The 121777-nt window shown below is 43.3% G+C and overlaps 2 protein-coding genes across 8 annotated transcripts; both read left to right on the top strand.

Moving 5' to 3' along the window:
- Positions 1-2460: 2460 nt before the first annotated feature.
- On the top strand, positions 2461-83393 carry LOC112244969 (disheveled-associated activator of morphogenesis 1). Of its 5 annotated transcripts, none has more exons than XM_024412875.2 (26): positions 2461-2754; positions 40999-41236; positions 54569-54658; positions 61807-61878; positions 62867-62961; positions 64162-64495; positions 64755-64865; positions 64961-65064; positions 65175-65241; positions 65343-65460; positions 66059-66197; positions 66922-66980; positions 67099-67286; positions 68997-69275; positions 69725-69832; positions 70798-70824; positions 72155-72252; positions 73479-73563; positions 75134-75240; positions 77370-77458; positions 79074-79242; positions 79395-79502; positions 80173-80233; positions 80399-80530; positions 81604-81774; positions 82087-83393. In XM_024412875.2, the coding sequence occupies exons 2-26, from the start codon at positions 41054-41056 to the stop codon at positions 82291-82293; spliced, it is 3201 nt and encodes a 1066-aa protein (XP_024268643.2). In that variant the 5' UTR covers positions 2461-2754; positions 40999-41053; the 3' UTR covers positions 82294-83393. The 5 variants fall into 5 exon arrangements, with proteins under 5 accessions (XP_024268643.2, XP_024268646.2, XP_024268645.2 ...); XM_024412878.2 differs by lacking the exon at positions 2461-2754 and adding an exon at positions 2896-3017; XM_024412877.2 differs by lacking the exon at positions 2461-2754 and adding an exon at positions 22537-23158.
- An 8880-nt stretch (positions 83394-92273) lies between these two features.
- LOC112244940 (JNK1/MAPK8-associated membrane protein) lies at positions 92274-97052 on the top strand. 3 transcript variants are annotated; one of them, XM_024412829.2, is made up of 7 exons: positions 92274-92418; positions 92647-92726; positions 92877-93031; positions 93232-93438; positions 94208-94389; positions 95747-95823; positions 95929-97052. In XM_024412829.2, the coding sequence occupies exons 1-7, from the start codon at positions 92415-92417 to the stop codon at positions 96145-96147; spliced, it is 924 nt and encodes a 307-aa protein (XP_024268597.1). In that variant the 5' UTR covers positions 92274-92414; the 3' UTR covers positions 96148-97052. The 3 variants fall into 3 exon arrangements, with proteins under 3 accessions (XP_024268597.1, XP_024268598.1, XP_024268599.1); XM_024412830.2 differs by having other exon boundaries at positions 92280-92418; positions 92650-92726; XM_024412831.2 differs by having other exon boundaries at positions 92284-92372.
- The last annotated feature ends 24725 nt before the right edge of the window (positions 97053-121777 follow it).

Below are 121777 nucleotides of genomic sequence, written 5' to 3' on the forward strand. Positions count from 1 at the left end.
TTTAAACAGGTCAACATTCACAAGGCCGCAGGGCCAAAAGGATTGCCAGGAAGTATACTCCAAGCATGCGCTGACCAACTGGCAAGTGTCTTCACTGACATTTTCAACCAGTCCCTGGACAAGTCTGTAATACTTACATGTTTCAAGCAGACCACCATAGTCCCCGTGCCCAAGAACACCAAGGTAACCTGACTACCGACCCCGTAGTACTCACGTCTGTAGCCATGATGTGCTTTGAAAGGCTGGTTATGGCTCACATCAACACCATCATCCCAGAAACCCTAGACCCATTCCAATTTGAATACCACCGCAACAAATCCACAGATGACGCAATCTCTATTGCACTCAACACTGCCCTTTCCCACATGGACAAAAGCAACACAATAAATGAATTTGACTTGTTGAAATAACCCAATATGCTTACCACTTTTTCCATGTGGTTTCATCATTCACAGGCTCCATGAAATGATGACCTCTTCCTAAATATTTGGTCAAATTATACATTTTGTGTATGGTTTCCTATAAACAAGGGTGGCTCAATTTAGCCCACTCATCCTTACATAAAAGGAGCAAAAAAAACATTTAGGTCTAAAATCAGTAGTAAATTGCTGTATTCCAAAATTGACCATAATCCTGCTCCGCATGCACAACCAGCTACTGTCATGATTATAATTCTGCCACACAGTTCTCATTCCAACAGTATTCCTACAATACCCTGTAATTCTGTCTGTGTCCTGTTTTTGGCTAAATAAATCACGTTACTCAACTTTTACATAGTTCTCCATGCATAAGAGGGTTTCGAAGACTTTTCACATCACCTTTTAATTACCTCACTTTATTAACTGTAGCCACTAGCTACATCTAGATGTATTCTATTTTATTTTATAAACTGGGTGGTTCGAGCCCTGAATGCTGATTGGCTGACAGCCGTGGTATATCAGACCGTATACCACGGGCATGACAAAACATTTATTTTTACTGCTCTAATTACGTTGGTAACCAGTTTATAATAACAATAAGGCACCTCAGGGCTTTGTGGTATGTGGTCAATATACCATGGCTAAGGGCTGTGCCTAAGAACAGCCCTTAGTCGTGGTATATTGGCCATATACCACACCCCCTTGTGCCTTATTGCTTAAGTATACCAGGGGTGCGACAAAACATTTATTTTTACTGCTCTAAGTATATTGTTAACCAGTTTATAATAGCAAATCAAATCAATTCAAATTTTATTTGTCACATACACATGGTTAGCAGATGTTAATGCGAGTGTAGCGAAATGCTTGTGCTTCTAGTTCCGACAATGCAGTAATAACCAAGGAGTAATCTAACCTAATAATTTCACAACAACTACCTTATACACACAAGTGTAAAGAGATGAAGAATATGTACATAAAAATATATGAATGAGTGATGGTACAGAACGGCATAGGCAAGATGCAGTAGATGGTATGGAGTACAGTATATACATATGAGATGAGTAATGTAGGGTATGTAAATATATAAAAGTGTAATTGTTTAAAGTGGCTAGTGATAGTATATACGCAGTGTATTGTGCCTAAGAACAGCCCTTAGCCGTGGTATATTGGCCATATACCACACCACCTCGTGCGTTATTGCTTAAGTGTACCACGGGTATGACACAACATTTATTTTTACTGCTCTAAGTATGTTGGTAACCATAATAATAGCTAATAATAATAGTTTATAATAGCATTAAAGCACCTTTGGGGTTTATGGTATACACGTGTTGCGTCGTACCTAAGAACAGCCCCTAGCCATGGTATATTGGCCATATATCACACCTTCTCGGGCCTTATTGCTTAAATATATTGTAATGAAACAGCAGGGAGCAGGTCTCGAACCCTCGACCTTCGAGCCCGAGGTCCGGCGCGCTATCGACTGTGCCGCAAAAGCATGCTCGTGCGGCAGGGACGATTTCCGCGTTTATAAACCCAGGGTCGTTACACTATAATTCTATTATATTCTATACCAGATAAATGCCTGTCAGATGAAGATGTCATGTTGATTTGTCACATTGTCTTGTAATCTAGGCTCTCAATCAACCATTTACACATCTGCTTTTTTTCACCAAGTGGTAGCGGCGCACCATTCCTCTGGAACAACATTTCCCATGAAAACATGAGCTTTGTAATTAATCGTTGGTCCGTGAGCGCTGACACCAAAGACAGTACCAAAGACAGTACAGCAGAAACAGCTTCTCCATTAGAAATACCAGATCACGCTTGTAGGCGATGTCATGGTGACGTTGGCTGGCTGAAGTTATGCGCAGAAACACGTCTTCGGTCTAACGGGTCGTTTTGCACCGAACTGCGCATGTGCAAAGGCACTCATTCGATATAAAGTTGTTTTGACAAAAATGTAAACGTGTCAGTTTGTCACTTTCACGAGGTTCGAGTAATAACATGTCCAACTAGATAAGATATTGGCTCAAATCTAGATTGTGCCTTTAAAATTCGAGAAAATTAACATCTAAAGAAGAATTGTTCACTTCTCTAACTTCTCAATCCTAAAACCCCTACCTGACCTGCTTGGTCTGCTTCACAAGCGTTCCCGGAAGCCTCGCGATCTTGAGCCTTTGGGTTTAGACTCTGTGCTTACACAATGGCCTGTGCTGACACGGGCCAAAAGGGATGATGTCACCTGCAACAGCCCTATGATTATTGTGTTAAAGGGGAATACACAACCATAAAGCACCGATCGAACTGCTTCAATTATGGATTTGTTTACAAGGTAAGCTAAATCGATATTAGATAACTAGCACGATGACGGTGGTGTATTTCCCCCCCCCCCCACATACAAATATATTCCAGAGACATTTTTTACATATTTACGGCAACAGATCGACACAGATGAGACCCGATGACCGAGGATCAGCTAGATGGGTGGGACGAAGGGATAAAGCATGCAAATTCGATTGCAAACGAAAGATCTATGTGAACCGCCGCCACATTTTGGATGCAAAACTGCACAGTAAAGGCGATTTGATTACCTCGGTATGTGAAGAATGTCTTTACGCGGTTTCAAGTGTCGTGTGTCTTTTGTATCAGTTCGTGTATTTATGCGGGCTTGTGGCGAAGAACCCGGTGTTATATCTCTGGAACTGGTGTTCGCATGCAATGCAACTATAGTAGGCCTATACAAGTGAATGCTTTGATCTGTTGTAATTTTATTAATGCAGTGTAGCTTAAACCTGTTTTTTTGTTTTGCAATTAGGCCTACCGTGTGATTATGGTGTGAATGATCGAGATTGGGAACAAGTTAGATATATGCAATCACAACGTGTATTACTCTACTCCAACTGTAATTTGCCTATGAATGTCATTTCCCTTGAACGTCAGTTAGAAGCTACACTACATCACCAAAAGTATGTGGACACATGCTCATAGGACATCTCATTCCCAAATCATGGGCATTAATATGGAGTTGGTACCCCTCTTTGCTGCTTTAACAGCCTCCACTCTTCTGGGAAGGCTTTCCATTAGATGTTGGAACATTGCTGCGGGGACTTGCTTCTGTTCAGCCACAAGAGCATGAGTGAAGTTGGGCAATTAGGCCTGGCTCACAGCCGAAGTTCCAATTCATCCCAAAGGTGTTTGATGAGGTTGAGGTCAGGGTTCTAAGCCAGTCAAGTTCTTCCACACCAATCTCGACTTTTTTTTGTTTTTTTGTATGGACCTCGCTTTGAACGGGGCATTGTCATGCTGAAACGGGAAATGGCCTTCCCCAAACTGTTGCCACATAGTTGGAAGCACATAGTCGTTTAGAATGTCATTGTATGATGTAGTGTTAAGATTTCCCTTCACTGAAACTAAGGGGCCTAGCTCAAACCATGAAAACATCCCCGGACCGTTATTCGTCCTCCACCAAACTTTACAGTTGGCACTATACATTCAGGCAGGTAGCGGTCTCCTGGCATCCCCCAAACCCAGATTTGTCTGTCAGAGTGCAAGATGGGAACGTGTCCAATGGACTGCTCCAGAGTCCAATGGACGCAAGCTTTACACCACTCTAGCTTGGCATTGCACATGGTGATGTTAAGCTTGTGTGCAGCTGCTCGGCCATGGAAACCCATTTCATGAAGCTCGCGACAAACAGTTATTGTGCTGACGTTGTTTCCAAAGGCAGTTTGGAACTCGGTAGTGAGTGTTACAACCAAAGACAGATGATTTTTACATGCTTCAGCAATCGGCGGTCCTGTACTGTGAGCTTATGTGGCCTTCCACTTCGAGGCTGCTCATAGACATTGTCCCTTCACAATAACAGCACTTACAGTTGACCGGGGCAGATCTAACAGGGCAGACATTTGGTGAACTGACTTGGAAAGGTGGCATCCTATGATGGTGCCATGTTGAAAGCCACTGAGCTCTTCAGTAAGGCTATTCTACTGCCAATGTTTGTCTATGGAGATTGCATGGCGGTGTGCTCGTTTTTATACATCTGTCAGCAATGGGTGTGGCTGAAAAAGCCGAATCCACTAATTTGAAGGGGTGTCCGCATACTTTTGTTAATACTGTATGGTATATGTCATTCCTATCCCAATATTTGACTAAAGGAGCCTAAATTTACTCCGTGCAAGGATCTTACATGTTCTGTTTAAAGGGCGAATTGGCTCTGGAAGCCAAAACAGCAAAATACTCCATCTGAACTTGAATCGATTCTCAATTGCAGTGCGGTTCTAGAAACATAAATCCCTTTCCCTTTTTTTTAACTAGGCAAGTCAGTTAAGAACAAATTCTTATTTTCAATGACAGCCTAGGATCACTGCGTTAACTGCCTGTTCAGGGGCAGAATGACAGATTTGTACCTTGTCAGCTCGGGGATTTGAACTTGCAACCTTTCAGTTCCTAGTCCAACACGGTGTGTATCTATTGAACCTTTTTGTTTTTTGAAAATGTATTTTCCCCAATTTGAAAGATAAGATCCTTATGTTTCCAAAACTGTACGGCAAGCGACGCCTGTTAATGTTCAGACCGAGAGTCTCGGCTCTTTAAGTTTTACCATCAACAAGCAAACAAGTTTCTCTCAATGATATATTGTTGTTAGGAAACTGTCTGTCGTTTGTATTCTATATTCTTCCCTTGGGGTCAGAGTAGCAGTGAGGGACATACAGGCAATTCCACAGTAACAGAGGGATGCTGAGACTCAGATTTTTCACTTTAAAATGCATGTTTGGTAGCAGAATGAGGGCACAAACCGTCATTCTGTCTGTTCTTTAGATCTGCACTGTTCAAGTAAATGTATTTTTGTAAAATTTTCTGTGGAAGTTATGAAAAGTAGTTATTGGTTTAACTTTGCTACCATTTGGTTTTTGTTTGTCATAGATTTTAAAGTGAGATTCTCAGCATCCCTCTTATCGTGGAAGTAAGCATTTCACTGTTAGTCCACACCTGTTGTTCACGAAGCATGTGACAAATCAAATTTCATTTTGATTAAAAAACGGCCTAGAGGACATTACAACTTGTTTACATGCATCAGTTTTGCCCCTCTAATCCTATCATCAGGTGAGACATTAAAAATAAAAGATTTAACCAATGTTTGCTGAACCGTCTTGTGCGCAACCCACCCCTAATTGCTGTGTGTAATGATGTAGAAGATGGGTGATGTCTTGGTTGCCTCCATGCACTGACGTCCGTGATGTTAGACATGCATAGGCTTGAATGTTCTATCATACGCAAAATAGTCTACATGCTATCCGGAGGCCTCCGATCAAGCCCAAGTCATGCTAATGACAACAAACCTAGTAGCTCAGTGCTAACCTGTTCTCGTTCTGAAATATGATGGGTATTTTGTAGGGCTGACACAAATCACGTGCCTCAGTCAGCCTCACGATCACTTAGATTACTACAGTGCTGTTAATCAGCCATTCCAGACCAGGCCCCTCTCTCTGTGTGTGTTTTTGTGTCTGTGTGCGGCACTGGATTCTCAGCCTTTTTAATAAGTAATACCTCCGATACTTAACACGCTGAGCACCGGGCAGAAGCCCAAGTCTCTACCAGGCATCATCAGACCATTCCGTTTAGATGGGTTCCTGTCTGGCTGCCTACGCTGCTCCCCCAGGCTGACATTCCCCCTGGTTCACCAGCCCTGAATCGCAGGTTCCTACTACTGACCTCTCTGCATTCCCCTGTCTGGGGGACTGACTGGGGCTCTAATAGCGTATAGGAATCCCACCCTCCCCCTCTCTCTTGTGTGGGTGTGTGTGTATGCACATTTTGTGTGCGTGTCTGGCGTGTCTGTTTTGTTATCCAGCAGACAGCCACAAGGGGATTTTATTTAGCTCAATTAGTGAGAGATCTGGAATCGCTGACATGAAGTGTGGGAGTAGCAGAAGCCTTAAATTAAAACCAGTGAGGTCATACTGATAGCTCCTACAGTACAGTGTTTATGGTATTCTATCTCAACGTGAGGGAATGTCACAGCTATGCCAAGATGTGATACCAGAACTTCTTTCCACTACAAGTAACCGATACCGAGCAAGGAGGAGTTCTGTGAGAGATGTTTGTGTTCCTCTGTGATGTTCCCACCCCCCCTCGAACTCATCTAAATCTCTGCTCACAGCAGCCCCAGTCCCAGACTCAGTCATGCACAATGACACCATGACGTATGGGTAAAGAGTCATTAATACCATTAGTATTTAAAACATATTAATAGAACATAAGTGATGAATGAATGACTGACCTCTAGTCTACCTCTGTGGTGGCAGATGCAGTCTGAGGAGAAGTACAGATGAGCTAGATGGGTGGTAGAGAAATGAGGTAGAGCATTCACCTCTAACTGGGCTAGGTCTAGTTGTTCATAACACGTGCCGGTCTTGAGCTAACTCTATGGCAATTGGGAAAGCCTTTCAAAAGAGCAACATTGAAGCTCTTCCACTAAATGTGTGCAGGAGCTACCTCCGGAAATATATATATATATATATATAGCGTTTGGCACAGTTCCGGTCGGCACTGTTTTTTTCCTCCTAATTTAGTTATGATGATTTAGTTTTTGGAATAGTTTTGTTGCTATGTCAAAACATTGCTCAGGTGAGGTGAGGATAAATGAGGTAACTCACTCAGTGAAACCAAGCCAGTTGTTTTCCTTTCGGTGCTCGTCAGCTTCCGCCTTTGCCTGTGAACTGCTCTGGAGAATGATTTACCAGTGTTCTCTATGCTCTGCTAGACTTTATTGTGTGTGTTTGTGTTTTGCTTTGTGTGTGTTCTAGACTTGCATATTTGCATGTGGTGGAGACAGACATAGCATAAGACAGACATAGCATAAAGGTTGGTGGGTGGTAACACCCTTTGTACCACCCACATTAAAATTAGGCAGATAGAAGGAGCACCAGCATGTGCGGTCGGTGCATCGGGCACCATTTAGTTTTCTGCGTAGGACTAGTATGAAGTGGATGGGACTATCCCAGAGGCCTCTGTAGCCCTGCCCTGCCCTGCCTGCCTTGCCCCACCCATTGATCCCAGCCCTCTGTCCGGTGAGGCTCAACAATGGTCCAGTGTAGCTGTTTGAACAACTTCCCATTCTCTGCTTGTGTGCTTCATTAGGGCTGGACAATGGTGTGTCCTGGTGTTATTCATTCTCAGGCAGAGGCGCAGCCAGCCAGTCTGTCTGTCACCCCACCCCACTTCCTCAGTGAGCCTCAGCTCCCCCTAACTCTGGTCCTCTAGCCCAGCTCCCCCTAACTCTGGTCCTCTAGCCCAGCTCCTCCTAACTTAAACCCTCCAGAGGGCTGCCTCAGTGAACCCAGCTCCCCTCGCTGCTCCCCTAGAGAAGGTTGTCAGCACCCACACAGCATACACAAACGTACACCCCAAAGATGGAGAAGCTTTGCAGACTGTGTTGATAGTACTTTATAGCCAACGGGCAGCTGGAAAGTGTGCCTAATGCATAAAAGGTTTTTTTCTTCCTCTCGCTCTTTCTTAACTTATGTTAGTCTTTGAGTGGTGGTGACGAGCAAGCAGCTTTGAAATGTTTTCTGGTTTGAGGCTTGTGTGTATGCTTTGAATAATCTTCCATATTTGGCGAGTGTGTTACAATACTATGCTTTGAATCGTCTTGTTTGGCAACAGGGCAGAGAGAGTGTGAACAGGCATTCATCTTAGAGGTACACATTACATCACCATACTCAGAAACAATGAGACCCTCACGTACAAACTAAGCCGGCTCCTACTCTTATCCCTAACCATGAAGTAACAAGTAAGAACTCTGAAAATCTTAGTTGGGGCAGGAGTGAAACTATGAGCCAGAATGGTTTTCCACAGGGGAAGGCCTAAATGGATTCATGTCTCGTTTGCGACATGCTAACAAAGAGCCCAGGCGGCATTCCACTGTGAATAAGCTTGAAGAGCGTCTCTTGTTTGTCATCAACATTCCCACATCACTGACACTGTTGTTCCAAATGGCTGGAAGGGTTCCATGAGTTGAAGCAATGTGCCTTGTCATGTTGCAGTGATACGTGATCGGCATGAATGATTGCTACAGTGTTGCTTCAGTAATGTGACATGCAAAAGGTGACCAAATAAAAAAAAGCGTTGATGTTCATAGCTACCTGACGGCTACCGGTTTGAATGGACAAACTCCCATGCCTGCCTTAATGCTCCTCACTCCGTGGTTGCTGTTTTCACAGACGACTACAGCATTTGCTCACCTATCGATGTTATTGTGAGTGGGGCAGTTGCTCACAGTGAGTGAGTGATTGTACTCTAAATAGTGATGGGGTTTCCAGATGAAGCAAACCAATGGGATTGTTTTTGTAATGTTCACAATAAGAATTGATTTGCCATGGCACATCAAATGGAATCAAGTATTTTTTTTAACCGTCTGACCATAGGCCTATATGGGCTGTAGGTTCTTTGTAGTGCTTCAAAGGACTCATAATATTGTGTAAGATCATTCAATATGGACATGCTGTGCTTTCTATACCTGTCTCAGCCTCTCTGTTCCCTGAATAAGATGATTTATAGGAAATGTTTTCTGTCATATTGGTACTTCTTGTCTGTCTCCTTTGGCTAGATTTTAAACAGAAGGGGGTGGGGGGGGGGCTGACCTTTCACCATAAAGCACAGGTCCTCCTCAAAGAAGATCATATCCTGCTGACTGAGGTCTGAGACATCCAGGCCTGGGTATCTTTCCAACATAAAACTTACTGTAGTTATAAATGTTCATATCCTGGATCGGTGAGGAGGATGTCCGGTAGCTCTGATCCTTTCAACAGATGGAAGGAGAATTGATGGCTACTGTCTGGTCTCTGAGTCAATCAGAAGAACTGTCCATGTTGGTCAGGCGTATTGAAATCTTCAAAAGAAACTTGGACCTCCTGAGAATTGAATTTTTAACTACCTCAAGGAGGAAAATCTCTGTCTGATCTGTCTAAAGTGTACTGGGTACTAGCCAGCCTCCGCCCAATACCCTGCCCTGAACTTTAGTCACTGTTACTAGCCAGCTACTACCCGATACTCAACTCTGCACCTTAAAGACTGCTGCCCTATGTACAGTCGTGGCCAAAAGTTTTGAGAATGACACAAATATTAATTTTCACAAAGTTTGCTGCTTCAGTGTCTTTAGATATTTTTGTTAGCATCCATAGATGTTACTATGGAATACTGAAGTATAATTACAAGCATTTCATACGTGTCAAAGGCTTTTATTGACAATTACATGAAGTTGATGCAAATAGTCAATATTTTCAGTGTTGACCCTTCTTTTTCAAGACCTCTGCAATCCGCCCTGGCATGATGTCTATCAACTTCTGGGCCACATCCTGACTGATGTCAGCCCATTCTTGCATAATCAATGCTTAGACTTTGTCAGAATTTGTGGGGTTTTGTTTGTCCACCCGCCTCTTGAGAACCACAAGTTCTCAATGGGATTAAGGTCTGGGGAGTTTCCTGGCCATGTACCCAAAATATCGATGTTTTGTTCCCCGAGCCACTTAGTTATCATTTTTGCCTTATGGCGAGGTGCTCCCATCATGCTTGAAAAGGCATTGCTCATCATCAAACTGTTCCTGGATGGTTGGAAGATGTTGCTCTCAGACTGACGTGTTGGTACCACTCTTTATTCATGGCTGTGTTCATCAATTGTTCTTAAATTGTGAGTGAGCCCACTCCCTTGGCTGAGAAACAACCCCACACATGAATGTTCTCAGGATGCTTTACTGGTGGCATGACACAGGACTGATTGGAGCGCTCACATTGTCTTCTCCGGACAAGCTTTTTTTCCGGATTCCCCAAACAATCGGAAAGGGGATTCATCAGAGAAAATGACTTTACCCCAGACCTCAGCAGTCCAATCCCCGTACCTTTTGCAGAATATCAGTCTGTCCCTGATGTTTTTCCTGGAGAGAAGTGGCTTCTTTGCTGCCCTTCTTGACACCAGGCCATCCTCCAAAAGTCTTCGCCTCACTGTGCGTGCAGATGCACTCACACCTGCCTGCTGCCATTCCTGAGCAAGCTCTGTACTGGTGGTGCCCCAATCCTGCAGCTGAATCAACTTTAGGAGACGGCCCTGGCGCTTGCTGGACTTTCTTGGGTGCCCTGAAGCCTTCACAACAATTTAACCGCTCTCCTTGAATTTCTTGATGATCTAATTAATGGTTGATCTAGGCGCAATCTTACTGGCAGCAATGTCCTTGCCTGTGAAGCCCTTTTTGTGCAAAGCAATGATGAGGGCACGTGTTTCCTTGCAGGTAACCATGGTTGATAGAGGAAGAATAATGATTCCAAGCACAACCCTCCTTTTGAAGCTTCCAGTCTGTTATTTGAACTCAATCAGCATGACAGAGTGATCTCCAACCTTGTCCTCGTCAACACACACCTGTGTTAACGAAAGAATCACTGACATGTCAGCTGGTTCTTTTGTGGCAGGGCTGAAATGCAGTGCAAATGTTTTTTTGGGAAAGTTAATTTGCACGGCAAAGAGGGACTTTGCAATTAATTGCAATTCATCTGATCACTCTTCATAACATCCTGGAGTATGCCACCATACAAACTGAGGCAGCAGACTTTGTGAAAATTAATATTTGTGTCATTCTCAAAACTTTTGGCCACGACTGTACATAGTAATTGAACACTGGTCATTTTAAGAATGTTTACATACTGTTTTACCAACTTCATATGTACTGTATACATATAGGCTCATCCTATATAACTACTGCCGTACACACATTTTCTATTCATATACTGTTTATAATGTCTATAACACGATCATATATAGTGCGTTCGGAAAGTATTCAGACTACTTGACTTTTTCCACATTTTGTTACGTTACAGCCTTATTCTAAAATTGATTAAGTCGTTTTTTTCTCTCCCAATCTATGCACAATACCCCATAATGACGAAGCAAAAACAGGTTTTTATAAATTTGGGAAAATGTATAACAAAACAAAATCACATTTACATAAGTATTCAGACCCTTTACTCAGTACTTTGTTGAAGCACCTTTGGCAGCGATTTCAGTCTAGAGTCTTCTTGGCTATAGCGTTACAAACTTGCGTCACACCTGTATTTGGGGAGTTTCTCCCATTCTTCTCTGCAGATCCTCTCAAGCTCTCAGGTTGGATGGGGAGCGTCGCTGCACTGGTATTTTCAGGTCTCTCCAGAGATGCTTGATCGGGTTTGTGCTCTGGCTGAGCCACTCTAGGACATTCAGAGACTTTTCCCGAAACCACGCCTGCGTTGTCTTGGCTGTGTGCTTAGGGTCGTTGTCCTGTTGGAAGGTGATCCTTTGCCCCAGCCTGAGGTCCTGAGTTCTCTGGAGCAGGTCTTCATCAAGGATCCCTCTGTACTTTGCTTCGTTCAACTTTCTCTCCATCCTGACTAGTCTCCCAGTCCCTGCTGCTGAAAAACATCCCCACAGCATTACACTGCCACCACCATGCTTCACCGTAGGGATGGTGCCCCGTTTCCTACAGATGTGACGCTTGGCATTCAGGCCATGGTCTGAGAGTCTTTAGGTGCCTTTTGGCAAACTCAAAGCAGCCTGTCATGTGCCTTTTACTGAGGAGTGGCTTCGATCTGGCCACTCTACCATAAAGGCCTGTTTGGTGGAGTGCTGCAGAGATAGCTGTCCTTCTGGAAGTTTCTCCCATCTCCACAGAGGACCTATGGAGCTCTGTCATATTGACCATCGGGTTCTTGGTCGCCTCCCTTCTCCCCCGATTGCTCAGTTTGGCTGGACGGCCAGCTCTAGGATGAGTCTTGGTGGTTCCAAACTTCTTCCATTTAGGAATGATGGAGACCACTGTGTTCTTGGGAACCTTCAATGCTGCAGAAATGTTTTGGTACCCTTCCCCAGATCTGTGCCTCGACACAATCCTGTCTTGGAGCTCTACTGACAATTCCTTCGACCTCATGGCTTGGTTATTGCTCTGACATGCACTGTCAGCTGTGGGACCTTATATAGACAGGTGTGTGCCTTTCCAAATCATATCCAATCAATTGCATTTACCACAGGTGGACTCTAAGTTGTAGAAACATCTCAAGGATGATCAATGGAAACAGGATGCACCGGAGCTCAATTTTGAGTCTCGTAGCAATGGGTCTGAATACTTACTTAAATAAGGTTTGCAAATGTATTCAAAATAACATTTAAATACATTTCTAAACCTGTTTTTGCTCTGTCATCATGGGGTGTGTAGATTGATGAGGAAAAAATATAATTGAATCAATTTTAGAATAAGGCTGTAACATAACAAAAAGTGGAAAAAGTCAAGATTTGATTTTAACCAGGATACAGACTTTGTTGATGCTACCATACATCATGTGTTTGCACTTTGTATCCTCAATGACACTGGTTTCACCCTCAGTCTGTAGCTTGATTTACTTACAGTAAATAGGCTATATAATGGAGCTTCTGAACAATAACAACATGGAGAGGTACAGAGGGAATCGTCAAGTTTGTCTCTTGCTGACTATTGCCAATCAGCTGAGAAATGGTGTGATCGGATGATCTATACATTCCTTTGAATGTTTGTATCCTGCGCACAAACAGGGACTGTGTCCCGATTCTCTACCCTTATTGTGCACTTGACCACTTCCCATTAAAAGGAAATGACTGATGTGAAGACATGTGGTGGAAACTCCCTATGGCCCATGCTTACACCAATCAAATGCAATTTACAGTAAATATGTGCGGAGTGCATAAGTGTACATATCCCAGAGAGTTGGATGCAGGAAGGCTAATAATATTTCTCAGTGGGAACAGTGTTGTTTGGTTATTTAAGATACTGTACAATGCCTTCAGAAGTATTCATACGCCTTGACTTTTTCCACATTTTGTTTTTATAGCCTGAATATATAAAATTGATAACATTTTGATTTTGTGTCACTGGCCTACACACAATACACCATTTAATGTCAAAGTGGAATTATGTTTTTAGAAATGTTTACAAATTAATACAAAATGAAAAGCTAAAACAAATAAGTATTTAACCCCTATGTTATGGCAAGCCTAAATAAGTTCTGGAGTAAAAATGTGCTTAACAAGTGTCATAATATGTTGCATGTACTCACCTTTGGTTGCAATAATAGTGTTTAACATGATTTAACATCTCTGTACCCACACATAAACTAAAAAAGAAACATCATCGGACAGTGTTTGCACTAATGGTGGGATTGTGCTTTCCTGGTGTAACTCGGGCAGGTGTTGTTGCCATCCTGTACCTGTCCAGCAGGTGTGATATTTGGATGTACCGATCCTGTGCAGGTGTTGTTACACCTGATCTGCCATTGTGAGGACGATCAGCTGTCTGTCCTGTCTCCCTGTAGCGCTGTCTTAGGTGTCTCACAGTACAGACATTGCAATTTATTGCCCTGGCCACATCTGCATGCCTCCTTGCAGGACCCTGGGCACCTTTCTTTTGGTGTTTTTCAGAGTCAGTAGAAAGGCCTCTTTAGTGTTCTAAGTTTTCATAACTATGACCTTAATTGCCTACCATCTGTAAGCTGTTAGTATCTTAACGGCCGTTCCACAGGTGCATGTTCATTAATTGTTTATGGTTCATTGAACAAGCATGGGAAACCGTGTTTAAACCCTTTACAATGAAGATCTGTGAAGATATTAGGATTTTAAACTTTTTGTCCTGAATACAAAGCATTATGTTTGGGACAAATCCAACACATCACTGAGTACCACTCTTCATATTTTCAAGCATGGTGGTGGTTGCATTATGTTATGGGTATGCTAGTCATCGACAAGGTCTAGGGAGTAAAAAAAAAAAAAAATGGAATAGAGCACAGGCAAAATCCTAACTGGTAACCTGGTTCAGTCTGCTTTCCAACAGACACTGGGAGACAAATTCACCTTTCGTCAGGACAATAACCTAAAACACAGGGTCAAATATACACTGGACTTGCCTATCAAGACGACATTGAATGCTACTGATTGGCCTAGGAACATTTTACATGGCAATTTTAGTTTTAATACTCTATGGCAAGATTTAAAATGACTGTCTAGCAATGATTAACAACCAACTTGACAGAGCATGAAGAATTGTACAATGTATATTTAGTATTGTACAATTTAAGGTGTGCAAAGCTCTTAGATTTACACAGAAAAACTCACAGCTGTAATCGCTGTCAAAGGTGATTCTAAAATGTATTGACTCGGGTGTGAATACTTATGTAAGTGAGTCATATTTCATTTTCAATCAATTTGCAACAATTTCCAACAACATGTTTTCACTTTTCCATTATGGGGTGTTGTGTGTAGATGGGTGAGACAAAAAGTAGATTTAATACATTTTGAATTCAGGCTGTAACACAACAAAATGTGGAATAAGTCAAGGGGTATGAATACTTTCTGACGGCATGGTGCCTGACCGCTCACTTTAGCATGCTAATGAGGCAGCAGCCAACTGACCAAAGTGCCCTGCTGAGGACAGAGAAAGGGCACAGCCTGTCCCAGAGCACGACTGGGACCCAAACAAAAGCAGTGCCATGTGTTTCAGCCAACTGTAATTCTCACAGTGAGAGGGTTTTCATGTTCTGATGTTTCATGAAACTGTTGATGATTAGTGGTGACATCCGGGTGATGTTTTTCCACCATTTTAATTGATGTAATCCTATAACTAACCAAGCTCTATCCACCACAGCAGACGTTTGTCATCATGTTTGATACAGCTGAAAGTGTGTATGAGTGATTGTGACATTTAAGCGTTATTGAATGTGTCAGATCATGACTCTTAGTGAGATTCGTCTCCAGGGTGTGAAGGTACTCCAGAGTGGTATACTACGAAGCAAGCTAGATCTACTTAGGATTTTATAAAGCTAGCCAGCTTCAGTTAACTTCACATTCCAGGTCAGGCTTCGTCCGTACTACGACGGTGGATATTGCTCGTCTGCCTGCTGATAACTCTAGCAGGCTTGTAACTGTGCGTGTATGTCGCACATGGCTAGTCGAACACCAGACTTTTATTTGAGACAATGCTGAAACATGAATCCAGTGCCACATTTTAGTTGGTGCCAAAATTTGAACCAAAGAAAAGTTATCTTGCAAATTCAGCAGGCTAAGGTGTGAAATAGGCTTTTAGATGTGCCGTCTTTATTTTATTATTTATCGTTAAATGCAGTCTTTAAAAAATATATATTTTTAATTTAACTAGGCAAGTCAGCAAGAAAAAATTCTTATTTACAATGCCTACACCGGCCAAAGCTGGACGACGCTGGGCCAATTGTGCGCCGCCCTATGGGACTCCCTATCACGGTCGGTTGTGATACAGCCTGGATTCGAACCAGGGTGTCTGTAGTGACGCCTCTAGCACTGAGATGCAGTGCCTTAGACTGCTGCGCCACTCGGGAGTGCTTATCAATGTAAAAACACTTTCCTACTTCTATCCCTACTTCTTCTGTGGAACAGCTTGTTGCATTGTGGCCATAGACCTAATCAATAGGAGGGTTTTGCAACCTCTAACCCTGGAAAGTTGACTGTTAAACTCATGGCTACACTAGCAATGGCTGCCAGTCTCAACTTGAATGGGAACTGCCATCTATGGATTATACACTGAGTGTACAATACATTAGGATCACCTTCCTAATATTAAGTTTTGTCCTCTGAACAACCTCAATTCGTCAGGGTATGGACTCTACAAGGTGTCAAGCTTTCCTCAGGGATGCTGGCCCATGTTGACTCCAATGCTTCCCACAGTCAAGTTGGCTGGATGTCCTTTGGGTGTTGCACCTTTCTTGACACACGCGGGAAACTGTTGAGCGGTAAAAACCCAGCAACATTGCAGTTCTTGACACACTCAAACTGGTGCGCCTGGCATCTACTCCCATACCAAGTTCAAAGGCACTTAAATATTTTGTCTTGCCTATTCACCCTCTGAATGGCACACATACACAATCCATGTCTCAAGGCTTAAAAATCCTTCTTTAACCTGTCTCCTCCCCTTCATCTACACTGATTTGAAGTGGATTAAACAAGTGACATAAATAATAATACCTTTCACCTGGTCAGTCTGTCATGGAAAGAGTTCATAATGCTTTGTACGCGCAGTGTATGTCTGGCTGGTTGCAGCTGTCAGTTCGTACATTTCAAAATACAATCGCGTGAAAAACTTAGTTTGTAAAGCAAATGCTGTGATCGATATTTTAACATAAAAAAAAAAACATTTTCACAGAACTTTGATATAATAAAATATTTAATCAGTCCTCAAATTTAAGGGGATTATGATGCAATCTTTGCGAGGGAGAGGGTATCCTATTTCATTGGTCCTCAATTTGTGTCTCAGACACATTTCAGGATAAATCGAGTTAGCCCTGAGTTAGCCTGCCCCGGAGCAAGTTAGTTCTGAAGGATTCATTGCCATAAAATGTACCTAGCTAAAAGGTGAGCAACTTTCGTAGTAACGGTTATCCAAAGTTGCCTTGCTAACTCCAGAAATTTGATTCGTAGTATAGGGCTCATGCAGGGTTACTGAGGTGAATGTGGCACACCTTCGATGGATTAGCCTATTCTGTCCAGGCACGCCGAAAGGGAAAAACAAGACACTCCCTTCAAGGAATTGTTTGCAAAAACACAGCTTAGGTGGTTCCAAAACAATGTTGGAATGTCTGGGAGCATGCATAAAACACCACACTTGATATTATATTTAAGATTGTCCTATTTCCCAGGCTTTTCAATCACTGTCATTAAAAATGGCTTGAATATCCCATATCGCATTGAAAGGCTGTATAGTGTATCTGTAATCGGAGGAGTGTTTTTTTGCAGACGGGTGATATGACTGTGCGCGTTCGTCCATCAATGGCGTTCATCTACAGTCTCCACAGACATACTGTACACTGACAGTGTGTCAGTCAGTCCCAGAGAAGGGAATATATCAAGGCTGGTTTGTTTCATTACAACGGTGATGGTGGCCATGTTATTTACTAGGATCCTGGCAGGCAGCAGGCTGGGTGAATGAGACTGAGGGAGAGCTGTCCATAGCTGTCTGGCTATGGACAGGGGAATGTGAGTCTGTCTGACCACTGACCAGTTTGTATCAGCCAGCCACTGAGCCTCTGCAGAATGGGCAGGCAGCCTGAGATAGCCAGACCAGCCCAGGGTGGTGACTGCTGGCAAACACTGGTTCCCTCTCTGAGGCAGTCCAACCCTGCTCTGTGTGTCTCTATGACGTGGACATAGTCCTTTTTCTAGAGGAGAGAGGGGTTTTGCTTAATCTATAGAATAGCTCATGGTTTGTTGATTGCTGACAAATGGCTCCAGTGCCTTTTGATATCATGGGCTACATTTCAATGTAATTACCTTTTTGTATGTCCACATACTAGTGTAGGCTAGACCACCAGTTAGAAGAGAATGTTGCAAAAGTTATTAAACAGGAAGCCCCTCTTTTTGTGTACGACCACTAATAAATGCTTCGTTGCACAGTATGCGCAGACGAGGTTGCTCTCTGGTGGTCAATTATACCCTGTATTAGAGGTCGACCGATTAGGATTTTACCGCCGATACCGATTATTGGAGGACCAAAAAAGCCGATACCGATTAAAATATATATATATATTTGTAATAATGACAATTACAACAATACTGAATGAACACAATTTTAACTCAATATAATACATCAATAAAATCAATTTAGCCTCAAGTAAATAATGAAACATGTTCAATTTAGTTTAAATAATGCATAAACAAAGTGTTGGAGAAGAAAGTAAAAGTGCAATATGTGCTATGTAAGAAAGCTAACGTTTCAGTTCCTTGCTCAGAACAAGAGAACATATGAAAGCTGGTGGTTCCTTTTAACATGAATCTTCAATATTACCAGGTAAGAAGTTTTAGGTTGTAGTTATTATTGGAATTATAGGACTATTTCCCTCTATACCATTTGTATTCCATTAACCTTTGACTATTGGATGTTCTTACAGGCACTTTTGTATTGCCAGTCTAACAGTATAGCTTCCATCCCTCTAGTTAGCGTGCGCTAACTAGCTAGCCATTTCACTTCGGTTACACCAGCCTCATCTCGGGAGTTGATAGGCTTGAAGTCATAAACAGCGCAATGCTTGACGCACAACGAAGAGCTGCTGGCAAAACGCACAAAAGTGCTGTTTGAATGAATGTTTACACGCCTGCTTCTGCCTACCACCGCTCAGTCAGATACTTGTATGCTTGTATGCTCAGTCAGATTATATGCAACGCAGAACACGCTAGATAATATCTAGTAATATCATCAACCATGTGTAGTTAACTAGTGATTATGGTTGATTGTTTTTTTATAAGATAAGTTTAATGCTAGCTAGCAACTTACCTTGGCTTACTGCATTCGTGTAACAGGCAGTCTCCTTGTGGAGTGCAACGAGAGAGAGGCAGGTCGGTACAGCGTTGGACTAGTTAACTGTAAGGTTGCAAGATTGGATCCCCCGGGGGATTTACAGATTTCCGATTTGTTATGAAAACTTGAAATCGGCCCTAATTAATCGGCCATTCCGATTAATCGGTCGACCTCTAACCTGTATGTGTTGTGATCGAATTATACTGTATTTTTCAACAGCCTAATGAATGTGACTTTGTACATCTAGAGGGCTTTGCAGAGAGAGAAAGAGAAGCATCTAGAATATTCTGGTAGCAGGAGAAACCCCTTTTTATTCCTTTACTTGGCAACTATCTGAGAAAATAAACATGAGTGTGAATGCTGCTGGGTATTATCTGGGCAAAGGTCTGTCATCCACAGAAACACTAGCATGCTGTTTGCTGATTGGAGTGGATGGGGACTTCATGCCAAATGGCACCATATTCCCTATTTGGTGCACTACTTTTGACCAGGGCCCATAGGGCTTTGGTCAAAAGTAGTGCACTATATAGGGTGCCATTTGGGACAAACACAAAATTACTTACTAGGGCTGGGATGATACCAGTGTCGCGATACTTGGTAGGAAACAAAACACAAAGGGAATTTAACTTCCACAGGCAAACAGTCCTAATGTTGGAAAGAAACATCATTATGTTGTCATCCAGAATCACATTTATTTATTTTCCAAGTTATAGCACCCACTATTTTATGTAAAGAAGGTTTTTAAAGGTCCAATGATTTTTTTTGATCTGCTTCGTGTAAATTTTTTTGGAAAAATAGCCCATCACTGGTGTCCCCCTACTTACTGAGTAGCCCCACGACTTACTGTATGTAGCCCACTGAGTAGCCCCCTACTTACTGTCGCCCACTGAGTAGCCCACTGAGTAACCCCCTACTTACTGAGTAGCCCACTACTTACTGTCGCCCACTGAGTAACCCCCTACTTACTGAGTAAATCCCCTACTTACCGAGTAAACCCCCTACTTACCGTAGTCCCCTACTTACTGAGTTGCCCACTACTTACTGAGTAGCCCACTACTTACTGAGTAGCCCACTACTTACTGTAGCCCACTGAGTAGCCCACTACTTACTGTCACCCACTGAGTAGCCCACTACTTACTGAGTAACCCACTTTACTGTCACCCACTGAGTAGCCCCCTTACTTAACCCCTTAAGAGTAACCCCCTACTTACCAAGTAACCCCCTACTTACTGAGTAGCCCACTACTTACTGAGTAGCCCACTACTTACTGTCACCCACTGAGTAGCCCACTACTTACTGAGTAACCCACTACTTACTGAGCCCACTGAAGCCCCCTACTTACTGAGTAGCCCACTACTTACTGTAGCCCACTTGCCCACTACTTACTGAGTAGCCCACTACTTACTGAGTAGCCCACTACTTACTGTAGCCCACTGAGTAGCCCACTACTTACTCAGTAGCCCACTACTTACTGAGTTGCCCACTACTTACTCAGTAGCCCACTACTTACTGAGTTGCCCACTACTTACTGAGTAGCCCACTACTTACTGAGTAGCCCACTACTTACTGAGTAGCTCACTACTTACTGTCACCCACTGAGTAGCCCACTACTTACTGAGTAACCCCTTACTTACTGAGTAACCCCCTACTTACCAAGTAACCCCCCTACTTACTGAGTAGCCCACTACTTACTGAGTAGCCCACTACTTACTGTAGCCCACTGAGTAGTCCACTACTTACTGAGTAGCCCACTACTTACTGTAGCCCACTGAGTAGCCCCCTTACTTACTGAGTAGCCCCCTATAGTAATTATTGAGTAGCCCACTACAGTACTTACTGAGTAGACCCACTGAGTAGCCCCCTTACTTACTGAGTAGCCCCCTTACTTACTGAGTAGACCCACTGAGTAGCCCCCTTACTTACTGAGTAGCCCCCTATAGTAATTATTGAGTAGCCGACTACAGTACTTACTGAGTAGACCCACTGAGTAGCCCACTACAGTACTTACTGAGTAGCCCCCTACAGTACTTACTGAGTAGACCACTACTTATTGTGGCCCACTGAGGAGCCCCCCTACTTACTGAGGAGCCCCCCTACTTACTGAGGAGCTCCATTTGCTTACTGAGTAGCCCACTACTTACCTTGTAGTCAGTATAGTGGAGTACTCTACATTTACATTGATATGAGTCAAATGGGTGAGGTACACCCATCTAGAATGATCCCAAAGGTGCTAGGTCTCAAACAAAGGAACTGTCCCTTTGTAGACATTTCAAATATTGTAATTTTTCTGATTTTATTTTTCTATTTTTACGTTAACATCCATCAGAATCAGATGCAGTGTTTCTTGACAGAAGACAGAGAAGAAACATCAACAACCATTCAGAACTTCCCTCACCATACAACATCTATATAATGTGGTGTATAATTACAGGGTTAGATCAAATAATGTTAATACTGCCAAAGGGGGACAGAATTACAGCCATGGATGGAAAGAAACTCTGTCTGTGTATGAAATTTGAAATGATTAAATAAAATAAATGGTAATGGCTATGATTAGCCCAAAGTGATTAACCACTTGAATCACGATCTAAGTCAAAACATCAGTGGTGGTGGTTGGTTGGAAATGTAGTCTTAAAGCCACCTAATAGAAAGGATTACCTCAGAAGCAGATGTGTGTGTGTGTGTGTGTGTGTGTCAGACAGACTGGACGGGATGGTAATGTGATCTGTTCTTGGAGAGGAAAGCCCTCATCACTGCCTTGATGGGTAAGTATTCTGGGAAAATTATAGGACATGAACTCTGCCTCTCTCTGTCTGGTGGATGGAAGGCAAAGGCAGGACGACAGCCATTGTAGCGCAATGTACAGTATGTTATGTACAGTAGGCCTAGTCTGTGAAATGATTAATTGTTGCTGATAGTATTGTAGCTCAATATACTTTAGACTGTAAAATGATTAATTGTCCATGATAGATATACGTTATGGTGTGTGATTTCAACCTCTTACAAAATAGTTCCTGCTTAGTGAAACCCAATATGAACAGATGGATGATCCATGTCACTAAGGGTATTGATCTTTCTCTCAGCAGAGTCAATCGAGCAGGAAATGGTTCAGACTCACAACACAACTGCCCTTGAATCTGGTTATAATACTAAATACACTGCATGGACTATCATCAGCTGTCTGTTTTGAACTGTCTGTTGTAAATATCCACATTCCTTCCCATTGTCTCATTTTAAAAGCCTAGTAGAAGTGTGTTATGTCAGTGAGGCCGTCCTTTTCAGTGATGGTCGTCAGTGGCATATGAATAAAAATAATCTTGAAACTATTGGGATAAAAGCTTTATATTATCAGTGCACATCTGCTACCTTAATGTTATCCTCTCCAGGTGTTGTCCTAAGCTTCGGTTTGTAAACTCTCTTCATGAAACAGGGCTGTGCATGATGAGAACAATGAAATGACGCTGAGGAACACACACAGAAGCCTGTGGGAACATTGCATTTGGAGCTATCAGCTATCCTATATCACACAGACATGCAAACATACGCACACACACACACACACAACCTCTCTAAGATATCTCTCCCGTGATCCAACATTCGCACTCACTCGGAACTCCACTTGGAACAGAAAGAAAGCTGAGAGCAGTGGGAGGAGCCCTGCTCTGACTCTCTCCAATAGAAATACGGCTGGTCACTGGGGGGTGTGGCAGGCCTGGGGAGGAGGGCTGGCTGACAGAAGCGGCAGCAGGAGCCAACATCTGTGTGTTTGTGTGTCTCTGTCCGTAGTCTCAGACCAGTCTGGACTGGCTTCCTCTGTGCTCTGTGTAGCCAGTTCGACAGATTGTTTCACTGTGGAGACTTTACGGGATTGGAGTGAGACTTTTCTTGGATAGATTGATAGATCCCAGTGAGATAGATCCCAGTGAGACAGTTCTGTGTGATGGATAGTTTGTGACTGATCGGGAGATCTTTTGGGAGCACACAGGGGTCCTGTAGCCTACAGTACGAGGCTATCTATCAGAAGGGAGAGGAGTTGGCTCAACTCTACAGCTACGTGACCACGCTTCACTGACTCAACCCATGGATGTCATAATGCTATGTCCAAGCTGAAGAGGTCTGTCTTTTCTGGATAAGGCTGGAGCTGGATGCGTTTCTCTCCTGTTCTGTGATGGTGTGATCTCACTGCTGGAGATGTAGGAAGCCCTATATTCAGCGCCTTTCACACTTTCTAGTCTCTACTCTCTCTGTCTGCCTGCCTGTATAGAGCAGAGCAGGCCTCGCTCTGTACTGTGGAGCTTGCTTAACTGCCTGGACGGGACATTATAGCATGGCTGTTTAATCATATAAGTGGATCTATTGCTGTTGGGTAAAAAGGTAAGATTGTTAACATCTTTCTAATTGAAAGAGAAAAAAAACTCTCCTGGTTGTGTCTTATTCTAGGCCAAACAACAACCACTAGTAGCATAGTAATGGGTCACAGTGGAAACCTGTGGCTGCTTCTGTTTCATTATGGACAACTAACTGTTAGGGAAGTATGAGTAGTAGGCTACAGGCACAGTGGAATTTAACTCCCTCTGTATTTAGGCAGGTTTGTGCTCAGAATGTGTGTCGTGTGACTCAATGGAAAGCAACACTCCGTCTGTCTCTATGAGGTGTAAACTATGAACCCTGAACAGAAAAACTATTATGAATGGAATGAGACTCGTATACATGACTGCCCAGGGTGCCCAACAAATGCACGCACACACCCACAGCTTGCATGTCAGATTGTTTATCATAAGTGCACCACTGCACTGTTGATTATTACTGTTTTTAGGACGTCTGGGTGTCATTGTGGTTTTCTACGAGTTTTTAGCAGTTTTATGTTTGACTGGAACTCTGGTCTGGCAATTGCCATGACTTTGTTTGTTTAAATAGAAGGTGGAGTTTTTCATAACAGCAAAGTGAGTACTAGGGCTAGGCTGTGAGAAAGGTAATAAATGTCAAGTCATTGGGGCCAGGAACTTTGGCCTTGTTCTGGCCTGACTGTTCTGAGTTAGTGGTTGGCATATCCCTACTTTCCAAGGGCAAGGGCCAGCTGGCTGTGTCATGGTTGAGTATATCCTCCTTAGTTGCTTAATAACACATCCGTTTCCATGTGGATGGACGGCTGAATGGATGTCGTTAGATGCTTAGCCCCTGTATGATTTTGCAGGAAGCAGCTACGGTCGGTCCCCCCTCCCCCCCACACACACAGCCCAGAAACTCCCACCCATCTCTGATTGGCAGCTGGGGGCCCCATGCATCCGAAAGCTTAGTCTGGAAAAACTCATTACTCACACTGGTCCCTGTTCAATCCCAGCGACTCATCCTGCTGGATTAGCACATGTAATGCAGGGCACTGAATCGGAAACAGCCCTGGCAACAAGGGAAGAGGGCGGGGGTTATCCAAGGTCCCGTGGAAGAGGATGAGCTCAGAAAATCAAATGAAATCAAATATTACTCATCACATGCTTCGTAAACAACAAATGTACACTAACAGTGAAATGCTTACTTACAGGCCCTTCCCAACAATGCAGAGAGAAAGAAAATAGAGAAATAATAGAAATGTAATAATAAATACACAATGAGTAACGACAGCTTGGCTATATACAGTTGAAGTCGGAAGTTTACATACACCTTAGCCAACTACATTTAAACTCAGTTTTTCCACAATTCCTGACATTTAATCTTAGTAAAATTCCCTGTTTTAGGTCAGTTAGGATCACCACTTTATTTTAAGAATGTGAAATGTCAGAATAATAGTAGAGATTTATTTCAGCTTTTATTTCTTTCATCACATTCCCAGTGGGTCAGAAGTTGACATATACTCAATTAGTAGGTAGCATTGCCTTTAAATTGTTTACCTTGGGTCAAATGTTTCGGGTAGCCTTCCACAAGCTTCCCACAATAAGTTGGGTGAATTTTGGCCCATTCCTCCTGACAGAGCTGGTGTAACTGAGTCAGGTTTGTAGCCCTCCTTGCTCGCACATGCTTTTTCAGCTTTGCCCACCAATTTTCTATAGGATTGAGGTCAGGGCTTTGTGATGGCCACTCCAATACCTTGACTTTGTTGTCCTTAAGCCATTTTGCCACAACGTTGGAAGTATGCTTGAGGTCATTGTTCATTTGGAAGACCCATTTGCTTTAACTTCCTGACTGATGTCTTGAGATGTTGCTTCACATCATTTTCCTACCTCATGATGCCATCTATTTTGTGAAGTGCACCAGTCCCTCCAGCAGCACTGCACCCACACAACATGATGCTGCCACCTCTGTGCTTCACGGTTGGGATGGTGTTCTTCGGCTTGCAAGCCTCCCCCTTTTTCCTCCAAACATAACGATGGTCATTATGGCCAAACAGTTATACACTGCTCAAAAAAATAAAGGGAACACTAAAATAACACATCCTAGATCTGAATGAATGAATAATGAGGCTCAGTAGTTTGTGCGGCCTCCACGTGCCTGTATGACCTCTACAACGCCTGGGCATGCTCCTGATGAGGTGGCGGATGGTCTCCTGAGGGATCTCCTCCCAGACCTGGACTAAAGCGTCTGCCAACTCCTGGACAGTCTATGGTGCAACGTGGCATTGGTGGATGGAGCGAGACATGATGTCCCAGATGTGCTCAATTGGATTCGGGTCTGGGGAACGGGCGGGCCAGTCCATAGCATCAATGCCTTCCTCTTGCAGGAACTGCTGACACACTCCAGCCACATGAGGTATAGCATTGTCTTGCATTAGGAGGAACCCAGGGCAAACCGCACCAGCATATGGTCTCACAAGGGATCTGAGGATCTCATCTCGGTACCTAATGGTAGTCAGGCTACCTCTGGCGAGCACATGGAGGGCTGTGCGGCCCCACAAAGAAATGCCACCCCACATCATGACTGACCCACCGAGGAACCGGTCATGCTGGAGGATGTTGCAGGCAGCAGAACGTTCTCCACGGCGTCTCCAGACTGTCACGTCTGTCACGTGCTCAGTGTGAACCTGCTTTCATCTGTGAAGAGCACAGGGCGCCAGTGGCGAATTTGCCAATCTTGGTGTTCTCTGGCAAATGCCAAACGTCCTGCACGGTGTTGGGCTGTAAGCCCAACCCCCACCTGTGGACGTCGGGCCCTCATGCCAGCCAGAAGTCTGTTTCTGACCGTTTGAGAAGAGACATGCACATTTGTGGCCTGCTGGAGGTCATTTTGCAGGGCTCTGGCAGTGCTCCTCCTGCTCCTCCTTGCACAAAGGCGGAGGTAGCGGTCCTGCTGCTGGGTTGTTGCCCTCCTACGGTCTCCTCCACATCTTCTGATGTACTGGCCTGTCTCCTGGTAGCGCCTCCATGCTCTGGACACTACGCTGACAGACACAGCAAACCTTCTTGCCACAGCTTGCATTGATGTGCCATCCTGGATGAGCTGCACTACCTGAGCCACTTGTGTGGGTTATAGACTCCGTCTCATGCTACCACTAGAGTGAAAGCACCGCCAGCATTCAAAAGTGACCAAAACATCAGCCAGGAAGCATAGGAACTGAGAACTGGTCTGTGGGAACCACCTGCAGAACCACTCCTTTATTGGGGGTGTCTTGCTAATTGCCTATAATTTCCACCTGTTGTCTATTCCATTTGCACAACATCATGTGAAATGTATTGTCAATCAGTGTTGCTTCCTAAGTGGACAGTTTGATTTCACAGAAGTGTGATTGACTTGGAGTTAAATCAAATCAAATTTTATTTGTCACATACACATGGTTAGCAGATGTTAATGCGAGTGTAGCGAAATGCTTGTGCTTCTAGTTCCGACAATGCAGTAATAACCAACAAGTAATCTAACTAACAATTCCAAAACTACTGTCTTATACACAGTGTAAGGGGATAAAGAATATGTACATAAGGATATATGAATGAGTGATGGTACAGAGCAGCATAGGCAAGATACAGTATATGGTATCGAGTACAGTATATACATATGAGATGAGTATGTAAACAAAGTGGCATAGTTAAAGTGGCTAGTGATACATGTATTACATAAGGATGCAGTCGATGATATAGAGTACAGTATATACGTATGCATATGAGATGAATAATGTAGGGTAAGTAACATTATATAAGGTAGCATTGTTAAAGTGGCTAGTGATATATTTACATCATTTCCCATCAATTCCCATTATTAAAGTGGCTGGAGTTGAGTCAGTGTCAGTGTCAGTGTGTTGGCAGCAGCCACTCAATGTTAGTGGTGGCTGTTTAACAGTCTGATGGCCTTGAGATAGAAGCTGTTTTTCAGTCTCTCGGTCCCAGCTTTGATGCACCTGTACTGACCTCGCCTTCTGGATGATAGCGGGGTGAACAGGCAGTGGCTCGGGTGGTTGATGTCCTTGATGATCTTTATGGCCTTCCTGTAACATCGGGTGGTGTAGGTGTCCTGGAGGGCAGGTAGTTTGCCCCCGGTGATGCGTTGTGCAGACCTCACTACCCTCTGGAGAGCCTTACGGTTGTGGGCGGAGCAGTTGCCATACCAGGCGGTGATACAGCCCGCCAGGATGCTCTCGATTGTGCATCTGTAGAAGTTTGTGAGTGCTTTTGGTGACAAGCCGAATTTCTTCAGCCTCCTGAGGTTGAAGAGGCGCTGCTGCGCCTTCTTCACGATGCTGTCTGTGTGAGTGGACCAATTCAGTTTGTCTGTGATGTGTATGCCGAGGAACTTAAAACTTGCTACCCTCTCCACTACTGTTCCATCGATGTGGATAGGGGGGTGTTCCATCTGCTGTTTCCTGAAGTCCACAATCATCTCCTTGGTTTTGTTGACGTTGAGTGTGAGGTTATTTTCCTGACACCACACTCCGAGGGCCCTCACCTCCTCCCTGTAGGCCGTCTCGTCATTGTTGGTAATCAAGCCTACCAATGTTGTGTCGTCCGCAAACTTGATGATTGAGTTGGAGGCGTGCGTGGCCACGCAGTCGTGGGTGAACAGGGAGTACAGGAGAGGGCTCAGAACGCACCCTTGTGGGGCCCCAGTGTTGAGGATCAGCGGAGTGGAGATGTTGTTTCCTACCCTCACCACCTGGGGGCGGCCTGTCAGGAAGTCCAGTACCCAGTTGCACAGGGCGGGGTCGAGACCCAGGGTCTCGAGCTTGATGACGAGCTTGGAGGGTACTATGGTGTTGAATGCCGAGCTGTAGTCGATGAACAGCATTCTCACATAGGTATTCCTCTTGTCCAGATGGGTTAGGGCAGTGTGCAGTGTGGTTGAGATTGCATCGTCTGTGGACCTATTTGGGCGGTAAGCAAATTGGAGTGGGTCTAGGGTGTCAGGTAGGGTGGAGGTGATATGGTCCTTGACTAGTCTCTCAAAGCACTTCATGATGACGGAAGCGAGTGCTACGGGGCGGTAGTCGTTTAGCTCAGTTACCTTAGCTTTCTTGGGAACAGGAACAATGGTGGCCCTCTTGAAGCATGTGGGAACAGCAGACTAGTATAGGGATTGATTGAATATGTCCGTAAACACACCGGCCAGCTGGTCTGCGCATGCTCTGAGGGCGCGGCTGGGGATGCCGTCTGGGCCTGCAGCCTTGCGAGGGTTAACACGTTTAAATGTCTTACTCACCTCGGCTGCAGTGAAGGAGAGTCCGCATGTTTTCGTTGCAGGCCGTGTCAGTGGCACTGTATTGACCTCAAAGCGGGCAAAAAAGTTATTTAGTCTGCCTGGGAGCAAGACATCCTGGTCCGTGACTGGGCTGGATTTCTTCTTGTAGTCCGTGATTGACTGTAGACCCTGCCACATGCCTCTTGTGTCTGAGCCGTTGAATTGAGATTCTACTTTGTCTCTGTACTGACGCTTAGCTTGTTTGATAGCCTTGCGGAGGGAATAGCTGCACTGTTTGTGTTCGGTCATGTTACCAGTCACCTTGCCCTGATTAAAAGCAGTGGTTCGCGCTTTCAGTTTCACACGAATGCTGCCATCAATCCACGGTTTCTGGTTAGGGAATGTTTTAATCGTTGCTATGGGAATGACATCTTCAACGCACGTTCTAATGAACTCGCTCACCGAATCAGCGTATTCGTCAATATTGTTATCTGACGCAATACGAAACATATCCCAGTCCACGTGATGGAAGCAGTCTTGGAGTGTGGAGTCAGCTTGGTTGGACCAGCGTTGGACAGACCTCAGCGTGGGAGCCTCTTGTTTTAGTTTCTGTCTGTAGGCAGGGATCAACAAAATGGAGTCGGGTCAGCTTTTCCGAAAGGAGGGCGGGGCAGGGCCTTATATGCGTCGCGGAAGTTAGAGTAACAATGATCCAAGGTTTTTCCACCCCTGGTTGCGCAATCGATATGCTGATAAAATTTAGGGAGTCTTGTTTTCAGATTAGCCTTGTTAAAATCCCCAGCTACAATGAATGCAGCCTCCGGATAAATGGATTCCAGTTTGCAAAGAGTCAAATAAAGTTAGTTCAGAGCCATCGATGTGTCTGCTTGGGGGGGATATATACGGCTGTGATTATAATCGAAGAGAATTCTCTTGGTAGATAATGCGGTCTACATTTGATTGTGAGGAATTCTAAATCGGGTGAACAGAAACATTGTGTTGTTTAAGTGTTACCTTTATTTTTTTGAGCAGTGTATTTTGTTTCATCAGACCAGAGAACCTTTCTCCAAACAGTACGATCCTTGTCCTCATGTGCAGTTCCAAACTGTATTCTGATTTTTTTATGGCGGTTTTGGAGCAGTGGCTTCTTCCTTGCTGAGCGGCCTTTCAGGTTACGTCGATATAGGACTCGTTTTACCATGGATATAGATACTTTTGTACCTGTTTCCTCCAGCATCTTCACAAGGTCCTTTGCTGTTGTTCTGGGATTGATTCACACTTTTCGCACCAAAGTACGTTCATCTCTAGGAGACAGAATGCGTCTCCTTCCTGAGCGGTATGGCGACTGCGTGGTCCCATGGTGTTTATACTTGCGTACTATTGTTTGTACAGATGAGTGGTACCTTCAGGCGTTTTGAAATTGCTACCAAGGATGAACCAGACTTGTGTAGGTCAACTATTTTTTTCTGAGGTCTTGGCTGATTTATTTAGATTTTCCCATGATGTCAAACAGAGGCACTGAGTTTGAAGGTAGGCCTTGAAATACATCCACAGGTACACCTTCAAATGACTCAAATGATGTCAAATAGCCTATCTGAAGCTTCTAAAGCCATGACATTTTCTTGAATTTTCCAAGCTGTTCAACGCATAGTCTACTTTAGTGTATGTAAACTTCTGACTCACTGGAATTCTGATACAGTGAAATAATCTGTCTGTGAACAATTGTTGGAAAATATACTTGTGTCATGCACAAAGTAGATGTTCTAACCGACTTGGCAAAACTATAGTTAGTTAACAAGAAATTTGTGGAGTGGTTGAAAAACAAGTTTTAATGACTCCAACATAAGTCTATGTAAACTTCCGACTTCAACTGTATCTTATGCAGTGGCATTCTGTATAACATTGGGAGTTAGCTAGGATATTGCTGAACAAGAGGGAGGGATCAGGTAGGTGTGTGTGTGTGTGTGTGTGTAACTGCATTCCTGCAGGGACCAGGGACTCTCTGCCTTTTTGGTTATTTAATGAGGATGGAGGAGGGCTGGAGGCATCCCCCTAGGGGCTTTAAACTATGACCCCTTTAGCATTGCCCAGGGGAAATAAGGGCAGATTAGCCTGTCGGCACCCTGCTAATATTGATCTCAGCAACTCTCTAGACCTGGAGTGCTCCACTTTGTAGTCTGAGTGATCTGATCCCAATTGCATTCTGTCAGGAGAGCCCCCAAAACACCCCGATCAAAATCAATTCCAAATGGCCCCAACTCCAACCAAAATGTAACACACATGTCACTAGCTAGGCTATATGACTTGTATGTCTGCGTCCCAAATGGTACTCTTCCCTATGGGCCCTGATCAAAACGAGTATACTACATAGGGAATAGGGTACAATTTGGGATGCTGCCCTGGTTTGTTTTCATATCCTGTGAATGGGAAATCGCCCCTTACCTCAGATACAGACACACACGCGTCTCTATTTCTGTCCTTGTTTCCTTTCCTCACCCAGTGGTTCCAATGCTGGTGTCCAGATCATCTCCATTATAATGGGATCTGACAATCAGATGAGCTAGTTTTCCATCCATGCAGTGAGTGAATGTGTCACATGGTAAAATGTGCGTGTTTTATAAATCTGGTATCTACTGTTGTGCCGAACTACGAGTACTAGATAGACACACTTTGCTTCCATTTGATTACATATTGATGCCGGTTAAATCGTTTAGTGGATTTGCTGGGTTCATTAAGTAAAAACCCAGCCCATGGTGTGATTGACTAACCTCATTGAACTGTTTGAACTGTACTGGACAGCCTGACTCTCCTCTTATGTGAACCTTAAAAGTTTGTCGTGGGTTTCGCAATGCTGCTGGATCATTGATTCCACTTAAACGTTCTGATTTTTAAGGGCCCTCATGTGCTGCGCTTAATGCTCTTACAGTACCCAGCTTATCATTCGATCCATGTTGGTGATGTTGACATGGAATCAGAGGGGTCTGAGCTTCAGATCTCTTTTCTCAGATGACAAGGATAAGACAGACAGGAGTCTGTCGGGTAGGATTGATTAGATTAACTGCACATGTAAATCATGTATATGTATGAATCACTATCAATCAGTGCACCTCCATCTCAACATAGATGAAGTGTGTAGGTGATGATAGCTAAGCACATATTACATTTCTCCACTGAGGCAGGGCCAAAAAGACAGATGATGAAAGGAAGTAAAGCCCACACACATTATGTGTTTTATTCTCATCCGTTGGTATGGACTTCTAGCAGTGAAGTGCCTATGGTTGGATAGAGTTCAGTACATCATTGGGCTGGGAGTGCGAGCTTGGCTCTGGTTTGCCTGTCATTAGCAGACAGAGACAGGCATGTGACGGGGAAGCCCCAAGGGATAGGCTGCTCTCTGTATGGGTTAGCCCAGCCTAGTGAGCCTTTACTGTTAGCACGCTGCTTCACATATTTTGCATCCCAAATGGCACCCTTTTCCTTGCCTAGTACACTACTTTTGAACAGGGCCCATAGGTCAAATCAAATGTTCTTGGTGGCATACACATATTTAGCAGATGTTATTGCGGGTGTAGCGAAATGCTTGTGTTCCTAGCTCCAACAGTGCAGTAGTATCTAACAATACACAACAATACACACACATCTAAAGTTAAATAAGAAATTAATAAATATTAGGACGAGGGTAGGAAGTTAGTGCACTATGTCGAGAATAGGGTGCCATTTGGGATGCAAACACTGGAACGTGTTCACAGTAGTATAATGGGATTCCTGTCTGTGCTATGATCTCATCAGTTTAAGTGTATTTTTTTAAAATGGTTGGTTGATTTTCCTCTTCCAGTTTTATATTTAGGTCATAAGTTGTCTGTCCCAAATGGCACCCTATTCCCTATGTAGTGCACTACTTTTGACCAGGGCCTATAGGGAATAGGATGCCATTTGGGACAGAACCATAGATCAGTATTTGACTTGGCGACGTTGAGGGAAATAATAAACACGCGGGCTGAGATAGATTAGGACTTGTTTCTACATTCCACATCATCATAATAAAGATACATCTACATGATTGCATTATATTGTCTGCTGTCTGGCTGTCATAACTTCAGGTCTTTGGCAACTCAACTTGGACTTCCTGTGCAAGGCGAAGGGGAGAACACGGGAGGAACTCATGTCTTGCTATCGGTAGAACACGCTTGAACAACTCAGCATTTTCCAGATGGTTGTGCACTTGTTGATGATTCTGAGAGAAGGAGTAGACTGTATGATGCATGTTTACTCCTTGTTATTATTCATCAGCCAAAGAAGCTTGTTTTGCTCTTTGTATATTAATCATACTGACCGGGTTGAGGTTGTAACCTCTTCTACGTGACATTTAAGTTGTTGAAACTGATTCTTCTATAGCAGGGGTGTCAAACTCATTCCATGGAGGGCCTAGTGTCTGCAGGTTTTAGTTTTATCTTTTCAATTAAACACTAGACAACCAGGTGTGGGAAGTTCCCCACTAATTAGGGACCTTAATTCATCAATCAAGTACGAGGGAGGAGCGAAAACCCGCAGACACTCGGTCCTCCGTGGAATGAGTTTGACACCTGTGTTCTATAGCTTTGTTTACCTACAGGACATAAATGTTACGGAGGCAGAACATTGTTATTGTATTGTTGTCCTGAGTCTGACAGCCCTGAACTATCATAAGGGAAGGCCATGAGTTTCGAAGAATATTTTAATGCAGACTTTATTTAGGCAAAATGGATGCTCAGACCAAATGGTGGCATACACACTTGATGAACAGATATTCTTACTGAATTCAGTGTGTGCCTGGCTGTACAGTATATGTTGGTTTGGTCCAGCGGGTCAATGAGCAGCAGCAGGATGTGTAACATGTGGTTTACAGTCTGTCTCTAATGTCTAGATTAGAACTACATCATCTTTGACTGACCGCTGGGCTGCTGAGCAATACACTTCTAAATTACCTTAGAATTTAATTTCTTAATTTCCTTTCACACTTTCTCTGTCTGCAGTCCTCCTATGCTGCTGCTCATAGTGCAGTGAGTTTGTATTAGTGGTTATCAAGGCCAGTTGCCCAATCCCAGATTAAGCGTATTCATGGACTAAACTGCTTGGTCAATGGCGACTCAATCAGTCCCTTGAAAGTGCTTGTTAGAACAGGAATACACTTAATCTGGGTCCAGGAAACCCGGCCCATACTGCAAGTGAACAATGCTCCAATCAGTCAGATATAAACATAACATAATCAGAAATGGGAGCAGAGGAGTGTCTGTATGTGTCTGCTTTTATCAGAAGCCCTAACTCAGGGCAATGGCAGAGAGAGCAAGTGAGTCATCTTTTAGGGTTGTGTGTACAGCAATCAGAAGTTTGACGCGGCTGAGCACTGGAGAGAATATCAAACTGTCCTGCCTGTCAGGAGACTGATAAAGATTACGAACATCCTGCGATTGTTCAGGACTTTTAATTGCCAGATGTTCTCAGATGTGTGCGTGTCGTTGGAAGAAAAAAAATGAAATGTTTTTTTTTTTGCAGAAGGGTTACAGTGCAACTCATGGCCCTGTATCCAATATGACATCTGTACCCAATATGTGTAAACGGCTCTAGCTACGAAGAATCCAATAATTACTTCTTGAACACGTTGAGCGTATCTGGTTTTGCTTTAAGGGCAACAATCAGCCTGGTATGTTGTCTAAGTACACTTTGGGATCTCGAGATCACTTAATTTGATTCTGCACATCGTGAGTTGTATTTGTTCAAACATTGTTTTAGGATTTGCCTCATCCCAGTGCTACGCAATTATAGCCTAGTAATACTTGTTGTTATTGGCATTGTTAGTTAGATGCCTGTCATAGGAATCAGCAATACCAGTCAAACTACAAGACACAATTCCACTTCAACTCAGTCAATTTCCTTTAATTGTTTGAATTTCAATGGAATTGATCCCAACCCTAATTTGAATGACTGTCAGCTCAGTCGCTGTGTGTTTTTCAGCTGGTACAGCGTAATCAGAAGGGCTGTTACAGTAGGAACATGTGTGGGTGTGAATGAGTGAGTCTATGAGAATCAACCAGTGGCACTGCACACATCCTGTTTTCTCCTGCTGACTCACCTTTGGTACAACAATCAGAACAGATGTGGCTTCCGAAGCTCAGTGTCTCAGAGGGAGGGAGGCACGTTGGTGTATCAGCATGTTTGTGTTGTGAATTGGGGATTATGAATTAATGGATGTGTAATGTATGGGACTGTGTGTTGGATCATAGAGGATCATGAGTAAATTGAATTCATGTATAGCTCAGACATGCAAACATACAGGCTATACCCCCCACTCATGATAATCTCCCAAAATGCTCTCTGATTGCCTCTTTTGGATGTGCAGTATACTCCCTTTGTCATATATCACGGATAAACAGGAAATAGGATACGAATGAGACTGCTAATAAAAGTAACTGCATCAGTTAGTATTGCTATCAGCATCCTGACTATTACAAGCTGCTCTTTGAAATGGAAGATATTAAAAATCCCCATCCCTCAAAGTTTTCCAGTCGGACTCTTTGTGCTTAGTCTTTAATAAAAGTAAGGAAAAAAGAAAGGAATATGAAAGAGAAAGGAGAGGAAAAACTCAGTGTTTATTGATGGCTGTGCTTCAAAGAGTATCGCTTCCCTGAAGTTGTCCTGTGTGTGTGTCTTTCCTGAAGCTGACCTGGGTAAGAGGTGGGAATGGTTTCTCCAAAGGGCTCTGATCCAGGTCTTAGTACAGCTCTTCTGCAGTACCTGCCCTCCTTTTAGTTTTCCTCTTTAGTTCCCTGGAACAGAACATCTCCCTTTCTAAAGATGGATCGTGTAAAGTTCACAAGGACATCATCTGCTGTTGTAGGAACCGACAGATTCACTGGAGTCCAGCACATGTGGAAAACACTCAGTTTGCGTCCCAAATGGCATCCTACTCCCTATATACTAGGGGCCCTGGTATAAAAAAAAGTAGTGCAGTAAAAAGGGTGCCATTTGGGACTCACTCTCTGTGCTGATGATGGTAGTCCATTCAGGAAGGACAAGGTTGCACATAAATAAACAGACCGCTTCATGTGTTTTTAAAATGACTGCCGGGGAGGGAGACTTATTTTAATTTGATTTCCTGGACATCTTGGTTTTATGTCATGTTTAGGTTAGGCATCTCTAGATGATGTGTGTTTGTTTTATACTTTGTCGGCAATTGTTTTTATTGCCATATAATGTTCAAACTATCTGCCTTTTGTACGCTGTTGATTCAGTGATGAAACAATTAAATTAGTAAATATTATACATATCATATCTTACAATATCCTATACTAGCAAATATACAACATACTGTATATAGGCCTACCTGCTGCAAAGAGTGGTCATTCACCTTTCTAGTCTTGTTTGGTCTGTTCACATTTGTCCATACCTAAGAAAGTGGTAAAGTTGTTCTCTAATAGGCTACTCCAAGACTTCAATGGTGTGGATTGTATGAGTTATGTGTGTTCCACAACCACAGGATTTAGCCTAGCTACACAACCACAGGATTTAGCCTAGCTACACAACCACAGGATTTAGCCTAGCTACTCAACCACAGGATTTAGCCTAGCTACTCAACCACAGGATTTAGCCTAGCTACTGTACAGATCCACAGGATTTAGCCTAGCTACTCAACCACAGGATTTAGCCTAGCTACTCTACAGATCCACAGGATTTAGCACACCCACACATTCTTAGTTCAAGAAAAGCCTCTTTATAGTAACTGAAGATGTTGAATGATGATGTTTGCTTAGTGCTTTGTGGAAGGTCAGAGTAGTGCTTCCTTGGGAGTTTTGGAAGCTGATCTTTTTCACCCTGGCCTTGTTTAAATCGACCTCTCAGAGGAGAAACATTGAGAGCATCTAACCTTGTGTAAATTATTCACTGAGATTTTTGTGAATGAACCCAAAACAGAGTAGACTGCCCTCAGTCTGACCTTAGCAGACAGTGTGGTCCCCAGTGAGGTTATCACAGACTGCTGGGTTTCACTTTCCTCTCTGTGCGGTTGTTAGATTGGCTTCTCAGGCCAGTCCTGATTTCTGTTAGCTAACCCCAGGACCTCATTTACAAGTTAATATTCATGGAACTTTTCAGTTTAGCAAAATTCTGAGGTGATATTGTTTTCTCTTACTTTTCTCCTTTCATTTAGATTCTTAATCTTACTCTCTCAACAGGAGTTGAGTCTCTGGTTCCTGCTTAATCAAAGCTCATAGATACGAGTCGCATGATTTACACTCATAACATCCACATCTCTCCCTCTTCAAAGACTAACATACTGCCATTTGTCTTACTGGCCCAGTCTGGATCTTAGAAATCACTTTGCTTAAACACAGATTCAATCTGTGACTTTGCTGTGAAATGCTTACTTATACAAGCCCTTTCCCAACAATGCAAAGTTAAAAGGTAAAAAATGTAGCAAATAAAAATAGTAAGAGAAAAGACAACAACGAGGCGATATAAAAGTAGTACTGGTACCAAGTCAATGTATGAGGTAGTAGAAGTAATATGTACAAGTAGGTATGGGTTAAGGTAACTAGGCAATCAGGATAGATCATAAACAGAGTAGCAGCAGCGTATGTGAAGAGTGTAGAAGTGTGTGTGTGTCTATTGCCTGCTGCTAGTACATGAACATGAAGACCAGTAACCACAGTGAGTTGAGCTGAGAAGCAGCGGGTCTTCCCAGTCAGTGCACTAATCCCCACAGTGCCTGTGTTTGGATATAAATCCTGGTCCTGTTGTGTAGGGTCACTGAGAGGGATGCGGCAGGCTGAGGCCCCGCGGCATAATATTGCTTCCTCTCTGTCTCTCTCTCTGTGTGTGTGTTTTATAATCATCAAAAGCCACTGTAGCTAGGCCCCTAAACCAATCTGAGGATTGTGAGGGGAGACATGTTCACATGTTCTGGTCCGTGTGGTGAGGTAGCTATCTACCCATATATTTTAAAGCGGGTATGTTTGCTTTTATCTAATTCACTGAATTAATCAGACACTGCCGTTTTAACTGTCACCACCAATAAATCCACTATAATGGAGAATTTCAATAAGCATTTTTCTACGACTGGCCATGCTTTCCACCTGGCTACCCCTACCCCGGTCAACAGCCCTGCACTCCCCACAGCAACTCGCCCAAGCCTCCCCCATTCCTCCTTCACCTACATCCAGATAGCTGATGTTCTGAAAGAGCTGCAAAATCTGGACCCCTACAAATTAGCTGGGCTAGACAATCTGGGCACTCTCGTTCTAAAATTATCTGCCAAAATTGTTGCAACCCCTATCACTAGCCTGTTCAACCTCTTTCAAATCGTCTGAGATTCCGAAAGATTGGAAAGCTGCCGTGGTCATCCCCCTCTTCAAAGGGGGAGACACTCTAGACCCAAACTGCTACAGACCTATATCTATCCTACCCTGCCTTTCTAAGGTCTTCGAAAGCCAAGTTAACAAACAGATTACGGACCATTTTGAATCCCACCGTACCTTCTCCGCTATGCAATCTGGTTTCAGAGCTGGTCATGGGTGCACCTCAGCCATGCTCAAGGTCCTAAATGATATCATAACCGCCATCGATAAGAGACATTACTATGCAGCCGTATTCATCAACCTGGCCAAGGATCGACTCTGTCAATCACCGCATTCTTATTGGCAGACTCAACAGCCTTGGTTTCTCAAATGATTGCCTCGCCTGGTTCACCAACTACTTCTCAGATGGAGTTCAGTGTGTCAAATCGGAGGGCCTGTTGTCCGGGCCTCTGGCTGTCTTTATGGGGGTGCCACAGGGTTCAATTTTCGGGCTGAATCTCTTCTTTGTATAGATCAATGATGTCGTTCTTGCTGCTGGTGATTCTCCGATCCACCTCTACATAGACAACACCATTATGTATACTTCTGGCCCTTCTTTGGACACTGTGTTAACTAACTTCCAGACGAGCTTCAATGCCATACAACTCTCATTCCGTGGCCTCCAACTGCTCTTAAATAGAAGTAAAACTAAATGTATGCTCTTCAACCGATCACTGCCCGCACCTGCCCGCCCGTCCAGCATCACTACTCTGGACGGCTCCGACTTAGAATATGTGGATAACTAGAAATACCTAGGTGTCTGGTTGAGACTGTAAACTCTCCTTCCAGACTCACATTAAGCATCTCCAATCCAAAATTAAATCTAGAATCGGCTTCCTATTTCGCAACAAAGCATCCTTCACTCATGCTGCCATACATATCCTCGTAAAACTGACCATCCTACCGATCCTCGACTTCGGCAATGTCATTTATAAAATAGCCTCCAACACTCTACTCATCAAATTGGATGCAGTCTATTCTTTTCTTTTCTTTTTTCCCACTGTATTATTGACTGTTTTGTTCCACGTGTAACTCTGTGTCGTTGTATGTGTCGAACTGCTATGCTTTGTCTTGGCCAGGTCGCAGTTGCAAATGAGAACTTGTTCTCAACTAGCCTACCAAGTTAAATAAAGGTGAAATAAAATAAATAAAAAGAACAATCTGTAGTGTTGCACTGTGTTTTCTCTATACAGAAGACAATAATCCAGTAATGGCTCTCTCCCATTGACATCTCTGTCTCCTTTATTTGGAGTCCTTGAATGTCTGGTTGTATAACTGTATATTTAGGCCTCAGTTGTGGTTAGTGTCGTTTTAAGGTGAGGGAGAACACATTTTTTTTCTTAATGAGCATGGCCTTATTTCTATTAGAGCATGTTGGATGACGCTCATTCATATTCCATTCACCCAGTTCAATGTAACAACGATAGGTCTAGGCTACTACATGATACTAACATTTTTCTTATACCCAACCTGAGGTTGCTACAACCTAGCCTATGAATGAAAGTTTACAGCATAGGTGACCACAGGTCGAGAGACATTTGAGGTGAGACATTGACATTCAATACCGCCTTGCACACTCTTGCCTGCATCTAGCTGATATAGGGTGTAATCATTAGTCCAAAGTTGCAAACAAGAATTCAGGTATGTTTATCCCCGTTTTGTTCTGTTTACTTGAGTTTTAAGAAATGTTTTTTAACAGAATCGGCGGAATGAATACACCCCTGATCACGCGTAAACAGAGTTCACTCTCGTAACAGCCACGTTGTATTCATTCTCTTCCCTTCACTTGTGGACTGCAATGCACAACACAACTGTATGTGACGAGCAGAAAAAACCTTTCCAAGCCAAACCGCTACACACATCGTTATCACCATATTAACTAAAGTAACGTCAAAGTTTCACCTCAGCATTGTTAATAGAGCTAACGCATTAGTAAACTTGCTACAATCATGCAGTAATGTTATTGTACAGTCAGTAAGCAGTTACACCGGCGGGCCATGATGGCAATAAATTAGTAATACCAAAAGCTTATCTTCCAGTGTTGTGTTGGAAACTCAGCTAGCTAACATAGCATCCCTCTGTTTGATCAGGGTGTTTCAGTAGGCTAAACTACCTGGCTGCATTTGCTAGCTAAGTAAGTGAAACTGAAAGTTAACTTTTTTGGGGGAAAAGAAATGTATTTGTTAAACTGTTCAACTATTGTCTTTCTCTCTAACTTTGAGTCAACTACTCACCACATTTTATACACTGCAGTGCTAGGTGGCTGTAGCTTATGCTTTCAGTACTAGATTAATGATCTGGTCCTTTGATTGGTTGGCCAACATATCAGTTCATGCCTCGAGCTCTGATAGGCTGGAGGACGTCCTCTGAAATATATAATTACAAGTCTATGGAAGGGGGTGAGTCTATGGAAAGGGGTGAGAACCACGAGACTCCTAGGTTTTGTATTGAGGTCAATGTACCCAGAGGAGTACAGAAACTAGCTGTCCACCGGCTACATCATGGTGCTAACCTACAGAGTGCTGTTGAGGCTACTGTAGACCTTTGCAAAATAGTGTTTTCAATCAGTTATTTGGTGACATGATTATGTTTAGTATAGTTTTATCTAAAAAGGATAAAACTTTAAGTTTTACCATTTTTATTTTTATGAAATTCACTGAGGAGGATGGTCTTCCACTGTTAGGCCTGTGTTTTAACGCCGCCACCCACATTTACTTTGAGAACGATGCAGATGTTTGGTTTGGTTTGGTTGCAGAATGACCGTTTGTGCTATTTGTTCCGTCATTCTGCCCTGTTCAAGTAAATGTGTTTTTGTTAAATTTCCTGTGGAAATTGTTAAGTCATCCTAAATGTCATTAAAAGCTGTATGGTTTGTTTAACTTTGCAATCATTGGTTTTTGTTTGACATGCATTTTTAAAGTGAAACATCTGTTACAGTGGGGCAAAAAAGTATTTAGTCAGCCACCAATTGTGCAAGTTCTCCCACTTAAAAAGATGAGGGAGGCCTGTAATTTTCATCATAGGTACACTTCAACTATGACAGACAAAATGAGAAAAAAAATCCAGAAAATCACATTGTAGGATTTTTTATTAATTTTTTATTAATTTATTATGGTGGAAAATAAGTGATATAGACCACACCCTCAGGGTTAGAATTGACATATATCACACCCTCAGAAGCCAAATTAATAAGCTGGTTAAAGGACTCCAACCATGTATTCCACTAACAATCTGTTTTGTCTCCTTCTACAGGGAGCCGTGGTGAAAAACGGTAACGTTCCCTAGAAAGGGCCAAACCCTGGCCGCCATGGCCCCTCGCAAGCGTCCAGGGCGGGGCCTCTCCGATATTTTCTGCTGTTTTAAAGGGAGTGATCACCCGGAGATCACCTACCGCCTTCGCCATGACAGTAACTTCATCCTACAGACCATGGAGCCCTCCCTGCCCATGCCGCTTGAAGAGGAGCTGGATGCCATGTTCTCTGAGCTGGTTGTACGTACTGTTGCTGGGCTGGGCCCAATGCCATGCTGAACTGCTGTCTCATTCTATTGCTCTACTCTGCTTCTCTCGCCCATTCAAGTGATACTTCGGAATTTTGGCAATGAGGCCCTTTGTCTAGTTAGAGTTGGCTTGAGAAACTACTTCTAGCTTCCTTAATACTGGACACAGAGACATACAAATGGTATCTACCATTTAATCTGACTCTGGGGAAGTAGACAAAATGCCTCATTGCCAAAATCCCAAAGTATCCTTTTAAGAACTGCTGGTTGGTAGTTGGTTCAGTTCTACAGTATAGATGACTAAAGGGATCTGGCCATTTATGGCTTTCATTTATTACATGATTACACTCGAATCCAAATCTTTCAGGACTGTGAAGTATTTATCTAGCTTAATCATATGTGGGGATACGTGGATGGCCATGTTTGAAGGCGAAGCGGCCAGGTCTGCACTTGCTTTTCTTCAACTCTGTTTTCAGTGCCTGGCTGTGTGATTTAGACTCATAAATACTCACTAAGGGAGGAGCTCGCTTTTGATATATTTCCTCTGAAATACTTTGTTAGCTTGTTTCCAGCATAATCAATGCTTCTTGACAGCAATATAAAGGCATAGCAGACACTCTTATCAAGAGCGACAATTAGTTTGGTGAAACAACCTCAATAAGGTAGTTATCAGCAAAGTCAGTGCTAGTAGGAGAAGACATTACTTTTTTTGGGGCGCCATGGGATTCATTTAAGATACTCTGTGAAGAGACAGGGTTTCAGACATTCTCGGAAGATTGGCAGGAACTTTGCTGATTTAGCGTCAGGAGGTTGCCATCTTTGGGGTGCCCTGACAGAGCATTGACTGGGCTGAGCGGGAGCTGACCCCCATAGGGGTGCGAGGGCCAAGAGACTAGAGGTGGCAGAATGGAGTGCTCTGGTTGGGGTGTAGGATTTGAGCATAGCCTGAAGGTAGGGAGGTCTAGTTTCCATTGCTATTCCGTAGGCAAACACCATGGTCTTGTAGTGGAGGAGGTGGTGGGCCGACATCTAAGCTGAGATGTCTGCCAGGCACACAGAGATGCGGGTTGCCACCTGGGTGTCAGAAGGGGGAAAGGTTGAGTAGTTGAGGAAGTAGTTGAGTGTCATCTGCATAGCAGTGATAGGGGAGATCATGTGAGGATATGACGGAGCCAAGTGGCTTAGTGTATAGAGAAAATAGAAGAGGGCCTGGAACCAGGCCCTGGGGGACACCAGTAGTGAGAGCATGTGGTGCAGACTCAGATCCTCTCCACATTACCTGGTAGGCGCAACCTAGTCTCCGTGACAGAGGAGAGCAGTCTCAGTTGAGTGAGCCGCCTTGAAGCCTGACTGGTTAGGGTCAAGAAGATCGTTCTGAGAGAGATAGAGAGAGAGTTGGTCAGAGACAGCACGCTCAAGTGTTTTGGAAAGAAAAGAAAGAAAGGATAACGGTCTGTAGTTTTTGATGTGAGAAGGGTCGAGTGTTTGTTTCTTGAGGAAGGGAGCGACTCTGGCCTTCTTGAAGTCCGAGGGGACGCAACCAGTAGTCAGGGATGAAGTGAGTAATGGGAGGTCTCCAGATGTGGTCTGGAGAAGGGAAGAGGGGATGGGGTTGAGCGGGCAGGTTGCTGGGTGGCGGGACATCACAAGTTGCAGGATTCCATCTGGAGAGAGCGGGGAGAAAGAGGTCAAGGCATAGGGAAGTTCTGTGAGAGTAGGACCAGTGGACTCAGTAGGCTGAGTGAATTGGGAAAGGACATCGTCAACCTTCTGTTCAAAGTGGTTGACAGTTGTCCGCAGAGAGGTAGGTAGGAGGTGGAGGATTAAGGAGGGAGGAGAAGGCAGAAAAAAGTTTCCTAGGGTTAGAGGCAGAAGCTTGAAATGTAGAGTGATCGAAAGTAGCTTAATAGCGGATACAGAGGAAGAGAAGGTAGAGAGAAGGGATAGGTCCTCCGGAACTTTAGTTTTCCTGCGTTTCAGCTCAGCTGCACGCAGCCCTATTCTGTAAGTTTGCAGTGAGCCACGGAGCACGGAGGTGAGGGCCAAGAGGAAAGGGGACAGTGAGAGTCATAGGATGCGGAAAGGGAGGTGAGTAGGGTTGAAAAGGCAGAATCAGGAGACAGGAGAGAGAAGGATTTAGCATGTGGTAGAGATGATAGGATGGAAGAGGAGAGAGTAACGGGAGAGGGAGGGCAAAGATTGTTGTGGTTGAGTGGGGAGGGAGGGAGGGAGGGGGGAGGGAAGGAAGGAGGGAGGGAGGGAGGGAAATTGTGATCAGAGACTTGGAGGGGGGTTGCAATAATAGTGTTTCAGATGAAGGAAACTTCAGAAAACTCAGAGGCCAATGCTTCCTCTTTGTTTGGTCATCACAGGGTCAACAAAGGCCCAGTGCTCATGCCTCTATAGGGATAGAGAATAGCTTCTTCCTAGTGCTCATCCTAATAATCCCAAGCTCTCTGTTATCCCCTTATTACTCTCACTATTGATCCATTAAAGGGTTAGCTACCATGAGTGAGACACGCTCATCCTCATTTAGCTCTGCAGACTCCATTGAGAAGGGGGCCAGTGAGTGTTTGTGCAGGCATTGGCTACCAGTTCATGATGGTGCCTGTCCTTGTCCCTACCCAGCAGCAGCAGCCGCCAGCAGTACAGTCTGGCCCTTCGACTTGCAGGGCTTCCACGCGCTTTGCCGACTGAGTCAGTTGTCCCAGGCACTGGCCAAACAAGACTCCTACAGAGAATCCATCTGCAGCCATTGTGTCCTGATTGGACCTCTCACAATGGGCCAAAACAGAGATGTCAAACAGTATCAGCTTAAACTCCAGCATGGTAAACACCCCAGCTCTATGCCTCTGGATGAGGGAAATGTGGCTTGGGTCATATTGAGTAGGCACGAAACGGAAGAAAACTGTCAAACGTGGAGGTGCCTTAATAGATGAGGGGATGTTGCCAACCATCCACTTAGTTCATATTTGAAAGAAGAAGAGTAATACAGGATACATAGAGAGAGCGGTGTTATTTTCTTTTCTGTTAAGTTATTTATATTACTTCAAAGGTCAGCAGAAAAATGATTTAGGAAGCTCTCTCGTTATCTCTAAGTTATTTCAGTCCTCCATTCCTTCCGTCTGTCCAGTGATGTAGTGGTGCTTTGAAAAGTGAGTACTTCCTGTCTTATTTATTTAAGAAACAGTTACATACACTCTGAATGCCCTAAAATGATGAATCCCATATTGGTCTTTCCCAGTCAGGCCAACCCAAGCTGTACTGTGCAAGTATGCTAATAGTAGTTCTACTATTGAAACAGGTTTTCGCTCTCAAAGTAACACTTTTTTTTATTAAAAAACAACAAAATTGGATGTTCTCAGTCCATAACAATGCTTAAACCACATCGCGAGACTACTTTTATTTTTTGAGAGTAGTTACCCTTTTAATTCAAGTGCACATGCACCTTGCACTGTGGTTTAGTTAGCAGTGTTTCTGTAGCACATGAGTTTGCAAAACAGATGGTCACTGGATTGATGCAAATCATGATATCATTCTGCCAGGTAGGCATAAGCTACTTTGTAGCTACTTTTTGGGAAAGTCTCTCTATCTAGCAGACGACGGTTAGGCCTATCATTAGCATCGCTATGTCTTTCCTGTTCCTTAATTGTTTGAAACTTGGACTTTTTGACTTCATATTAATGTCTTGTCTTGGTTCAAAGTAGCCTATAGCCAAACTCCCACTATAGAAACATCGAGACAATTATTTTATAAATACTTCCTCATTATTTTGTAAAGAGTTCTCCTGTTCTATTGGTTTTCTTTCAACTTTCTTTCATTGTCTAACAGCCAAATGCAGTATCCTAGTCATATTCGCAACCCATGATAGTTGTTGCATCTTTAGATCTCCCCTCTTTCTAAATTTCTAACAGATATTTCCATCTCTGTCCATTAAACCGCTCGCATGTGTGGTGCGAATTTTAGAACTGTGTTCTCCCGCAAATTGCATTTTGGAACATTTGCGCAAAGGCCTACCGCAGTTTGCACAATTCTGCGCCTAAAATGTGAAGAAATAATAGTCGATCAACATTTTTAGGCTAAACATTCTGATCTGTTCCTGTTCCATCAACCTTATTAATTGATATGACATATACATCCACGACACTACTTTTATATGTTTAAAAAGTGAGTATACGCAATGCCCACTGAAAATAAGTGGGTATACAGTGTATACCCTCCACTACACCACTGCGTCTGTCCGTTGATGCACCAGACAGTTGTGTGTCTCTGACTTGGGGCTCCACACGTCTCGTCTGGATAAGATCAGGCCTGTAGCTTGGCAGACCTGGAGAAGAGCTGTGGCATCTGGCAGTGATGTTTTCTCTCTGGTATGCCTGTTGTTCACACTGAACTATCTGCTCTGCTTTAGCTACTCTGTTTTGATGGGTTTTATGTTAGCCACATTTCATGCTGTCTGTTGGTCAAAACATTTTTTTGTGCCTTTTTTTCACTCCTTCTCCACGTCCTCCACAGTCACCACTGTGCTGTTATGGGGAGAGAAAGTTGACCTGTAATAACTTACACATGAAGTTGATATATTAGCACCCAAACATATGGTTTGAGAATGAACTGAGAGGAGTTGCAGTGGATAGCAGCCGTTTTACTGGCTTCCTGACCAATTCTGCTATTTTGTTTGACCGAAAACAGCATCTGGAGATCAGAACAGCGATCACTAACCGGTTTCTACTTCAACGAGTCAGCAGCTCTGGATGTTCTGCATACTCCGACACAAGGCCCTAATCACCGGGACTCAAAATTGGATGAGATGGCGCCAAAGATGCAGATGAGCCGGCATCCCGACCAAACTTTGTTGACAAGTAAATAAACCGCCTCTAGGTACAGTCACTAGAGAACAAACTGGACGAGCTCCGTTTGAGACTATCCTACCAACAGGACCTGAAGAATTGTAATGTTCTATGTTTCACAGAGTCGTGGCTGAACAAGAAGATGGATAATATACATCTTGTTGGCTTTTCCATACATCTTCAAGACTGGTTGGCAGCCTCGGGTAAGATGAGGGAGGGAGTGGTGTGTCTGTGTTAACTGCTGGGGCGCAATCTCGAATGTTAAGGAAGTCTCAAGTTTTTGCTCTCCTGAGTTTAGAATACCTTATGGTAAGCTGCAGACCAACCATACTATTTACAAACATATTATTCATAGCACTCTATTTATCAATGCAAACCAATGCTGGCACTAAGACCACACTCAATGAGCTGTTTAGGGCCATAAGCAAACAAGAAAGTGCCCACCCAGAGGCAGCTCTTCTCATGGCTGGTGATTGTAGGTGCAGGGAAACTGAAATATGTTTTATCAAGATGTCATAAGTGAGACTACAGGCAAAAAAATTCTAGATCCCCTTTTCTCCCCACACAAACATATACAAGGCTCTCCCCTGCCCTCCCTTTGGCAGATCTTACCATAACTCTATCCTCTTGTTTCCTGCTTACAAGCAAAACCTCAAACAGGAAGTACTAGTGGTCCGATGAAGTGGATGCTAAGCTACAGGACATTCGCACTGAGTTAAAGGCTAGAGCTGCCGCTTTCAAGGAGTGGGACTCTAATCCGGAATGCTTGTAAGAAATCCATCTACGACCTCGGACAAGCTATCAAACAGGCAAAGCGTCAATACAAGAAAAAGATTGGATGAGATACTACAAATACAAATTATGACAAAAACAAAATGATTAACCAGTCATAACTAGCCAATGGCAATGCAGATTACACAGTAAGCAACCAATCGATTAAACAAAGGATATGACATCACCTACTACGCCTGCGCTGATGCTCGTCAGATATGGCAAGGCTTGCAAACTAACAATGATTACAAAGGGATACCGAGCAGCGAACTGCCCAGTGACACGAGCCTAGCAGACGAGCTAAATGCCTTATATGCTAGCTTTGAGACAAGCAACAATGAACCATTCATGAGAGCACAAGCAGTTCCAGACCATTCTCCATAGCTGATGTGTTTCAAGCAGACCACCATAGGTTACCTTGGCATTCTTGGGCACAGGTACTGTTTAAATTATTTTTGCCTCATAACCTTGAAAGGCTGGTAATCACTCACATCAACACCATCATCCCAGATGTCCTGGACCCACTCCTATTTACATACCGCCCCAACAGATCCACAGATTATGTAATCTTTATTGCACTCCACACTGCCCTCTCCCACATGTACAAGAAGAATACTTATTTGAGAATGCTGTTTATTGACTACAGCTCAGCGTTAAACACCATAGTGCCCTCGAAGCTCATCACTAAGCCCTGAACCCTGGGACTGAACACTTCCATCTGGATCTGGATCCTGGATTTCCTGACAGGCCACCCCCAGGTGGTGAGGGTAGGCAACAACATATCCAACACACTGAGCATCATCACGGAGGCGCCTCAAGGCTGCGTGCTTAATCCCTTCTTGTACTCCCAGTTCACCCACGACTTTGTGGCTGCGTACGACTCAAACGCCATCATTAAGTTTGCTGACAAAACAGGACAGTGGTAGACCTGATCACCAACGATGATGAGACAGCTGATAGGGAGGAGGTCAGTGACCTGGCAGTGTGGTGCCAGGATAACAACCTCTCCCTCAACGTTAGCAAGAGCTGAACGTAGACTACAGGAAATGGAGGGCCGAGCACGCCCCCATCCAGATCGACGGGGCTGTAGTGGAGTGGCTCGAGAGATTCAAGTTCCTTGGTGTCTACGACAACTAATACCGAGGCAGCAAGTCTGGAAGGATCTAGAACAGCTTCTACCCCCAAGCCACAAGACTTCTAAATAGCTACCCGGACTATTTATCTAACTATCTGCATTGACCCGCTTGACTTGACTCATGACTCATTAACTCTTGACTCATTACATACAGCGCTGCTACGGTTTATTATCTCTCCTGTTGCCAAGTCACTTCAGCCCCACCTATATGTGCATTCTGTATCTACTGGTGCCCTGTGTTTTTATATGTTTTATTTATTTAACCTTGATTTAACTAACGGAGGGCCAAGCAAGTCATTTAAGAACAAATTCTTATTTCCAATGACTGCCAGGAAAAAGGCCCCCTACGGGTACGGGAAAATATATCCAAGTTATCGTTACTCATTTTTGATTTATTCCTCGTTATTATTATTTATTTTTTATTTTTTTGAATGTTTTTTTTCTATTTTTCCCTGCATTGTTGGGAAGTTCCCATAAGCATTTTCCTGTTAGTCTGTCTGTTGTTTATGAAGCATGTGACAAATTAAATGCGATTTGATCCAGTCCCGACAGGAATTCTGATGCATTATGGGTGTTGTCATAGAAATGGGGTGTTGTCTGGTCACGCGTAATGTAATAAATAATCCTTTGATATCCCACTTGGCAGCCATCCTGTCCTGTCTGGAATCTGTCCAATGGGATGTCAATAATGATGTGATATTGCAGGGATGTTTGGCTGTAAGTGATGATTGTTGACAAACATATAAAATATACATATAAACATATAAAATAACATATAAAAACATATAAAATAAATGGAATAATGTGTCCCTGACAAAAGGGGGGGGAGGGGGGTCAAAATCAAAAGTAACGGTCAGTATCTGGTATGGCCACCGGCTGCATTAAGTACTCCAGTGCATCTCCTCCTCGTGGACTGCACCGGATTTGCCAGTTCTTGATGTGAGATGTTACCCTACTCTTCCACCAAGGCACCTGCAAGTTCCTGTTTATTTCTTGGGGGAATGGCCCTAGCCCTCACCCTCCGATCCAACAGGTCCCAGACGTGCTTAATGGGATTGAGATCCAGGCTTTTTGCTGGCCATGGCAGAACACTAACATTCCTGTCTTGCAGGAAATCACACACAGAACGAGCGGCATTGTCATGCTGGAGGGTCATGTCAGGATGAGCCTGAAGGAAGGGTACCACATGAGGGAGGAGGATGTCTTCCCTGTAATGCACAGCGTTGCGATTGCCTGCAAGGACAACAAGCTCAGGCCGATGATGCTGTGACACACCGCCACAGACCATGACGGACCCGCCACCTCCAAATTGATCCCGCTCCAGAGTACAGGCCTCTGTGTAACTCTCATTCCTTCGACGATAAATGATGTAACTCAGGCAGTTGTTGTTGCCATCCTGTACCTGTCCCACAGGTGTGATATTCCGATCCTGTGCAGGTGTTGTTACACGTGGTCTGCCACTGCGAGGATGATCAGCTGTCCGTCCTGTCTCCCTGTAGCGCTGTCTTAGGTGTCTCACAGTACAGACATTGTCATTTATTGCCCTTGACATATCTGCAGTCCTCAAACCTCCTTACAGCATGCCTAAGGCACATTCACGCAGATGAGCAGGGACCCTGGGCATCTTTCTTTTGCTGTTTTTCAGAGTCCGTAGAAAGAACTCTTTAGTGTCCTAAGTTTTCATAACTGTGGCCTTAATTGCCTACCGTCTGTAAGCTGTTAGTGTCTTAACGACCGTTCCACAGGTGCATGTTCATGAATTGTTTATGGTTCATTGAACAAGCATGGGAAACACTGTTTAAAGCCTTTCAATGAAGATCTGTGACGTTTATTTGAATTTTTACGAATTATCTTTGAAAGACAGTCTCCTGAAAAAGGGACGTTTCTTTTTTTTGCTGTGTGTGTGTGTACACACTAAAGTTCAAAAGTTTGGGGTCACTTAGAAATGTCCTTGTTTTTGAAAGAAAAATACATTTTTTGTCCATTTTACAATAATGTCAAATCGGTCAGAATTATGGTGTAGACATTGTTAATGTTGTAAATGAGTATTGTAGCTGGAAACGACAGATTTGTAATGGAATATCTACAAAGGCGTACCATTATTAACAACTATCACTCCTGTGTTCCAATGCCACGTTGTGTTAGCTAATCCAAGTTGATCATTTTAAAAGGCGAATTGATCATTAGAAAATTGCAAAAGAGTTATGTTAGCACAGCTGAAAACTGTTGTTCTGAATTAAAGAATCAATAAATCTGGCCTTCTTTGGACTAGTTGAGTATCTGGAGCATCAGCATTTGTGGGTTCGATTACAGGCTCAAAATGGCCGAGAAATGACGGCTATTCCAAACTAGACACTCTAATGTACTTGTCCTCTTGCTCAGTTGTGCACTGGGGCCTCCCACTCCTCTCTCTATTCTGGTTATAGCCAGTTTGCGCTGTTCTGTGAAGGGAGTAGTATGGACAAAAAAGGAGGGAGTTCAGTTTTGATCCCCACAGCCTACAGCTAGACCAGGAGCCCAGAAGACGGTATCCCGGAGAGGGTCTCTTGGGGGAGACCTTTTCTTTTGGACGATTATTTTAATAAACACCTTTTGAAACTGAGCTAATCCTGCTCTGTCTGTGTCTGATCTGTGTAAACGTTTTGACCCAACCCCCTGCGGGCGATCTGACAACGTGGTCAGATCAGGGTTGACTGTTACGCAGCATCCGCATGGATGAGTTGATAGCTTAGTTCATCTGGGCCCAACAAGCCCAGCAGGCGGTTCAGGAACGAACGCGGGAGGAACAGCGGCTATAAAACCTCCACCTCATTGAAGAAATCAGGAAGCTACAAGGAGGAGTGTCTACACATCCAAACCAGTTTTTATTCAAGCTAACAGAAGATGACGACATCAAAACCTACCTCTGTACGTTTGAACGGACAGCGCTACGAGAAGGATGGCCTAGGCAGAAGTGGGCCAGTCTGCTCGCCCCGTTCCTCTCTGGGAATGCCCAAAAGGCGTATTGGGACCTGAATGATGAACAGGCAGCTAACTACGACAGACTCAAACGGGGAGATACTCACAGTCTGGCCCATCGGGCTCAACTATTCCACAGCTGGAGGTTCGTAGCCGACACATCCCTCCCGAGCCCAGATGAGCGACCTACTACGCATCACCAGGGGATGGCTCGTACCCACCCACTCCATCCTAGACAAAGTGGTCCTCGCTTCCTACGTGCACTACCCCACGACATGAAGAGGGCAGCGAGTCTATGCGGGGCGGCAGGGTAGCCTAGTGGTTAGAGCGTTGGACTAGTAACCGGAAGGTTGCAAGTTCATACCCCCGAGCTGACAAGGTACAAATCTGTCGTTCTGCCCCTGAACAGGCAGTTAATCCACTGTTCCTAGGCCGTCATTGAAAATAAGAATTTGTTCTTAACTGACTTGCCTAGTTAAATAAATGTTAAATAAATACAAAAATATGCGCGCCCCAGACCTTGGAGGGCCTCCTGGAAGCAGTGGAGACTCATCAGAACACTCAGGCCCTGCTGAGTGGTAGCCGGGCAGAGTCGGTGACCAGTTCAAGAAGTCGGAAGGACAGCCCCACTGCTGGGTACCCAGAACCGCCAATCGGCAGGGCCAAGACAGGGCCAAAGGACCGCAAACCCTTGTAGAGACGGCTGGGGTAGGGCCGACCCGCCACCGACGACCCCAGGTAGATGGAGACCAAAGGTGTTTTGAGTGTGGCACCTGGGGGCACATGGCCTTGAATTTCCTGGGTTGAGAGGAGTCGACGCCATCTGCAAGTCCCGGAAGCGAGGTGAGTCACACAGTGAACTACGTCACCTCCTGTTGGGCACACCACGAATCAACTGCACCCATGGTCCCAGTGAAGGTTGACGGACACAACACGGAAGCTCTATTAGACTCCGGAAGTATGGTTACACTCGTAACCACGAGCCTGCTGAACCAGGAGACCAAACGGAGTAGGGAGATGTCCATTTGCTGTGTTCACGGGGACACAAAGCGGTATCCAACCGTATGGGCCAACATCGTGACGCCACAAGGGAACTGCCAGATGATGGTGGGTGTAGTACCAGAGTTGCTGGTACCTCTCCTAGTGGGACGAGATTGTCCACTGTTCGCGGCCTGAAGCAAATGGTTGACCAACCTGCATCTACAGGTCCGGAGTCAGAGTCGGAGGGGGTGCTGGAACCTGACCCCCAGCTGGGGAACCACGTGAGGAAGAGCCCAGCCTCCCCTTCCTCAATTTCGAGGGGCCACTCGAGACACCCCCTGGGGGCCAACTGAGGGGACAATTCGGGACGGCCCAGTGGGAGGACCCTAGCTTGAAATCCGCCCATAGCCCAAGTGATAGCGGTGGATGGACAGCTACTTCTGGGGGTGAGTGACTGGCAATACCCCCATTTCCAAATCAAGAATAACCTTTTGTATCAGGTGTCGCGCCAACAGGGGGAACCTCGAGAGGTATTGTTGCTGCCCCGACGGTACATGAGAATTGTTCTTCAGCTGGCCCACACCCACCTGTTTGGGGCGCACCTGGGAATGGAGAAGACCCGGGAACGGATCGCAGCCCGGTTCCACTGGCGCCGGGATGAGGAGGGCCGTGGAAAACTACTGTCACAGCTGCCCGGAGTGTCAAATGACTGCCGCAAAGGCACACTTCCGAAACACACTGGTCCCCCTACTGATAATCGGGGTGCCCTTTGAATGCATCGCCATGGACATAGTGGGACCCCTGGTAAAAACAGCACGAGGACACTAGTACATCCTGGTAATCGTAGACTATGCCACCCTGTATCCCGAGGCCATTCCCCTACGGGCGGCGGTGTCCAAGGGAACTCCTCCATGGGGTTTTCCCCTTTCGAACTCCTCTATGGGAGGAGGCCACACGGCCTACTGGACCTCACCAAAAAGGTGTGAGAAGCCCAACCGACCCCCTTACACAGCGTGGTAGAGCACGTTGAGACGATGAGGGAGCGGATGACAGCCATATGGCCAGTTGTGAGAGAACATATGGAGAAGGCCCAATGCGCCCAAGCCCAGGTCTACAATCGGGGAGCCCAGCCCTGAGAATTACAGGTGGGACACAGGGTGTTGGTCTTAATCCCCACGGCCGAAAGTAAGTTCCTGGCAATATGGCACGGGCCCTACGAGGTGAATGAGAAGCTGGGACCTGTCAATTATGGAAACCTCAGCAGGTTTACCACGTGAACCAGTTGAAGAAATGGCACGAGAGGACAGCCTTGGCCGTGTTATGGTCGGGGCCCAGAATGCCAACGGTCCGAATACCACTCGAGGTCCAATGAGGACCTCGAGCCAGCCCAGAGGCATGAGCTCAGGGAGCTCGTCGATCGGAACATGGCGGTGTTCTCCAAGAAGCCCGGCCGCATGACCCTCATTGAACACCACATGCATACCCGGCCCGGGGAAACGGCATGAAAGAGGCCATATCGGATTCTGTAAGCCCGAAGTAAGGCCATGAAACAGGAAGTGGAGACTATGCCTAGGATGGGGGTCGTTGAAGAGTCTCACAGTGCATGGTGCAGCCCCATCGTGTTGGTGCCCAAACCGGACGGTAGCCTGCGCTTCTGTAATGATTTCCGCGGTGTGAACGACATAAGCTTGCCTACCCTATGCGGAAGGTGGATGAGCTCATCGACCGATTGGGGAAAGGACCGGTACATCAGCACCCTTGATCTGACCAAAGGATATTGGCAGGTACCGTTGGCAAACTCCTCCCGGGAGAAGATGGCGTTTTCGACACCAGGCGGATTGCATCAGTACCGTCCATATTTGAGATTTTTGGTTCCAACCGCCCTGTCTTTGTGAGACGCAGAGTAGGTGAGCTGATGATCTCCGCATTTTGTATTTCCCACCGTTAAACATGGAGGAGGTGGTGGGATGGTGTGGGGGTGCTTTGCTGGTGGGATGGTGTGGGGGTGCTTTGCTGTGATTTGTTTAGAATTCAAGGCACTCTCAACCAGCATGGCTGTGTAAGGGCTATTTGACTAAGAAGGAGAGTGATGGCGTGCTGCATCAGATCACCTGGCCTCCACAATCCCCCGACCTCAACCTAACTGAGATGGTTTGGGTTGAGTTGGACCTCAGAGTTAAGAAAAAGCAGCCAACATGTGCTCTGCATATGTGGGAACCCCTTCAAGATGAAGCTGGTTGAGAGAATGCCAAGAGTGTGCAAAGCTGTCATCAAGGCAAAGGGTGGCAACTTTGAATAATCTAAAATATATTTTGATTTGTTTAACACTTCTTTTGGTTACTACATGATTACATGTGTTATTCCATAGTTTTGATGTCTTCACTATTATTGTATAATTTGATCAATCTACTTCCCATCTTACTCACAAAACCAGTTTGAGAAACCAGTTTTGAGAAATCACAATGCCAAGATCATTCAAAAACACTACAAGCTTAAAATGATCGTAATACAGGTTTCACATCGATCAAGAAATATTTCATAGTCCCTCTTACAACAGGTTTGTGACAGTGTCAGGCACAGAGATGCCTAATAACCCTCTAACTCAGGACAATGTTCCTCTTTCACCTTGCAGGATGAGCTGGACCTGTCAGGGAAACACCGGGAAGTCATGTTTGCCCTGCCAGCTGAGAAGAAATGGCAGATGTACTGTAGCAAAAAGAAGGTAAGTTTAAGGCCACTTGACTAGTAGTTAGTATTAATGTAACCATGTGTTTTGATTCTGTTTGTATTGTGTCTGAGTGTGAGAGAGAGCGTGTGTGTGTGCATCTCTCTTGCTCTCTGTGTATGTTAGCTACAGTATCCAGAGGGAATGTCTGCTGAGCGCTGCTAGTGTGTGGGAAATATTTTCAATTGAAACAAATGAGAGAGAGAGCGGGAGAGACTCAACACAAGCCCCCCTCTCTTCCCCTTCCAATCCCCACCTCCTTGCCCCAATTCCGTTGAGTCAACACATCAAAGCCCTCTCCTAGTGTTCCAGCCCCCTAATAGAAAATTAACCCTAACGTTGGAGTTGTGCTGTTCCTCATTAACGGATTGGATATATTTCCTGGAAGGACGCTCTCATCTGTCCTGGCCGACTAGCTGATAAATATGTGAATACAGAATCCTGGCTGTCTTGCCAGATTAAAGTACACAGAGGTCCAGCCTGAATTTAAAATGGTGAGAAAAAAACCCATTTAATCCAATCTATACCCAATAATAACAAAGTAAAAACATGTTTTTAGAAATGGCAAATGCGCTGAAAATGAAATACAGAAATGTAATCTAATTTGCGTAAGTACTCACTCCTGAGTCGATACATACATAGAATCATCTTTAGCATCGATTTAAAGCGATGAGTCTTTCTGGGTAAGTCTCTAAGAGCTTTCAACACCTGGATTGTACAATATTTGCACATTATTCTTTTAAAAAATCTTCAAGTTCTTTCAAGTTGGTTGTTAATCATTGCTAGACAGCCGTTATCCAGTCTTGCCATAGATTTTCATGCCAATTTAAGTCAAAACTGTAACTAGGCCACCAAGATGTTGTCTTGGTAAGCAACTCCAGTGTATATTTGGCCTTGTGTTTTAGGTAATTGTCCTGATGAAAGGTGAATTAATCTCCCAGTGTCTGGTGGAATGCAGACAGAACCAGGTTTTCCTCTAGGATTTTGCCTGTTTATTTGTATCCCAAAAAACTCCCTCGTTTTTATACCCTTAACAATCCTTCTGTTCACCTGATTTAGAATTCCTCACAATCAAATGTCGACCGCATTATCTACCAAGAGAATTCTCTTCGATTATAATCACAGCCGTATATATTCCCCCCCAAGCAGACACATCGATGGCTCTGAACGAACTTTATTTGACTCTTTGCAAACTGGAATCTATACATCCTGAGGCTGCATTCATTGTAGCTGGGGATTTTAACAAGGCTAATCTGAAAACAAGACTCCCTAAATTGTATCAGCATATCGATTGCGCAACTAGGGCTGAAAACACCTTGGATCATTGTTACTCTAACTTCCGCAACGCATATAAGGCCCTGCCCCGCCCTCCTTTCGGAAAAGCTGACCCGACTCCATTTTGCTGATACCTGCCTACAGACAGAAACTAAAACAAGAAGCTCCCACGCTGAGGTCTGTCCAACGCTGGTCCGACCAAGCTGATTCCACACTCCAAGACTGCTTCCATCACGTGGACTGGGATATGTTTCGTATTGCGTCAGATAACAACATTGACGAATACGTTGATTCGGTGTGCGAGTTCATTAGAACGTGCGTTGAAGATGTCGTTCCCATAGCAACGATTAAAACATTCCCTAACCAGAAACCGTGGATTGATGGCAGCATTCGCATGAAACTGAAAGCGCGAACCACTGCTTTTAATCAGGGCAAGGTGACTGGTAACATGACCGAATACAAACAGTGCAGCTATTCCCTCCGCAAGGCTATCAAACAAGCTAAGCGTCAGTATAGAGACAAAGTAGAATCTCAATTCAACGGCTCAGACGCAAGAGCTATGTGGCAGGGTCTACAGTCAATCACGGACTACAAGAAGAAAACCAGCCCAGTCACGGACCAGGATGTCTTGCTCCCAGGCAGACTAAATAACTTTTTTGCCCGCTTTGAGGACAATACAGTGCCACTGACACGGCCTGCAACGAAAACATGCGGACTCTCCTTCACTGCAGCCGAGGTGAGTAAAACATTTAAACGTGTTAACCCTCGCAAGGCTGCAGGCCCAGACGGCATCCCCAGCCGCGCCCTCAGAATATGCGCAGACCAGCTGGCCGGTGTGCTCACGGACATATTCAATCAATCCCTATACCAGTCTGCTGTTCCCACATGCTTCAAGAGGGCCACCATTGTTCCTGTTCCCAAGAAAGCTAAGGTAACTGAGCTAAACGACTACCGCTCCGTAGCACTCACTTCCGTCATCATGAAGTGCTTTGAGAGACTAGTCAAGGACCATATCACCTCCACCCTAGACCCACTCCAATTTGCTTACCGCCCAAATAGGTCCACAGACGATGCAATCTCAACCACACTGCACACTGCCCTAACCCATCTGGACAAGAGGAATACCTATGTGAGAATGCTGTTCATCGACTACAGCTCGGCATTCAACACCATAGTACCCTCCAAGCTCGTCATCAAGCTCGAGACCCTGGTTCTCGACCCCGCCCTGTGCAACTGGGTACTGGACTTCCTGATGGGCCGCCCCCAGGTGGTGAGGGTAGGCAACAACATCTCCACCCCGCTGATCCTCAACACTGGGGCCCCACAAGGGTGCGTTCTGAGCCCTCTCCTGTACTCCCTGTTCACCCACGACTGCGTGGCCACGCACGCCTCCAACTCAATCATCAAGTTTGCGGACGACACAACAGTGGTAGGCTTGATTACCAACAACGACGAGACGGCCTACAGGGAGGAGGTGAGGGCCCTCGGAGTGTGGTGTCAGGAAAATAACCTCACACTCAACGTCAACAAAACTAAGGAGATGATTGTGGACTTCAGGAAACAGCAGAGGGAACACCCCCCTATCCACATCGATGGAACAGTAGTGGAGAGGGTAGTAAGTTTTAAGTTCCTCGGCATACACATCACAGACAAACTGAATTGGTCCACTCACACAGACAGCATCGTGAAGAAGGCGCAGCAGCGCCTCTTCAACCTCAGGAGGCTGAAGAAATTCGGCTTGTCACCAAAAGCACTCACAAACTTCTACAGATGCACAATCGAGTGCATCTTGGCGGGCTGTATCACCGCCTGGTATGGCAACTGCTCCGCCCACAACCGTAAGGCTCTCCAGAGGGTAGTGAGGTCTGCACAACGCATCACCGGGGGCAAACTACCTGCCCTCCAGGACACCTACACCACCCGATGTTACAGGAAGGCCATAAAGATCATCAAGGACATCAACCACCGTGCCACTGCCTGTTCATCCCGCTATCATCCAGAAGGCGAGGTCAGTACAGGTGCATCAAAGCTGGGACCGAGAGACTGAAAAACAGCTTCTATCTCAAGGCCATCAGACTGTTAAACAGCCACCACTAACATTGAGTGGCTGCTGCCAACACACTGACTCAACTCCAGCCACTTTAATAATGGGAATTGATGGGAAATGATGTAAAATATATCATTAGCCACTTTAAACAATGCTACCTAATATAATGTTTACATACCCTACATTATTCATCTCATATGTATACGTATATACTGTACTCTATATCATCTACTGCATCCTTATGTAATACATGTATCACTAGCCACTATATCTATGCCACTTTGTTTACATACTCATCTCATATGTATATACTGTACTCGATACCATCTACTGTATCTTGCCTAAGCTGCTCTGTACCATCACTCATTCATATATCTTTATGTACATATTCTTTATCCCCTTACACTGTGTATAAGACAGTAGTTTTTTTTTGGAATTGTTAGTTAGATTACTTGTTGGATTATTACTGCATTGTCGGAACTAGAAGCACAAGCATTTCGCTACACTCGCATTAACATCTGCTAACCATGTGTATGTGACAAATAAAATTCGATTTGATTTGAACATGATGCAGCCACCACCATGCTTGAAAATATGAAGAGTGGTACTCAGTGTCGTGTCGTGTTGGATTCAGAATAAGTTTTTTGCAGTTTTACTTTAGTGCCTTATTGAAAACAAGATGCATGTTTTGAAATATTTTTATTCTGTACAGGCCTCCTCCTTTTAACTCTGTCATTTAGGTTGGTATTGTGGCGTAAGTACAATGTTGTTGATCCATCCTCAGTTTTCTCTTATCGCAGCCATTAAACTCTGTAACTGTTTTAAAGTCACCATTGGCGTCATGAATAAATCCCTGAACAGTTTTCTTTTTCTCCGGAAACTGAGTTAGTAAGGAGGCCTGTATTTTGTAGTGACTGGGTGTATTGATACACCATCCAGTGTAATTTAATAATGGTCAAGGGGATATTCAGTGTCTGCTTCTTTTCTTTTTACCCATCTACCAATAGGTGCCCTTTTTTACGAGACATTGGAAAACCTCCCTGGTCTTTGTGGTTAAAACTGTGTTTTGAAATTCACTGCTCGATTGAGGGACCTTACAATTTTATCTGTCTGTGTGGGGTACAGAGATGAGGTAGTCCATTCAACTTATTATGTGACTTGTTAAGCACATTTTTACTCCTGAACTTATTTAGGCTTGCCACAACGAACGTATTTAACACTTTTTGACAGCTTTTCATTTATTTTTTATTTGTAAAAAATTCCACTTTGACATCATGGGGGTTTGTGTAGGCCAGTGACACAATATCTCTGTTTAATCCATTTTAAATTCAGGCTGTAACACAACTAAATTTGGAAAAAGTAAAGGTGAGAATACTTTATGAAGGCACTGTAAACTAGAGGGTTTTATCTAGAGAGGCGTTACATGGAATTGACTTAATAAAGGAGAGTGTTTGACTGGATGTGAGTTCCCCCTGGTCTGTAACAGCTCTGTAACAGTAAGTGGTTGGTTTCTGTTGTCTGGCATGTCCTGCACTGTAAGACCTTGTTAAGAGAGCGAGAGAGTGCTGCCATAGAAACACCAATGCAGCTGCTGTCTGTTGATCAGTAGGCAGCTTTCTTCTCAATGGCGGGCGCTGAGTGGCATGGCCAGTAGCCAATAGCAGGTGCAGTGCCCTCTGAGCCCAGGTAGCCCTTATATACTTCCTGTTTTTTACATTCCATTTCCTGTCCAGCTTACGCTATTCCATTACCGGGGTCAACGTCTTGTCTCATTAACTGCGTGGATCTCACCTTGTCTGGGATCCAAATTGAACACGGCTCTGTTTTTCACTATTGTTGATCAGACAAGTGACACAATAGTGAAATTAAGCAATATTCAGTTGGGATTCCAGGGTAGATCTCATCGTCAGTTGGCCGGAACCTTCCAGCCATGATAACTGCCAAGGTGGTCAATGTGGGATAGCAAGTGCGCTGTGTTCGCAGTGATGTCTTACTGACCTACAAAGCGAGCTCCAAGCTTACCAGTCTTCCAGTAAGTACTGGGAGATATAGCAGCACAGTGCTACATTTCACAAGTGGTCACTACTACTGTCCTCATTCCTGCTGACCCACTCCTTAAGTCGTCCGCATGCTTCCCAGCCGAAACATTTCATAATTTGTGCATATATTATGACACCATTTTGTGATGTTTTTGACTTCGGTGAGGGTTTTTTCAGCTGTTCAGGGACACATTTGTTTCTGAAGGCAAGCCCAAATTCTGAGCCAAAGTCTACGTACCTTAATCTGTGATTAGACAACAGTAGGGATTCTTCAATAAAGTTTTCATGCACATTTTCTCTTTGAGAAATACTGCACCAAACATCTTAGATGTAAAATTGCACCACTAAGATCTCATCGGCAAAAACATCCAAATGAATGACAGATTTATTGAGTTATCTTGGATTAATACTGACTGTTTTGAGGAAGATTATACTGGCTATGGCATCTCAAAATGGACAAACGGTACTATTTCTGCTTTTTTCTTGTTTTTCAAGCGAAGGTCTTTTAAGGGAGTATGCGAGCACACATTCTGTTTGGCTGGTTGAGTACGGTTAGGCACCAACCAAACTGAAGCATACTTTTTTTTTATAAAGATCTACTAAACCCAACTATTTTAATAAATTCTGCTGTCTGAAATTTAGCTACCTCTGAAATATAAACTGGTTTCTTCCTTATCTCATTGCTCATGTGGTGAGGATGGATGGGCATCTGGGTAACTAACACCTCATCAGGGAGAGGGAGGGAGTGCTCCAGCTCCTTTGTTTTCACAGATTTATAGACCCCTTTAATGGGATATTGTGTTGACCATTGCTAAGCCACACACTCATTTCACTAGCCCAGACTTTGGTGTGCTGGTGTTAGTGTTTGGTTTTTTAGTCTGGGAAGCTTTGGGAAGTGTGGGTGGGAAGCTCACCCAGTAGCCCATTAAATCTGCTTACCTAACCACTCCTGTGGGGACTCAAAGGCTTCAATTATGAGGTGCCAGGGGACTGGACAGTATACGGAACTAGGACACTGAACAGGAAGAAAGAATGAAGAATAGAATCATTTCTCTTTTGAAATGATTGTGGAAGAATGTTTGAAAGAACTTGTGCATTGAAGGCTGGGCTTGATCCTGGTCAGTGTTGGCCAAACGTACGCTGTGATTTAAAGAGGAGCAGTAGCAGATTATAGCCTAAACATAGAAAATTACCCAATTGCAGTAAATGTACGATGGCATTATTTCAGATCATTAACCTTTTTATACAATACAAATACTACCATCTGTTGAGAACCCATAACTAAGGAGGGAAAAGGCATGTACTGGACATTACTCTAGACTGTTCATGCTCAGCCAAAACCTAAGACAAAATGGACGACTTGAGCCTGCGATACACAGGGGATTTATAAGAATCCATGAGATTAGGCTGCACAGCAACCTTATACATTCTGTGAGACTGAGAGCCAGGTGAGAACCAGAGAGTACATATCTGGTGTGGTTGTTATGATCCCAAAGGGAGACTAGGCTGGAAATTAATGAGGGCAGTCCAGCTCACACACTCCACTGTCACTGGAAGGAGTTGAGCTGCAATTACACGCTAGTGGGTCAGGTTATATAGGGGTCATAAGGCCTTGGAGGTATTCTCTGTTCTCAGGCTATGCACTGTACTTTTCAATACAGCGTTTGGGTTTTTATCTGGATAATGATATGATGGTCAAGGGAAATATATTAAAAGTTGATGTGGTGTGGAAGGAATGTGTGGGTGTTTTATGTAACCCTTTGTCTGTCTGTTTTCTGTTTAAGGAGGGAGAAGAGAGCAAGGGAGCAACTAGCTGGCCAGAGTTCTATATCGACCAGTTGAATTCTATGGCTGCTGTAAGTATCCTTCTCCCCTCATCAAATACCCAACCTGTACTTGGCAAATATAGCTAACATTGCAGATGCAAAACAATAACACACAATAACCAACCATGCTGTAGTGTAGACGGAGCCATGTGATTTTGGTGTTGCACTAGCCACTATATAGAGTAGATCCTCTATTTTATGGGTATCTCTCCTTGTAAAAGCTTGTGGTCTGATGCTAAATCTGTGGAAAATTTGAGTAAATTAAGGGGGTAATATCAATTTGTTTTATAGTTTTGCCTGGAGGGTGGGGGTGGGGGGGGGGTCTGTGTGTGTGTGTCTCTTATAATGCTACATATTTCTCACATATGTAAATAACTGTGAAACCCTCACAGTTTATATTAGGCAAATATGCAGTATAATAGTGACCTTTTATTTAACCTGGTAAGTTATTGAGAACATATATTTTTAAAATATATGCGCTGAAAAGGCTTGTCCACCTGAACATGCACTATTTGACAAGCTGATGACGTTAATCTATGGTCCCTTAATGGAATCTCACACCCTGGAGTTGTGTGTTAAATCTCCACATGCTTCCTCTGGTTTGGAGGTAGTAGTCCTGGGGGGGGATCCCTATAGGCTAATTTAGGATGTTTTCACAGGGCAGTGAAGTTACAGTAGCACTAGGGCTGGCAGGTGTGAGATTCTGGTTGGATCCCTAACTTCTAACTGTTACCACAGGGTGTAGCCTGCTCCAGGCCAAGTAAAGGAAATGACCTCCAGTCATGTATCAGTGAAGGAGCTGCTGGTGGTCTGCTGGGATAATAGGATAAGAGCTGCCTGCTGGTGGTCTACAGCTAGGGATAGTAGCTTACTGAGCAGGTTCCTTCCCAGCACTGTGAATCAGTTCTTATGGCCTGGAAAAAACAGAGAACCATAATGGTCCTAAAACAGAGCCTTGAAGGACACCATTTTGAGTTTTAGTGAGCACATTGTCATTGAGTCGTCTTGTCATCACCAGAGGAAGACCCTTATTGCTTTGGAAATGGAAGATGAGGAAGAGAGGAACAAGACAATAGAGAGTTTAAAGACAGCTCTAAGGACACAACCCATGAGGTAAACCAGTGACACTCACACACTCATGCTCCTTTTAATGCTTACTCAGTCTCGTATGCATGCATTCAATTATGATGTGTGCCATGTATGTGTTTGTGAAACCGAAGGCTGAAATTGAAGAATTGGATAGCCTTAGATCACATGAGATCGAGTTTCCTTTTCTTTTATGAGATATTAGTTATGATAAACTCATATTCTATTTCGAGCATAAGTCATAACAGATTTTGGCAGAGAGTGATTTAGTGAGTCTGCTATTTTCACAAAGTAGGTTGAGTTAATTCACTGTTAATTCAGTCTCCGAGTCCATTCATCATCATTAGAGTGACCTAATATGATTAATCACCAGACTAGGCTTTGTGTTGAGAGCCATTCAGACTCAGTTCCAGTCCAAACACCACTGCATTAATATGATATTACAGCTCTATAGACCACACAGCGTAGACTAGCCTGACACACACACACACGTGCACGTATGCAAGCACACACACGTGAGGTAAAATGTCTTCCCCTTAAGGTCCTCCAGAAGTTAGGTCTCCTTCTCACCTTTCACCTCTAACCCCTCCCAGGGGTCATGGTAGTTTATCACCAATGAGCTCTCTCTGTTTTCCTCCATGCCTGTTTTACTGTGCTAAATGGCGCTTGGCTGCTGGCTGAAGATGTTTATTTGTCCTCTGTTCTTGTTTTCATGGAATGAAAACTGCAATTCCAGTTGCTTACATTGAACACATATGCACACCGAAAGCACATGCAAACACACGTTTGCAAACTCTTAGTTTTGTTAATCAAAGTGAAGTTACTGTAGAGGGCAACAAAGGGATCAAACTCTCTATAAATATAATTTAGTCAATTTTCATAGAACACATGGTCATCACACTATTTTACATTCTTATTTTACATTCTTATTTACAATGACAGCCTACCTCGGGCAAACCCAGACAACGCTGGGCCAATTGTGAGCCGCCCATTGGGACTCCCAATCACGGCCGGATGTGATGCATTCTGGATACGAACCAGAGACTGCAGTGACGCCTCTTGCACTGAGATGTAGTGCCTTATACCGCTGTGCCACTCGGGAGTCTCAAAGGGCTCTGGTCTAAGGGCCCCGGTCAAAAATAGTGCACTACATGGGGAATAGGGTGCCATTTCAGATGCAACCTGTCTCTCTCCCTGACCTTTACCCTCAATCCTCTTCCTTTAAAGGTTTGTGACGCGGTTCATCGACCTGGACGGTCTGACCTGCATCCTGAACTTCCTGAAGAGCATGGACTACGAGACCACCGAGTCCCAGATCCACACGTCCCTGATTGGCTGCATCAAGGCCCTGATGAACAACTCCCAGGGGCGCTCCCATGTGCTCTCCCACACAGAGAGCATCAACATCATTGCCCAGAGCCTGGCAACTGAGAACGTCAAGACCAAAGTGGCGGTGCTGGAGATCATGGGCGCTGTGTGTCTGGTGCCAGGAGGGCACAGGAAGATCCTGGAGGCAATGCTGCACTATCAGAAGTTTGCTTGCGAGAGGACTCGCTTCCAGGTGGGAAGACAGACACCTTAGCCTCATAGACACCACTGTAGCCAAGTGTTCAATTGGGCTTTTCACACTAATGTGTTAGCCCAAGGTTTTCCTTAACCGTGTGTTAAGGCTGTGCCAGAGATATTGCATGGTCTTATTCACTTAACATTTATAACTTTCAGATGTTTATCTAATTCGTGTTTACGACCACAGCAATTTTTTTCTTAAGATCATATTACTGATGCTTACTCCTTATTTCTCCTCGTTTCTCCTGTCTTAGACTCTGCTGAATGACCTGGACAGGAGTACGGGGCGCTACAGGGACGAGGTCAACCTGAAAACAGCCATCATGTCCTTCATCAATGCAGTGCTTAGTCAGGGAGCAGGGGAGGTGAGTACTCCTCTTCCTCGAAGTCTTTGCCCTCTTTATGGTCCTGTTGGTTGTCTTCAGAGAGTCTTAACTGCTATGTGTACTGTACTCCACAGTCGAGCTTTGAGTTCAGAATTCACCTGCGATACGAGTTCCTTATGTTGGGCATCCAGCCAATCATCGATAAACTGAGGTCTCACGACAACTCAACGTTAGACAGGTGAGTGAAGCCATAAACTGTGTGATTGGTATAGTACATTTAAGATCTAGACCACACTGTCATACCCAACTGCAGTAGATTGTGTCTGACCATGAGATGTTGTCTTCCAGGCATTTGGACTTCTTTGAGATGCTGAGAAACGAGGATGAACTATCTTTGGCAAAACGCTTTGACACTGTGAGTAACATTGGTATTTACCTATACAGTACATGGAGTTTGCAATAGTCGTTTCTCTGTCTACTAGTTCTAATATCAACGTTTGTTTTTTATTGTTGCAGGTGCACATTGACACAAAAAGTGCCACGCAAGTGTTTGAGCTCATAAAGAAGAAGATGAACCACACAGATGCACACCCGCACTTTATATCTGTCTTACAGCACTGTCTCCTTATGCCTTGTAAGTGCCACCTACCTCCCGTCCGCCATTTGTTTGAGTTTGCCAAGACTCTTCAGGCCTCAACTTTTACATCTTTGAGAACTAGACTGTTTGGTTTCTCAGAGGGATCCAAGGTGGTTATATATCAGTGTTTTTAGTGTATTTTAGAACAGCAGTAAAAATGATGTCCTCTCTAGGTAGTTTTAAATACCTGGAAATTATTGTTGGAGTTCTGCTTATGTAAGGGGTTTCTCTCTAGAGCGTGTTCTGCCGTTTGATAAGAACTTTCTACACTACAGCGGAAATGTTGTTCCTCCACAATGCTTTAGCTTTGTGTATGTTGTCCTGAGGGAGCTGACTTCAGCCTAATCTCTCCCCTTAGATTCTGTCCTTATTGTGTTGCTATGTGTATGGTAGGATTTCATGGGCATAGATTTAGCCTAGTCCTAGACTAAGAAGCATTCTCAATGGACAATCTCAATTAAACATGCTTTTTACTCCAGGACTAGACTTAGTTTGTGTCCAGAAGACTGGCCCTAGATGTTTGTTGTTGCATATGCATTGGCTGGCGCAATCAAATGTTCCCTTAGGGTATTAATAAAGCTCTCTCTTCTCTCAGACAAGCGTAGTGGGAACACAGTGCATTACTGGCTCCTCCTGGACCGCATCGTCCAGCAGATCGTCCTGCAGAACGACAAAGGTCATGACCCTGACGTCACCCCCCTGGAGAACTTCAACGTGAAGAACGTGGTGCGAATGTGAGTGAGAGGGGGGAAATGTTTCGACATGCCTGAGTTATGTCTGAGTCGGTTTGACGTTCCCCGCACGTCAGAGGGCTGACGGTCTTCATCATAAATCTCCATGTGTTATTTAACATGCCTCATTCCAGAAATGGCTTTAAACCCGAATATGGTGATCATGAATATAATCAATGCTGTATATTTTATTAATGCGTTCATTTTATCCTGGGCTGCCATGATCAAAATCACTATTGGTCCAGGTACTGTACATCACAAATATTACATGTAAAATATGTATGTCCTATTATCACTTTCATTTTACAATCCTTCCAATGCTATTTGCTGATTTAGCATGAATAACTTGATCCCTTAATACTTGCTAAAAATCAGCAAGCAGGTTTTACCAGGATTTTAATAATTCCTTTTTGAAAATATAATCCAGAATTAAAGCGCTTTGATCTGTTTTTTGGATGAGGAAATCTGTGACACGTAGAATTCCAAACACACATACACAAACATCAGTCAACCCCTTCAGCTGCCTCTTGAAAATCTCAATCTGACTCTGGGTAGGTTTAGAAGAAGTTTACAGGTTCCCTGTTGTCAACTCTGATCACCAATGACTTGTCTAATGAACCCGTTTTTAAAACTAAGCCTATGCCTGACCTCAGTGGGGGGGGTAATGCCTAGTGGGATTTTGCTGCGATGTTTAATACGTTAGATTAACCTCTGTTCTTCTGCTCAGGCTGGTCAACGAGAATGAAGTCAAACAATGGAAAGAACAGGCTGAGAAAATGAGAAAAGGTACAAACATTTCTGGTTTCTATTAGCGTTGGAACTGTCGGAAGGCAGACCTTTCTGTACTGTGTATCATCATACTGACGACTGCTCTGGTCTCGCCTGTTCTGGTCTGGTTTCTCAGAGCACCATGAGCTGCAGCAGAAGTTTGATAAGAAGGAACGCGAGTGTGAGGCCAAGACCCAGGAGAAGGAGGACATGATGCAGACGCTGAATAAGATGAAGGAGAAGCTGGAGAAGGAGTCCAGCGAACACAAGCAGGTCAAGCAGCAGGTGGCCGACCTCTCCGCCCGGCTGCATGACCTCAGCACTGTACGTTTGTTTGTTTAGATCTCTGTTTTAGCTCATAATGGGGATATCTTCCAAAAGTCCAAGGAAAAACAGAAAATAGCATCACAAAATGCATTGTAATTTTATGTTACACTATCACATCTTTACACCTTACTCCTTCTTTTAGCTTTTCCAATCAGGAATAAAGGCAGGATGCTTTGGTTATAGTACAGTTGTATATGAACAACAACATAGCCTGCTGTCTTGCGAATTCCTACGATAATTGCGTGCTAAACAACAACCATAGCAGTTGGCTATACAGCACAAACAGATCTGGGGCCAGGCTAATGTCCTCTTTTCAAATAAAATCAAACTGTATTTGTCACATGCGCTGAATTCAACAAGTGTAGACCTTACCGTGAAATGCTTACTTACAAGCCCTTAACCAACAGAGCAGTTCAGGAAGAGTTAAGAATATATTGACCAAATAAACTAAATTAAAAAGTAACACAATAACAATAACGAGGCTATATACAGGGGGTGCCGGTACCGAGTCAATTTGCGGGGGTACAGGTTAGTTGAGGTCATTTGTACATGTAGGTAGGGGTGAAGTGACTATGAATAGTTAATAAACAGCGAGTAGCAGCAGTGTACAAAACAAATGGTGGTCAATGTAAATAGTCCGGTGGACATTTGATGAATTGTTCAGCAGTCTTATGGCTTGGTGGTAGAAGCTCTTAAGGAGCCTTTTGGTCCTAGACTTACGGTCAGATGCCGAGTAGTTGCCATACCAGGCGGTAATGCAACCGGTCAGGATGCGCTCAATGGTGCAGCTGTAGAATTTTTTGAGGATCTGGGGACCCATGCCAAATCTTTTTAGTCTCCTGAGGGGGAAAGGTTTGGATGTGCCCTCTTCACGACTGTCTTGGTGTGTTTGGACCAAGATAGATCGTTGGTGATGTGGACACCAAGGACCTTGAAACTCTCGACCAGCTCTACTACAGCCCCGTCGATGTTAATGGGGACTGTTCGGCCCGCCTTTTTCTGTAGTCCACTATCAGCTCCTTTGTCTTGCTCACATTGAGGGAGAGATTGTTGTCCTGGCACCACACTGCTAGTTCTCTGACCTCCTCCCTATAGGCTGTCTCTTCGTTGTCGGTGATTAGGTCTACCATCATTGTGACATCAGCAAACTTAATGATGGTGTTGGAGTCGTGTTTGGCCACGCAGTCGTGGGTGAACAGGGAGTACAGGAGGGGACTAAGTACACACACCTGAGGGGCTAGAGTGTTGAGGATCAACGTGGCAAACGTGTTGTTGCCTACCCATATCACCTGGGTCGGCCCGTCAGTAAGTCCAGGATCCAGTTGCAGAGGGAGGTGTTTAGTCCCAGGGTCCTTAGCTTAGTGATGAGCTTCGTGGGCACTATGGTGTTGAATGCTGAGCTGTAGTCAATGAACAGCATTCTCACATAGGTGTTCCTTTTGTCCATGTGTGAAAGGGCAGTGGAGTGCGATTGAGATTCCCCTTAGCCGTTCAGTTTAGGAGTGGATACACAGGATGTTTGATTACTGCACAGTTAGACATGAACAACAACATTGCCTTGTGATGTTCTTCCAAATCAATATATGTTGATTAGAACTGCTCTAGCTAGTACAGAGTGCTTCTATGATTTCCATTATGTAACAGAAATTATTGTAATACATCCAGTACTAATCGAATATACATCCCAATGTGTCCCATTTTTTTCAGAGGCCAAATGCAAGTGTTCCTGGTGGCCATCCACTCATACCTGGGGCCCCTGGAGGTCCCATACCACCCCCTCCCATGCAGGCTGCCATGCCCCCACCCCCTCCACCACCCCCTGGGGGCATGCCTCCACCGCCACCCCCTCTACCCGGTGGCCCTCCTCCTCCTCCAGGCATGGGTCCCCCTCCTCCACCTGGAGCTCCCATGGGACCAGGGCTGAAAAAGAACATCCCCCAGCCCTCCAACCCACTCAAGTCATTCAACTGGGCCAAGCTGGCTGAGGTCAGTGAGTTCTGCTTAGTCAGAACGTGATGGACTGCGTCCAAAATGGCACCCTATTCCCCATGAAGTGCACTAATTTCAACCAGAGCTCTATGGACCATGGTCAAAAGTAATGCACTTAATAGGGAATAGGGTGTAATTTTGGACAAAGCCAGTAATTACATTTTTTTGTGCATGTCTGTCTAGTACAGAGGGAGTGAGTGCTGTGCTGACAAGGCAGACAGAACAGAGGTTTTTGTAGCTACATCTGACTGTCCAGGGGGAATGAAGGATAAGGATTGCCTTTTTACCCAATGCTTTATCTCTTGCATTGTTTGCACAATGGCATGAAATCAATATCGCAAACCAGCCCTAGACGTGTTTATATGTTGTTGTTGTAACCTCTAGAGTTCCAGGGGTGTGTGTGGCTTTTACAGTCTTAGTTATGGATGGGGGCTGTTTTGTTGCAGAATAAGCTGGAGGGCACTGTGTGGACGGACGTAGATGACATCAAGGTTTTCAAAATCCTGGACCTTGAGGACATCGAGAAGACCTTCTCTGCATACCAGAGACAGCAGGTATAGTTTAACACCTAAATCCCAAAGTATTACTGTAGGGAAAAGGCATTTCAGTATATAGCAATTCATCCTTAAGCACAGGACACAAGACCTCGAATCACTTCTTAACAATTTGCATGTAACTACTTTGAGTGTTTCCATGGCCACTGACCATGCTGTTCTAACAAACACTTCTAGCTAGTGATAAACACATGCATGCCATTGCACTCTGTAACTGAATCCTTCCAGCAGCACTTCTCAACACATTGTCTGGAACTGGCTTAAAGGGCAATCAGCCCATTACAGAGCATTTGACTATAGCCTGGTCTCAGATCGGTTTGTGCTGTCTTGCCAACTCCTATGGTGACAATGACCTTAAGGCTTGGCAAGATAGCACAAACAGATCTGGGACCAGGCTAGCTTTTTTGTTTTTTGTAGGTCCGATTAATTGAATCATCTACTTTGTGAGTGTTCCCAGACGGAATGAATGTTTGGAACAGGAAGTAGCCATGCTGATAACATGGTCCTTGGATAGTTTACTGATGATGCTGCATGAGAAGGGTGGCATTTTTCATTAAGCCTTTATATGTCCACAATGTCTATTCTTAGTTCAGTTGAAATCCTCCAGATATCACTTTTCCCATACCTTTTCCTTTAACCAACCTAAAAAGTCTGTGATTGGAAAGGTTAGACTAGGGCCCAATTCCCATTACTAACTGCCCATTAAAAGTATAAATAAAGTTTCATCAAATTGAATTCCTTTTGTTGTATAAGGAATTTATACATTTTAATCCATGCTGTTTATGATGTGTCTGAACAAAGTTAATTTGCATCTCTGACACATAATTCCGCTTTTCCTCACAAACAAATGCATAAATGGCCGCTGAGCTGGCCCTGTATTTCACCATACATAGCCTACTGCACGCTTGTTCTGATTAATAATGAATGCCGAATCTTCCTTGCTTCCTGCCCACCTACCTGATTAGGACTTCTTAACAATGAACAATAACAAGGTGAGTGACCTCTGACCCCTCTGACGTTTACCCTACTCTGCTTCTGTGACGCTTCTGTCTTGATGCTCGCTACCGTCCTTCATCGTACGCTGCTCTCTCTCTCTCTCCTTGTCTCTGTCCTGTTTATGTCTATGGGGATCGTGTGTCTCTGTGTGTATGTGTGTCCATAGGTGAAATACTTGTGAAAGCCATGTCTTCCTGCAGCCTCCATCTCTGTGTTTCTGTGGATTTATTCTTTCAATCAAGACTTTTAGAATATACTGTACTTCTAAACACACCAACATGATGTTTGAATGAACTGTTTTATTGGTTATCATTTCAAGATGTTTCTGAACATAATTAGCCAAATTGGTTTTGTGGCACGCAGTCAATTCTGCAAACAGCTGGAGTCTTGCAACTATAAAAAAGTGCCAGATCTCCGTTTTCCAAAAACAAATCTCTCCTGTATTCTTGGGGTGAAGCAATTGATCGCCAAACACACTATTTCACACAGCCTGTTTCACAGCTGTCCTCCATTTGGCAGTTTCAAATACTGACCCAGTCCAAGGAACAGTTTGCTGTTTTATGTTCATACTGTGTGTCTCCTGTGCATCCTGGGCTTTTGTTAGGGTTTATGGTGGATGCATATGGGTATCGTGTCTAGTCTTTGTGTGTGTATGTGCGTGTGTGTGTGTCTGTTTTGTGGTCTGGTTACTATGTACCAGCAGGTGGTGAAATGGAAGAGGCCTTAAAAACACTTGTTCCTATTGACGTTGATCAACAGCTAAACTGTATGCAGGTGTGAGTCAGCCACAGCCCTCCACCTAGCATAGCATGGGGCACTGTTATTCCTGGATCTTATTCATTACGCACAAATTTGAATACTGACTGAGACAAGCAAGGACTACTTGGGCTTGTACAATAGGAAACACACATTTTTTGTTTTACATTGCAAAATATTTTTCTACGTGTTCCCTAATGAATATAACCCTGGTGTATTAGGTGTGGCTCTTCCTCCCAGAGACAGTATCATTTAAGGTCATGTAGTCACAAGCATTTGCTGTGTTCAGCAAATACTGCATCCAAAAGTGCTTAAGTATGATGAGTGATTTACAATTAGGTGTTTATTAAACAGTAAAGCTGTCTAAATCTAGCTTGATGGTAGAGTATAATTTAAGGTTATGTACAGTAGTACAAAAAGAATGAGCTGTTCTGCGTGCTAGCCTCCATCCCAAAGTGCCTTAGTGTGATCAATTATACAATATTCTGTTTACATGAACGGAATGTGAAGTTCAGCTAATTACGGTTCATGTTCAAACTCTTCCTTCCCTCCCAAATATTCTCCTTCCAGAAAGAGTCCGAAGATGATACTGTGACCTCCAAGAAGGTCAAGGAGCTGTCAGTCATTGACGGTCGCAGAGCCCAGAACTGTAACATCCTCCTCTCTCGGTTAGTATTTGACCTTTCTACCCCATGACATCATTGCAGAAGTATGTCCTACTTATATTAGTGGAGATCACTTATTGTGATGGTGTCCATCTGATGGGTGCTTGAAATGTCTTTTTCCACACACATACATGTACGCATACAAACACACACACACTTCATTTGTTAACGTACACAGCCAAGTGTGTACATTCAATTCATATTTAATCTACCATTTGAGCAATTCTGTATTTACATCAACTTCGACTCAAGTTGAGAGATAATTTTTCATATTTGACAATGTGTTTAAACATCAAGTGCAGCCAAGAATAAAATATGTACTTTGGAATGGGATGATGTTGGCCAGGAACTATTTGCTGCTTCATTACTGTCATCCCTGGTCTCCATGGCAGCAACCACAAACAGAGGCCTGTGTCCTTTCTACTAAGTTAATTTCATGTAGCTATCCTTCAATTTAAACACTTGTAAAAGAAACCTGAAAGTTTAAGGGATTCAGCTATTTTGATTGCTTCCTGTATTTAAAGTCTCATTCAATATTTGTGGTTTATAAACAGCGGTTCATTCCTTTTTTCGAACTTGCAGACCTGAAAATGTTTTATTTCTGCAAAGTGGTGTCAATTATGCATTAACAAGCCTTTTCAGACTGAGCCAACACTTTGAATAAGGCTAATATGTACATTTATTTAATAAAATTGACATGACTGAATCTTAATTGCTCTGTCATTAGTGTGTGCCTAAATCAGGTATTTGGACTGTGAGAAGTCCTGTCAGAAAGCACCGTGGTCTGCTGTGGTAGGCTAGGGCTTCAGGCTCAGATGATGAGGGTGTTTGTTTGCCAATGGAGCTTTTCAAAGAGCAGAACCACCAGGCTTTCTGCCACCTGCTCTCTCTGGCTGGCTGGCTCTTTCTAATAGCTGTGACTTGAAATATTGACTCTGTCTCTGCAACTGCTGAATGTGTGCGGCACACAATATTAAGTTCTGGACTTTACTTTCTTTTTAACTGACAATTTGTGCTTTTCAAAATGGAATCTAACTGATAATTGTTTGAGGTGACACATGTAGAACAGTACATTACATAACAGGAATGCATTTCACATTACTTTTGAAACAACCCATACACACCCATAACAAGGCATTAACTGGTACAACTGGTGTCCTCTCTTGTTGACCATTTATAACTGGTGTACAGTAGTCCTCTTTGGTAATGCTGATGCTGTTGTGTTGCAGCCTGAAGCTGACCAATGAGGAGATCAAGAGGGCCATCCTGACTATGGACGAACAAGAGGATCTGCCCAAAGACATGCTGGAGCAGGTGGGACCTCCTCTCTCACTCATACAGCATGTAGCCCTCCTCTCTACTGTAGCGGCTTAATGGCTTTATACCATATAGCAGGTCCCAATTCCCATCCGATCCATCAAATCAAATGTATTTATAAAACCTTCTTACATCAGCTGATATCTCAAAGTGCTGTACAGAAACCCAGCCTAAAACCCCAAACAGCAAGCAATGCAGGTGTAGAAGCACAGTGGCTAGGAAAAACTCCCTAGAAAGGCCAGAACCGAGGAAGAAACCTAGAGGAACCAGGCTATGAGGGGTGGCCAGTCCTCTTCTGGCTGTGCCGGGTGAGGATCATAACAGAACATGGCCAAGATGTTAAAATGTTCATAGATGACCAGCAGGGTCAAGTAATAATAATCACAGTGGTTGTCGAGGGTGCAACAGGTCAGCACTTTAGGAGTAAATGTCAGTTGGCTTTTCATAGCCAATCATTCAGAGTATCTCTACCGCTCCTGCTGTCTCTAGAGAGTTGAAAACCGCAGGTCTGGGACAGGTAGCACATCCAGTGAACAGGTCAGGGTTCCATAGCCGCAGGCAGAACAGTTGAAACTGGAGCAGCAGCACAGCCAGGTGGACTAGGGACAGCAAGGAGTCATCAGGCCAGGTAGTCCTGAGGCATGGTCCTCGGGCTCAGGTCCTCTGAGAGAGAGAGAGAGAGAATTAAAGAGAGCATACTTAAATTCACACAGGACACTGGATAAGACAGGAGAAGTACTCCAGATATAACAGACTGACCCTAGCCCCCCGACACAAACTACTGCAGCATAAATACTGGAGGCTGAGACAGGAGGGGTCAGGAGACACTGTGGCCCTGTCCGACGATACCCCTCGACAGGGCCAAACGGGCAGGATAGAACCCCACCCACTTTGCCAAAGCACAGCCCCCACGCCACTAGAGGGATATCTGTGCCAACACAGACAGTAAGATCACGATCCATCCCCCTAATCCTTCGATGTTTGCAGATCTGAAGGGTCTGGATAGGTATAAGCAGCTTCCACCATTTTGCTTCCACCTTACAGGTGATGCTTTGATGACGACTAATTGATGACATGAAACCATAAAACTCTGCATTTTTGATACAGTTTGCCACGTTTTCTTTCTTCCTCATCCCCTGTTAAACTTTTCTCAAAACCACTGAGCCTTCATGTTTTTTGTCGCCCCATAATTATGATGGTTACTAGGTGAAATACTATAGTAATTTCAAATAGATGTGAGAGTACTTGAAGGATAATCCAGTTTTATAAGACTTTTTGTTGCTATTGCTTTAGGGACCTAAATAAGGGGACTGGGTTAGTGACGGATTGGAGTATTTGTAGGGGTGGGGCATGGCCCTGCCCGGATGGCGTAGGTTATTTAGCAAGGGTTTAAAGGATCTGAATGCTGTCTTTACTTAGTAAGGTGGAAACTTGCCTTACCTTACATTTTGCGCCAGAAAGCTCACCACACATTAGCTATCACAGTGAATCTATATGGGGATTAGCATGTGGATGTACAAGATCTCTCTTGGTAACAGTCTTCTCCCCCTGGTGTGTTCCTGTCCAGCTGCTAAAGTTTGTCCCAGAGAAGAGTGACGTGGATCTCCTGGAGGAGCACAAGCATGAGCTGGACCGCATGGCCAAAGCTGACCGCTTCCTCTACGAGATGAGCAGGTACGGACTTCGTTTCGGTATCATAATACAAAATTGGTACTATTACAATGTGTATCACTACATTCCCCATATTAGGCACTAGCCACAGGATGTTATTTTGTTGTTGGTATACTGGAAAATACTCAGGTGCTCTTGGATGACAAGGGAAGTTGACTTAAAAACTACTTAATTGTTAAAAAGTTGTCTTCATCAGGGACTGACTCCATTGTCGGTTTACTGTAACAACACGTTCTGTGTTTATAGTATCACCCTGAAGAAGGCACAGTGATGCCGAAATGTTGGTGTTTTACCCAATAAATTACTGGGAGTTTATACATATGGAGTGTGTGACTGTCTTTGTTTTATAGCTTACAGTTTATTTGCCGTTAGTCATCACCTCTACACTAAATCATTTTCTCTGGGTTTGCGCCAGTTCATGCTTTTTATAGTATTGTAATAAAATGTCAGGAATTTAGACCGATCATTGGGCGGATTCGATAATGCTGGTCTATGGCCCATGACTTGAATGGTGAGGGAGGAGTGCCCTTCTCAAATGGAACAGTAATCTGCACCTCTCGTTATGTTGTCAACAAGGCAGAATTTTGCATCGTCCAGAAACATACAACATCTCTTTTCCATACAGTATGCTAGAATTTTGTTAGGCTTTGAATGGGTCACCTAGCTCATGCCCGGAGGCAGCCCGGTTCCATAACAAATGTAATCAACTTTCACCCAGTGCAAAGAACACCTACCTCGGCGCCCAGGCCAGATTAATTGAATCCCCTCATTGTTTTACAACACCAGGAGCATATGTATGACACACAGTGACACATGCTAGCTGGATGTGAATGTCTTTTTAACATAAATCTCTTTGGCATATCTAACTGCTGAGGGACATCACTCTAGACATTAAAAAGGTGCCAGTGAAGGCCATTGGTCCAGTGAGGGTTTGGGGAGTGTAGAAGGATTGGGATCGTTCTTTAGTAAATCAAATTAACAGCACTGTATTTGGACCTGTTTAGGTCAAATAGATGCTCTCCATTTAATTCACTATGGACTATACTTACGAGATTCAGCCCCCAAACTGTTTAGTTTTTTTTGTGGTGGCAGGTAGCCTAGAGGTTAGAGCATTGGGACAGTAACCGAAAGGTCACTAGTTCGATTTCCTGAGCCAACAAGGTGAAAAATCTTTCTGTACCCTTGAGCAAGGCACTTTATTGCTCAAGGGACTTAATTGCTCAATGTTCACTCTCTGAGGGTGTCTCAGGGGGAGATGGGATATGCAAAAAACTTCCATTTCAAACCATGTGTAACAAGACAAATAAGTACCCACCAAATTATGATGATTATTAATATTATGTTTTAAGTATAATATGTGTGTGTAAATTGTTGATTTCTTTGGATTATTCTTTACCATGAGTCACTATCTACAAGCTAAGGGGGAGGCTGTGGTTGAGGGGGAGGCTGGTGTGTAGGTGGCGGCAGGCAGCTGAACTTTCCATGTACCTCGTATTGTTCATGAATTAATATGAAGCCCCCCTGGGGAGACCTTCTCGGCTCGCGCAGCAACAAAGAACAAAACCCCAGGGATAGGGCTCACTGTTTTAATAGCTCTCGCTTTAATGAGCATTCTGTGTTACAAATGAAGATTGGATTACTAGATTACAGGAAGGGAAACAATGTGCAGGTTCTAATGTACAAGTGTAGCACCAGCACCATTTTTTCCATGATGTATCGAGCCGTTTACTATGGGAATAGAGACTTCCTTCCAGGATCTGGCGACGTTTGTGTTTTGGCTTCCTGAAAACATTGTAGCCATGGAAACAGCGTTTGGGCAGGGAGAAGGAAAGGAGCTTCTTTATTAAATGTGCTCTGAGTTTTCCATGTTGGGTATTTAATCCAGTAAGATCATTTGTAAAAGATGTTGCAAAGATGGTTTTTTTTTGTCACAAAACCTCAGAATGAGGTCAAAATCATTTAACCCCGATTGTTGATCAAATGTATGAACAAACCCCCAAAAAACTGTCTTTCTATTCAAAAGTTCATGCCCTTCATTTAGGACGTCATACCATATTACACAAACCGTTTCAGTGGAGCGTTGTATCTATGTAAACTCCTAATGAACCTTTTCACTTCAAACTACAATACAGGATCAACCATTACCAGCAGAGGTTGCAGTCCCTCTACTTCAAAAAGAAGTTTGCTGAAAGAATCGTCGAAGTCAAACCTAAAGTTGAAGGTAGGATTTTCTTTACAATGTTCGATGCTCAAATGATCTACCTTTAAACCTTTTTAATAACTGGTTGGACTGTGGAATCAAATGTAAACATACTCTAATGAGAGATGCTGGCAATAATCAAAGCCTGCAGATATAATGCTATCTAAGGTGTTAAAGGTACACTATATATACAAAAGTATGTGGACAGACCTTCACATTAGTGGATTTGGCTATTTCAGCCACACATGTTGCTGACAGGTGTATAAAATCGAGCACACAGCCATGTGATCTCCATTGACAAACATTGGCAGTAGAATGGCCTTACTGAGGAGCTCAGTGACTTCCAATGTGGCACCGTCGTAGGATGCCACCTTTCCAACAAGTCAGTTCGCCAAATTTCTGTCCTGTTAGAAGTGCCCTGCTCAACTGTAAGTGTTGTTATTGTGAAGTGGAAACGTCTAGGAGCAACAAAGGCTCAGCCACGTAGTGGTAGACCACACAAGCTCATAGAATGGGACCCGCCGAGTGCTGAAGCGTGTAAAAATAGTCTGTCCTCGGATGCAAAACTGACAACCAGTTCCAAACTGCTTCTGGAAGCAATGTCAGCACAAGAACTGTTCGTTGGGAGCTTCATGAAATGGGTTTCCATTGCCGAGCAGCTGCACAGGAGCCTAATATCACCATGCGCAATGCCAAGCATCGCCTCGAGTGGTGTAAAGCTCGCCTCCATTGGACTCTGGAGCACTGGAAATGTGTTCTCTGGAGTGTTGAATCACGCTTCACCATCTGGCAGTCTGACGGACGAATATGGGTTTGGCAGATGCCAGGACAACTCTACCTGCCCAAATGCATAGTGCGAACTGTAAAGTAAGTTTGGTGGAGGAGGAATGGTCTGGGGCTGTTTTTCATGGATCGGGCTAAGCCCCTTAGTTCCAGTGAAGGGAAATCTTAACGCTACAGCATACAATAACATTGTAGGAGCATGACAATGCCCCATGTACAAAGCAAGGTCCATACAGAAATGGTTTGTCGAGATCAGTGTGGAAGAACTTGACTGGCCTGCACAGAGCCCTGACCTCAACCCCATCAAACACCTTTTGGGATGAATTAGAACGCTTACTGCGAGCCAGGCTTTATCGCCCAACATCAGTGTCCAACCTCACTAATGCTTTTGTGGCTGAATGGAAGCAAGTCCCCGCAACAATGTTCCAACATCTAGTGGAAAGCCTTCCCAGAAGAGGGGAGGGTGTTATAGCAGCAAAGGGGGGACCAACTCCATATTAATGACCATGATTTTGGAATGAGATGTTCGACGAGCAGGTGTCCACATACTTTTGGCCACGTAGTGTATGTATGAGCCTTTATAGGGACTAGGATGCCATTTGGGATTCAACCAATGTCTTTTGGGGCGGCAGGTAGCCTAGTGGTTAGAGCGTTGGGCCAGTAACCGAAAGGTTGCTAGATCAAATCTCCGAGCTGACAAGGTAAAATCAGTCGTTCTGCCCCTAAACAAGGCAGTTAACCCACTGTTCCCTGGTAGACCATCATTGTAAATAAGAATTTGTTCTTAACTGACTTACATTTTTATTTAACCTTTATTTAACTAGGCATCCTCGTAACTTCTTCCCCACCCCAGCTCTAACCAGGGCCTCTAAAGAGATGCTGCAGAGCCGCAACCTCAAGCAGCTTCTGGAAGTGGTCCTGGCCTTTGGTAACTACATGAACAAGGGCCAGAGGGGAAACGCCTATGGCTTCAAAGTGTCCTCACTCAACAAGATCGCTGACACCAAGTCCAGCATTGACAAGTAAGAAATGGTCTGGTTTATATATCATAAATATACTCTATTGATATGAAAAATGACTTGTACTGTACATAGGAGACCTGTCCAAATGACACAACTCTAAGTTTAAAAGAGAATGATGTTGTGTGTGATGTATATGATGTTTGTGTTTGTAGGAACATTACTCTGCTGCATTACCTGATCACCATCCTGGAGCAGAAGTATCCCAAAGTGGCTGTGTTCCAGGAGGAGCTTCAGAGTGTTCCAGAGGCAGCTAAAGTCAAGTAAGAACTGCTGCTAAGGATGACTGAATCAGAACCCCCCATCACACACACACACACGCACTACCGATACTGTTTGATAAACCTAAGTTGCTTTCATGTCTGTGTAGCAATTGTGTGTAATTAACCTTGTAACAACAGTGTAAAAGTTGAGTCTTCCTCTCTAAGCTAAATTTATGGTGCCTGACTTTAAGTGGAAAATGTGAAAGGTTAAGACCGTATTGCTGTGTGTGTTGCCTTACAAACCTTGTTTACATAGAGGGTCAAAGGTCATATTTATATAGTCTGGATTTGTCAGAGGCACAGGTTGTCCTTAATGCCCCTAATTCAAATGTGTGAAGTGTGAACCCTAGAACCTTTGGTAGGTCAAGGTGTTTCCTGTCTTACCAGAAGAAAACAATAGTATAGCAAACAGCATAATCCATAGATTTAAGGAAACCTAAAACGGTAAGAAAACATGTTGCAAATAAAGATAATCTAGTTAGTTTCTGTTAAAACCTAGTGAACCCTGAATCTGTTTCTTTCCTGAGTGAGAAGGGAGGAAGTTGGGTTTTATTGTCTCACATTTCATGTCTCTAAGTTATAGCTTGATTGGAGAACTGATGGTTTGTAATTGCTTCATGTGAATAAACTCCAGTCCCTCTCTTTCCCTTTCCTCTCCTCTTATCCACAGTATGACAGAGCTGGAGAAAGACATCAACAATCTACGCTCTGGTCTGAAGAGTGTGGAGCTGGTGAGTGGCCATATTATGTTGGTTTCCCTTAATGAAGCCACACATGATATCTCAGGCAGTGTAATTAGGCTTACACTCCTCTACCAAGGGCATGGTACTGTGCTCTTGTGTTGTGGGTTGTCTGATGGCAATCATGTAATTCTCCTGTAATGATGTTCCCTGTAGGAGCTGGATTTCCAGAGAGGTCTTCCTCAGGTTTCGGGGGATAAGTTTGTGTCTGTGGTGAGCCATTTCATCACTGTGGCCAGCTTCAGCTTTTCAGAGGTGGATGATTCTCTGACTGAGGCCAAGGAGCTGGTGAGAACGGGGGGCAGAGGGCTGGGGGCCATGCTGTCTGTCTGTCTGTATGTGAGGACAAAGCCCTTCAGACCACAGCAACTTGACAGGAACACTCATGGTTACACTCAATATGGGTGTTGGTTCACCCATCGCAGAACACTGACTTGAATGGGAATGTACATTCTAGTAGTTGTATTTCTATGGGGTTGGGGTCGTGTTGTCCATCTTTCCCCTCCTCTCCACAACTAGGAGCTCTAATAGAGCTATACAAAATCATTGATGGGCATCGCAAATCCTGTAACATTATCCTTGGCCACATAACCAAGTAGGTAGCACACAGTCTTATTACTGCAGCTTTGAAGTCACCTTTTAAAGATCGAAACAACTCATATATCTGGGACTGCCATGCCTCGTGTTTCACTGTATTTCAACGACATAGTAACTCAAGCACAGTATGGTTTACAGTCTACCTGTGTGGACATTGGAACCTCTGAATATAGGCAGTTAGTGTTTAACTAAGATGGGTCAAGGCTATCAGTTTCAAAGGCGTGGTTTCCCCCGATTTCCCCACCCCCCCTCAAATATATTTGATACATGTGCAGGGGATAGAGGGTTATTTATGTGTCAAATTACACTTTACAATGACAGGGAGGAAGACACTATCTCTGTTGGGATTAGACCCTGGGTCAAATACTATTCGAAATCTTTCAAATACTGAGTGTTTGCCCTTCCCTGTCTGGAGTGCCAGGTGAACATTTGCAACAGTTCTGTTGGTTCCAATGTGCCAGACAAGCTCAATCAAGCCAAGATAATGTATTAGTTAGGATTTAAAATAGTATTTAAACCCAGGAGTGATGGGGGTAGATTCTGATTTAAAGCTAGATTAATCAACCAGGCAACAAGGTCTCACACATTCATCCCTAGTGTATCACTGAAAGAATGTTCACCTACATTCACACTGAATCACCTGCGACACACAGACTGCATTTCATTACATCTTGATGAAGGATCACAGATACTCCTTTTTCTTTCCAGGAAAGAAAGTTTGACCATCTTGAAGTACTTGGTGTCTAACTTTGTTTTCTCTCCAGTTTCTGAAGGCAGTGCAGCATTTTGGAGAGGATGCAACCCGTATGCAGCCTGACGAGTTCTTTGGAATCTTCGACCAATTCCTGCAGGCGTTCGCTGACGCTAAGCAGGAGAATGAGAACATGCGCAGACGCAAGGAGGAAGAGGAACGACGGGCCCGCATGGAAGCACAGGTTAGATTGTTAAGATTGTCTATCTCCAACCACAACACTAGAGAGAGTCACCTATGGTCACCATTTCACCACCCATTCATTATGTAACAATTATTACAAATGGATATCAAACTAGTGTTTGTGAGATTACACAATACGCAAGCTACTCTTGACCTAGTCACACTCAAATGTAGGTCAAGAGTAGTGCTCATTTACTCTGTATTGTAAATGAGCACTACTCTTGTACTGCCGTACTGCTCATTTACTCAATACACCAAATACAATGCTACTGTAAGTGTGAGTCACTAAGTTCCTCCTGTTTTGTCCCCTCAGCTGAAGGAGCAGAGGGAGAAGGAGCGCAAGGCCAAGAAGGCAAAGGAGAACTGTGAGGAGGACGGTGAATTTGACGACCTCGTTTCAGCCCTGCGCTCCGGGGAGGTGTTCGATAAGGACTTGTCCAAGATGAAACGCAACCGCAAACGTGTCAACTCATCAGCTGAGACCAGCAGGGAGCGACCCGTCACCAAACTGAACCTCTGAAACAACTGATCCTGTCTTACTGGAGCTAAGCTATGCTGCCCTCTGGTGTCCTGGCATGAGCCTAATGCCCCCAGTTTTGGGAGTGGACAGAATTCACTTCTAAAACGGAACTGAGCAGGAAAGGTGGTGGACAGACCTCTACTTACTCTTCTGCTACTCAAGCAACAATAACCCAGAGCTTATGTCCATCTGGAAACAGACATATAAGATATTACTTCCTCAGAAAACCATGAACTATGGATAAGGAGTGACTCTCTAAGCTATTTGTGTTAATTGCCAAAACCTACACTTTTAAAATGCTGTGCTCTGAATGACAGTTTTTCTCCTGTTGTGGATGGGACACTTTTTTTAATAGCATAGGGCTTGTTGCCCTGGAGTAGGACACTCTTCTTGACCCTTCCTACCTGCAAAAATTAGCAGGAAGTGGAATGGAAAGCCAGGGGTCACACGCGCACACACCGGCTGCGACACATTTCCTCTTTTAAACGGGAGAAAGTGGAACTTCTTTCCTGCTATTGTGTTCAGTCAGTCAGACACCTCTAGAGATTACAGTAGAGGATGCCAACCCCATGCAGAGAAACAGTGTCTCTTGAAGCACAATCCATCATGTATGAATTACGTTTTTGAGATGAGCAAAAACGCATAACAAGAAACACATTTTAATACTGTTTTTATCACAATTTTGCAAAGACCTAATTTAGATATTTAAAACCAAATCAAAGATACAATATTACCATTTTATTAGAGCCTATAACTTTCATCTATAAAATACTCCATTAGAACTGAAATATACAGTATTGTAGAAGAGTAGGATCTCATTTTAGGCCTGCTGACTTGAAAGGACAGTGTCACTGTTTCTATATTATTTGAAGAGTTACCAAAAATAATTGCTCTTCCTCTGGTCATCCTAACACCCGGAGGATATCAGTCTGGAAACTATGCAGCCCAACATTTGTTTTTGTGTTCATTACTGCCATGTACCAGTCAAAAGTTTGGACACACCTACTCGTTCAAGGGCGTTTCTTTATGTGTACTATTTTCTACATTGTAGAATAATAGTGACAACGTCTAAACTATGAAATAACACATATAGAACCATGTAGTAAGCAAAAATATGTTAAACAAATCCAAATATATTATACAGTTTTGATTCTTCAAAGTAGCCACCCTTTGCCGTGAATGACAGCTTTGCACACTCTTGGCATTCTCTCAACCAGCTTCATGAGGAATGCTTTTCCAGCAGCCTTGAAGGAGTTCCCACATATGCTGAGCACTTGTTGGCTGCTTTTCCTTCACTCTGCGGTCCAACTCATCCCGAACCATCTCAACCCTGTTGAGGTCGGGTGATTGTGGTGTCCAGGTCATCTGATGCAGCACTCCATCACTCTCCTTGGTCAAATAGCCCTTACACGGGCCTGGAGGTGTGTTTTGATCATTGTCCTGTTGAAAAACAAATGATAGTCCCACTAAGACTAAACCAGATGAGATGGCGTATCGCTACAGAATGCTGTGGTAGCCATGCTGGTTAAGTGTGCCTTGAATCCTAAATAAATCACAGAAAGTGTCACCAGCAAAGCACCCCTGCACCATCACACCTCCTCCTCCATGCTTCACGGTGGGAACCACACATGTGGAGATCATCCGTTCACCTACTCTGTGTCTCACAACCAAAAATCTCAAATATGTACTCATCAGACCAAAGGACGGATTTCCACCGGTCTAATGTCCATTGCTCGTGTTTCTTGGCCCAAGCAAGTCTTTTCTTATTATTGGTGTCCTTTAGTAGTGGTTTCTTTGCAGAAATTCGACCATGAAGGCCTGATTCATGCAGTCTCTGAACAGTTGATGTTGAGATGTCTGTTACTTGAACTCTGAAGCATTTATTTGGGCTGCAATCTGAGGTGCAGTTAACTCTGACCGTATCTTCTGCAGCAGAGGTAACTCTGGGTCTTCCTTTCATGTGGCGGTCCTCATGACAGCCAGTTTCATCATAGCGCTTGATGGTTTTTGCAGCTGCATTTGAAGAAACATGCAAAGTTCATAATGTTCCGCATTGACTGACCTTTCTCTTTGCTTATTTGGGCTGTTCTTGCCATAATATGGACTTGGTCTTTTACCAAATAGGGCTATCTTCTGTATAACACCCCTACCTTGTCACAAAACAACTGATTGGCTCAAACGCATAAAGAAGGAAAGAAATTCCACAAATGTACTTTTAAGAAGGCAAACATGTTTCATTGAAATGTATTCCAGGTGACTACCTCATGAAGCTGGTTGAGAGAATGCCAAGATCGTCATTAAGGCAAAGGGTGGCTACTTTGAAGAATCTCAAATATAAAATATATATTTGATTTGTTTAACGTTTTTTTTTTGGTTACTACACGATTCCATATGTTATTTAATAGTTTTGATTATTCTACAATGTAGACAATAGTACAAATAAAGAAAAAAGCATGGAACGAGTAGCTGTGTCCAAACTTTTGACTGGTACTGTATGTGTATATTATGTACATACTGTATGCCCGTTCCAGTGTCACCTCACTTGACTCTCAAAAAATCTAGGCGGCAGTCTTCCTTCTCCCTACAGTTTTCAGCCATTAGCTTCGCCCATGAGTGGCTCATTTGAACTACAAACGTTAATCATTGCTTGCGATGTGGCTTTCGAAACATACGGCCCTTATCTTTCATCAGAAAGAATCCTTCAAATAAAAAATATACACTTACTGTAGCAGTTTTGCACAGATCCAGCTATGGGTGCCTTCATCTGACAAAACGACACTTCCCGAACTACGCTTACACAGGTGTTACGAGCACCGTCTTCTGTAATTAGCACAGGTGGTTGCCTCTTCCGTCTGTTTTCCGAAAAACAAGCGCTGTAACAGAGATATGGCCGTGTGGGAACCCTAACCCTATCAAGGTCTGTATCAATTGAACCTTTTTTTGCTCATCTATAACATAAGGTCCTTATGCTTCCAAAGCCGTACCGCAAGCGATGCGTTATTGTTCAGATTCAGCGTCGGGGCTCTTAACAAAACTCCCCTGTACAGAAGACGCCTTCATCCAATGTGTGTAATGTAATGGAATGGAACTGAGAGTCAAGACCATGGGCTATTCCTCACTATAACATGTACAGCAGAAAGATTTCAGTTATTTTGTCTGCCCCAATTAGTAAAACCTTTTCTCAAACCTTTGTTCACATTTCTACCAACACCCTCCTTACTTAACTGTGTGATAGCATGTCTGATGTATGTGGATTCTTTCAATACAGCTTTATTATTATTTAAACAACTTTCTATTTCGAAACTAAAGTAATAAACTTGAATGTTAATTATCTGTTGAATCTGTTTTTTTAATGTTTACAAGCCAAAACTACAACCAGTAATTCATCTCGGATTGTATTAAACTGTATTTCTGTTTTCCAGAAATAAAGACTGGTATTCATCTCAGAGTTATAGTAAGGAGCATCCTCTGGTGGCCAATGTGCAAAAGTATCTATTTTTTGGGTTCCATTTCCATGTTTTCAAGACATTCTTTGAGGGCACAAATTTGCTTGTTAATTGTATTACTTTGGGTACTATTCAATTCAGAAAGCATTGTGAGTAGGGACTGATAAAACCTCTGGCAACATAGACAGCAATAGTAATGACGTCTTTTTGTAGGCACTAACTCCGCCATGGCTCCTTGGCCAAAACCTATGGGGAAATGAATGAACGCCAAAAATAAAGGTCTGTGGTAAACACATGAGAGAATCTTCATCAGCTAACGTCACTTAGTACATTTTTAAGGATTTATGTAGTCAAAATCACATAAAGCACAAAAAGGCTTCATAATTCATAACGGTCATGTTAACTGACTGATATTATCTCATAGAACAAAATGTATAAGTTGTCTTAAACCTGTGTTAACCTCAGACCTTATTTTCTGTTGAGTGTGAAAACCCCAGCAGCATTGCACCTACTACCATACCCCGTTCAAAGGCATTTCAATCTTTTGTCATGCCCATTCACCCTCTGAATGGCACCCATACACAATCCGTGTCAAGGTAAAAAAAATTTTTTTTAACCTGTTCCCCCTTCATCTCCACTGACTGAAGTGGATTTAACAAGTGACATCAATATAGGATCATAGCTTTCAATTGAATTCACCTGGTCAGTCTATGTCATGGAAAGAGCAGGTGCTCTAAATGTTTGAAAAGTCAAAATATTATTTATCAACTGATCACCAATAAAACAAAATTCAACTCACAGCTTGTTTTGTACACTCTTAGGGAAAAAAGGTGCTAGAAACATATAGGGTTCTTCATTTTGTTCCCATAGGGTAACACTTTTCGGTGCTACACTATGTAGGGTACTTCATAGAATCCCCTGTAAATGGTTATCTCTCTATGAAGGGTTTTGCAGATAATTATTTTCTATTTGAAGTGTTCTTCCTAGAACCATCTATGAATGGTTCAAGCAGCCTTATTAGCCTTTAAAAAATATATTTTTGTATGACAATTTTGCATATATCATAAAATCTGGTGTTCGGAAACTCCAGGTTTACAGGCCACATCAGGCCTGCAAGTCACATAATGCTGGTTTGCAAAGTGATATGTAATTCCTATTGGAATCCAGCCAGAGTGAGGATGTTCAACAATTGGTACTTTTAATCACCCGCTACCTGCATTCAGAATGTCTGCCATAGTATGGAAGATTGAATGATGGGACTACCTAAAGCTACTAAACTGGAACAAACATCTCGGTAACAGTAATGGGGACAAAATAAAGTCCAACTACTTACAGATTGGATTAGTTTAGAAAAATGTATGTTTGATCTTTGTGTAGCATAAGATTATACAACCAGTCAATGTAGAGTTGAAGTCGGAAGTTTACCTACACTTAGGTTGGAGTCATTAACTCGTTTTTCAACCACTCCACAAATTGTTAACAAACTATAGTTTTGGCAAGTCGTTTAGGACATCTACTTTGTGCATGACACAAGTAATTTTTCCAACAATTGTTTACAGACAGATTATTTCACTTAGAATTCACTGTATCACAATTCCAATGGGTCAGAAGTTTACATACACTAAGTTGACTCTGCCTTAAACAGCTTGGATAATTCCAGAAAATGATGTCATGGCTTTAGAAGCTTCTGATAGGCTAATTGACATCATTTGAGTCAATTGGGGGTGTACCTGGGGATGTATTTCAAGGCCTACCTTTAAACTCAGTGCATCTTTCCTTGACATTATGGGAAAATCAAAAGAAATCAGCCAAGACCTCAGAATTTGTTTTGTAGACCTCCATAAGTCTGGTTCATCCTTGGGAGCAATATTCAAATGCCTGAAGGTACCACGTTCATCTGTACAAACAATAGTACGCAAGTATAAACACCATGGGACCACACAGCCGTCATACCTCTCAGGAAGGAGACGTGTTCTGTCTCCTAGAGATGAACGTACTTTGGTGCGAAAAGTGCAAATCAATCCCAGAACAACAGCAAAGGACCTTGTGAAGTTGCTGGAGAAAATGGGTACAAAAGTATCTATATCCACAGTAAAACGCGTCCTATATCGTCGTAACCTGAAGGCCGCTCAGCAAGGAAGAAGCCACTGCTCCAAAACCGCCATAAAAAAGCCAAACTACAGTTTGCAACTGCACATGGGGACAAAGATTGTACTTTTTGGAGAAATGTCCTCTGGTCTGATGAAACAAAAATATAACTGTTTGGCCAGAATGACCATTGTTATGTTTGAAGTAAAAAGGGGGAGGCTTGCAAGCCAAAGAACACCATCCCAACCGTGAAGCACGGGGGTGGCAGCATCATGTTGTGGGGGTGCTTTCCTGCAGGAGGGACTGGTGCAATTCACAAAATAGATGGCATCATGAGGAAAGAAAATGATGTGGATATATTGAAGCAACATCTCAAGACATCAGTCAGGAAGTTAAAAGCTTGGTCGCAAATGGGTCTTCCAAATGGACAATGACCCTAAGCATACTTCCAAAGTTGTGGCAAAATGGCTTAAGGACAACAAAGTCAAGGTATTGGAGTGGCCATCACAAAGCCCTGACCTCAATCCTAGAGAATGTGTGGGCAGAACTGAAAAAGCGTGTGCGAGCAAGGAGGCCTACAAACCTGACTCAGTTACACCACCTCTGTCAGGAGGAATGGGCCAAAATTCACCCAACGTATTATTGGAAGCTTGTGGAAGGCTACCCATAACGTTTGACCAAAGTTAAACAATTTAAAGGCAATGCTACCAAATACTTATTAAGTGTATGTCAACTTCTGACCCATTGGGAATGTGATGAAAGAAATAAAAGCTGATATAAATCATTCTCTGTTATTATTCTGACATTTCACATTCTTAAAATAAAGTGGTGATCGTAACTGACCTAAAACAGGGAATTGTTACTAGGGTTGAATGTCAGGAATTGTGAAAAACTGAGTTGAAATGTATTTGGCTAAGGTGTATGTAAACTTCCGACTTCAACTGTACATGCAAAAACAAACATTTCTGAAAATCAACCTGCAATAGAGGACGGTTGTGGTTTTTTACTTTACACAAAGTAAAGATGACACACTCAACTCTAGTTATTAACACCAACACTGGGGTTATTTTACACCACTGAGTGTTAAGTTAATTTAACTCCTGAATCAACACTAGAAATGTTACACTGAAAACCAAGCTAGATAAAACTGTCCAATTTGCTGTGTTGAAGAACCCGTTGGCGACGCAAAAGCCGTGTCCAAATATCCACACACCATATTTGCTGAAGAGCATCATGAACAAGAACGGTAAAAAAAAAAAGAACGACCTTCAAGAAATCAGACAGTGAAAGGGACATGATGAAAGCATTGGTAACCGTTCTCAGCTGCCATGTTTGATTATGACAATCGCCACCGCACAATTCCCTAAACTAGAGAGGAGGAAGATGGCCAGGAGCACAAAGGCTTGAGCTGCCACCGTGATGCCCTGGAGGACCGAGTTCCCTTCTTCTCTCTGTACTGGTGTGTGTTATTGGTACTCCTCGTCTCCACCCGTAAGGTTTTCGAGAGTGGCCTTTGTGAAAACACTGTGTAACCTCGGGACTATGGTGACTATTTCTAGCGTTAAACTCGTCCAAGAGCTGTTGTCCGGAGCAGTAAAGTTTGGGGTGTCCCATTCCCAGTAGACAAGTGCTCCTGTTTGCAGTTCTTGCCTGATTGTAATCCTGTAGCCTATCTCACATTCCCAGCCTTGCTTGTGTACAATCTGTATCTTTACCCGGGCGGCAGGTAGACTAGTGGTTAGAGTGTTGGGCCAGTTCCCGAAAGGGGATCCCGGAGCTGGCAAGGTAAAAATCTGTTGTTCTGCCCCTGAACGAGGCAATTAACCCACTGTTCCCCGGTAGGCTGTCATTGTAAATAATTCCCCGGTAGGCTGTCATTGTAAATAATACTTTTTTCTTATCTGACTTGTCTAGTTAAATAGGTTTAAAAAAAATTTAACCTCTATGTGCCATTTATACCCTGACTACACCGCTAGCGTTGAAAAATAAATGTAGGAATCTATGTTATTCAATTATTGCACCCACACCACTCGCGCGTGTTTGGCACCGTTATAGCGCAATTAATGTAATGTTTAGGGTTGTGTTGTGTAGTGGCTTTTTTTATGCACCACCAAGATTTACACGCTAAAATTGGCACTGTAACCATCCATGTAGTTTTAAGAAAAATAAGAGGTTCTTGTCCAGTTCTGGCATTTAGGTCAACACAGACTAGTACATATCCCTTGGCCTATAAATTGTTGATCTTCCCCTGTAGGATGGAGAAACTGTCATTGTTAAAGTATGGGGACTCTATTAATGGAGGCAATATAGGTGGCACACAAGGAAATGTTTCTCTGTTGAGATAATTTCCTGATTAATTTCTAGCCAGATGTAAAATGTCCCTGTTTTGACTAATTTAATAGATTGGTTTAGGTATGCTCTATACTAAATTAACATACCCTCTGAGTCTCCTCCCTGTTTCACACCTGGTAGTTTGGTGGGTGGGACTACCAACTCTCTGTAACCTAGAGGGCAACCAGTGTCCATCTCCTCTATAACATATTTATTGTAGGATGACAATGTCTTTATTTCCGATTTCTTTCATGAAGTCTGTATTCCTAATCTTTAGGCCAAAGGCAGATGGATGACCTTATATATTCCAGGATGAGATAATAAAAGTTTTGTCTTCCATAGCGTCTAGTGTTGTTTTCGTGTGGTTTAGGTTCGGACCATTACAGTAGGTGTGAGCAGAGCATGTTGAGCATCTGATACATACCTCTTAGGTCTCAGGATGGGGCTTGGGCGGGTGTATTAGTGGTGGTTGGGCCTGTTGCTCTGCTCATGGCCTGGGCATATGTGCGGCTGTCATGTTGAGGTCCTTCCTGCAGGGACCTGCTGGGGCTGCGGTTGAGGGTGATGTCCTTCAGGTCCTGGCAAAAGTTGGGACTGCTGCCTTGTGGAGATGGACCTGGTCATAAAGGCTGTTCAATTCTCGAGTGGAGTGGTGGCCAGATAGAAGTTAGGTTTTGAGGCACAGTCCCAGGACATGCTTGCATCCACCCGTTGTATGTTGGCAGGGTGAAAGTACTTCTGTGGTAGCAGGGTGGAGATGACCACTCGTGTGTTAGGGAAAGTGGAAGAAGCTTTTTCAATCACTCCCTTGAGTGCTGTCCACCCTTTCCTGCTGGCCCCTTACGTCGTTTGTGCACGTATGAATCATGATGCGGCTGGGAGACTCTAGTCTGTCCTCTGACAACAGATCCAAGGTAGCTTAGTAGGCTTATTAACTTAGCTTTATATACCAAAATTACCTAAAGGTTATTATATCTTACTTTTTGGCTTCAGAGGTAGGTTCAGACTGAACATTACTCACTCAGTTTTTGGTTGGATGGTATTTCCAGGTTTCTGCTGTGTTTCTTCTGCAGGTTTTGGTTTGCCAGTGTTTTCTTGATAGTCCTTAGTAGTAAGAATCATTCTGGGTAATTTTGTCCAAAATCAAGTTTTTAGGTTTAGAATTTGGATTTGGAGTGAAGGTTTTGTAGTAGTAGTAGTAGTAGTAGTAGTATCCTGTATAAGTCCTTGTGAAAAAATCCAAGTTTATCTATGTTTATCCAACTCTGATTCAATTTTTTTGCAGAAGAATTCAGGAGCTCATGACCTCTCTCTATCTACCCTACTCATGACACATAGGCTACTTGGAACATGTTTATCTTATCTTTTATATTATATGAACATATTGTGTGTCTGTAAAATAATTAAAATAAATACATTTTAATCATCATGTGTTTTAACATTTGATCAGCATTTGTCCACTTTGCTCGATTTGGGATCTCTAGCAGAAGCCTTCGGTACTGGGTGTAGTAGTGAGATTCTGCTGGGTCTACTTGGGAGTGAAATAGTAGACCAGGTAGCCCAAAGGGCTTTAAAACAAGATATAATTAATATTAGAGGTGATGCGATATTAGAGACCATTATGATAGAAACGGTGCGACAGAGCCCAAGGACCTGCATTTATATGCCTTCCAAAGAAAGGTTGGTGAACCAAGATTCAAGGGTCAGACAAGGAAGGAAGAGAGTCTGCTCAACTGCGTCTAGGACATTGTACATTGAACAATTCATTATATCTGGTTGGCAAGCATGCAAATGGTTTGTGTATGGAGTGGTTGATGAAACAGTGAAGCATGTGTTGTTGTATTGTTGTAAATACTGGTAGGCCTATGTGGAAGAGGATTGATGTGCAGGATTATTGAGGTTGGATGGGGATGAGGGGGTTGGAAGGGATTTGAGGAATGTGGGAGGGTTTGTTAGAAGGGCTCTTTTTTATTTTCTTAGTAGTACAGGATTAAGATAGGAGGGTTTAGTTTCTCTTAATGTTTGTTTCTTTATGAATTTAGTCTGTAAACTGTGATTGACTACACACTCCAGTACAGTAGGTGGCGGCATGTACTTCTAACGTTTGTTTGCGGACTACCATAATATTATAATAGATGAAGAAGCAACTTCAGGCTGATCGCTTGATTTAGCAGAAATTAAATCGTTGGATACGTCATAAACATATTCCACTAAGTAATGTATTAACGCTTAATCGTATGGAGGTTGACTAATAACATGGGTATGTGGCTACATTGTCTGCACAATGATGGCTTTAACGTCCTGTTGCCTAAGCCAGACAAGCCACTATAGCTAGCTAACGTTAGGTAGTTAGCTGTTCTAGCTAGCTAACTATTAGCTAGCGTTACTTGTTAGTTGTTAGCTAGCTATTATGCTAAAGTACATATAGACGTCTGCAGTATTGTCAATAACTGTCTTGTTGTATTACTTACTCCTGGCTTCATTACAGCAGTAGCTATGAGTTCAACTTGTCCGGGACTGTATTGCGGCAAGACGTTAATAAATGGCTCCTTTGATGGAGAATGTGGGGTGAGTAGCTCCAGCTGAATGTTAACAAACGTCATCGATCTAGCAAGGCTGTTGAAATGGCATTCTACTGTAGCTACTGTAACACTAGCTATGTTTCCGTAACCTAGTAGTAGGCTATGCCCACACACTAAAATGTAGTTGAATGATCAGGTATGTCCCAGAGGAGAGAGGACTAGCATGCAGAAGATCTGTGAGAAGTGTACAGAATCCCCAGAACTTTATGACTGGCTGTACCTGGGCTTCATGGCAATGCTGCCACTGGTTCTACACTGGTTCTTCATTGAGTGGTATTCTGGAAAGAAAAGGTAATGCCTCACATTCAGGCCAAATTACTGCAGACATAACCAATGATGTATTTGGTCACCATAACCCATGGCCAATAGGCTGCATATTGTGACATTTACTGCGGCGGTGCTTTTTGAAAGGAGGATTTTAACATTGTCCTGTAGTAGCCTACTTGGTAACTCGCTTTAATGTTTCTGATATTATGTATATTTTTCTGCAGCTCCAGTGCCCTCTTCCAACACATAACTGCCCTGTTTGAGTGCAGCGCTGCGGCTGTGCTGACTCTACTGGTCAACGACCCAGTGGGTCTGCTGTCTATCAGGTCCTGCAGAGTCCAGATGCTGTCAGACTGGTACACCATGCTGTACAACCCCAGCCCAGACTATGTCACAACTCTACACTGCACACAGGAAGCAGTCTTTCCCCTGTGAGTAGCCTATGCCTATGTTGTCCACGTCATGAATTGGACCTATACACTTTGCACTTGTAGGGCTGCTTTCACAGCCAGTCCTGGACCAAAAGCATGTTGAAATAGCTTTTTAGTCCAGTATTAAGTTCAATCTCTGTCTCAACTGTCTCCTAATGAACTGATATGAATTGGCAATGAGTTGAACATGTAAGAGATAATCAGCAAGGGGCTATGCCTTCTATTGAAAATAATGAACGACGTGGAAGGTGTATTCCACAACGTGCTAGCAGAGTGGAACTAACCTTCAACGGAGTTGCATTATTTTCCAGAGAAAGCATAGAACTCTAAGTTGATTGTCCTTTTTATACCATGGCTATAATTGAACACATTTGCCGCTAGAAATGTGTTCATTTGCAGGTAGAAATGTGTTCAACATCCACCGAAGTAGCTAGCAAGTTTACTCGATAGCTACAGTAGTTGCCGTAGTTTAGCTAACCAAACCATCAGTCCTAGCTTGCTATTATGAAAGTCGATTTCAACATGTCAATACATTTTTCAATGTGACTTTCTCTTTCAAAAGCTATAGCCATTAAATTCTACCGTGATGATATACCGTGCGTTATAGGGAAATAATGCACGCTCTAGAATGCTCTTCAAGCCATTCAGAAACGAGTATTCAACAATGGCATGGTATAAATGAAATTGGTTGGCATGTTCAGAGCATTGTGCACAGTGTGATGTGAGCTGTTTTGTTAATTGAATAACATGGCTTATCATGTGTTCGCAGGTACACTATGGTTTTGATCTACTACGCCTTCTGTCTGGTTTTCATGATGCTCCTGCGTCCACTCCTGGTCAAAAAGATTGCCTGTGGTCTGGGGAAATCTGACCGCTTCAAGAGCATCTACGCTGCTCTCTACTTCTTCCCTATCCTGACAGTCCTGCAAGCTGTGGGAGGCGGCCTCCTCTGTGAGTATGCTTTCAGATGAGGGTCCAGTCAGGTTCGGTCTAGTCAGGTTAAGTCCAGTTTGCATTTATATAGTATTGCTTGTTACATAATTGATTTATGTGAAATGCATTCTTTTGAAGAGCGGCTGCCTTTAAAAAGCAACAAATCCCTTTTAAAATGTCATCAGTCAGTCAGAAATGGTGTAAATAGGATAATTTTGGTCATAAAGTCAGTCTCGTCTATAACAGAGTTTGGAACATCCGTGTGTCACAACTGGTAAATTGAGGTTGGGTTTTGATTTGATGTCATTTCCCCACTGACATGGGGAGAAAAACTGCAGTGGTTGCACTCTATCCAATAGCCTAGACAGTGAGAAGGACATGCCCAGAAGCTCTGAATTTGTTTATATAAGACAACACGTTGCACTTTTTTTTTTTTACACACCTCCAAGACAGAAATCTTAAATGTCTAATTAGCAACAGAAAAACACACTTGCCAATCGGCATGTTCAGTCGCTCTTGAAGGCCAGAGGTCTTGTGGCCTTGGAAGCCCAGGATTCTTATGTTCTGTTTGAAGGACTGAGGAAGTTCTCTTCAGGACGACTATAAATATTTGTGGAGTACGGTGGAGTATGCATGGAAACTAGTGACACGTTAGAGTAGCTGACCCAGGCATACATGTAGCTGAACCAGGCATACATGGATGCCAGAGTCGACCTGGGTTCAAATCCAGCGAATTGGCGGATTTGAACCCAGGGGTTTTGGCGGCGGCAGGTAGCCTAGTGGGGCAGCAGGTAGCCTAGTGGTTAGAGCGTCGGGCCAGTAACCGAAAGGTTGCTGGATCGAATCCCTGACCTGACAAGGTAAAAATCTGTCGTTTTGCCCCTAAACAAGGCAGTTAACCCACAGTTCCCTGGTAGGCCGTCATTGTAAATAAGAATTTGTTCTTAACTGACTTGCCTAGTTAAAGGTTCAATATTTTTCTTTAAATGATTGCCATTTGACTCACCAGCCTATCTTTCCAGTCTTTCTAATACTTTACTAGCCCTTCAAAAATTAAGAAACTAAAAATGTTAAGAAATGCAAAACTAGTCCTTTTATAATTAAACAAAAATAAGTCCAATATTTTGCATGGGTGGAGCACCAAAGAGGTTGTTTCTGAATTCTTCTGCCTTGCAACAAGCTAGTGGTAGGAAAATACACGGACAAAACATGGAGAAAAAACTAATACGGGAATGCCTCCAGAGGGGAAACATAATTTTTGCTCAGAGCAAATCAAATGTGAGTGTTAACAGCCAGCGCTCCCATTCAAAAGCAAAATCCAAAACTGAAGTTCTCCAGACTTCCAATGACTTTGTTTATTTTCTGTTTATTTCAGATTATGCTTTTCCATACATTATTTTGGTGTTGTCCCTGGTTACTCTGGCAGTGTACATGTCAGCCTCAGAAATACAGGTAAGAAACTCCTTATTTTATATTTACTTAACATTTGTGATCAATCAGTCAACATCATTGTATTAGAACATATCCAATTTCCTATTTGTTTACTCCTATCCATAGTCTTTCAAGAATCTCATTGCCAAGAAAAAGAGGTTGGTGGTGCTCTTCAGTCATTGGCTCCTTCATGCGTATGGCATCATCTCCATCTCCCGATTGGATAAACTAGAGCAGGACCTGCCTCTATTGGCCCTGGTACCTGGACCTGCCCTCTTCTACCTTCTCACTGCCAGGTTCACTGAACCTAGCCGGATTCTGTCAGAAGGCGGCAACGGCCACTAGAAGTATTATAGAGGGATGTGGGGATTAATATCCACCTATCAATTCAGAAGGTGTTGTGCAATAGACATATGGACAATAGTCTTTACTGACTCCTCTGAGTATGGTAGTATGATGACTGCTGCATGCAGGGTTGATGGTGTGAGTTCATCTCACAGGGAGACGGAAGATTTTATTATATTTATGCAACTAAGGTGGGAAAACAATCACCCTATGCACATACAGTATGTCTATAATCTATAAAGCTCCATATATGTGTTGTAAATTATTGAATGTTATTGTGTTGATGCTTGTGTACACTTCAATGTTGTTGTCTAAGGCCTAAGATGTACTGTTCCTCATTGAGGCTGTTATACATGTTGTGTATAAACATATTCACTCTTTAATATTTTATGCTCAACATCCTTGATTGCTTTTTATCGCCGATATCCTTGGTTGTTGTTTTGAAATCGATTGAGGTCTCTGGATTGTCCAATAGTTTAAGTTAAGTTTTCTTGAGTTAAATCTAATGTGCCAATAACTCTGAACACGTGCATACGCCCAGAGGCACATACAATGGTTCACTATATCCTAATATTAATTGTTACAAGTGGATGCATTTAAATTATTTTGCTTGTAAGTTTTTTAAATGGAAATTATAATTGCCTTTTCCCCATAAATTCTGTTGTGGAAATACACTGTTGAATAGTAAGCAAGTGAAATCGTGAATTTGTTTCATGCCTGCTCATAGAATGCCTGTAAATGTATAACAATGAAAGTGTTGATTAGATCTATATAATTTTATTGCACTGTAATTTTAAAACATACAAAACAAGGACTTGACTAGCTAGATTTGACTATTGTGAAAACTGTCAGAAGTGTTGTTCAAATGAGATTTTCTGAAATAAAAATTACAAGTGTGTACCATCTGATATGACTTTCATTTGTGTTTAGTTTTTCTAACAACAGTTGTGTTGATGTAATTCTTTCTCACTTTAGTTGCTCTCTACTTTTAAGTGTAATGTTTGATTTAGTTCTGGCCAACAGGAAACTCATGCCCTTCAGTTCTTCCTGTAGTATATTGTTGAGGTCCCCCAGTTGGAACTTCCTGATGTGGATCTTGGTCATGCGTCTGTGGATAACCTCCAAAAACTTGTGGTCTCTCTGAAGATTCCTGAAGTGTTGAATTAGTCATTAGATGATTTTGTCAATAATAGCCAATACCACGACGGCCCTCGAACTTCACTGGACTTTATGGAAACCGTATATCCTGAGGCTGCATTTATTGTAGCTGGGGATTTTAACAAAGCAAATTTGAGGAAAGGCTCCCAAAATTCTATCAACATAGTGATTGTTGTACTTGCTCTGCTAAAACTCTCGACCATTGTTATACTACCTTCCGGAATGCAAAAAGGCCCCCCATTCGGCAAATTGAACCACGATTCCATCTTGCTCCTCCCCTCCTATAGGCAGAAACTCAAACCGGAAGCACCGTGGTAAGGGCCATTCAAAGCTGGTTTGACCAATCGCAATCCACGCTTCAAGATTGTTTTGATCACGCGGACTGGGATATGTTCAGAGTAGCTTCAGCAAATAATTTGACACATACCAATACGGTGAATGAGTTTATCAGAAAGTACATAGGAGATGTTGTACAGTGCCTTGCAAAAGTATTCATTCACCTTTACGTTTTTCCTATTTTGTTGCATTACAACCTGTAATTTAAATGGATTTTTATTTGATTTCATGTAATGGACACACAAAATAGTCCAAATTGGTGAAGTGAAAAAAATTGCTTTTTTCTCAAATTTAAAAAAAGAAATAAAATGGAAAAGTGGTGCGTGCATATGTATTCACCCCCTTTGCTATGAAGCCCCTAAATAAGATCTGGTGCAACCAATTTACCTTCAGAAGTCACATAATTAGTTAAATAAAGTCCACCTGTGTGCAATCTAAGTGTCACATGATCTCAGTATATACAGTTCAAGTTGAAAGTTTACATACACTTAGGTTGGAGTCATTAAAACTAGTTTTTCAACCACTCCACAAATTTCTTGTTAACAAACTATAGTTTTGGCAAGTCGGTTAGGACATTTACTTTGTGCATGACACAAGTCCTTTCTCCAACAATTGTTTACAGACAGATTATTTCACTTATAACTCACTGTTGACTGTGACGTTAAAAAGCTTGGAAAATTCCGGGAAATTATGTCATGCCTTTAGAAGCTTTTGATAGGCTAAGTGACTTAATTTGAGTCAGTTGGAGGTGTACCTGTGGATGTATTTCAAGGCCTACCTTCAAACTCCTTCAAACCTACCTTCAAACTCTTTGCTTCTTTGCTTGATATCATGTGAAAATCAGAAGAAATCAGCCAAGACCTCAGAAAAAAATGTGTACACCTCTACAAGTCTGGTTCATCCTTGGGAGCAAATTCCAAATGCCTGAATGTACCACGTTCATCTGTACAAACAATAGTACGCAAGTATAAACACCATGGGACCATGCAGCCGTCATACCGCTCAGGAAGGAGACAGCAAAGGACCTTGTGAAGATGCTGGAGGAAACGGGTACAAAAGTATCTATATCCACAGTAAAATGAGTCCTATGTCGACATAACCTGAAAGGCCGCTCAGCAAGGAGAAGGCCCTGCTCCAAAACCCGCCATAAAAAAGCTAGACTATGGTCTGCAACTGCACATGGGGACAGAGATCCTACTTTTTGGAGAAATGTCCTCTGGTTTGATGAAACAAAAATTGAACTGTTTGGCCATAATGACCATCGTTATGTTTGGAGGAAAAAGGGGAAGGCTTGCAAACCAAAGAACACCATCCCAACCGTGAAGCACGGGGGTGGCAGCATCATGTTGTGGGAGTGCTTTTCTGCAGGAGGGACTGGTGCACTTCACAAAATAGATGGCATCATGAGGTAGGGAAATTATGTGGATATATTGAAGCAACATCTCAAGACATCAGTCAGGAAGTTATATTTTGGTCGCAAATGGGTCTTCCAAATGGACAATGACTCCAAGCATACTTCCAAAGTTGTGGCAAAATGGCTTAAGGACAACAAAGTCAAGGTATTGGAGTGGCCATCACAAAGCCCTGACCTCAATCCTATAGAAAGTTTGTGGGCAGAACTGAAAAGGCGTGTGCGAGCAAGGAGGCCTACAAACCTGACTCAGTTACATCAGCTCTGTCAGGAGGAATGGGCCAAAATTCACCCAACTTATTGTGGGAAGCTTGTGGAGGGCTACCCAAAACATTTGACCCAAGTTTAAAAAATGTAAAGGCAAGTCTACCAAATACTAATTGAGTGTATGTAAACTTCTGACCCACTAGGAATGTGATGAAATAAAAGCTGAAATAAATCATTCTCTCTACTATTATTCTGACATTTCACATTCTTAAAATAAAGTGGTGATCCTAACTGACCTAAAAAAGGGAATTTTTACTTTGTTTTAATGTCAGGAATTGTGAAAAACTGATATTAATTGTATTTGGCTAAGGTGTATGTAAACTTCCGACTTCAACTGTATACACCTGTTCTGAAAGGCCCAGAGTCTGGAACACCACCACCAAACAGGTCAGGGACGAAGTTGTAGAGAAGCACAACATGCCTACATGGTAGGCATCTATTTTATCTCCAGGTTGTAAGGCAACAAAATAGGAAAAATGCCAAGCGGGGTGAATAATTTTGCAAGCCACTGTAATGCTTGTCTTTATACAAAATTTGCAGATCGAAAATGAACAAATTACACTCCTTATGTACATCTACAGTGGGGCAAAAAGGTATTTAGTCAGCCACCAATTGTGCAAGGTCTGCCACTTAAAAAGATGAGAGAGGCCTGTAATTTTCATCATAGGTACACTTCAACTATGACAGACAAAATGAGAAAAAAAATCCAGAAAATCACATTGTAGGATTTTTAATGAATTTATTTGCAAATTATGGTGGAAAATAAGTATTTGGTCAAAAACAAAAGTTTATCTCAATACTTTGTTATATACCCTTTGTTGGCAATGACAGATGTCAAACGTTTTCTGTAAGTCTTCAACTTTAACTGCTGTTATTGTGAAGTGGAAACGCCTTGGAGGCTCAGCGGCAAGTGTTAGGCAACACAAGCTCACAGAACAGGACAGCCGTGCTGAAGTGCTGAAGCGCATAGCGTGTAAAAATCATCTGTCCTCGGTTAAAACACTCACTACCATGTTCCAAACTGCCTCTGGAAGCAACGTCAGCACAATAACTGTTAGCGGGGAGCAGCCTCAAATATCTAAAGAATAAGCTACAAGCCAAACAAGCTTGTAACAATTGTACTTTAACTCTATCATACTCTTCTGATAGAGTCAAAAAATGCTCAACTATCTTTGCAATGTGTCTGTATCTATGTAATTATATATGTAGTAAAGGAAAACATAGGGACCACAATGGAAATAAGTCTCTGACTTTATTGTGCAATCCCTGTCACTTAAAAAAAATATTTTATTTATATAAACTCAGCAAAAAAAGAAACGTCTCTTTTTCAGGACCCTGTCTTTCAAAGATAATTTGTAAAAATCCAAATAACTTCACAGATCTTCATTGTAAAGGGTTTAAACACTGTTTCCCATGCTTCAATGAACCATGAACAATTAATGAACATGCACCTGTGGAATGGTCATTAAGACACTAACAGACACTGTTTTTATTTTTGTTGTTGTTGTGTGATTTGGATTAATCCCCTCTACCACACGGAACCCCACTAATCTACTGACGGAACGCAAGAGGTGGCTAACAACAGACCTCCATCCTATGCTAGCTTGCTACCGATGGCCTGGCTAGCTGTCTAAATCGCCGTGACCCCCAACCAACCTCTCCACTCACTGGACCCTTTTGATCACTCGACTAAGCATGCCTCTCCTTAATGTCAATATGTCTTGTCCATTGCTGTTCTGGTTAGTGTTTATTGGCTTATTTCACTGTAGAGCCTCTAGTCCTGCTCACTATACCTTATCCAACCTATTAGTTCCACCACCCACACATGCAATGACATCTCCTGGTTTCAATGATGTTTCTAGAGACAATATCTCTCTCTTCATCACTCAATACCTAGGTTTACCTCCACTGTATTCACATACTACCATACCTTTGTCTGTACATTATACCTTGATGCTATTTTACCGCCCCCAGAAACCTCCTTTTACTCTATGTTCCAGATGTTCTAGACGACCAATTCTCATAGCTTTTAGCCGTACCCTTATTCTACTCCTCCTATGTTTCTCTGGCGATGTAGAGGTGAATCCAGGCCCTGCAGTGCCTAGCTCCACTCCTATTCCCCAGGCGCTCTCTTTTGACGACTTCTGTAACCGTAATAGCCTTGGTTTCATGCATGTTAACATTAGAAGCCTCCTCCCTAAGTTTGTTCTATTCACTGCTTTAGCACACTCTGCCAACCCGGATGTTCTAGCTGTGTCTGAATCCTGGCTTAGGAAGACCACCAAAAATTCAGAAATTTGAATTCCAAACTACAACATTTTCAGACAAGATAGAACTGCCAAAGGGGCGGTGTTGCAATCTACTGCAAAGATAGCCTGCAGAGTTCTGTCCTACTATCCAGGTCTGTACCCAAACAATTTGAACTTCTACTTTTAAAAATCCACCTCTCTAAAAACAAGTCTCTCACCGTTGCCGCCTGCTATAGACCACCCTCTGCCCCCAGCTTTGCTCTGGACACCATATGTGAACTGATTGCCCCCCATCTATCTTCAGAGTTCGTGCTGCTAGGCGACCTAAACTGGAACATGCTTAACACCCCAGCCATCCTACAATCTAAACTTGATGCCCTCAATCTCACACAAATTATCAATGAACCTACCAGGTACCTCCCCAAAGCCTTAAATACGGGCACCCTCATAGATATCATCCTAACCAACTTCCCCTCTAAATACACCTCTGCTGTCTTCAACCAAGATCTCAGCGATCGCTGCCTCATTGCCTGCATCTGTAATGGGTCAGCGGTCAAACGACCTCCACTCATCACTGTAAAATGCTCCCTGAAACACTTCTGCGAGCAGGCCTTTCTAATCGACCTGGCCGGGGTATCCTGGAAGGATATTGATCTCATCCCGTCAGTAGAGGATGCCTGGATATTTTTTTTAAATGCCTTCCTAACCATCTTAAATAAACATGCCCCATTCAAGAAATTTAGAACCAGGAACAGATATAGCCCTTGGTTCTCCCCAGACCTGACTGCCCTTAACCAACACAAAAACATCCTATGGCGTTCTGCATTAGCATCGAACAGCCCCCGTGATATGCAGCTGTTCAGGGAAGCTAGAAACCATTATACACAGGCAGTTAGAAAAGCCAAGGCTAGCTTTTTCAAGCAGAAATTTGCTTCCTGCAACACTAACTCAAAAATGTTCTGGGACACTGTAAAGTCCATGGAGAATAAGAACACCTCCTCCCAGCTGCCCACTGCACTGAAGATAGGAAACACTGTCACCACTGATAAATCCACCATAATTGAGAATTTCAATAAGCATTTTTCTACGGCTGGCCATGCTTTCCACCTGGCTACTCCTACCCCGGTCAACAGCACTGCACCCCCAACAGCAACTCGCCGAAGCCTTCCCCATTTCTCCTTCTCCCAAATCCATTCAGCTGATGTTCTGAAAGAGCTGCAAAATCTGGACCCCTACAAATCAGCCGGGCTAGACAATCTGGACCCTTTCTTTCTAAAATTATCTGCCGAAATTGTTGCCACCCCTATTACTAGCTTGTTCAACCTCTCTTTCGTGTCGTCTGAGATTCCCAAAGATTGGAAAGCAGCTGCGGTCATCCCCCTCTTCAAAGGGGGGGACACTCTTGACCCAAACTGCTACAGACCTATATCTATCCTACCGTGCCTTTCTAAGGTCTTCGAAAGCCAAGTCAACAAACAGATTACCGATCATTTCGAATCTCACCATACCTTCTCTGCTATGCAATCTGGTTTCAGAGCTGGTCATGGGTGCACCTCAGCCACGCTCAAGGTCCTAAACGATATCTTAACCGCCATCGATAAGAAACATTACTGTGCAGCCGTATTCATTGATCTGGCCAAGGCTTTCGACTCTGTCAATCACCACATCCTCATCGGCAGACTCGACAGCCTTGGTTTCTCAAATGATTGCCTCGCCTGATTCACCAACTACTTCTCTGATAGAGTTCAGTGTGTCAAATCGGAGGGTCTGCTGTCCGGACCTCTGGCAGTCTCTATGGGGGTGCCACAGGGTTCAATTCTTGGACCGACTCTCTTCTCTGTATACATCAATGAGGTCGCTCTTGCTGCTGGTGAGTCTCTGATCCACCTCTACGCAGACGACACCATTCTGTATACTTCCGGCCCTTCTTTGGACACTGTGTTAACAACCCTCCAGGCAAGTTTCAATGCCATACAACTCTCCTTCCGTGGCCTCCCATTGCTCTTAAATACAAGTAAAACTAAATGCATGCTCTTCAACCGATCGCTACCTGCACCTACCCGCCTGTCCAACATCACTACTCTGGACGGCTCTGACTTAGAATACGTGGACAACTACAAATACTTAGGTGTCTGGTTAGACTGTAAACTCTCCTTCCAGACCCAGATCAAACATCTCCAATCCAAAGTTAAATCTAGAATTGGCTTCCTATTTCGCAACAAAGCATCCTTCACTCATGCTGCCAAACATACCCTTGTAAAACTGACCATCCTACCAATCCTCGACTTTGGCGATGTCATTTACAAAATAGCCTCCAATACCCTACTCAACAAATTGGATGCAGTCTATCACAGTGCAATCCGTTTTGTCACCAAAGCCCCATATACTACCCACCATTGCGACCTGTACGCTCTCGTTGGCTGGCCCTCGCTTCATACTCGTCGCCAAACCCACTGGCTCCATGTCATCTACAAGACCCTGCTAGGTAAAGTCCCCCCTTATCTCAGCTCGCTGGTTACCATAGCATCTCCCACCTGTAGCACACGCTCCAGCAGGTATATCTCTCTAGTCACCCCCAAAACCAATTCTTTCTTTGGCCGCCTCTCCTTCCAGTTCTCTGCTGCCAATGACTGGAACGAACTACAAAAATCTCTGAAACTGGAAACACGTATCTCCCTCACTAGCTTTAAGCACCAACTGTCAGAGCAGCTCACAGATTACTGCACCTGTACATAGCCCACCTATAATTTAGCCCAAACAACTACCTCTTTCCCAACTGTATTTAATTTTAATTTATTTATTTATTTTGCTCCTTTGCACCCCATTATTTTTATTTCTACTTTGCACATTCTTCCATTGCAAAACTACCATTTCAGTGTTTTACTTGCTATATTGTATTTACTTTGCCACCATGGCCTTTTTTGCCTTTACCTCCCTTCTCACCTCATTTGCTCACATTGTATATAGACTTGTTTATACTGTATTATTGACTGTATGTTTGTTTTACTCCATGTGTAACTCTGTGTCGTTGTATCTGTCGAACTGCTTTGCTTTATCTTGGCCAGGTCGCAATTGTAAATGAGAACTTGTTCTCAACTTGCCTACCTGGTTAAATAAAGGTAAAATAAATAAAAAATATAAAAAATAACAGCTTACAGACGGTAGGCAATTAAGGTTACAGTTATGAAAACTTAGGACACTAAAGAGGCCTTTCTACTGACTCTGAAATACACCAAAAAGAAAGATGCCCAGGGTCCCTGCTCATCTGCGTGAATGTGCCTTAGGCATGCTGCAAGGAGGAATGAGGACTGCAGATGTGGCCAGGGCAATAAATCGCAATGTCCGTACTGTGGGACGCCTAAGACAGTGCTACAGGGAGACAGGACGGACAGCTGATCGTCCTCGCAGTGGCAGACCACGTGTAACAACACCTGCACAGGATCGGTACATCCGAACAATACACCTGCGGGATGATCCAGTGCACGAAGCCTCCAGTGATGATCCATGGCAGAAAGCCTCCAGTGATGATCCATGGCCCGGAGCCTGCAGGGAGGATCCATGGCACGGAGCCTTCAGCTTTGATCCGCGGTCTGGAGCCTCCAGCGACGGTCCCCGGTCCGGAGCCTCCAGCGACGGTTTCCGGTCCCCCCACCAAAGTGGGGGGAGCCAGAGGTGGAGCTGGGTCTGCATCGGAGCCGCCACCAAAGTGATGCTTTATTTCTATGTTTTCTGTTTCTATGTTTTTGGCCGGGTATGGTTCTCAATCAGGGACAGCTGTCTATATTTGTCTCTGATTGGGAATCATACTTAGCCAGCCATTTTTTCTCCTGAATTTATTTAGGCTGGGGTGGAAGAGGTGGAATACTTAGGGACAGATCTAAATTAACTGGTGGGAGTGGCTGGTGCGACTCAATGTGTCATATAAAATGCACCACCTGTCACGAACGTTGTCAGGGAAATGACAGGACCAAGGAGCAGCGTGGTGAGCGTACATTTCTTTTTATTATGATTGTCACCAACAAAAACAAGAAACAACAAAACTAGCGTGAAGCTTACTAGGGCTATACAGGCCACTAACAATGTCAACTACCCACAACTAAGGTGGAAAGCTTCACGCTAGTTTTGTTGTTTCTTGTTTCTACGTTTCATGGACTCACTCTGTGTGCAATAATAGTGCTTAAAATTATTATTGAATGAGTGCCTCATCTCTGTACCACACACATAAAATTATCTGTAAGGTCACTCTATTGAGTAGTGAATTTTAAGCACAGATTCAACCACAAAGACCTCTCATAGTAGGGCCCCAATTGGTAGATGTGTAAAAAAAAACAAGCAGATGCTGAATATCCCTTTGAACATGGTGAAGTTATTAATTAGGCTTTTGATGGTGTATCAATACACCCAGTCACTACAAAGATGGACGTTCTTCCTAACTCAGTTGCCTGAGAGAAATGAAACTACTCAGGGATTGTGCCTGGAAAACTTACGGAGCTGGGGCTTGTGCGGGATATCCTACGAGCAAGAGAGCCTGTCTTGACGACGGGGTGGAATTGGAAAAGGCAGGATGTATAAACCTATAACCGGGCCCTTTATCTGTAAGAAAGGAATAGTAAAATTGTTTAATTAATTATAGCATGTTTTAAAATGTATGTACTAAAAATGTAGAATTAAATAAATGTTTTTAAAATTGTATCTCACCCTTTAACGAAAGGAATATGTCTTTTCGCTCTATCACCAAGCATGACCCGGAGAAAAAAGGCTTTCCAGAAAGACGTGTGCGTGCGCATGCGGGCATGTATGTGTGTTTCAAAACAAAGGGTTTTCGGTCTCTTTAATTGGGCGTTTGAAACTAACTTGGGCACTAGCGTGCACAGAATCCTCTCTATTCAGAATGTATTTCCCCAGAGGATGTGTGGGGGGCGCATACGTCAAACAGAAGGTGTTTTATCCGCGAGGTTGTAGGAAATCAAAAGGCAATACAGCCTTTTCACACACACAGGGCTGTGTGTGTGAATGATGATCTATCATTTAAGTGTGTAATATTCCTCTCTCTCAATGTATACCCTTTCACTCAATGTATACCATAGTAACAAATATTATTTAACAACGTTTCAACATTCGGTATTGCAACATGTATGAAAGACAATGACATACAATTTTAGGCAATTATCAATATAATGTACTCCATAGTGTGCAGCTGTGATAACTAGGTAATATATTCTCTCTCTCTCTCAGGCTATGAAAAAGACAAAAGACAGGACATTGACTCATGAGTGTTGAACTTATGCCCACTCTACAGCCACCCTGGTTATTATATGACCCTGAGGGTCATCTATGAACGTTGGAACATCTTGAAAAAACAATAAGGGGCACATGTACTCTTAAATGTCCACTCAGAGCATAATTAGGTGGGGTGGAAATGTACAACGGATCTCATCCCATAAAATAAAGAAATAGCCATAGCCAGATCTCGCTGCTTTCTCTTCAGTACCCCGTCTAATCCAGAAGATCTGTGCGTCCAGGAATCCACGTAGGTCCAACAAATCGGGTACCTTTCATAGGAACACCATAGTACCCTCCAAGCTCATCATCAAGCTCGAGGCCCGGGGTCTGAACCACACACTGTGCAACTGGGGTCCTGGATTCCTGATGGGTCGCCCCCAGGTGGTGAAGGTAGGAAACAACACCTCCCCTTCGCTGATCCTCAACACTGGAGCCGCTCAGGGGTACGTGCTCAGTCCCCTCCTGTACTCCCTGTTCACCGATGACTGCATAGCCAGGCACAACAACACCACCATTAAGTTTGCAGACAACACAACAGTGGTAGGCCTGATCACCAACAACGATGAGACAGTCTATAGGGAGGTCAGAGACCTGGCCGGGTGGTGCCAGAATAACAACCTATCCCTCAATGTAACCAACACTAAGGAGATGATTGTGGACAACAGGAAAAGGAGGACCGAGCACGCCCCCATTCTCATCGATGGGGCTGTAGTGGAGCAGGTTGAGTGCTTCAAGTTCCTTGGTGTCCGCATCAACAACAAACTAGAATGGTCCAAACACACCAAGACAGTCGTGAAGAGGGCACTACAAAGCCTATTCCCCCTCAGGAAACTAAAAAGATTTGACATGGGTCCTCAGATCCTCAAAAGGTTCTACAGCTGCAACATGGAGAGCATCCTGACTGGTTGCATCACTGCCTGGTACGGCAATTGCTCGGCCTCCGACCGCAAGGCACTACAGAGGGTAGTGCGTACGGCCCAGTACATCACTAGGGCTAAGCTGTCTGCCATCCAGGACCACTACACCAGGCGGAGGAAGGCCCTAAAAATTGTCAAAAACCCCGGCCACCCCAGTCATAGACTGTTCTCTCTACTACCGCATGGCAAGCGGTACCAGAGTGCCAAGTCTAGGACCCAAAGGCTTCTCAACAGTTTTTACCCCGAAGCCATAAGACTCCTGAACAGATAATCAATGGCTACCCGGACTATTTGCATTTCCCCCCCAACCCCTCTTTTACACTGTTGCTACTCTCTGTTTATCATATATGCATAGTCACTTTAACTATACATTCATGGACATACTACCTCAATTGGCCCGACCAACTGGTTCCTGTATGTAGCCTCGCTACTGTTATAGCCTCGCTACTGTATATAGCCTCGCTACTGTTATTTTTCACTGTCTTTTTACTGATGTTTTTATTTCTTTACTTACCTATTGTTCACCTAATACCTTTTTTGACTTTTGATTAGAGCCTCTAAGTAAGCATTTCACTGTAAGGTCTACACCTGTTGTGTTTGGCGCACGTGACAAATAAACTTTGATTTGATTTTTTGGGAGAGTTGCGTCACGCCCTGATCTCTTTCACCTGTCTTTGTTCTTGTCTCCACCCCCCTCCAGGTGTCACCCATCTTCCCAATTATCCCCTGTGTACTTATACCTGTGTTTTCTGTTTGTCTGTTGCCAGTTTGTCAAGCTTACCAGTGTTTGTTCTGTCAGCTCCTGGTTTTTCCCAGCCTCTCTTTCTCACCCTCCTGGTTTTTGACCCTTGCTTGTCCTGAACCTGACCACTCTGCCTGACCCTGATTCTGCCTGCCGTCCTGTACCTTTGCCCCATCTGGATTTTTGGCCTCTGCCTGACCTGAGCCTGGCTGCCGTCCTGTTGCTGTAGTAAACGTTGTTACTTCAACACGGTCGGCATCTGGGTCTGACCTTATCCTGATAAGTTGTCTATCTGAAGAGGACCTTGCTTTTACATGCTCTTCTGTTATTTATTGAGCTGTCCATGCAGATTGACCATATTCCTTTCAAACAGGTCTGCAATAACTATGAGAAACGGAGTGCAAACTATGTAAGAAACTATTCTCACTATTCTACATGCCATTCTCTTTATGATCAGTACATCTAAACTATGAGATAAAAGCTCTGAGAAAAGTTTTCAACATAATTATTTTGCCTTTTCAAACTTTATATTTTTAACTAAGTCAGATGGTTAATGCTGTCCATAGTGAAATAATTTACTTTGATACTACACAAACCTCATGATGGAGATTATAGCCTAATATGATCAAATGGACCATATTACTTACATATTATTTTCATGGAGTTGTTTGATCTTTCTCCATTTCTCTGTTCTCAATTTTATGTTTAGGGATCAATGTAATGTGCTCCTCAAGTCTAAGTTTGGATTTTTCTAACCTGAAAATGAAACAGACAGAGAAACAAACATAAAATATAAGTAAATATGACTGTTAGCCAAAGTAACGGGAAAGCAGAGTTGCAGGGTGACTCGTCTTGAGACACTGAGGTGTTCAATCCATGACGTCTCCCTCCTCATTCCACTGAGCTTTGAAGCTGTCAGACAGCTTAGCAATAGACTCCAGGTGGATGGCGTTCACTATCTGGCCCTCCTTCATCTCACCATCTACCTGCACACATAACAGAAGAGCCCATCTACACAACGCCTTATCTACTAATGCATGAGAATCCTGACTAGAACCAAAACATTTGATCATATTACTCCAGTGCTAGCCTCCCTACACTGGCTTCCTGTCAAGGCAAGGGCTGATTTCAAGGTTTTATTGCTCACCTACAAAGCATTACATGGGCTTGCTCCTACCTATCTCTCTGATTTGGTCCTGCCGTACATACCTACACGTACGCTACGGTCCCTAGAATTTCTAAGCAAACAGCTGGAGGCAGGGCATTCTCCTATGAGCTCCTTTTTTATGGAATGGTCTGCCTGCCCATGTGAGGGACGCAAACTCGGTCTCAACCTTTAAGTCTTTACTGAAGACTCATCTCTTCAGTGGGTCATATGATTGAGTGTAGTCTGGCCCAGGAGTGTGAAGGTGAACGGAAAGGCTCTGGAGCAACGAACCGCCCTTGTTGTCTCTGCCTGGACGGTTCCCCTCTTTCCACTGGGATTCTCTGCCTCTAACCCTATTACAGGGGCTGAGTCACTGGCTTACTGGTGCTCTTTCATGTCGTCCCTAGGAGGGGTGCGTCACTTGAGTGGGTTGAGTCACTGATGTGATCTTCCTGTCTGGGTTGGCGCCCCCAAATTGGGTTGTGCCGTGGCGGAGATCTTTGTGGGCTATACTCAGCCTTGTCTCAGGATGGTAAGTTGGTGGTTGAAGAAATCCCTCTCGTGGTGTGGGGGCTGTGCTTTGCCAAAGTGGGTGGGGTTATATCCTTCCTGTTTGGCCCTGTTCAGGGGTATCATCGGATGGGGCCACAGTGTCTCCTGACCCCTCCTGTATCAGCCTCCAACAGCTAGGGTCAGTTTGTTATATCTGGAGTACTTATCCTGTCTTATCCAGTGTCCTGTGTGAATTTAAGTATGCTCTCTCTGATTCTCTCTTTCTCTCTTTCTTTCTCTCTCTCTCTCGGAGGACCTGGGCCCTAGGACCATGCCTGAGGACTACCTGGCATGATGACTCCTTGCTGTCCCCAGTCGCTGCTCCAGTTTCAACTGTTCTGCCTGTGATTATTATTATTTGAACATGCTGGTCATTTATGAACATTTGAACATCTTGGCCGTGTTCTGTTATAATCTCCACCCGGCACAGCCAGAAAAGGACTGGCCACCCCTCATAGCCTGGTTCCTCTCTAGGTTTCTTCCTGGGTTTTGGCCTTTCTAGGGAGTTTTTCCTAGCCACTGTTCTTCTACACCTGCATTGCTTGCTGTTTGGGGTTTTAGGCTGGGTTTCTGTATAGCACTTTGAGATATCAGCTGATGTACAAAGGGCTATATAAATACATTTGATTTGATGAGAATTCTCTACAAACAATAGAGGCTCCCCCACTTGACCCCACATACAGGCACATACCCTGTTGGGTGGTGGTATATACATTTTTTTGTATAAAGTTTTTGTCATTGTTGTTCTGAACTCACTTCCCGCAAGTTTCTGTGACATCGTCAAGTTCACCCCCCCCCCCCACCTGACCCCGTCGGTTGGTTGCGCCTGTTGGCCAATATGGATGACAATACCCTTAAAGCTGACAGTCTGCACTATAACCTCACAGTCATTGTATTTTTTCAAATCCAAAGTTCTGGCGTACAGAGCGAAAACAACAACAAATTGTCATTGACCTTTATCAGTGTTTAGCCATTGCTTCCAAGTTTTAGCAGCGTAGCACGACACACCTGACCACTGGGTTGGCATGGTAACTAACAGGCACGAGATTAAATAGTCGAACTTGCACTCAAAGGTGGTGCATTTGGAATGGGATGTAGCCCAAAGGCCGGCAGATGGCTATACTGAGTTGTTCCATCTTAAAGAGAATGCATGCAGCAGTCTATACACTCGTATCCCCCGTGGACCATTTTGTACATAAAACATTTTCCACTCAGGCCGCTTCGTCGACTTCCTCCTTAACTGGCTTTAATGGTGAGAAGGCAGGGGGAAATGGGGAAAGTATGCGTACTTTTGTTATGAAACACCATTTTCCACCATCATGCTACAGTGGCTAATGCCTACAGGAATTCTAGTCCCGGATGTTGCATATCGCGTTCAGCCAACCAAGGTTGCAGCAGTCTATTGTTTAATCCTGGCTGAATCACGGGGCACAACATCAACAAGTAGCATTAGGACTAGTAGCAGAAGTCCCCTCCCCACACACAACTTTTTTTGGGGGGGGAAAATGGCTAACTTCCTGCAATTTTACACAATTTACAATATATATATATATATATATATATATATATAAATATAAAAAACCTTTTGTTTAACCAGGAAGGGCTCATTGAGATTTGAAATCTCTTTTTAAAGAGTGTCCTGGCCAAGATAGACAGCACCAAGTCATTACAAAAATGACAGACAAACAACATAAAAAACTACAGAATTCACAAGAGTATAACAAAATCAAAAACAGCTAATTAAAAACATTGACAGGTCAGGGAATCAGTCTCAAGATCATTCATCAGTGATTTAAAAATACCAATCGGGACAAGTTCTTCCAGTTTAAAAGTATTTTGTAAGGCGTTCCAAGACGATGGCGCAGAGTACATTAAATGGGGCAAAGAGATTTAAAAAAAATTCTTATAGCTAATCCCATACTGTTCTACACATTTTGCCATGCAGCTGAGAAACAATGTTGCTGTTTTAAAGCACATTCCCTGTAATTTTCTACACATAAAACAGAAACATGGGGCATTGAGAAAAATGTTGTTTTATAGCTAATCTCATGCTATTCTACACATTTTGCCATGAGGCTGAGGGAAAATGTTGCTGTTTTAAAGCTGGTATGCCAGTGAAATAACATGGATATCACTCTAACATTTTGAAACTATTGTAGGCATTATACTGTATATGGCACGTTCCGATTATTATTATTTTTTTACAATCCAGAATAACATTATCCACCATCATTTACATAAAATTCCTTTAGAATGGTTGATGATATACAGAGCAAGTATTCAGACTCCTTGACTTTTTCCACATTTTGTTATGTTACAGCCTTATTCTAAAATGTATTCAATAGTATTTTCCCTCAGCAATCTAAACACAATACCCCATAATGACAAATCAAAAACTGTTTTTTAGAAATGTTTGCTAATTTATTAAAAATGAAACTGAAATATCACATTTACAGAAGTATTCAGACCATCACTCAGTACTTCGTTGAATTACCTTTGGCAGTGATTACTTCTTTGGTATGACGCTACAAGCTTGGCACACGTGTATTTGGGGAGTTTCTCCTATTCTTCTCTGCAGATCCTCTCAAGCTCTGTGAGGTTGGATGGGGAGCGTTGCTGCATAGCTATTTTCAGGTTTCTCCATAGATGTTCGATCGGGTTCAAGTGCAGGCTCTGGCTTGGCCACTCAAGGACATTCAGAGATTTGTCCCGAAGCCACTCCTGCGTTGCCTTGGCTGTGTGCTTAGGGTCGTTGTCCTGTTGGAAGGTGAACCTTTGCCCCAGTCTGAGGTCCTGAGCGCTCCGGAGCAGATGTCCATCAAGGATCTCTCTGTACTTTGCTCCGTTCATCTTTGCCTCAATCCTCACTAGTATCCCAGTCACCACCGTGCTTCACTGTAGGGATAGTGCCAGGTTTCCTCCAGACAAAATGCTTGGCATACAGGCCAAGAATTCAATATTGGTTTCATCAGATCAGAGGATTTTGTTTCTCATGGTTTGAGAGTCTTTAGGTGCCTTTTGGCAAACTCCAAGCGGGCTGTCATGTGCCTTTTACTGAGGAGTGGCTTCCATCTGTCTACTCTACCATAAATGCCTGATTGGTGGAGTGCTGTAAAGATGTTGTCCTTTTGGAAGGTTCTGCCATCTCTACAGAGGAACTCTAGAGCTCTGTCAGAGTGACCATCAGGTTCTCGGTCACCTCCCTGACCAAGGCCCTTCTCCCTGATTGCTCAGTTTGGCTGGGCGGCCAGCTTTAGGAAGAATCTTGGTGGTTCCAAGATTCTTCTATTTTAGAATGATGGAATGATGGAGGCCGCTGTGTTCTTGGGGACCTTTAATGCTGCAGAAATGTTGTGATACCCTTCCCCAGATCTGTGCCTCGAAACAATCCTGTCTCGGAGCTCTATAGACAATTCTTTCAACCTCGTGGCTTTGGTTTTTGCTCTGACATGCACTATCAACTGTGGGACCTTATATAGACAGGTGTGTGCCTTTCCAAATCATGTCCAATCAATTGCATTTACCACAGGTGGACTCCAATCAAGTTGTTGAAACATCTCAAGGATGATCCATGAAAACATAATGCACCTGAGCTCAATTTCAAGTGTCATAGCAAAGAGACTGAATACTATGTAAAATAAGGTATTTGTTTTTTGTTTTTTTAAATAAATTTGCTAAAATTTCTAAAAACATGTTTTCGGTTTGTCATTATGGGGTATTGTGTGTAGATGGCTGAGTTTTTTTTTTCTTAATTTAATCAATTTTAGAATAAGGTTGTAATGTAACAAAATGTAGAAAGAGTATATGGGTCTGAATACTTTTCGAAGGCTCTGTACACTAGATGGCAGTGTAGGACCAGACATAGACCAATGCCCAGAACAAGACTGTGCAGTTTCCACCAGACGTGATGCCCACTGCAGTCTGGAATGCATAGGTATTTATATTTTTTTTTATATATTTCTGCTTATAGAAATGATCACCTGTCATCTATGGCAATGTACATGTCATGGTCGTTGGAAACATGTGACACGCATCAAGACAGGTTCTATATGTCAGTAGTTCTCAAGAGTGGCTTTAAAGTTTCAAGTTTTATTAGTCGTATGTACAGGACACTCATGGTATACATCGTCCAACGAAATGCTTGCTTGCAGGATCCTTCTCAACAATGCAACAACAATAAGAAATAAAATATAATATATAAGAACATGAACATAAAGTAAATGTCTTAGTAGAATAGAATAAAGATTTTTAGCATAGGTATAATATAGGAATGCACGATTTATAGTCCAATATTTACACAAGCCTGTGCGTTTTTCCATTGTGCCCACTGACCTCAAAGTGTCCATGTGCTGGCAATATGTTGGCATGCCCTTGACCAACCCTATCCCGTTCTCATGTCATTGAACCCTATCTTGTCCTTTCACCTGTGCTTTCACCTAGATGGTGTTTTGTTGTAGCTTACATGAGAATAGACCGTCCAGATATCTATGTCTAGCAGCAGCAGCAATGCTCCTATTATAATTCCATACATCTTTTTACAAGAAGGGGGCACTGTGGATCTGTCTGTATCACTAGGACCGATGGCTCTGATCCACAATGTTTGAGAGGAAATTAGATGGATTTGAGCTGCATTACATTTTTTGGCATTGATCCCCCCTCCCACCCCCATCAGCAATGGCCTATATTAGCCAATGACAGTGGAGAGCAGCTTCCTCAATGTCCTCTGTCCTAACAGCAATCTTAAGTTATGAGTCTATAACCTTGGAAAGGAGTGTCAGCAAACTGCAGTGCAAACCTGGGCGAATCACCGGCCTCCCAAAACGAACAGCTATGGTAGGGTGTGGTCGGCTGACAATACTTTAGGTCTCAGGGCAGGTGACGTCACTGTATGATGCCAACATGCGTTCACTAGCTATTGTATTTAATTCACATCAGCTAAGATCACCCCCTTTTGACTTCCTGCAACCCCTGAAAACCTCATACAAGATGCACATTATTGCTATTGTGCTTTCAGTTTTCTTACAGAGCAAATGTTATACCACACATACAGTACAACGCAACGGCATAATAGTTCTGTGGAATATTACTCATGCTACCAAATTGAATGTATACCACTGGCACTGACCTTCAGATGACTATTTATTTATCTACAGAGGGTAATTAGCCTTTTAAAGTAGTGATAAAATAGGCCAGCAGCCATAGAGACTCCCCACAAGGGACCTTGGCTAAGCACCATACACCAGCATAGTAGAGCGAGACCGAGAGGGATGGTTATCTTCTAGTTGAGGTTGTGAAGGAGTTATCTCCCGGACTCTTATACTTCACAGTTCTCTCTGAGGGCAAAGACATTCTCACAGACATATTTTCTCAGGGATCACTGTAGGCTAAGCACAGCTCGCTAAAACAGACCGAGACCCCAAATCATAGCTCTTATAAAAAAGTGGCGAGGGTGAGATGGAGACCTGAGAGAAATAGATGTCAGGATGATGTGTCAAACCAAAACCTATGATTTTATACAGAAGAACTATACAATCTTGCTCGCTGTGTGTGTGTGTGCAGGTGTGTGTTGATGTGTTTGTCTGTGTGTATGTTCTTCCCCTGTGCACACTGACTCCCAGCCTGATCGCCTGAAATTACAGTAGTCGTTTAGAAGAGAAGCTACTTCTGTCACTGGCCCCTGTGTTCCTCTGACTCCTCACTGTGATGAAAAGACGGGCAGTATTTTCCTCCTTTGTTTACAGGAACTGGGATACAAGCCGCCACTTAGGTCTTGAGGGCTGGGTGTATCTGGTGTCAAACATAGCATGGCTGTAGGTTAAGGGCAGGCAACTAGATTTAGCCACGGACCCATTTATGTCAAAGCACATGGTTGGGGGCCCGAAGCATAATTGTAATCATTTGTACACTGCAAATTGACCACAACTAAGCCCCAAAATAGATAATTTCATACCTTGATTACAATGAGACAGGACCACGTCGCTTTTTTTTAATGTAATCATTTTCATAGGAATATTTGACTAACAGATTTCCTAAATGAAAGTCATGTTCAGCTGAATTCCTGTCATTTTTTGACCCAAAACTAAAATCTCCACCCACCCCAACAAAATGTTAGTATTTGGGCCTAAAAAGCTTTTGAGGGGCAAAAATGTTTTGCTTGAGGGCCGATTTTGACCCGCGGGCCGGGCCACCTGTTGCCAACCCCTGATTTAGGTATTCTGTTTCGTGTGTGTGTGCGTGTGTTATGGGGCTTGATCATTGTAATGAAACAGGTGGAAGGATGTTTAAGCACATGGCAGGCAGGTCCTAGGATCACTCAGGTGTTCTGTTACAACCCATGTGCATAATTGATCTCTAAATCAAGGTCAAGTACAACAGGCCAGGGGTTAAGTATAAGATCCTTATTCACTATCTACTCAATGTCAAACAGCTCCAGTGTTGCCTGTACTGTAGTTAGCTATGTCATTTCAACATGAAGTTGTTCAATGTCTCCTTGAATATCACTTATGAAGATGACGTGTAAAATAAACCTTTTTGAGTAGAATATTGGACAGAATGAGCCAGGAAAGGACCTGTGAGGATGTACAATCAGTAGCGGTGCGTCTGTAAAATCACTGGGGAAGCCCCCCCCCCTTATTAAAACCTATGTGTTGTGATTATTGTGTTGTTTGCTCTATAAACTGTCAATTCAGATGCCTTGCGACCGTGATATATAGGCCTAAAAATGCAGAGACAAAAGGAAGACAGTGGCCGAATAAATTCAACCACAACGTTTTTTCACAACTGGATAGCAACCTCTGTCCAGTGAAGTCCTCAAAGCATATTGCATGTACAGTAACAGACCATTACATGACCTACAGCTTGGTCAAGCAAGTTAATGTTTCCGACATTTGCGGACCAGTAAAAAACGATTGATTTAGAACCACAGAGAGTTACCTCAAGTCGCAAAGAAAACAGGAGCTGTAACCACTATTACAGCACCATTTCAACTTCAACATCATCAAATCACCTCTGCTTAGTCTAGTACAGAGACAACTAAAAGATACCAAAAACAATTTAGCCCAATCAATGTAAGCTAAATATGTAGCTGTCCATGGTTCTGGTTTATGTGTGGCATGTGCGTGTGTGTGTGTGTGTGTGTGTGCGTGTGTGTGTGTGTGTGTGCATGTGTGTTGTGCAAGTAGGAAACATTTTGACTCACCCTACTTGTAGAGAAATACCATCCTCCTCTCCTTCATGTTGACATATGGTCTACCGCTATGTCATACAGTTCCCACTTAAATGTTTTGTTGTCTTAGGCTACCTGGCTAGAATTCTTGCCCGCTAGCCTAACTTCCATTAATGGGCAACGTTAACCAGTTAACATTGGCCTTCTACATCTAGCTACATATTGAACTTCCATCTTCTTAGGCCATGTGCACAACAATGTATGAATTAATCGTTGGATCATAATTGCCATTATAATCATTGGCAAGTACAGAGATTGAAGGAAAACCACAAGTCCAAATCCCTATCTCCATTCATGGCTAATTTAGGAAAGGGTCATTTTAGCTCACTAGCTTGCTAGCCACTGTAGGACAACGAGATGCAACAATTCCAAGTTTTTCTGTCAATGACTTGTATGCTCTCAATGGGATTTGATAGGAGTGATGCCAAAATCCAAGCTGGCTTCCCTTAACACTTCCTTTTGGTGCTCCAGGGCCATTCACAGTTGAGCTTGCTCAGTTTAACTTAATGCAGATTGGCTAATTTGTTACACTTTTTTTCATCAAGGGAGGCCAAATGCTTGCTGGCTTCCCTTGCCTTCAGTGCTATGAGCGGCAACAATGGCATACTCACAGCATCATACAGATGGCTTATGGGTAGAGACAGAGGGGCGCTGTTTCACTCGCCTGGATGCTGTCTCCTGTGAGATACATTCTGCCTCTTGCAATTTGAAGAACAATTATGAAACACTGAGAGAAGAAAGGTACATTCTTTTATGTTTCTAAAAACAATATATATATTTTTTTACATACACCACTGTGTACAATGTGTCAGTATTGTAAGGTTGAGAGTCTCTCTTGCTGGTGTTAACAACTCCCACATTGTAGCTTTCAAAATGGTCATGCTGCTACTGTTATGCAACTGACTTTGAGTAAAGGCTTGAAGTTGGTATTGTAAACTGTATAACTTTGTGAGAGAACATTTCTACAGCCTTGTAATTCACATCTGAGGGAATATAACCCTTTACTGTGCTGACATCAAGGCCCAAGTCATATTATGATCTACTGTGGACTCATTTATAACCGCTGCGTACATTTCACACAAACTTTCTGCGTGCGCCATTTCTGAAAAATACAAACGCATGTTTCCCGTTGTAAATCAGACCTGTCATAAAACTGTGCGCGTTTGAACGAGCATTAAAACTCCACCTGTAAAACGCCTCCATTCCTCTTTTATGGAGACAGTAGCGCACTTAATTTGCTGTATAATTTGGAACTATTGGCATTATGCCACGGCGTAATACGAGTTGTTGTTCAATATTCAGTTTATCAATAGATCATTGGGTTTATATGTCCTGCCTTGGTATAGGCTCTAAGATTAAATAGCCAATGATGTCGCGCTCTTATCGAACAGCAATAATGTAGCCTACCCATACTGTCGAATATTTTAATGGTCTATTTACTGTGTTGGCAGAATATTTTAATCTTTAGCAGTAATTTATACTGTATCTGGAAAAGGACTGTGGCAGTTTTGGAACGAGAAAGAAATGGCAAATTGTCATGGACCTGTCAGCAGAACGTTTGAATTCAACAATGTTTTATGACTTTTTCACCAACCTAAAGATGATGACCTTCCCACGAGTTCTGAAACGTAGGGCAGGCTACTGTTTAAAATATATATATATTGTACAGTACTACTGATATTCATTACTGCATTGTTGGGAAAGAGCAAGCAATAAATACATGTCACTGTAGCATAGTTGTTCACATGACAATACAAACCTTAAACTTGATACATACATATAGGCTATCTATTTACTAGGCTACTAGGTCCAATTAAACGAGAGATGCGCATTAGTGATGGGCATTCGGCTCTTTTCAGTGAGCCGGCTCGTTCGGCTCAGCTCACCAAAGAGCCAGCTCTTTTGGCTCCCAAACGGCTCTAAAAAAATATATGTTTTGTATTTTTTCAAGTCAAATAGTTTGCGATAGTTTTACTATGATTGGTGTTAAATGAATTCTAATTAAATTATTAAATGAAATCATACTCTACCTTAACCATAATGTATTTGCAAATGCATTGGTTTGCTATGAAAAATAATGCTAATAAACATTTGCATTTTAAGTATAACTTTTTAATGCATATAAACAAAGTGCATATAAATCTGCAGCATCCCACTTAAAATATTAAACCGGTCCCTCTTTTCTCTCTCTTCTTTATTGCCATGTTATAACCAGCAGCACACAGCAATGCTGACCATGTTTAGCTTTTATGAGAGATTTGCATTCAGAAATGCAAACTGCCTCACTTTCGAGGGGCTGATGCAGTTTCTTCTCTCAGTAATTATTTGTCCCGTTTTCAGGAACGGATGTGGGAACGATGTGGCCGCTATGCAGTCTCCCTTTCATGACTTTAGTAAGCCATGGGTAGACAAAGGCCTTGGTCTTCCTACAGCTCAGAGGATCTGCAGATCTTTGGAGGATCGGCTCCTCCAAATACGATCGGACCTGGTACTGCTGGTGCTTCTGCCCCATCTGTTCCCTCTTCTTCCTTTTGCCCTAATGCCTGAGCCAGCTGACTGCTGGGGCTGTCCCTCCCTGCTGAAGAGGTTATTCTTTGAAGAGCCTCATCATTCACTCTGGCATCACTGAAGGTTGACTTCTTAAACATTGGGTCCTGTGCAGCGGTTTATGATAACACGTGATTATATTCAATTATGTGGAACTTTCTGTCCATCAACTCTGTCACATATCTCCCATTTGCCCAAAATACCTCTACTTGCCATCTCGCAATACAATCTTTCAACCACTAGCAGATGTGCGTACTCATGGTCTAAAGTTTGCGGGGAGGTGAGCACATCTCACGTGAAGTTCCATTTTTATAAATGCCAACTTTTGTGTGGAAACTGGCGCATGCACATTTTGGGGGTATATTTTGTAAATACTCACGGTTTATAAATTAGGCATCTGGAGAGGAACCAAAGATAATATAACTCACAAAAACATAATACATTCTGTATTCCACAACATTTGGCACCTTTACTTTCTGTCTATATGTCTAACAGCACAGTTCGATGTACTCTACTCTGGATGTGCACGTATTGCACCAATGACCCCGGGCCAACGCCAGAACGAATCAGTTGGAAGGGCATTTGATTTCTATAGGCGGTCCCATTTTTTCACATGCCCTTGCATGAAGACCATAGGCAACTCATGAGTTTCATGTCCGGGGAAGCTTACAATTTATCCTACAATTTCTACCTGTCTGTGTGCCAGTAATTATGTTAATTTGCGCGTTTTCGTGGAGCAGTTTCATTAGAATAAAAACGTTTATGTTTCTCAAAATTATTGTCAAATGGCTAATCATAACATTACAAATTAGATTGATAAAGGCCTAAAAGTTCAAATTCAACTAATGCAAAAGCACCATCCTTACACAGTGATCCATTGGCGGCTAAAGATCTCAGATATAGCCTATAGGCCAATGCAGCAGTAGGCCTAACTTCCATCGTCAACTAAGTAAAATACATAGGCCTAAAGCTGACAATCAGGACAGAGAAATCACACACTTGCTCATTGTTCACATGGAGCACTCCAAACAAAAAATAATGAAAAAATGGACAAAACTCCAAATTGATGCTTATGAAATAAACCAAAACTTGTTTCTCACAAGTGTAGCAGGTTGTGAACTCTGCAAACAACGTTTCCACTCCGAGAATGAGAACGTACATGCATATACATGTATACAATACATGCATTAACAGAAATTCATGTAATGTGACCAAATGCAAGGGGTTAACAGTACATCTTCTAGGCCTACTGGTTACATATGTAGTGGTGAATTGATAAAAAATAAACAATCAAAGGTGAACAATTTACACAATGAAACAATGAAGGTGCAAGAATTGGTGGGAGACATTGCAGCACATTCTGGAGAGCTGAGTGCAGCACATTCTGGAGAGCTGAGTGTAGCACATTCTGGAGAGCTGAGTGCAGCACATTCTGGAGAGCTGAGTGCAGCACATTCTGGAGAGCTGAGTGCAGCACATTCTGGAGAGCTGAGTGCAGCACATTCTGGAGAGCTGAGTGTAGCACATTCTGGAGAGCTGAGTGCAGCACATTCTGGAGAGCTGAGTGCAGCACATTCTGGAGAGCTGAGTGTAGCACATTCTGGAGAGCTGAGTGCAGCACATTCTGGAGAGCTGAGTGCAGCACATTCTGGAGAGCTGAGTGCAGCACAATCTGGAGAGCTGAGTGCAGCACATTCTGGAGAGCTGAGTGCAGCACATTCTGGAGAGCTGAGTGCAGCACATTCTGGAGAGCTGAGTGCAGCACATTCTGGAGAGAGATACCCATATCTTCACCA

The sequence above is a fragment of the Oncorhynchus tshawytscha genome, linkage group LG11, assembly GCF_018296145.1.
Source record: "Oncorhynchus tshawytscha isolate Ot180627B linkage group LG11, Otsh_v2.0, whole genome shotgun sequence".
Classification (NCBI taxonomy): Eukaryota; Metazoa; Chordata; class Actinopteri; order Salmoniformes; family Salmonidae; genus Oncorhynchus; species Oncorhynchus tshawytscha.

Excerpts from the sequence above, each read along its gene's own strand:
- LOC112244969 (XM_024412875.2), top strand. The coding sequence starts at position 41,054 with ATGGCCCCTCGCAAGCGTCCAGGGCGGGGCCTCTCCGATATTTTCTGC. Across the intron at positions 64,496-64,754 it reads GCGAGAGGACTCGCTTCCAG|ACTCTGCTGAATGACCTGGA; the intron begins GTGGGAAGACAG and ends CTCCTGTCTTAG. Across the intron at positions 66,198-66,921 it reads GTGAAGAACGTGGTGCGAAT|GCTGGTCAACGAGAATGAAG; the intron begins GTGAGTGAGAGG and ends TCTTCTGCTCAG.
- LOC112244940 (XM_024412829.2), top strand. Across the intron at positions 93,439-94,207 it reads CAGGAAGCAGTCTTTCCCCT|GTACACTATGGTTTTGATCT; the intron begins GTGAGTAGCCTA and ends ATGTGTTCGCAG. Across the intron at positions 94,390-95,746 it reads TGTGGGAGGCGGCCTCCTCT|ATTATGCTTTTCCATACATT; the intron begins GTGAGTATGCTT and ends TGTTTATTTCAG.